We start from the raw sequence: 127490 nt of genomic DNA on the forward strand, positions 1-127490 counted from the left end.
CCTCTTTCCCTTTATGCTTTTGGTCGTTAGTCTCACTTAATGGGTCAGTGATAACTATATATAGGGGTGAGGGTAGGGACCAACCCTGCAATAAAATTAGGGTTTCCTCCCCATTAAGGAAACAATACCTTAGGTCCACACATAGTAATAAATATTTCATACCATTAAGGTGTGCTAATAGAATCCAATATCTCCATAGAGATTATTTACCAATAATATTGGATTCTTTCTGCTTATTCCATCTTTAGCCAACACCACTAAACCGGTTTTGGAAACAAATCTTTGACTATGCTAGCCCACCTAATAGGAAATCTTACAATCTCCCACTTAGGCAGCATATGTCACAAGTTTTAGATTTTAAAATTTTATTTAAAACGACTCTCCGATTTAGATAAACTGAATGTGGCCACAAACAAAACAGTGTCGAATGGAGTGCACCTTAAACCAAATGCCTTAGTCCGAATGAGAATTACAAACACCCAACCGTATTGATCATCACATCTAAAGCAATATGAGACCACACACGTCAAAGTGCTCATAACATCATTGACTTGGGCTGAACAGTATGAAAGTGTGGTATGGAAATAACATGCAATAGTGGTCATCATGTCTATTTCCAAATTGGTCCTGGCTCGAAAATCAAATGAGCCCTATGAGACAAATACCGAAGGTCTTATTAACTACAAGCGTTTCTCAAAAGCTCAAGCTTCAATCAAAGAAGCTCATTGGGACTGGGTTCGGATGTCCCACAACACTAGCACTAGACCTCAATCAAACCAGGTTTTGCTAGCGATTGGATGTGTGTGTATTGACTGGAACCTCAGATACCGAATGAGGTAAATACACGGCATATAACCTCAATTTTCTATAGGAGGCAAATAAATAAGTGTATACATATAAACAAATGGCCATAATAAAAATGCATATATATTCTTAAGAATAATAATAATGCATCATATGTATAAACTAAAACTGAAAGTCAAATGCGAGCATATTGAGCAAAACTCCCACTAATAGAATACATCAAAAGAACTAACAAGTCACATATTAGTGATATGCTCTTGAAAGACTTTTGGAGTTAAGCCCTTAGTAAGATGATCTGCAATCATGTTTTCTGTAGCAATCTATTCCATTGTAATCTGTGACTCTTGAACTTTCTCTCTGACAAAAAAATTATTTAATGTCAATGTATTTAGAGTTTGAAGTACCTTTACGGTTATGAGAGAAACGAACCGCAACGGAGTTGTCACAAAACATCCTCAATGGTTTAGATATAAAGTCAATAATTTGTAATAATGTAGTTCTACAGAAATTTATAATGTAGTTCTACAGAAATTTATGATTCATGAGTTTACTCCCATTGATCTTTAGAAAGACCTATTTGATTCCTTCCATTTTCATAAAGAACATTAGCTTAAACATAATTAACAACCGCTGGCTTAGGAGGCTCATCAATTAAGATTAAAATTTATTATCATAATAGCCAGAGAAATATTAAAGGATCAGTTTCATTCCTTAAAATTGGAACCATTCAAATTTTTTTAACAAAAAATAGCTGAGAAGTCAAAGCTGACAAATATAATCATACATATTTACCAAAATATACAATATGCAAGAATAGAAGGCATATTAAACTTCCCAACAATATAATTAAATCTGATTTATCTCAATAGATTTTCAATAAAATTGAACTTTATCATAAGTACAAATATGACATAATTCGAAGAAATATTACTTAAACAATGCACTTGTGATATTTTGAATCATAAATAGGTGTCAAAACTCATAATTATGTGTCTCATGACGAAACCTGATATCACGGATGATAAATATAACATCGAAGAAATATCAAAATACCCCAGATTAACTTAAAATTTATGAAACGACAAGTATAGCATACATAATAAAACATGTATGATACATCTATCACCCTCAATAGGATAATAATTTATTCTCCCACTAATATAAGAGAGTAGGACTAGATGACCTAATAAAAGTATCATTTATAAGAGTCAATATCAGTTTATATTAAAACTAGATCTAACTGTTGTCTTGAATAAACAATGCCAAAATAGTCAACAATATAAACAGATTTCAGAAGTCATTTCAATAAATCAAAATTAAATGATTTCTAATTCCATTTGCATAAACTGTTTATGGTCTATACAATTATTAGACTAAAAAACTGGATTTCATTAAAACTATGCTGAAAATAGTCAATAAACCATCAACATGTATAAGCAACGTAGGATGATCTTGTGTCATATCATCTCAAATGTGAGTATAGGTATCATCATTAATATTAATCTTTAAGATGTCAACTCTACCCACAAAGAATTTTCACTAAAGCCCATTTAAATAGATCATACCAATAACAAAGTTCAACTTGATGAGATTTACATGCATTCACTGTAATGACTATATCACTCAAGAGTTATAGCTGAAACTGTATCATTATCCTTTAAGACATAAATACACTGGTCTTCTCATTTTCTTGTATTAACTGTGAAAAGAACAATAACTTTTGAGATCCCCTGACATTTGGGATCAGAAACTTTAGGTTACTGTCATTTCTTTAACTTTGGTGACATTTTCTTTAAGTAAATGTCACCTACTATGATGCCCTTAGGAAAATCATGAAAGAACAAGATACGTCACTTTGGTGGAATCCACATCACCTTTTCATGATTCCCTAGAAATACGTTTTGCAGCTAAACATGTGTGAAAACTTACACCCAATTTAACTCCAATATATTTATTCATCATAGAGTATTCCAAATATGACATGCAAAAATTAAAATGCTATTAATTTTTTGCCTATGTTATTCATAAATGACTTTTTTAATAACATAGTAATGATAAACCAATGCAAAAACATGCATTAACAGAAATACAATTCTGAAGCCACTATTAAATAAAGACAAAACAATATAGTTGTTCCAAAATAGTTATGGAACACAAAATATAGGTCTCATTTTTCTTGTTTAAATTCAACCCAGTATATTGAACATACATTCATTGGTAACCATAAACAGCATTTTAGAATATATAATTACATCATCTCACTGGTTTGACCAGTTAAGTAATTATTCACAACATCCCAAGTATATGATAAAGTGACATCATGAAAACCAATGGTATTTTATTATTCACAAGGCCTTGGGACTCTTAAATAGAATTTATTCAAATCTGAAAAAAAAGAAAAAAAAAAAAAAAAAAAAAAAAAAAAACCCTCATTAGACATTATGTGAGGACTGATCATTACTAAAAGACCATTTCTGTTTGACTTTCAAATAGGTAAGATAATAACCACATAATGCGTTAATGTATGCCACTTTTACAAGTGCATGTTAACATTACATCCACTTACATATGGTTTCCATAACCATGTTGCCATGATAACAACCAAAACTCAAAACCAATGGCAACTATCATAATTTCAATAATTAAACCATAACCAAATAATTTTAGACTTCACTTTCATAAATTGTTTAAGTCTTATCTATTTATATGACTACAATTTGGATTTCATTAAAACTGCGATAGAAGTGGTTAATTCACCCCAACTTTTATGCCCAAGTTCAAATCAATTTAAAATCAAGTATGATAAGGTAAATCCAAAGCACATTGTGAGTAAACTGTCATCTAAAGTAGAATCACATGGCAAGCAACATACAAGATTTGTTCATCGAGCAATCCATTTTTCTGACACCAACACCTAATTGGTATTGTTGAGTTACATAAAATTAGGCTAATAAAATAATATGCTTTGGACATTCAATTCCAAATAAGAACTGTTAGCACATGAAAATCGGATTACTATATGATACCATTTTGATAAATGACCTTTTCATAAGAGTCAATAAACCATTTCATTTTGAATCGGATCAAAACTGGTTCAAATCAAGACAATACCTTAGTGATGACTGTTTAAAGACTTTAGTATGAACCATAAATTTAAACGGAATGGGATTTTAAAACGTAAGAGATGCCACTTTACAAATCCCATTTGATATATATATATATATATATATATATACACTAATAGATCATGCCCATGGGTCTAAGCCCATAACAGTTTAAATGAAACAATAAACCTTTTTTTTTTTTTTTTTTTAAATCCTTGAAAGTAATGGGTTGGGCCTTATTTATTAGAGGAGTTCATCACTCGGTCACAGCGCCTAGAGCCCTAAACGATTAGTTTCAACAGGCTGACCTTATCATCTAACGAATTCCCTATATTTTTTACTGTTACGTTCCTTGACTTTAAAAGATGGAGGCGGAAGATGCTCGTTGCAAGGCTGCAATTGCTGAATACCGTAAAAAGCTTTTACAGCACAAGGAGCTTGATTCCAGAGTTAGAAGAGTTAGGGAGAATCTACGAAATTCAAAGAAGGATTTTGCTAAAACTGAAGATGATCTGAAGTCTCTTCAAAGTGTTGGACAGATAATAGGGGAAGTTCTGAGGCCTCTTGACAATGAGCGTTGTAAGTACTTATTGTTTTCAATACCTCAAGGGAAGTGAGTAATCTTAAAACCCAAATCTGCATTCCATTTTTCCCTACTTTTATTATTATTATTTTATTTTATTTTTTTTCTTTTAGTATTTTTTTTCTGAAACCTATGTCAGGCTCATAAGAAAATTTAGAATTATTGCAGATCCAGTAGTACAGGGGTCAATTTTACCCATTACACTTTCTTTTTCTTTAGTTTTAAAGAAATATAAATGTCTTTTAAAGAAAAAACTGGTTAAAAAAAAAAAAGGAATTGATAGAACCAAGTCTGGGTCTATCGTCACCCACGACCAAACTTTTTTTTTTCTTAGTTTGTACGGTTCTCTAAAAAGACAAATCAAGGGAATTTTTTTTTTTAATTTAACTTTGCAAGTTTTGTCCTTTAGTAATAATATATAATATATTATTTTTCTCGTTTCTTCAAAACAAAATGACTCGAGGAGAAGAAATTGATTTTTATTACTGGTGGTACATCCAATCGATTTTTCATGAACGAGACTCTAATACCATTGAAAGAAAATAATACACGAAACGATTCATGAAGATCGATAAGCATGCATGACAAACACTACAAAAAACGTTTTAGGCATACCTGAATCCATGGTTGAAGAATAAGAACTCCTCCATGTCTTCTTGTATGTTCCTCGTACAACACGATCAATGTTGGTCTGGTCTACCCTCTTTCCCTTTTGCTTTTGGTCGTTAGCCTCACTTAATGTGTCAGTGATAACTGTATATAGGGGTGAGTGTAGGGACCAACCCTGTAATAAAATTAGAGTTTCCTCCCCATTAAAGAAATAATACATTAGTTCCACACATAGTAATAAATATTTCATACCATTAAGGTGTGCTAATAGAATCCAATATCTCCATAGAGATCACTTACCAATAATATTGGATTCTTTCTGCTTACTCCATCTTTAGTCAACACCACTAAACCGGTTTTGAAAACAAATCTTTGACTATGCTGGCCCACCTAATAGAAAATCTTACACTATTTACTCTTTATCTTATTTAATATCCCATCTGAACTGTAATTTTTCTTATCCAAGTATTTTGTTAAGAAAAAACAAATACAGGGAGAATGTTCTTTTACATCACACCTTAGGTAGGCTACTAACAAAATCACTACTAGACTCTTGGTGGATCTGCGCAAGTTTCTTCAGATTAATGGGGGAAAAAACCCCATTAAAAGTCGTTAAATGGTCAACCATAATGAGAGGTAATGCTAGAGAGAGTTCGGGTCAGGTACTCATACGAGAATGATTTTACTACAGAGTTTGATCCACACTTATATTCCACTTAATCTTTCTCCTCTTTTAATTGGTTTTTATTTTCAATGGAATCCAATTGTAGATCAAACACCATACAAGAATCATTTCCTCGACCCTACTGTTGCCAAGTGTTAATCACTATTCTTTCTATTTATTTCCTTCCCCTTTACCACACTCTCTTATAAAGCTACAATTTTTTCTCGTATTGCTCACATTACCCAACCTTTGATTGATGGGTAAAGGTTAACGTTTTGCTATGTTTATGATAGAGGATTACTTTAATTGGCATTAAGTTTTGTTGAGTGGAAGGTTGATGTAAATATTTCACCCATATACCCTAACATGTATTGATCTATTTCTATTTATTATTTTTTAATTTGATTTTTACAGTTATATTGAACCATTTGGTTAGTTCCATTTTGGCTGAAACTTAATATGTGATCATGCGCTCTTGGGTTTTGTCCGTCTACAAACTTTTGGTTTAATCGAATCTTCCACATATTAGATATTTTTGTCCTTCAAACTATAAAAACATTGACTACGGGGGTACGGATAAGGGTAAGGCCATTACTGGACTCTACCCTTCCCATTTGCATCCTAATTCTGACTAGTTGTACTGATTTGATTTTTCTCTATCCAGCCTAGGTTGTCAAGTTGATGGTCAGAGCTGGTGTATGCCCTTGCGTCAGATAGAAAGGTTACCCTCCTATCAAGCCCAACGATAAATCCTATAATTAGCCTCTTCATCAGTGGTTATTGAAGAGATTGACCCAGGGCCATCATCACCTGCTAGTCCTAGGGCCCGTTTGATAACGTTTCTGCCGTTTCTTGAAATAGAAACGACAGAAACATAAATTTCCATTTCTAAAAACAGAAACAGAAATTGAAGGTGTTTGATAAGTCATGTTTTTAGAAGTCGATGGTAACAAGTGAAAGAATTACCACAAGTCGTTTCCAGAAATTGCGAAACAAGTTGAACTTGTTTCTCTTGGGTCGTTTCTTGAACCATAAATAAGTAAAAATTTCTATTTCTATTTCTAAAAACAAGTGAAATGAAACAGTTTTATCAAACGTTTTTTGCTCCGTTTCTACTATTTCTGGAAACAGAAACGGTAGAAACGCGTTTCTTGAAACATGATCAAACTGGCCCCTAGAGTGCAGAAAAGAAAGTGTAGGGGATTGTTATCATTCAAGGGAGGGTTCCGCTGCATTTTTCTATGAGATTATAAAGTGGAGATTGATTCTTACTTTTATGGGTTCAGTGTTCAAGTTTTGTGAACCGTTTGGAGGTTTTTCACCTGCAATACTAAGGGCGTGTTTGATAACGGTTTTGTCATTTCTGTTTCAAGAAACGGTATAAACAGAAATTCCCATTTTTGGGAATAGAAACGGATTTAAGGTGTTTGACAAATCTTGTTTCCAGAAATGTTTCCTGTAGGAAATGGTGTTTGATAAAAGTTGTTTCTGGAAACGTTTCCCGCTTTCTTTTTTTTATTTGATTTTTTGTCCCCATTAATCATGCTTAACCCAAGAAAGTTAATTTTAAAAGATACACCTAACCCAATTAGATATTATACAGTGCAATTAGTCGAAATATAACAAATGTCTAACTCCAAGTTCAGCAGCTTGTCATGATCATCTAACTACCATCTTTTTTAATGTCCAAATTCTTAACTGCCTCCAGGATATCAATATATATATCCTAATCTTTTCCTCAGAAACATCCATCTCATTTTTCAATACTTTATATCTCTCTTCTTCAACTTTGATTGCTCTTTCCAAGTACCCCCGCACAAACTCAGAGGATAATGATGATGGAGAAGAGTGGCCTTCAACCGTCGAATTGCTTGTTCCACATCCAGATGATCTTGTAGTTGATGAATTGTAGTCACCATAAATCCATCAAAAAAACTTGCATCCTCGATCTTGGGCCTGTAATTATCTTCAATTGAATTAGAACAATAATTTATAGAACATACATAATAGGTTGTTTAAAATATAAAAAATAGTTATACCCCAGTAGACTTAGGACAACACCAGAATCGACGATTAAAGTTCGCCAAGGTCATCGCGATGCATACCTTACACTGTCCTTTGTCACATTCACATAATCGAAATTCATCTACCCACATAAAAAATTCATTATACTTTAGACATTTGAAATACGCTCTACCTCTATTAGGCCCTTGTTTTGTTGTGAATTTATCGCACAAACTATTACAGTATTCACATCTAGCCAGTATAGTGTCACTTGAAGACATTTGTAAAGCACAAATTATACTTATCAAAACAAAGTATCATGTATGAAGATAAGTGGTATGAGTAAAGGCATCTCACAGTCACATTTAACAACACATATGATAGCACACCACCCATTCAATATAAATAAAACTGTGAAAAACAACAACATTATCAAGTATGAAACCACAATAAGCAACATGTTACATTAATCAACAACTTTTACAAATGTATACTATGTCAAATCCCAACTATCATCGACAAAATTTACGATCCACCAAATGGAATCGTAGCCATTCTCCTCGATCTAGCCAATTGATTAGCTATATTGAGGTATACTAATGACATTTCTCTCACCGAGCGTCTCTGGGTTGTATCAGAAGTTGACGCATAGTACACCACAAGATCGGGATTCATAGGAACATCAATAGCTTGTTCACTTCCAAGTTCATTAAATAACTAATCTTAAATTGCCTATTCCTTGATGTAAATGTGGAGCCCACAACAGGAAAATATGATATTTGTCCGATCTTCTATATTGTAGGTCTTCATACTCCTTAAAATGTGGAATCTATTTTTCAAGACACCGAACGTTCTTTCAATAACATTTCGTAGTGACAAATGTCTATGATTAAACAATTTCTTTGTTGTTCTAGGCCCAGGTCTACCGTCACCGTAATCATGTAAGTGATACCTTTCTCCCCGGAATGGCACCAAATACCCCAATTAATTTACGTACCCTGAGTCAACCGCATAATACTTGCCTTGTATTAGTATAAAAATATGTACGAGATTAGATATGTACTCCATATCGTACTTCTACAAAATGACAAATAAAAATTCATAATATATTAGTACTTGGTGGCGGCTGAGGGAACCATAAAGTAATATTCGTTCTTGTTTCTTCAAAAATATGTGCGTCATGTGCACTACCTTCCCAACTTGCATACACAAACGTGAATCGCTTGTCAAATGAACATGCACACATAACGTTTTGTGTGATCAAACCCTTTCAATTTTGATACCATGTTTCCTTCGACCTAGCTACAATGGCACTGATGTGGGTGCCATTAATAGCTTCAATGCAATCCAAGTTTTCAGTCCATATATGTTAGTCCAATATATCCACCTAAAGTGCATCGAAATTTTAGGAAAAACACAAGCATAAATTTGTTAAATCAAGATAGTAATAAAATATGGATAGAACTTTAGATTGTGGGCAATCTCTGGCGGCACCACTTGGAAATTTGGTGGCCTAATTGTCTCATGCGACAGATGAAGTATAGCTTCTAATACCGTGTGAAAGACAACACTAATCGTCTACCCCGACCTCTGAAATCTCTGTTGTGTTTGTTTGTTACTCAATCTTTGGCCTACTACCAAGAGAAACATTGCAAGCTGCTCATCTACTCGAATGTAACGGGTGTCCTCTAACCAACCTCTATGTACCATTCTATCTCGTAGATTGAGGAATACATGTCTTTCAACTCTAAACTCGCGATAGCATATATCTGCATGTCCTGCGAGAACCTCTGCTACCATTATAGCACCAGTGTGACTATTATTATTCAGAGGTTCTCTTATCCTATATGTACTTAACAGATTTTGGAATTGATATAATATAACCATGTCATCATCATCACTAGATGACCACGTGTCGTTGGTTTCAGGGGGTCATTTGACATCCCTATAATTAAGACCAAATTCAGTATGCCACAATCTTAACTAAGCTATATGTACTATGACTAGTATAAAATAAAATAAAATAACATCCTACAATACTAAAAGCTTAATAAGTCACATACATTACCTTTCCTGTATATATGCGAACATATAAATATTAACATGCAATAAGTAGTTATATGATATCAGCAAACAAACATGGAAAATGAGCATAAATATGAACCATAATCATTACCTGTCCATATTCAATTATATATCACATCCTATATTAAAAAGTTAAAAAAAAACATGTACGAATCCAACATAAAACCATAAAACACAAGCGACATCCACCTAAAGTATCAACATCCCAGTCAGTTCATAAAAAACGTATGTTAGAAAGAGGAATATAAAAGTCCTAGAAATAAAGCCAACTCAACCAGCTCAAATCAGTTCTGAAAAGTCCACACAATCTGCAACCCAACTAGCTCAATTTCTGAAAAGACCATGAAATAAAACCAACTGAAGCAGCTCACGGGATATCCTTCAAGTGTTGGATCATCCACAACCTCCTGTCAGCCATAACTTCCACGAATGACAAGCGCCAACCAACATCACTATGTATCTTACGCTGAGCCAAGACATACAAATCCGATGGAAGCTCTTCTAAAGTGTCAAGGAGCTTCTAACAGCTCATAATACTATGTGGCCCGTCATACATTGGATCTGGAGGTCGGACAATGGCTGAAGTGGTAGAGGAGTTTCCCTTCTCCATCCTCCATCTTACAAACTCCTTGAAGTCCTGTGCAGAGTTCGTGAGTGTGCATGTCTGACTCTTCCTCCTACGATCCATAAGAGTCCTGTCAATGTGCCACCTAGGAGGAGCTGAATTGTCGGGTTCACCACTACAACCTTCACTCACATCCGGTTCAGTGTCTTGAAATTCATCATCATCAACAACAACATTAGTGGACCTAGGCGTAATTGCTATAGTTTGTGATAGCCCTCTATCCCCACGGGCACTGGAGTCGGAGAATATCTCTAACAACTCCGGCCACCATGGTAGACCTTCTCTTCAGTATTTCGCCCACTCTTTGTTTTCCTGTAATCCAAAGAAGTTTGTATAAGTAATCAACACGAAGAATATCAGTAGTACATTTTCATACATATCTAAACCGAATAAAATATTCATACCTTAATTGCAAATTCCCACACAGAGTCTTCCACTGTCGCAGTCCTTGCATTTGCATCCCATCCGAATCCCATCATTTCTAGCAAACACCTGAAGCTGTTGTGCTGCCTTCGTAACTTGTTCAATTTGTTACGCAGTTGCTCCCTTGCAAACGACGACTGAATTCCTGTTCTAACCCTTTCTTAATATTATCCCACCCCACCTTTGTGAAGGTGGAATTGGTCTTTTGACCTTTCCGAACATTCTCAACCATATGGTTGATGAATGCTTTAACCTCAGCCTCATTCCATATAATAGTACTGCTTTTGGGGGTGGGGGTTCTTGGAGATCTCATATCGCTGAAGATGCATAATTAATTTAGCAAACATTCCAAATATGTAAATTAGTTGCATTCACATAAATTGTGCTTATGCAATAACAAACTTGATGAACAGCCTCATTCCATACTTGCATCAATATAACTTCTATCAATGATATAAATAAAAGTTGTGTTTTAAAAAAAAAAGAAAATAGAAAGGATGTGCAAATATATCCAATGCATTAAGTTCACATCTAAACATGCAATCCTTAAATTGTGAAGGAGGTTAAAAATTAACTTACTATTTATTGTAAGCAAAGGAATGATGTTAAAGATTACTTTGAGGTACAGGAAGACACAACGATGGAGAGAATAAGTAGAATTTACAGGATCAAACTCAAAGAAAATTTGAAACACTAACATAGGTCACCAATGTATATAAATAGTACCATATACTTCATTAACCTTTTATTTACTAGGGAAGAATAGATATTGGCAACAAATAAAACACAACAATCACAATAATAATGAAGTAATGTTAAAAATGGTGTTTGAAGTAAGCATAAAAAAGGAACTATAATGAAGTGGGTGGATGGAAGATAAAAAACATAAATAAGAAAACAGTTTTCAATGAGCCGATGATCCATGTACATGTCCACCATAAGGTAAATATTGGGGAAAAAGCAATATCACAACAACCTACCAACCCTCTTCAATCAAATAATTATACATATCAAGATGGTATCCATACAAGAGTTTAATGTAGAAAATTTCAATGAAAAATAGTTACCTTCAACAGAAATGCAATATAACCTCTTTTGATTAATGATCACAAAAGAGTGTGAAGACTTCCCCCACTTGCTTCCTAAGAAAAAATTTTCAAAGTAAAAGCTTCAATAGGAACATAGTCTCTTCTTACAATACTGGTATTGCATTCATAATGAAAGTGAACTGATAAGCCTAATTTCCTCATTTAGGACTCAGCCATGTCAATGGAACTAAGGCAGAAACGAAGCCCTCTATTATAGAGAGAGTACAGGCTTTAGTACATTACAACAGAAAGCAGAAACATAGCATTTTAAGCGGTGAAACATATATGAATCTTTAAATCAAACAATGGCCAAAAATTGCATAACCAGTGGTGGCTCTTTTCCTCAATAAGAAACTTTCACATACCTTTAGAAACGTATAGGATATCCAACGATCTTCAAAGGATTTCCACTAATTTCAGTCGCACATCGGAGTTACCTTGAACAATCGACGGTACAAGAGACCAACATAATGAAATCCTCAAACTGTAAATGGGTGCCGAAGTGTGTTAGAGAGAGAGACTCTGATGAACTACCATCTACATCTACTGGAAGGGTAAATCATGGAAAACCCTAAGTTAGGGAGGGACGTCAAAACCCCAGAAGAGAGGCCTGCTAGCTAGCAATCGACGATTATCAGGGTAGGGAATCAATAGTTTAAAAAATCCAGCTACATACCTAGGGCACCAACGGCTGAAATGCACAGGACGAAAATCCAGTCGCACAATGCAACGATCTTGAACAATCGGAGGTAAAATAGGTCTCCCGAAGTCCTATTTTAAAGCTGCATCTCTGCAACCCTCTTGCAGCGGTACTAGGTCACGGAAGCGCGAACGTACGACGTTGTTCTGCAACTTGAGAAGATGGATCATCTTGTGCCTTCACGAGAGGGGAATCGCATGAAGAATATCTCTAATAACCGTAGGAGGCAGCGTCAATTTGTGGATAAGCTCGGAGGTGGGAGGAGGAGTAGAGGCGGACTGCTCTCGTCGAAGGCAACGTCTTTCGAAATAAGGCAATCAATTTTTTATCGGAGGTGAGTGGGTTTTTTTAGTGGAAAATGGTTCGTGAAACGACGAAACATGTTTGGGCCGTTTCGTCAAAACTGGTTTTTGAACCATAAATCGAAAAAAAATTCTATTTCTATTCCTATAAATAGGTGAAACGAAATGGGTTTACCAAACGCTTTTGTTCCCGTTTCTCTGTTTTTGAACCGTTATCAAACGGGCCCTAAGGAGTTAAACATGTTAATTACACTGCAACCCCTATAGTTTACCCTATTATTATAGCTATCCCTTGCAATTATGACAATTACTCTATCCTCCCTGCAGTTGATGGTATTAAGTTAGTAAATAGAAAAGACACTTTTGCCCTTTCATAATAGGACAAACTACAGGAGGTGGCAGTGTAATTAACCCTAAACTTTATTTGAGATGTTTGATTCAAATATCTTGTACTAGATGGTTCAATCCATTGTATCAAATTGAAATTTTTTTATTTAATTGATATTGTTTTTGCTATCAATTTATATAAATATATATATATATATATATAAAAATATATATATATATATTTTTTAACGAAAAACACAATTTGAATTCGGTTTTATCTTCAACACTCTACCTTCTCGACATTAGAGGCCATGTTCTGATGTGGCATGATTAAAGAGTCGATGTCATGGTAGTTCAAGCAGAGCTATTATTCTTTAAGTTCGAAAGAGATGATTCAATGTGCGAATCTGATTGACCTAGGCTTCCTTTTGGTGTCTAGGTTATAGATCTTTTTTTTTTTTTTTTTGATGAAATTCTAGGTTACAGGTCAAGTCTCTAAAAGTCTAGAACTTCATGAGATGGATATATTCTTAGAAATCCCACTTTAGCTTCTGATGAGTAAAAGGTCCAACCGTTGTATCTCACAAAATAAGGAGTTGCACTGACAAAGAAATGAGGATGCACTAATTGTATTTGGGCCCTGTTTGGTATTATTTTTTTCTTTCTATTTTTACTTATTTAAAAAAAATCATTAATGAAAATCATATTTTTATCAAAACATTAAAATGGTTTGGTAACTACTTGACAAAAATGATTTTATGTGAGAAATAGTTTGGTACCTCTATCTGTAAAATGGTTTTTTGAAGAAATGGGTGAAAAGATTCCTTTCATCCATCTTTTTTTATAACTATCTTATTCCACTTTGGATTGAAGAAGAAGGGGTAAGGGGCTTGGATTTCTAATTACAAAGTAAATGAATGCTTTACCTTTCCATATTGAGATTTCAAGCATGTGCTCATTAAAGTTTGGTATAAAAATAACTGAAAATCAATAAATTTTGGCCAAAACACAAATGACTCTTGATTTCTTTTTGGTTTTTGTGTTTTATCAATTTTTTTTTTTTTAAATAGAAACAAATTCCATAAACGATACCAAATGCAACCAAAACTATTTTTGTAAACAAAAATAAAAAAAGAAAAATGATTCCAAAGAGGGCCTTGGTTTGCTTGCACATTCAAACTATCATTTTTTTTTTTTTATTGATGCTTTTTTCTTGGGATTGTTCTTATGTTTGGTTGCAAGGGGAATTAAAGAGAAGGGAATGAAATTTTCATATTCAAAAAAGAAATGTATGTAATCATTACTAACTTCAGTTCATTCCATATTTGGCTATAAAATTTCACTTTACTCTGCATCCAAAACCCTTTACTATAATATGTAAAATAAAAATTACATGTAAAATGTATCATTATAAAATATGGTTAAAAAAATTAAGTAATTTATATTATCACATTGGACCACATGGGGTTATTATTACATGCATTTCCTTTTTAAGTATGTAAATTTCACTTTCTTTCCTATTAAATACCCCTTGCAACCAAACAATTCCAATCCCCCATCCCAGTGAATTATTGTTTTGCAGATATTGATTGAACACTAAAGCATTTCTAGGCAAAATGATTTTTTTTTCTTCTATGGACTTTCTTTCCTATTAAATTCCCCTTGCAACCAAACTATTCCACTCCCCCATCTCAGTGAATTATTTTTTTGCAGATATTGATTGAACACTGAAGCATTACTAGGCAAAATGATTTTTTTTTTCTTCTTTGGTTTATGGCTTGAGGAAGTTTCTGGACCATCTTCATCTGTCTTAAATTTTCTCAAGGAACATGACTGCCTTATTGGTTTATTCAGATTATGAGGATCAATGTTTGGAATTTTAAACCATGAGTGGACTATCATATCAACCTTGAAACCAAACCTCTGGCTGTCCAATGGGAGAGTGGTGACTCAGATATAAGTGTTCGAACATTATTGATACTGCCAATTCTGCCAACATGGTTTGTTGCCTCTGGATAAGATTAAGAAGGAAAAACATAAAAGAGACATGATTACTTGAAAAAAATATTATTTATATATATATATATATATATAAGTTGTTGGTGGATCTATCGTTATTGGGCTGAGGTCAATTTACAGATCGCATTCAAAGGTGTATAAAGATAAAAGGCTAACTTTGAACAAGAAAATGAACCTAAAAAAAATGACAGATACAGACAGAGAAGGGAGAGAGAGAGAGAGAGATGAAAATTAAAGGTGATTCACTCTTTTGGATTAGAAAACTTAAGGGGTCTCTTCCGGTTCTAAGCTACCAATGTTATGTTTTAGGGGTGCGATTGATATTATAAAAAAATTAAGGTGGTATCTCATATAAGATTTGAAAATAAGAGTGATATAAGATAAATTTTCCTTTAAAAATTATTAATGTTGATGATGTCTTTTTTTTTTTCTTCTTATCCTAGAACATATAAATACAAAAATGGCAAAAGAGCAGAACTAGACAAGGTCAATCAAGGCCAACCCGATCCGGTCCAATGTTATGAGGGTCAATCATGACCAGGCCAGCTGAGTTGAGCCTCACAGGTTTAGACCTGGGCTGAAACATATCAATCCCGAGTTCAGAACCGGGAGGGCTTGGGCTGGGATTTGAAAAATGATTGTATGATTATTCTCACTTTTTTCAACTTGTAAACAGAAAAATGGTCTCTTCTCATGATGGGAAAAAACAAAGATGCCTCTCACTTTAAAGAACTTCACCAAAAGCGAGAAGAAAAAGTTAGAGAACAACTTGAAGGCACTTCCAAAAAGCAAGAAGAAAATGAAAGAAACTCCCAAGAAACTTGAACAAAATGTTCAACTTGGCAATCACTTTAAAGAACTTTATGAAATGCAAGCAGAAAAAGAAAGTAGTCAAAGAACCACTTGAGAGCACTCACAAAAAACAAGAATAAAATGAAACAAAACTGAAGCTGGCATCAATCATTCAAGAAGAAAAAAAGAAAGAACAAGGGATTTAAAATAACATTACAAAAAGCAAGAAGAAAAGTAGGAAGAAAGTTGAACAATATGGTCCTTTCTTTCCATGATGATCTAACCACCACTGTTCGTTCTCCTTGGTGACCAAAGGAATTGAAGAAGAAGAAGAATATGGCTCTCTCTGTTGTATCTTGTGTTGCACAATACCTTGGTGGCCTGCTAATGCAAGAGGCAGAACTCTTAGGTGGGGTTTCAGATCAGATTGTGAAGATCCGAAATGAAATGACTCGGATACAAGCCTACTTAATAGATGCAGATGCAAGACAGGATGAAAGCGCAGTTGGTCGTAATAGGGTTTCAGAAATGAGAGACCTTGCATACGATGTGGAAGATGCCATAGACACCTATATTCTGGAAGCTAAGTATAAAAGCTTCTTCAATCCAAAGAAATATGTACGACTTCACAAAATTGGGAAGGAGATCAAAGGTCTTGAAGCCAAGATAATGGACATCACTCGTAGTGTAGCAACTTACAGTACAAGCCACGGAGAAGGAAGGAGCTCTACAAGGGAGACGCGGCAACAGTTGAGACAATCCTATCCACATTTTGACGATGAAGATGTTATCGGCATAGACAACGACATTAAGGTATTGGTTGCAGAGTTGATCAATAAGGAAGGCCCCCGTCTGGTTTCCATTGCTGGGATGGGGGGATTGGGTAAAACTACCCTTGCCAAAAAGATTTACAATCATGATCAAGTGAAGCGTCATTTTGATTGTCGTGCTTGGAGTTTTATTTCCCAACAATTCCAAGGAAGAACCATTTTGCAAGAAATCATAAGGAAAGTTTCCAATCCAAATGAAGAAACGAGACTTGAGACTTTGAATGATGGAGAATTGAAGGAGAAGCTTTACAAGGTATTGGAAGACAAGTGCTATCTGGTGGTCCTTGACGATATATGGAGCACAGTGGCTTGGGATGTTCTAAAACCCGCATTTCCGAAAAGAAAGATGGGAAGCAAAATAATGGTCACCACTAGGATCAAAGATGTTGCTCTTCATGTAGATTCGTTGGGCTATCTTTACGAACCTGTGTGCTTGACAGAGGAACAGAGTTGGGAATTATTCAGTAAAAAAGCATTTATTTCCCCTTCCAAGAATATTGTTGCTTCAACTACTTCTTATTCTTCATTCCCTCAAGATGTAGATGTAGAGAAAATGGAGAAGTTGGGAAGGGAGATGATGAAAAAATGTAGAGGTCTGCCTCTGGCAATTGTTGTACTTGGAGGCATGCTGGCAGCGAAGAAATCAATTCATGAATGGGAGATGGTGGGTAGAGACATTGGCAGGTATTTGAACAAAGCTGAAAAGTTGCAAGAACAAGAAGCAGCAGGTGGTGGTGGTGTTTCATGGATATTGTCACTAAGCTACCATAATTTACCTTCTTACTTGAAGCCATGCTTTCTGTACCTCGGCATCTACCCAGAGGATACCGAAGTCCATAAAAGACACTTAATCCAAAAATGGATCGCAGAAGGTTTTGTGCAAGGAACAACGTTAACAAAGGAGGAGATAGGAGAAGAATACTTCGTTGAGTTGATTAACAGGTCAATGGTTCAAGTGGCGGGCGAAAGGAGCTTCGGTGGAAAAGTTAAAAAATGCCGGTTGCATGACTTAATGCGAGATTTATGCTTGTTGAAGGCAAAAGAAGAGAATTTCCTGTGTACATTTGATAATTCTTCCACTTCCACTTCCACTTCCACTTGTTTGGTGGAATCATCATCAATTTCTAATTACTATCTAATAATGCGGAGACATGCCATCCACTTCAGTTGTGACAGCTATTGCAGGTATGTTTCCATGCAACAACCCACGTCAAGAAGTAGAAGAAGTCCACATCTTCGTGCCTTCTCCTTATGGATGACATCAAATCCAGATGAATCCATTGGGACATTAAAGTTTGTTTGCAAGAGATTCAATTTTCTTAGGGTCCTAGAGCTTGAGGATGTCAAGATTGATAGCTTGCCAAGAGCCATAGGGGAGTTGATTCACTTGAGATATTTGAAGTTGTTCCGTGAGTACGATAGTATGGAGGTTCCAGTGAGTATAGGTAATTTACGGAGCCTACAATTCCTTATACTCAGAGGCATTGAAAGATTACCGAACGTGCTATGGAAGATGGAACAATTGACTTACTGTTATTGTTATGTCTACTCTGGTACGCACAATAACAAACCTTTGCGAGTGGATGGACTGAAGAATCTCTCGACTATGATCCTTATTGGGAGGAGATATATGATGTCGGATGGTTTGACAAATTTGACAAATCTTCGATCATTGACTCTTTCTAGTCATGGAAATTTTGACTGGACAACACTTTTTCATTGCCGTAGCCTATGGAAGCTGTGTCTGTATGGGGAAATAGCGCAATTACCAAAGTCGGATGAATTCCCACCTAATCTAACAAAGCTAAGGTTGAATGGTGAAGACTTGAAAGAAGATCCATTTCCAACATTAGAAATGTTACCCAACTTGGAATGTCTCATGTTACATTTAGGTCCCAGAATCATCAAATATTATTTCTCCACAAAGGGGTTTGGAAGACTTCAATACCTACAACTTCATTATATAGATGGTTTGGAGGAATTGGAAGTGGAGAAGGGAGCACTGCCATGTCTTGTCGGACTACAAATCCATAGTTGCTTCTGTTTAAGAAAGCTTCCTGAAGAAATAAAATTCATCACTGGCCTCAAGAAATTGGAGGTAATAGAGATGCCAGATGGGTTCAACGAAAGGCTTCAAAAAGATGTAGGGGATGATTGGCACAAAATCCAACACATACCCTCCATCATAATACGATGATCCATCATTATGCACTTGTTGTCTTCTCTTCATCTGGCTACATCATCATCATCAACAAACAAGCAATTAAAGTTCCATCATATAATATCATCAACAATTGCGTACGTACCTCTATTTTGCTTTATAATATCATCAACAATTGCGTACGTACCTCTATTTTGCTTTCATATGTAGCTTCTCTCTCTCTCTCTCTCTCTCTATTATCAATATTAATGTACAATTTTTTATGTGCATCGTACGTGACTCTATTTCTGCATTTATTTTTTTTTTTATGTTAAATGATCATCATTTGCACAATAAAAAAAACAATGGGTAATGATGAGATCACTCTACCTGTTCATCAAATTCTGGTCTTCACTACCCATTTCAAGATCAAGCGCTCTATTTTTTAATTTAAAAAATAAATAAATAATTAAAAATCAAGAGTTCCATTGAGGTGGTTTTGAGTTCACGCCACTTGTTCATCTCATGGTGGTTTTTTTTTTTTTTCTTCTTCTTGTGTCATAGGCAAAAATAAAAAATATTAGGTACGATGCATTTAAACCGATTTAAAAATCAAACGGAATGATAAAAAAATTAAGTCAAACTTTTTGAATACCCCAAAAAAAAATGGATAATACAGATTTTACACGTTTAGATTTAGACAAAAGAAAAAAATCTACAGTTCTTGTGTTTTAACATAGGTACAGTTTATACAACAACCACAATCGCCCCACAAGTAAAATTCCAAAGTTTTCTATTTCACTGATAAATGAGGAGCATAAGCTAAGACACTAGATCAAATGAATGACAAAACTTCAATCATATTATTACCAAAAAAATCATAAGAAAAACTTCAATCTTCAATCACATACCTGATGAAATAGGAATCTCACTCATTTTAAACATTAATTTATTGAGATTGTCCAAATAGAATGAATGAAGAATTAACAGATTTACCTCTTGGAAAATCATTTTTTTAACAATAAAAGGAAAAGAAAAAAGAATCACAAGAGCTTCCTTGCTCTTTATTCTGTATTCTATATATCAAGGTGATAAACCCCTATGCTCATAGGGTACCAATGTTCAGTTAATGAGACGCTTTGTTTAGATCCTTGGTACGTTAATTAATTGAATATCTTCTTCTTATTCAAACCTTCTCTCTCTCTCCCCGGTATTTTGCCTTTGTAATTGTGAAATCAAATACTAGTTCCCTCTTTTTTTTTTTTCTTTTTTTGACCCAAGCCACTTGAATATTCTTTTGGAGTTAGATGATCATTGCTAGAGCTCTAGACATGTTCCTTCTCATCTTGACCAACATAAAGATAATATAAATTCTCGTATGGTTTCTTTAGCTTCCATTGATTGGAGCATTTTTTTCTAACATCATTATTTTGCCATGTTAATACTTCTATTTGATTTATATCCTTTTTCTTCTTCTGTAGGATTTGATGGTGGCAGCAATTGTTCATATGTTGAGGGAAAATTGAATGTTGAATCGATGATGGCATGGATTTGTACTTGAGAATAGACAACTGAGATCTCTTTAATTCTTGGATTCATATAATTAATGATGTTTCTTACTTTTATATTACTGCATCTGTTATTATATGTAGTCTGTACTGTTCTATAAATCAGAACCATGACTCAAGTTTCTTTTCCCTCTGTTTATGCCATTGGCAGTCTTTGATCACTATTCAAACCATGGATGCTATCCCTTTAAAATTAAAGGAGTTAATCATCAAGAAAGAAAGTTCATGCATAACATCCCAGGCTAAACATAGTTAACAAAGTAGCAAAAAAAAGCATGAAAGAATCTAGGACTACTAAGAGAGTGTGTAGACTAGTTAGTAGGCGCATATACATTCATGGGAAGATATTTGATTAAATTTAAGTATGAAATTTGACCCGTAGCCAAACTAGATCACTCCCTAGACATCCAGTAGTTGGAATTGCTAAATCACCATTCCTTGTGGAACAACTAGGTGTGTAACTCATGCATTAAATAAACCATTGTGAATGGGCTGTCTATAAAATCGCAGCATGATGCCATTGCCAAAACTTATTGCCAAATGGTCAACCACATTGAGAAGTAATGCTAGAGATCAACCATTTTGATTCCCTCGACACTGCTGTCCAAATCTTAGTCACTATTCTTTTCTCTATTTATTTCCTTCCCCTCTTCCACCCCCCCCCCCCCCCCCCACCAAACTTCATAAGGCTACAAAATTTTTCTTGTCTTGTTCGCTTTACCCAACCTTTAATTGAAGGGTAAAGGTAAAGGTTTTGTTATGTTTATCTTGATTTGCATCAAGTAGTTTTGCCATGTGGAAGGGGAAAAGTTTTTGTTCAATTTTAAAAATCTATAAAAATCAGTTTTGGAACACTTTTGAAGAATAAAAGTATCAAAAATTGTATTTGGCATTTTTGCCTTTCTTTTGTTGTATTCGCCTTATCTTTGCACAATATTGAATTCAAATGTTCCCATGCATTGCCTATCATTGTTACTCCTACGTCAGTGATATTAACAGCGAAATACCCTCAATGAAATTAATTTTTTTGCGTAAATTGTTTTGAAGCTGATGCATTGAGGAAAGATAAGATGAATTACATGCCATCACGAAACTCCTCATGATCTCTTTAATGCTCTCACCAAAATACATAACCACTTCATTCAATCTATAGAATCAGGAAAAATATAAGAATCGTAAAATAGAAATAAATAAAGAGCCCAAATATGATCAAAATTAGCTGATAAACCCGGCTGGACCTAGATAGAAAGAAGGTCGATAAGGCGACCCTTTTGAGCCATCTTGCTCGCGCAGGAATTAACTAACTAAAGATTTCAATATTACCGTTACAAACTTACAGCTAGCAATGTCGATTGGAGATCAATTAACTAGATCTCTCTCTCTCTCTCTCTCTCTCTCTCTCTCAAGAACTTTGTGGTCTCGTTAGTTTCCTTTCTGGGTTAGGGTTATTTTGCCTCGTAATAATTAACTAAACTTCAAGATGACCGTTAGAGCTAGCATGGTAGCACATGGGTTGGAGATGAAGTAATTTGATTTTTGCCTTTAAAATCCAAATAAGACTCTGATTGCATCAAACAAACCCAGACAAGCATAAGATTAGTAACTTAGGAGCCTTGGCATTTACCCCAACCTGAGTTAGTTTCAATTGATTTCCTTTTTCAAAGAGAGACTGAACCCTGAGGTGTACTCACCTTCTCTACTTTTTTCTATAAATACACTCATTGGGTCCATTCCCTCCCATTTCAAACGTTGGTTCTCTCATCTTTGGTGCTTTATTTTTTTTTAATTTTTTTTTTTTAAATAAGGAGAGAGTCTAGAGACTATGTTTGTGTTTGATAAGTCGATTCAACTGATCCAATTCTCGGTAATCGATGTACATACGCAAATTCCCAATCTTTTTTCTTGACAAATAGAACTAGGGCACCCCAAGAGAAACATTTGGGCGTATGAACCCTTTCTCTAACAAATCCTGCAAATGAGTCTGTAACTCCTTTAATTCGGGTGGTGCCATTCTGTATGGAGCTTTAGACACTGATGCCACTCTGGGAACCAAATCAATGGCAAACTCTAACTCCCTGTCAGGTGGAAGCCGGGTTAGATCATCTAGAAAGACATCAGGGAATTCCCTAACAACATTCAATTCCTCAAATGGGGTCTCACCATGGCTGAAACAAGATCAGTTTCTCTCCAAACACCTTGGACACCCAGATATGGTATAAAAGAACATTACCAAAAAAAAAAAAAATCTCCTTTAGATGTTCCTCCTCCCAAATTGCTGCAACTATGGGGGAGTCAATGTTCTTCACTAGATAACACCTTACCAAGGCCTCATTTGGCATAAGATGAAGAGAATTAAATTAAAACATTGAACAAAATACAAAGCTTTTGAAATAATTGTGCAACTTAAAAACATACTAAACTAATTAAATTTTTCATGACCGTCCGAAATATTAATGAAATTTTTTCAATGACTCGATAAAGTCTGCTTGACATATTTTATATGTTGCTTAGTTACACGATTATTGTCGTCGGTACTGATAAACTTTCCATTTTATTTTTGTTCTAATTTTATTTCACTTCACTTCAATTCTAACCAAACCGGAACACATGGCCGCATTTGTTTTGTGCTGTCATTGCTGTTGCAGTACTTGAATAGAAATGGATAAAAAAATTCAGTCACAATTGAGCTTTCTTTCTCCTCCTTCATTTCCCTTCCTCATGGAATGATTCTTCTCTTCTTTTGTTCTAGACTGGCCCAGAATCACTGCTCCTGCCTTGCAGCTGCTCCTGTTCCTCTCTAATAACCCTATTATGTCAGCTACTGAGAGGTTGCCAAAATTTCAGAGCCATCTAAACTACCCCCAGCATTAACTCATGTCCCCTAACCTTAAGAGAGAGCATTCAGAATTACATCTAAGGTTATCTGTCCCCTAACCTGAGATCTACAAGTGAGGGAGAGAGAATTCTGAATGAAGATTCCTAGGAATAATAAGTGGGAATAACTTTAGATGAGTAATCCAGAAGCATTGGGATCTTCCTTTTTGCAGGAATGCACATTGCAAATTCTAAATAGGTTCTCTAGGAAAAATATTTCCTAGAAAATTAAAATTTGTAGCTAACTTCCTTTTAGTTGAATGAATTTCCTTACCAACAAAAAAGGAAAATTTGGTGGATCATCTATTGATCCCCACCCCCCACCCCCCCCCCACACAAAAAAAAAAAATGATTGGAACAATGAAGTCTTAACTTATGTAAAAGGGCAGGACAGAAATCAAACTTACAAAACTGTGTAAATACAAGGTAAGGAGTACAGAAATTTTCAGTCTACTAATTGGTTTACATCATGAATGCATGAAACTCATAACAAATGAAAACCAAATAAGAAATAAACCAAAATAAAATCGTCTGTCATTGTAATTGCTATCTAAATGATTTCCAGTTCTGTAAGGCATGATAATTTTGCGTATGAACACCTTTATACAACAGAATGTTTGTTCATCAAGACTTCAATACTTCACATCATCCTCTTAGGGGCTGGAGTCATGTAATAGTTTCATAACAAGCTTGACCTGCAACAAAAGAAATAATGAAGCACCAGATTGAAGGATAAAACTCTGAAAACTGAGCCATAAAAAACTGCGGTTCCCATATTTGAATGGAGACATCTATGTGGTTTTTGTTCCACCTATAATACTGGTTACCTTTTGACTCATGCTGAAAACCCCATCATAGACCCATTCCATCTAAAAGTCTAGAGTTTCTACACCTGTAATCATTCTGTACTTCTATCAATCAATATTATATAAGATAAAAAAATATATATTATACCATTTAGAGAGGAAAATATACCTAAAATTCCTGTTATAAACATTCATCATGTTTAGGGATAATCCAAATTCTTTTAAACAAGCTATCCAATAAAACAACTTGTGACAAGTACACACCTCATCTTTCTCATGCACCAGAAAGTCCTGAATTGCTTTTCTAAAACCTTTATCCAGAATGTAGTGGCAGCTGTAAGTTGTCACAGGAAGATAGCCCCCGCTGAATTTTATGTTCTTCCTAAGCTCCTGCCTCAACTTTCTCTAGATTCATTTCAATAGCTGCTTCTATAGCCTGGATGATGGTACAATGACTATTAGTGAACTTGTGCCTAGGTGTTGAAATTATATAAAGTGTGAAGACAAAACTATTAGAGGTATCCTATTGACATGGGACCTAATCCATGATTAGTATTTCACACAAAATTGAATTCTTAGATCCCCAAGGGAATGTGACAAAATGATAACTAATTCTCAGATTTGTCATGAAGATGAGATTTTATGTCCAGAGTCGCCACCTAGCCGCATGGACAAGGGACTTTGCTGATGTTTCCTGCAGAGTCAAACGTTTGTGGCTTCTAAACTGGTCTAAATCTGAGCCTTCTCTACAACGACCCACCCATGATAACATATTCTCAGATTTGTCATGAAGATGAGATGTTATATCCACAGTCTCCACCTAGCCGCATGGACAAGGGACTTTGCTATTCAAGGAAAATTGCAGAAAACTATTACTCAGGATAATGATTCAATTTGATTAACTTTTTCTGATGTTTCCTGCATAGTCAAACGTTTTTGGCTTCTAAACTGGTCTAAATCTGAGCCTTCTCTACAACGACCCACCCATCGCATGGATGATGGTTGCTTTGTAAGCTTTCCCAAGTTCCAGATCTAATATCCTTCAAGGATTTTTTGAGGTAGTCAAAGATCTACCAAATAATATTGATCTTAAGCAGTCAAATAATGAAGCTACTGATAAAACATGATATGCATGGAAATGCAGTTAAATATTTCCCCCACCAATTATGTCAAACACTAGTTATCATCTCAATTAATGAAATGGGAAATCAACACCTGATAATAACATGCTTCAAAATGCAAACTTGGATAGTAGGCTTGTGGGAGACAGCCCCATAAGCTCCCAAACAAAGTATCTCCTCCAATAAGATTAAGAGCTCCTGCAACAAGTTCATCTTCCTCTTCCACAATAATGAGTAACACTTTATCTCCCAATTTTGCTCCCATGTTGTGAAAGAAGTCCCTAGTTAGAAAAGCTCTACCACACCTACACACGATTAAATAGAAACACGTAACAAAGCAAAATGTGTGACATATATATAAGCTTCAAGCCATGCAAAAACATACAGTGTTACACTTAAGCTGCTATTTACTATTTAGTGAAGGGTATCAAATCAGCAAACATAACATTCCACAAATATATCACCTAATGAATGGTTCCAGCCAGATAGGTTGGTAGGCTGTTTATTGACTGTGGAGGCACAAATTGGGACTCTAACCTCTCTGTACCACATCTATTCAAAAAGGGCACAATTTTTCCAGCCATTTGGAGAGGGGTTATCTATCCACTGAGGGAAAAAAGGAACAAAAGAGTAGAAAGGCTGTAAGAGAGAGAGAGAAAAATGAAAAGAGGAAAAGATCTCTGGCTAAAGTTGTACACTCAGTGGAGTTTCATATGGCAGGCTTGGATGATATTCTGAGTTTATTCATGGTTTATAAATCTGATCGTCATATTAGATTTTATAAGTCCTTTATGTTCGGATTTCTGAGTTTTTAAACCTGCTATTACTGCCATGCGGTTACCACTTTGACCCATGTTTCAGATATTTCACCTCTCCTTTTGGGTCATATGGTTGAATTGAGTAGTTTGTCTTTAATTTGCAAGTTTTATTTTTATACCCGATTCATCCCCTTATTGGGTTGCCGCTATCCAACAAGAGGCTGTCTTTACTAACAATAAACCACCAACCTGCATTCTACAGAATCAAACAAGCAAATTCAAGATGCCAACACTTATATTATTCATTCTATTTACAGGAGATGGCTCAAAATACTAAGAGTTCAGATTGTCATGGAAGAAATGAATGAAGCCAAATCAGATAAGAACTACATATAAGCTTTTAAGTATCGGTATTGGGCAGAATACTGGTGAGTCAGCAATAAGGACCAGACGGGCACCAATGACTACACTCAAAGGCTCAAAGCACAACAAAAGTAAAGCAATGCATGCACAACGTTTTGGAAGGAAATGTGATTTACATGTAAAATATTCGACTCTACCTTGATATAGTGCTGGTTGAGCTCTATGTTCTTAACTTTGTCATGTTTTACAAGGTTGTATGCGACATAAGTGGCAGCTTTGTTTCCATGACTCATGAATCATGATATAGAGATAGATCATTGAGTAACAAAGTGTAGCTCTTTTAAAGTTTTTCCATTAATAAAATTTACAAGGAGAGAAAAACACTCTCCTATTTTCTTCTCCTTCTCCTTCTCCTTCTCGCTGTAATATGCATACCAAGTGCCACTATGTAGACCTAGACATGGAACTTTAGTATCTAGACCAACAACAAATGAGTAATGGTAATCATCCCAAATGGAGCTGCATGGGGTGGGGAGTAAGGATAAATGGAAAGAGAGGTATAAAGAAGGATAAATAGAAGGATATATATTAAGAATGACATCAAAATCATAAAAAGTATCAGGGAGGGAAATTGAAAAAAAGGTATTAAGAATGACATCAAAATGCTGAAAATAAATTGCACGAACTTGTTATCAGTCGTGTTCCTATAGAACTAGTAGAAGGAATCCCAGTGTCTTGCCCGCCATCACATTAACATGACAGATGAAGGTAAGAATTCTTATGTAAAGCCAAAATGAGAAAACAGAAAATCAAAATATCAGCCAGCAACGGTATTCATGTCACACACAAGGTTGCCTAATCTCAGGTAACATAACAGGAAATTTTTATCGGCATTATGAACAGAATCACATTTCAATCCCCTATCAATTGCACAAGCACATATTTCCCCGTAAAATAGAGGCAAGACAATAATGCAAATCACGATGCATAATCAAGCAAATGATGCAATGAAAGCCGAAAACAAATAGATAGAATTCAGGAACCGGCACATCATTTCAAACTTCTGGCCTAAAAATCAACAAAATAAAACAATAATCAAACACAAATTAGAGAATGAAAGCAAGATCACACAAACACCAGCTTAGCCTGATTATTTCAGATACAGAGAAGATGAACTCTTCATGGTTGTCTTTATTGGCTTAGAAGAAGCATAAGGATATATGAGATGTGGTGGTGGATATAGAGAAGAATAAGACATAACATCATTTAGAGGTTTGGTAGCAAAAGTGAGAACAACTAATGGAGACACAAGTTCCTAACTTACAATATGTTAACCAACTGTAGCTCTCCAATTTGTCACTAGTAATTCAAGGAGCGATGCCTAATTATCAGTGGCAATTCTCAGCGCAAACTGCCTAGCCCAATTACAAGAAGGTTGTCGTCCAGAAAAAATATTAGATAGGCTGGCTCACGCACAAGGTTCAAGAATTCTGTTTCAACCCTGGTCGAAATCAAGATATACCACTGAACTAGCACCAAAATATGGTCCATCCTAGTGAAATAAAAAAAAGGAAACATTGAAGACCTCTTAATTTGCATGCTGTATCATTTCGACCAATGTTGAAACTGAAATATGTCACTGAAATTTCGAACCATGCTCAGGCATGAGTCCAAGAACCAATCAGCTTCAACCCAAGCCCACCTAGGCTACCCAATTGCCTGATTAACACTTCATATCATATATTATACTACAGAAGTTTGTCAAAACTGACTTAAGTTGGCCAACTTACTTCCAATTCCATGAGTATTGACAATATTTTCTAGGACACAGCAATGAGACAGTGTCCATTGCTTTCCTTTCATTCTGAGTAGAATAGAAACAACTTTCAAGAATGAGCCTACAACACAGCATCCTACTCAAAGCATCTCTTTTCTTATCTCCTACAAAAATGCTACATAACATGAGGAAATGTTAAAAACGAGAGGAAAAAATGGGTTCATTGATAGGGTTTGCTCATGAGTAATGAACACAAATGATGTAGTCAATGTTTTTAATGTAAAGCAAAAGTTCTAAAAGTGGAAGAGGAGAAAGAAAGTTGGAAAAAAAAAAAACCATAAAAAAAAAAAAAAAAATGAAATAGTGACAAATGGATTAGGGCCTCCAACCTAATTAGATGGAATAAAAATCTTTAGTGTGATTTAGGTCTGGCCTTTAGAGAAATGCAACTTTCTCATCCTCCGTCTCTTTAGGCAGTCATTGAATAATATAGTAGAAGATAGTCTCTTCACTCTGATATCAGGGTTATGGAAGCAAAGAAATAGAATAATTTCTGATGACAAGTGAAAACACTTTTGCCCGATTCACATGGGCATAAGCATATTCAATATAAATTTTTAAATTCAAACTTGGTGGACTCGTTGCATTCCCAGACCTCTATTTGGGATGATGGTGCTTATGTGCAACTTCTTTTTCTTTCTTTCTTTTCTATTCTTTTGGAACCTCCTCTTAGGACAGTTTTGAAATACTATAATCTAACACCTTTTGTTTAGAATACAGAATGTAGAAAAATTTCCACCAATATAAAAGATATTAAATGGTCCAAACGTGAAATAACATTCCAACAATATGAACTTGTATAAAGTTTGAACAAAGCAGAAAATATCAAAACATAGAATCATATATTTGATGGAAGAAGATATACAAGCCAATAGTGATACAACAATTATATGATTAAAAGAACCAGAAAGGGAAAACAACTATATAACAAAATTTATTTCAAATTAAAGAGATTAACAACAAATACCTTGATTTCATCACCATGGAGACGTTTCATTTTCAAGTTTTTGAGTAGAAATCTGCATAGGCAATATTGAATTGATATCAGTTATCTCAAACACAGTAAGTTCAACAAGCTTTCATCCTCGTCAAATCCAAGTTGACTGTGACACATTTACCCAGGGCTTCAAATAGTATCATATACTAACCTTTTTCTGCTCTTGACGTATATTTTTCCTTTTGCTTTGCTTCATGTCCATCAAGAAGTCATCAAAACTGCGCCATATAACATTGAATAATTTAAAATTTTCAGAAAGAAATTATGCAGTTGCATGTGCAAGGCTGGACCAGTATGACCCAATCTGGAAAATATGGAATGTGGATCTCTCTAATGACCATGTACAAGTCATTTATCCACTAGTAATGGTCCCTCGGCCCACTTTCATGAGTGGCAGAGAAGTTCTCTTGGAATCAACCCAAGCATTGATGCCGTTTTGTTTGGGTGAGATTGGCTGAGAGAGACTAGGGATGAAGGGAGGGAGACACGGGCGGGGAGGGGAAGGGGAATGCGTAAAATAGGGGCTCGTGGGTGGGGGTAATGATGGGGCGGAGGCGGGCTTTCGAAGGAGAGCTGCAGAGGAGAATAGAAGGAACTAGGGGTAATTCAAGGGTTTTAAATTACTAGCGGAGAAAAAGAAGAGAGGGGTTTGATTTTCTGGGTGGAAATAGAAAACAAAACTGACATTTGACCATGGATTACTATCCCCTTCACTTAGAGGTGGAGCATTTTTAGTGTAAACTTATTTTTTTCATAAAGGCTAACAGCAATCTAGTCTTTCTGGTTAAGCATATTGCGTATGAAGCAATGCTTAGGAAATCTTGGTTTAAGAATACGTCTGATTTGTATACAACTATGAATGCTATGTAGTCTGGTTTTTCTTTCTTTATATTAAAAAAAAATTAAAAAAGGGGGAAGAAGAAGAAGAGTTTGAGAGCAAGTTTATGGAACTATGAATGCTATGTAGTACCTTTTACATTTACATTTTCCTCCAATTAACAAATGTCATTGTATTATGAATTAAAGGGTAAAACAAATGTTCCCTAGTAGCGTGGCCTTAATGTCCATACAAAGAGGCAGCGAAATGATACCTCCACCCCTGTTGATGCCCATATTGTTGGTGTACGATGTCTTGTATTCTGTCAAAGTTTAATCCAGGGAGTACCAGTGCAGCACCTCTATAGGGAAGTTGTGTACTTTCCGGATTAGGGTTTTTCGCTATATATTTGTAGCGAGGGTTTCTTTCTCTGTAATGCAAGCAATACTGAGAGGTGTGAGGGATGAGTGTTGTAACCCTATTCTCCATTGATAGTGAAGCAGGATCTCATCTCACCAGGGACATAGGCAATCTTGCCGAACCTCGTAAAATCTGTGTGCATTGCTTGTTCTTGTTTTTCCATTATCTTCTGCATCGTTTTAGGGTTGCGTTTCTACATATATGCACCCCTTAATTGGCCCTTGCACTGACGCAGGGACCACGTGACCAAGGAGCATTCTTTTTCCCCAAAGAAAAGAATTATTTCCAAACAATTTAAAAAATCTTTCTTCCCCTGCAGACATTAGAATTTTGCAATAGGCAACCATTGGGGTGGATTGCATAGAGGAAGCCAAGATTTGAGCCTTTTGTTTGTCTATAGAATCCAAGGATACCTCTTCACCCTGACAAGCCCCATTAGTATAGAATGTAACAGGATATCGCTGTTGCTCAATGCCTAGCGACTAAACCTACTTGTCCACATAAGGGAGCAATGGTCTGAGCTCTAAATCCTTACAGAATACCATATACCAACTGAACCTGAATATACATGGATAGTATATAAAAGTATAAAACATCATTAAGCTTAATTATTGACCTGTTATGTCAACCAAGCTCACTTTCTCCAGGTTCAGGTTAGCATATTACCATTCCACAATTAGACCCTCCCTGTTCAGGAGACACTGAGACTAAACTGAAGCTGACTTGACCCAACCTGGATAATTACAGAATGATCAATCCAATCTGCTGGATTTTCCTGGGTTCAGACTTGCATAACTCAAGGAGATTAAACACAGTACCTGCATTTGGGTTAAAAGAATTTTCTCATTGAGTTGGGAGCCCAGTTGCCCTACTCTGTATACCTAGAAAGAAAGCAAGAATCTATTTGACAAAAAGTAAGCATAAGAAGTCCAAACCCACTACCCCATTCATTTTGTTTGACCTTACAGGGGCTCTGAATTCCTGGAGTTAGATCAAACATATCTAAGTTGGACCCCTCCCCCAGGCGGGCAATTCCAAACAGACAAAACAAAAAATACCCAGCTACTTCAGTGACTCTTAAAGTTTCTCTGCTGCACATAAAATCATAGGAGCGACAAACCATTGAAATGACCATCTAATGATGTGAAGTCTTCTAGCATTGAAGAAATGCCATAGTTTTCCTTTGAATATTTCCTCCAACCAGGAAAGAAATGGAAAATGTCTTCTCACAAGATTCTGTCAAGATTCCATGAATTCAAGTCATCAGTGCAATAAGATTTCTATGATTTAATCTTGAATTAATTTTTTATGGCAGTTTTCTGTTGTTTTCAAAACAGAGACAGATATAAGAGAATTCACACAATAAATCTCCAGAAAATTTTCTTCCAAAATAAAATCAAAATCCTCATAAGTCAGGTCTGGCGGAAGTGTCAAACCCAGAATTGTCTCAGCACAGTTGAGTTCTCAAAGCCAAACTCACCAGGATGAGTTCGTAACAGCCAAGGATTACTTCTTTAGCTTCCCAAATCACAAGCAGAAATGAACTGATTCAGATGAGAATGGAGTTCTAGTTTCTTACCCAATGTCAGTGCAGACAGCCCTGACACATCCCCTTGTGATTACGACAGGTGCTGCTCCCTAGTCCTTCCCTCCGTCTCACCTCCCGACCAATCGCCATCACCATATCTTGCCCCTGCAAGCTGCCCTGACTCGCACCCAACCATCGCCTTCTTCTGCTCCTTCGCAGCTTCCTTCGTCGCGTTTCGCGAAGACCCTTCCTCGCCTCCGCCTCGACCAGAGAAGATGCTACTTCACCTTCAATAATCCCTCCAACTTTACTTTATGGAGTGGGGCCCTCAACCATACACGTCATCATTCGCTTCGACAACCGATCGATGGCTCCCTCAAACTCATTCTCCTATCGGGCCAACCATCAACCCCGGCCCATACTGAACTCAGTCATTCATTCGGTCCGACTGGCCAAGCGAACTTTTGAGTTTTGACGAGCCATATTATCTGGGTAAACCGGATGGATCTCATACGAAGAAGTCCATCAGGCAACCATTTTGAACCACTTGCTCGCGCGGGAATTTAACCGACTAACATTTCAAGATTACCGTTACAGAGTTACAGCAAGCAATGTGGATTGAAGATCAAATAGATTTTGCCTTCTCTCTCTCTCTCAAGAACTCGTTAGTTTCCTTTCTGGGTTAATTTGCCGTGTGATAATTAACTGAAGCAAGATGACCGTTAGAGGTAGAATAGTAGAATGTGGATTGAAAAAATCTAAATAAAAAACTGAATGGATCAAAGAAATCCATACGAGCATAGGATTAGTAACTTTACTAACCTGAGTTAGCTTCAATCAGTTTCCTTTTCTGATTACCTTCTCTTCCTTTTTTTTTTTTCTATAAATACACTCATTGGGTCCATTCCTTCCCAATTGAATCATTCGTTCTCTCTTCTTCAGTGAGAATTTCAGGGTTTTTCTGATAAGCAGTGCTTTGTGTTGTGTTCGTGAGATCAAGATGGGTCTGAAGAGAAAGACAGTAGAAAGAGGAAAAGAAGAAGAAGAGGATGATCTATTGAAACTGAAGCTGTGGAGTGATACATGGGATGTGATGAAGAAGCTGAACAAGAGTGACCTTGATCATCACCTGAGAAGAGTTATACTGCCAGGTGATCAGGTGAGGAAAAATGTTATCCCATTCCTTTCTGAATCCGAGCTACAGGAAGTGGAAGGGAAGAATGAAGGACTGATGGTGCCTGTGGATGACTTAAACACTGGAACTTACTATTCGTTGAGTTTCAAGAAGTGGGAAAGCAACGGTTCCTACAGACTTGGGCAGCGCTGGATTAGCGACTTCGTGGAAAAGAGAGAACTTCACAAGGACGATGTGTTCGGCATGTCTTGGAATCAATTCACCAGGGGTTTCTGTTTTTCAGTCATTAAGAGAAGTCCGGCTTATCCTCCACCGGATCCTTCTCTCTGCAAATTTGCACGCAAACAACTTCGCCTCAGCCCACCTACGCCTGATTTGTTCATGGATGCATTGGAGAGCTGCCCATGCAAAAACTAAAAAAAGAAGCAGAACTGGGTGCGGTGGTTGCTGTTAGAAATACACAAGAAACTGATGATCATGGATTTCTTTCCTTTTTTGCTTTCTTTTGTAATTCTGTTTTTCATATACAGATTATTCATTGATTGATTTTGGGTAAACATAAAGAAGTGGAACATGATTTAGTTTCTTGAGAGATTTCTTGTAATTACATACATATGTGTCTGAATTTCTCACTTAACATATTCTGCCATTCAACTAGCAGGTTTTCTTTACCTGCATGTTCACATTAATGTGAAGAGAAAAGGATAGAATCAATAGGATATACTTCTGTCAGTACGGTACAAGAAGGTCACTGACCCCACGATGCTAATTTTTACTATGATCTATATTTACAAGTAAAATCCAGGATCTGAATACAGATACATCAAGTCCCCTTAAAATTAAAGAAAGAAATATGATCGTAATGGCAACAACAAAATTAAGTGGCAATTTTGGGTCTCTTTTTCTGATAAAACAAATGTTAATTAATGTAGCAGTTTGAGATGTGGGTGTCAGCCTTCAAAACCCAAACTCAGTTTGAGATCCTGATTGTAAGCATTTTGAGCCTCCTGCATGCAGGCCAATTAACATATCAATCAAATAATAAAAGAAATAACAACTCAAATAGATAAACAACCCCTTCCATACGTTAAGTCAAGGAGGACCAAAACTAACTCAAAACTAACCTCATCTGCTCCAAACTGAGTCCTACAAATAGGATAAACTGTATCTAGCAATATAACTCCCTAACCGATAGCTAATGGATCTCACTAACTGCTTGATTAAAATGCCAATTTTGTGTATACCCTTTTGGCATAAAATTTGGGCCTCATAATCCAGCCCATTACAAATTAAACACTTAAAACAAAAGCCCATAGTATACACTATCAAGCCATTACAAACAAAAACACTTAAAACAAAAGCCCATAGGTTTCACTTCTTTCTTTCTCTTTTTTTGGTTTAATTAAGGTTTCACTTCTTGATCATTAATTTTTAGGTAGCAGATTTAATTTCCTATCTGGGATTTAAGGAATAGCTCACCTTGTCAACACTCTACTAAAAAAGAAAAAAAAAGGCTCAACTTGTCCACATGACATTGTTTCTTGGAGGCCAAACTTTGTGCACATAAGTTTTCATTGTCCATGTTCTAATCAATGAATTAATTTATAGGGCTTTTATCATTTAATAGTGAGGGTGGCACAATGGTAAGGTTGCTCATTGAGACCTAGTGGTCATTGGTTAGTGTACAAAAAAATCTCTTCATGAAATGGGGATACATTATGAAATACCACAAACTCCACAATAGCAAAGCCTCGTGCATTGGGTACTACACACTTTTTTATCGAATGATCAGTTTATCAATATAATTACTATAAAATTAACTGAATGTCACTATTTGGTGAGTTAATGACTATATAGGACTATCAGAGGAAATTATTGGTGGTGGACCCCTGTTTAACAAGCTGAGACAAATGATAGACACCCTTGCCTTCCCCCATTTAACTTAGAGGGTAAAGAACACCCACCATTCCCTCCTAAGTCAGGGTGCCACCATTCCCTCCTAAGTCAGGGTGGGCATGGCGGGTAAGCATTGACAATCTCCTTCAGCCTAGGCTTGGTACACGTGTTCATGGAGTAGCCATGACTTCTTTAATAAGCACAATTTACCTCCAATGAGGAGAGGGGGAAAAAAGGCACAGTTTACCCATTGTTTAAGCTTGATGGGTTGTACTTCCAATTGCATATTCCTTCTACATTCGGTTATCTTGTATGAGTTAGCTTACTCAAGAGTGAGTGGACCTCGGCGCATTGGTTAGGTTGCTCTATTGCATACCAATGATCGTGGATTCTAATAAAAAACAACCTATCCATGAAACAAGGGTAAGGCTGTGTACATTATGACCCTCCCCAGACCTTGCAATGGCAAGAGTCCTATGCACTGGATATGCCCTTTTTAAGTATGCTCACTCAAGCTCTATTTGATTGTAAGTAATGGGAAGGGAAGATGAATAAAATCAGTTTTGTAGGTGTGAGATTGGTTGAGGGAGATTAGGGGTGAACGGAGAGACATGGGCAAGGAGGGGGAGGGGGAGGGGGATGCATAAAGCAGGGGCTCGTGGGTGGGGGTAATGATGGGGCGGAGGTGAGCTTTCAAAGGAGAGCTGCGGAGGAGAAAAGAGGGAACTAGAGGTATTTCAGGAATTTTAAATTATTAGCGAGAAAGAGAAGAGGGAGTTTGATTTTTCCGGCAGAAAGAGAAAAAAGAATTTGGAGTAGGAGAGCTTGAGGGAAAGTTACTGTAATGAGAGTAATTTACCCATTATGTATTATCTTTTGCATTTATATTTTCTTCTTATAAACCACTGTCATTGTATTATGAAGAAAAAGGAAAACAAATGCTATAATAGCACAGGGCAGCGAATTGATACCTCCACCCCTGTAATACTCTAAAAACCCACCCCTATTGATGCCCATATGCACCCCTTCATTGCCCCTTGCACCGATGTAGGAACCACGTGACCAAGGAACGTTCTTTTCCTCAAAGAAAAAATTTGTTTTTAAACAAATGACTACGAAACCAAGGAGTCTTTTTCCTTTCAAAGAAAAAAAATAAAAGCACACATTACCCATTGTTTAAGCTTGATGAATTGTCTTTCCAATTGCATTTTCCTTTTACATTCATTTATCTAGTTTAAGCTTGATGGATTATCCTTCCAATTCTTGCTCAACTCTTCCTATACGTGCGATACACATTTTCAAAATCCAAGGGTTGTGAAAGTCAACAACAATTGGATTGAGAATTGGACAAGAGTTGGGAGAAATTGGAGAGGAGCCTTGCTTATCTTGGTTTATTAAAGAAAAATTTGTCTTTCATATTTCATGATATCAATATCGAGAAAGCATAAGATGGCCAAAACTTGACTTAGATATTCCCCTGTTCTCCAGAATTGATTTCCTTCAACTTTATTAATCGATGTAACTTTTGATGTTTGAATACATGTACATAAAATAATACTCACAAACGCTAGAAACGTTTTTTATGAACACTACCAAACGGCCTCTTATTATCACATTACACAAATTTAGTACTTATTCTTGGCTTTACTCGGCAGTTTCCCTCCTGTGAGCTTGCAGCCTCTCCTTCAGCTTCTTACTCTGCTCAAAGTTCTCCTTTCTCTTTAAGGCTTTCTGTGAAAGAAATGAACATCCAACCTTTAAACCCTAAGAAGGAGCTACAAGAAGCAGCAGCGAAACAAATACTCCCCTGTTCTGCAGTCAGTCTTCCTTTCCATTTTGAGCTATATCCCAAATTCTTACTATTTTGACCCCTTGTTTACCAAAACTCATTTAATAGATGTCAAATAAACAGTGAAGGGCAAAAATGGAGCGGCAGACTGTTTAATGCAATAACTGTCCCTTATATGAAAGACTTATATAAACAATAGGACTCACTTCTTCCCTGAAACAACGGTCGAGCTTAATTTTCAGGTCTGTACACTCTCCAAAGAATTTTCCATCAGGATGGTCAACATGACACTTTTGGAACAGTTCAATAATCTACAAAAAGGAAACACAGAGAAACAACCAATGGTAAATGAATCCCTTCACTTTTAATCATTTGATTTGTGAGAACAATGTCTCAACAATCAGATAGGATCATTAAAACAATTAACAGATTGTTCTGCGTTTAGAAATATAGGAAAAATCATTCAGAAAATTTGAATCCCGAGTCACAAGAAAATCATTAGTAAATACGAACATATTGTAAAACAACAAAATGAATATAGTCTATTGTCATGAGAGAAACCAAGAAGCTAAACTTACATCAGCACACATTGGGTGCCTGTGTAATGTCAAAGGAGGCATTTTCAGGGAGCAACTGGGACCCTAGTACACTGCAAGACCAAAATAAGCAGCCATGTTTAAGCATTTGCATTTAAACTCAAGAAGTATTCAAGCATGCTAATTAACATAAAGGGGATGGAGGAAGAGACTAAAAGGAGATTAACAGTTAAAATAATCAGCTGAAATAGGCAACCATTGGGGTGGATTGCATAGAGGAAGCGAGGATTTGAGCCTTTTGTTTGTCTACAGCATCCAAGGATACCTCTTAACCCTGAGAAGCCATCGCATGAGTACAGAATGTAACAGCATATTGCTGTCACTCAATGCCTAGTGACTTAACCTACTTGTCCACATAAGGGAGCAATGGTTTGACCTCTAAATCCTAGCAGAATACCATATACCAACTGAACCTGAATATACATGGATATTCAAGAGCTGGATTCCTCATTGAATATTGCTCAAAGTCTAGTCTTGCCAGGATTCAGAATGTAGGGCTTGGTGCAGAAATTGATATTAAAAAATAAGTCATCCGTCTAAGAGTAAAGCTGTATTAATGTGCAATTTTAATAGTTTATCTCACCTGTTAGGGAGGAACCATAACACTCTTAAGCTCACAGATGCTCCTAAGACCCAACGTTGGAAAAATTCCCTCTTCCCGAAAGAGGTAAGATTATTTTGGTTCAGAAGATTGACAAATTCATCCAACATGTTTTCAAACTGCATGGTCTCTAAACCTAAAATTATAAGCTTATTTGATCCAAGAATAGTTAAGAAGAAAACCAAGCAACTGACAAGCGACAGCAAGATAGCCCAGGCCATGGACCTTGGCATTTTGCAAACATATAAATTTTGAGTCAAGGTGTATCTTGTTGATCATTAAATAGACAACCTGGGGTTTGTGATTGGATTGTCAATGTGTCTCAGGATTCAGAAGTTATTTAAATTAGCTCCCTCTATTTCTAATACTGAATCATTCACTCAGCAAATAAAATAAATAAATAAGTTACAGGAACCCTTTATAAAAGTATAAAGTGTATAAAATATCATTAAGTGTTAATTCTTGACCTGTTATGTCAACCAAGCTCACTGTCTCCAGATTCAGGTTTGCATATTACCATTCCACAATTAGACCCTCCCTGTTCAGGAGACACTGAGACTAAGCTGAAGCTTACTTGACCCAACCTGTATAATTACAGAATGATCAATCCAATCTGCTGGATTTTCCTGGGTTCAGACTTGCACAACTCAAGGAGATTTAAACACAGTACCTGCATTTGGGTTAAAAGAATTTCTCATTGAGTTGGGAGCCTGCGCAGTGATGCGGGTTCAAGTCCTGGGAACCAGCCTCTCTGTAAAGGGGGTAAGGCTGTCTACCTATATACCCTCCCAGAACCCTGCTTAAGTGCTGGAAGCCTTTGTGCACTAGGTAACGGCCCTTTTTTTTTTGGGAGCCCAGTTGCCCTACTCTGTATATCTAGAAAGAAAGCAAGAATCTATTTCACAAACAGTAAGCATAAGAAGTCCCAACCCACTAACCCATTCATTTTGTTTGACCTTAGAGGGGCTCTGAATTCCTGGATGCTTCCCTCCCCTTCTTTTTTGTTTCTTTTATACTTTGACCAGTTAATTCAAACAATCTAGGTTGGACCCCCTCCTGGCGGGCAATTCTAAACAGACAAAATAAAAAATACCCAGCTACTTTAGTGACTCTTTAAGTTTCTCTGATGCCGTAAAATCATAGGGATGACAAGCCATTGAAATGGTCATCTAATGATGTGAAGTCTTCTAACTTTGAAGACATGGCATAGTTAGTTTTCCTTTGAATATTTCCTCCAATCAGTGAAGATCTGACCTGAGATTAGAGATAAAGCAACTGAGAAAATTAAATTATTCACTATAATCAACGATGGTTGTCTTCAACCACACAAAGAACCCCATTCTCTAATAACTGAAACCATAAACCATTCCATTAACTGATAAATATGAATAATACATTTATAGGATTGGAGAAAACTGTTCTATATCTATCTCTTAAATAAAATTTGGACTCCAATCAGGAAACTAAAACTAGATCCAGCCTACTACTGCACTTAATAGCAAACATCCTACATGTGAATGAAAGAGGGGGAAAAAAAGGAATTTCTGAACACTAACTTAGATCAGAGAAAGGAAAATAAGAGAAATCTAACCAAGACGTAGCCCATTCCTGCCTGTGCAAACTCCGAATTATCTGTTCAACAAATTTTTCGTAGGCATTAGGGGAACACAATAGGCAATAGTATGCTGGATACAATATAGTAGCACAAGAACACCGGAAGCCAGGAGCAAAATTGGATGGAAAAATGGCATTTGTCTACCCAAGATAACGAAGTATTCCACAGGCACTCTCTGCTGGGAGTTCTCTCAACTTGAAACATGGTCCAGGCAAAAGGTTTTACAATATACAAGCCACACAATTCGTATTATCATCAATAAAGATAGGAAGAGGCAAAAAAAAAAAAAAAATTGCTATTTAAATGACTTTCAGTTCCGTAGGGGCAAGATAATTTTGTGATTTATGTTTCTGAGATGTTTTTTAATGTAATGACAAGAGTATTGAAAAGACAAAGAAAGTTGGAAAAAAAAAAAAAAGCAAAAATTTAAAAAAAATGAAATAGTGACAGAAATGGATTAGGGCCTCCAACCTAATTAGATGGAATAAAAATCTTTAGTGTGATTTAGGTCTGGCCTTTAGAGAAATACAACTTTCTCATCCTCCATCTCTTTGGGCAGTCATTGAATATATAGTAGAAGATAGTCTCTTCACTCTATATCAGGCAGGGTTATGGAAGCAAAGAAATAGAATAATTTCCGATGACAAGTGAAAACACTTTTGCCTGATTCACATGGGCATAAGCATATTCAATATAAATTGGGTTCGAATTTAAAATGGTTAAACGTGGTGGACTCGTTGGATTTCCAGACCTCTATTTGGGATGATGGTGCTTATGTGCAACTTCTTTTTCTTTCTTTCTTTTCTATTCTTTTGGAACCTCCTCTTTGGACAGTTTTGAAATACTATAATCTAACACCTTTTGTTTAGAATACAGAATGTAGAAAAGTTCCCACCAATATAAAAGATATTAACACGGTCCAAACGTGAAATAACATTCCAACAATATGAACTAGTATAAAGTTTGAACAAAGCAGAAAATATCAAAACATAGAACCATATATTTGAAGAAAGAAGATATAATAGCCAACAGTGATACAATACTTATATAATTAAAAGAACCAGAAAGGGAAAACAACTATATAACAAAATTTATTTCAAATTAAAGAGATTAACAACAAATACCTTAATATCATCACCACGGAGACGTTTCATTTTCAAGTTTTGAGTAGAAATCTGCATAAGCAAGATTATATTGATATCAGTTATCTCAAACACAATAAGTTCAACAAGCTTTCATCCTCGTCAAATCCAAGTTGACTGTTACACATTTACCCAGGGCTTCAAATAGTATCATATACTAACCTTCTTCCGCTCTTGACGGATATTTTTCCTTTTGCTTTGCTTCATGTCCATCAAGAACTCATCAAAACTGCGCCAAATGACATTGAATAATTTAAAATTCTCAGAAAAAATTATGCAGTTGCATGTGCATGGCTGGACCAGCATGACCCAATCTGGAAACCCAGACCAAGAAAAACCGAGTATAAATCAGAAATCCGGTCCAAAATAAATAATTAGGGATTTTTTATTTACTTAGGGTTATCTTTGTACTTTGAAATTTATATGGGAGTTTAGGGAGTGTTGGTAGAGTAGGAAGTTTAGTCCAATTTGCTTTCTAAATCTGTTTTAGATACGCATGGAGTGGTTCTGTTCGGTTTTGTTAGCCTATATTTACACATTTCCGTATTACTGTATCCATTGATTATTAAAAGAAATGAAGAAATACATAGTTGTTGAGTTTGCGTTTGTGTGCTGCAGCACAATCTTTTTGGCTGGCTGCTTCTCTTTCTCCTTTCTACCCTTCCTATGCTCAACCCTGTCAAGTCCTATCCTGGGTAAGTTCTTCCTATTCTTTTTTCTTTTTCTTTTTTTTTCACTTTATCATTGTTCATATTCTTCCTCACTTTTCTTCCCTTCTTTTATTTTCTTTATTTTTTCCTGTCCATTACAACTGATTACTCCAAAAGATCAAGCTGTTAAGTAAAGAGCACAACCATGAATATCAACATAAAACAACACCCCCCACACTTGCTAGCCCACACACATACATAAGGCTTTGCACATGACAACATCACGCGGTACCAAGGGGGCACAATAACACATAACACAAATTCCTCGCACTTAACCAGGGATCCAACACCCAACTCTTGGCTTCGATAATATGCTACAACCAATTATCCTAAAAGCTCAAGCTGTTAAGTAAGGGCCACAACAATGTATAGAATATACAACAGCACCATCGTTGATGGTACCATTGGGTTGAGAACAAAACTTAATTCAGTTAAACCTTCACAGTTTGGATTGACATTTGGAGGCTTGATTCCCTACCTGGTACCTACTCTGTAGTCCCTTTGTAAATTGCCAACTTTGGCCAGTTGGTATCGTTGTTATATATTAGTCTTGTTTATTTTTCTCTCCTAATAAAATTTAGTTTTCTACTTTTAAAAAAATGCATATTTTAAGAGCATTCGAAGGCCTCGGTGGAAGTGATCGGATCAGCTAGTATCATGCCAATTGATGTAGATTGCCAATACCATGTCAACAGCCATATTGATATTTAAAAGTTTGCAGTTAACAAGAGAGCCAGACCTTATTATCACTCACCTTCTATAATTACGATTTTTCCAATGGTACTGCATTCCTATCCTCTGTAGAAATCCATGTTCTTTCATTTCATGCCACTCATTTTCAGATGGAAAGGTAATGTGAAGTGATGAGACCCCAAACTATCAAAAGACAAAAGAAAAATTGTTATGGAACAAGACATTGAAAATTAAAGAAAGCATCCAACTTGTGGACTCTGCTGAAGAACAGTGTAATCCAGAGGAATTCTTTACTTGATTCTGTAAATCAAACTTTTCGAACAAACACCAACAAATACAGAAAAAAATGAACAGATAAAGCAAAAATGACAGATTTAACATGGTTCACACACCAATGTGATATTCTACATCCACGGGCGAAGCTGAAGGTGATTCACTATGTTGGAAGAAAAGTTTACAATGGAGATCTCCCAAGGACACCCAAAAAATTTCAGTTAGGACTCTCACCCAGAAACCCTATGATGCAATACCAAGGGTTTACATAAGGAGAACCAAGACCAAGGTCGACCCAAGTGGCTGACTGGGTCGACCCAGATCTGGTCCAAGTCAGCCCACGATTTGGGCTGCTGATGGGGTTACTAATTAGTCATTTAGTTAGTAATTTAGTTTCTATTTTGAAGTCTTAAATTAGTTTCTAATTTTCAGTCTTAAATTAGTTTCTAATTTTCAGTCTTAAATTAGTTTCTAATTTTCAGTCATAAGACTTTCTATTTTGTAAGTTTCTATTTTCAGATTTAGTAACTAGTTGAGTTTCTAATTTTTAGTTTCCTATTTCAGTTTTTGGAAACTAAAGTTAGTTTCTATTTCATGTAACCCCTATCACTATTATAAATAAAGCTATGGCTCTTTTAATGAGCCACGATTTTTACAAACTACATGGTTGCTGCTGCTGTTTTCTCTGCAAGAGAATTTCCTTGTGTCTGATCAAGGTATTGGGTTTGGTGTTTGATCCAAGCGACTCTTTGCGGCGAGAAGTCCAGGAGGTTTTCTTCAAGTTTCTTATCCTCTTTCAAGTTTATATTCAAGGACTACTGCTGTCTAACACTGCTATACGGACCAGGTATTTAAAAGTCTAATTCTGCCCAGAATCTCCTTAGTTTTCACAATCGGTTCCCTGTGACCTGAAGTACTTCCAGCCCTTGGTTTGAGCTGTAATTTTGACTGAATTATCCACCCATAAAGGGCCTCCTTCGATCCAAATATCAGGTCATTCTGACCTGTGGTTCATGAGATACAAGAAATCTCCACTTTCTTGTCCTGTAGTGCTATCGGTTCTGATTTCAGACCTGAAACAGAGTTCAATTAGTTGGAGTTGCTTGTTGTTGATTATCTGAAGACTGATTATGTTTGCTGAATGATATTTGGACTTAGTTCTGTTTCCTAGCTATCCTATCTATATAGCTATATTCTGATTTCAGAATCCCTGATTTCTGGACTCGACAGACTCGATTCCTAGTTCTGGTTTTAATCAGATTTGACCTGTGCCACTGTTATGCCTTCACCATTGGTTGTTCTTTGGTTTAAAAGTTCTTGCAGATTGAGACTTGGTTAGACCCTTACCCTAGTCTACATTACCCTAACTCGAAAATCCCCAAATCACTCTTGTTTCTCTCTATCTTGCACAACAAAATAATACAAACATATATACGCATCCAAGACGGGTCGATCTATCGGGTCACACCAGCAATCTCTGTGCTTCTTTTACTTTGTGACCCCAGTTGACTAGAAACCCATCAATAACATAAGTGCATGCATTCCTGTATCAAGAAATTTTGTGAACTGACACTGCCATAAACTATGCTTGAACTAAATGCTTCTTTGTTGGTTCTCCTAAAAGGTACTGACTAGTAATTTTTTTGTACAGCATGTATTTTTAAGGCTAGACCTTTAACCACTCATGTTTTCCCAGCCAATTCCTAAAAACTAGATTCACTATTCCCAGGAAAAAAAAGAAAAATGAAAAAGGGAGGTCAAAGCTTTTTTCATTATACAGCCATTCTTGTTGCAAGGAGTCTTGCACCTTTTTTGGCAGTTAAATGCTCTATTTATTAAAAGAATACTGTTGTTGCAACCATTTCAACAAATAAATGATATCTAGAACAGCTAAAAGCTCAGTAAGCATCTCCAACTCCCAAAGATTGAGGTTTCTTCTCAATTTTGGCTTCCAACCCCTCCCCCCAGTGATTAATATCTAACCACAAAAAAACAAAACAGAAATGTTCATATTCACTATTCATGAAAAAAATGAATAATATCATACATAAAAGTCTCCACTTATATTTTCCCAATTTTCCTACTGTCAATTTAGGACAGAAAGATTTCTACCCGTTAGAAAATCACCCAGTCAAATTTCATTGAGGAAATTTTTTTGAAGATCGGCATATGGTCTAACAGACATCCAGTAGCCATTTGTGCTTATAAAATACCCCTTCAAAATTCTATTCCACTGTTCGACAGCTCAACAGCACCTACTTTTGCACATGTAAATCCATACCAAACATAAATGAAAGGGTAGAGAACTTTTTCTGTGAAAAACAATTGAAGATCATGTCATATAGCCAGAAATTTTGTAACAAGGTAATAATTTGATGCATCAAATGAAGTGACAAATTGGTTCAGAGAGTACCTTAGCAGTCAGGTCTTTCAGTGCGGAAACTAACTTTTCAAAGACCTGATCCTTGAACCAGATGTTACGGATTAGTATCCTCTGACCAGTCACTGGAGTAAAAGGAACACAACATTGTAACTTCGGATAATAACTAGATCCAAAACTGTAGTAAGCATCTGCCCAAGAATAGTCAAAGACAAATTCCCCATAAGAGTGGCTGCAAGATTGAAATTAGAATTTATTGAGCAACAAGCAGAAGAGAAGCAATGAAGTGCAAAAACAAAAACATGAATTATAAAGGAAAAAAAAATTCTTACACAGCCATGCAAAATGAGGAATCTTTGAACAGTGCACCTCATTCAGCCATGTGGAAGAATGATGCAGTAAATCCCACCATCGGACATCTAGGGGATGGTCTAGTTTGGTCATGAGTCAAATTTCAGCCTCAAATTTAATCATCCTACCATGTATGTTCATGCACCCCCCCCCCCAAGTTCTCATGTGCAACCTTGTGGTAATCCTGTATTTTTCAATGCTTTGTTTTGCCATTATGCCAGCTGAAACTAGGCTGAAACTTGACATGTGATCAAGGGACCTAAAGGTCTACTGTCCACAAAATTTCAGCCCAATATGAGCTGCCACGTTGCATTGCAAAGTTTCGACGTTTTACATGACTACAGGAAACCCTTTCTACTGATAAAATAAAAATAGAAGTAAGTGAGATATATCAACAGTATGCCAAGTGATGAACCTTTTAAGATAAAGCGGAACAACACCTATGATGTTCTCAAATTCATCCTGAGCAATGATATGTCGTGGAACCCATCCCGTTTCCTGAAATGTTTTGAGATAAGATGTCAACAGAGCAGTGAAAGGATTAGCTTGATGTATGCTAATCACATGTTGAGAAAACCTAAATAATTGTCGATAGAACCGTTTCCTATGAAAAGGAAGAATGGGAGGATGCAAGAGAAAAGCTACATAGCAAAATTGACAATGTAGGGTATATGACATGCCAATTGAAAAGGCCAACTTTACCGACCGAGCAATTTCATGGTCCCAACTCCCAAACCATGATTCACTCTCGTCATTCACCACCCTCCATTCACACAGATTGGCACATTCAAGTTTAATATAACTCTTAACTCATACTTTGCCCCATCACCAATTAATCTACAACATAAACTGGTCATTAACCTAAACCAATAGCAAGAAATGCTTTTCAAAACCACATTGAATTCTTTCATCGAATCCAAAGAAGATTTCTTTCCTAAGCATTTCTTTCCTTTGGTTATCCCCAATTCCCTCTAGTTACTTCTATCTATAGTTTTATGTTCATCTGTTTGACGATGTTCCCTTAACTTGCTAGTTTCCTGCATAATATTCCAAGTGCCTAATGACTTCATCGTCCCGAAACTTGAACATCGTGCTCTCCTCAGTTCTAAAACAAAGAATGGAAAATAAAACCAACAATTAAAAGGTCAGATGAAGACCCAATATGTTACTGAAAATAGTTTACTCAATGAATCTAGGGCAATACTACTAGGAAGGGATTGCAGGAAAGGCTTAAGAATTTTCCTTTAGCAGGTTTAACTAATAACCCTTATAGGTCCCCAAACTAGGGTTTACTAGAGGGTGGGGAATAAGACAGGAATATAAAAGAGAAATAGGAAATCAGGCTCTGAAGATTTTAGGGAAATGTAGATTACTAGTAAGAACAACACCACAGCCTTATTCCAACTAAATGGGGTCAGTTACATGGATCATTCCCCTTTAAAGCCATACTTATTACTAGCTCTAAGCTATGCATTTCTTTTCTCTCCACTTCTATTAGAGTCATTTTAGGCCTACCCCTGGCTCTTTTAGCTCCTTCAATCTGAATCAAATCACTTCTCTGTACCGGAGCATTCAAAGGCCTCCGTTGCACATGTCCGTACCACCTCAGATGACTTTCTCGCAGCTTAGCATATATCAAGGCTACCCCTAAATTAGCTCAACTTTGTTCACTCCTTATTTTATTCTTTCTAGTTTTACCACTCATCCATCTCAACATCCTCATCTCAGCTAAAAAGTTTATCAATATGTTGTTCTTCACAGCCTAACATTCAGCTACATACATAATTGTTGGTTGTATAATTATCCAATAAAATTTTCCTTTGAGTTCTAAAGGAATACATCGATCACACAACACTTCAGACGCATCCCCCCACCCCACTTCATCCATCATGTTTTAATACATTGTGCAACATCACCCTTTATTTCTCCTCCTTTATTTATGATTGAGCCAAGATACCTAAAATTTTCACTTTGTGGTAAATCCCTAGCATCAATTTTCACCACATCAAGAAAGACCAATAAAATCAAATAAGAAGAAGAATAGTACAAAGTAAGAGAAGGAGAGTAGGAATGTCTTCTAGGGTATCACATGGGGGCCTTCCTTCACCCCAAAATTTCATTAATCATCACATATTCCACTTTCATCAGTTAAAGCCAACTTGGCCTCTTAAGACTCAGACAGCGACCCAAGTTATATTAGGATCAAATTCTCAAGTAAATAAGACTTTTATTACTAAGACAAAGAAAATTCCTAGAAATAGTAAAATAGGACTTCCTTTACTTAGCAGTCTTTAAATTTACTACAGATAATAAAATAGAATTTACAAAAATAAAAAAATCCAGAAGTATTTAAATATAGAACTGGATTTTTTAAACTGGTAAATTAAAAATGAAACCCAAATTACCCAAGAAAAGGGGGCCAAAATTACAACAGAAACCCCATGGACATAAATCGAATTTCCCCCATGTTTTTGATATGTGAAAACAGCCCAAAGATAAGCTCATCACCACTAAATCCTTAGCAGGCTTGGTTCCACACTTGTGAGCCGTAAAAGATAATAGAGAAAATGTACAATAAGAAGCATTCAGCTCAGTGCATTGCAATCATTAACCATTACAGTATTTGGATGATAATAGCTAACCTTTACAGCACAACCTGACTCCTCTAAGCTTGAAAGGAAACCATGAGTAATAAACGGATTAAGGTTCTGTGGTCCTGTAGCATCCAGCGCACATGCATCCCAACCATCAGAAGAAACCTCTGAAATTGAAGAAACCACTGAAAGTGATATTTTCTGGGGTTTCTTCTCACATCCTGTCTCTCCCTATACAAGAGTAACAGAAGTATAAAACATGGCGAGGAAAGTAATGATAGATCCAACACAGTAGAAAGGGCAAAAATGTTAAAAAAAATAAATAACACCTCTGGGCCTGGCCCTGTCAGATGAAACTCCCCCAGTGAAAGTTCCATCTCATGTGGCTCCACAGTTTTTTTAGGCCCCCAAAATATTGCATTGATCTTAGATAGATGCACAGGATGTCGGAAACTTTCTCCAAAATGTGATTTTCCCTACTATTCAAATATTCAAGGTCAAAACTTTCATTTCATTTCACATTTATAACCAAATGGCTAGCAACTTGCAATAAAAAGAGTTTACTGAAATTGAAAAAGAAATGTTACAAAACAAATGAAAAAGCATAAATACTTTTGCTTTTGGTACAGACCAAGGGTAACCACAATTGCACATCCATCAAATAATTGGACAAATAATAAATTGATCTCAATAAATCAGGGAGGGGGAGGGGGAGGGGGAGGGGGAAGCCAAATGTTGCAGCTTCTTTTTTCTCTTTCTTCCTAAGTGAAACCCTCCAATCAAGAACAGTTTCTCTCTGAACTGCACACACATAGATGAACACACATATGCTGATATGCACCATGTTAAAGTTCTCTACATACCGGAGGGGTAGTTTGTCTTTATCACTGTGGTATAGCTGGCAGCTAGGAGTTCTTGTTAGTGATCACGATATGGGGAGTAACTATCGTGATATCATTTTGTTATTTCCTGTTATTTTACTTTCCTTTCTTAGTTGTAATTGGAGTTGTATTCTAAGTAAGAATCCTAATTAGATTACAACTCAAATTTCTGGTTAATAAATAAGGTACTGCCCCCACGAAGATAGACAATGTATTCAGAGTCTAACGTGGTTGCAGATTACTAGGTTATTTATTATAACATACCAAGCGAATCAAATGATAATAACCTATCTTCACTGTTAACCTCAAGAAATTGCACGAAAATGAGCTCATATGGAGTGACCCGGACACTTAATCTCTGTAGATCAACTGCATATCAGACATGACAAAGGAAACAATTACTTGTCCGGATGACCTGTGTCACCAAAATTTGACAACACAAAAATTTTTTATCAAATATAAATTGGTTTCCAACAAGCTCCACCTAGGAAGGACTTCTTAGGTGGCCCTGACCCTGGTAGCTGCCATGTGGTAGATTTAGGTGGGGCCCAAACTTTGTGAGTAGATAGAGCCCAAAGTCTCCTACTCACATCACAAGTTTCAACCAAAATGGAATTGGTCACATGGTGAAATAAGGCTGCAATCTTTTTGAAAAATGATCAAAATATTAAATTTTTAAAAATGATTGAAAACAAATAGATTGGCTAAAGATAGAAGGGAAATTGCAATAAATGGGAGGTATGTGATGGAATTTGGCTCTGAAATTTGAAAGTGTCCAAGCCAGACAGTACCCTATCTATCCAACAATTAGAATGCCACATGAGTAGGGGAGGATGGCCTCCTAGGTGGGCTGTGTAAAAGACATTCTGCCCTATTTTTCTGTTGACATAATAAATGATTTTATAGGAAAGAGAGACACCTAGGTTCTGTAGTCAGAAACACACTCTGTCGTAACAGTCGTAGGTTAATTACTATGCAAAATACTTATCCTTTTTTTTTCTAACTAATCTGTAGCTCTATGAACTGGACAATTCACACACCTGATACACACCCAACAGTTAGATTGTCAGACCCAGACATGACTATGAAGAAGAAAAAAGAACCCTCCTCCCTTTCTGCGAGTAGGAAAGTGTAATCTAAGAGCAACAACGAGCTTCCGCCAGACAATTGGACCACTCAATGACTCAAAACTGATTTTGTTTAAAAACAAAAATCAATAAATTTTTCCGAACATTGTCTTATACCCTAAGTACCATGATGCAGAACTTACGTTCCAACTCATCAAAGATGCATTACCTCTTTAGTACATTTTAGCCAAGACCCTCTATCCACCTTTGGGCACATGTTCCGGTATCCTATGTTTTGGAGTTAAAATATAATGGAGTCATCTGACTCCACATATAACCCTACCCTGCTCTTATACTTGACCTGTAGAACATAGCTCTTCAGTTTTTTGTTTCCATTTCTACTCTTTTTCCTCAGCAAATGAAAGTGATTTTTTTGGGGGGGTGCGTGTGGTGTACCATGTAAAGTAGAATTGAGTGTTAAGAAAACTCCAGCACAAAACACAACTTCATTGTTTGACATGCATACATGGTCCTCATCTTCAGGACCATCAGAACCTAACTCCGTGTCTCACAACTAGAGCATAAAAGCTACGGAGACTTCTTCCCTTCTACATAATATTGACATCAACAACATACAAAATTTCATCTGAGTCACCTTCATCATCTGTCTGTTCCTAGAGGAGACATCATAATCCTAAAATCTGATCACTATGTTCAAAGGGATGATCAACTGTCCATCACCCACTAAGTCAGGTTCATAAGACTCTAAATTTTTCTCTTCACTCTTTCTTTCTTTTTTTTCTTTTTTTTTCAAATGCACCCAGATGGTTTTTTTAATTAGCAACAAAATACAGTAATATTCTATGGAACAGAAAAGATAGCTACATAATATAACAAAATCTGGTGACAAAAAACAAGAATAATGGAAAACAAAAAGGAAAGAATTAACAAGCTTATCCCCAAGTAAAATGTCACCACCTCAAAAGATGTACCCTCACCACCAGCTTCCAAAGCAGAAATTTCAACCAATGCCAACCCGCACTAGAATATTAGCAACAAGACATCTCCCTTCACCTCCACCACCGCCAGTCTCCCCCACATCATAGACACCATCCATCACAAATAAAATAATATAGCTTTAAAGAATGATTTAAGACAGTGAAAAGACTCGATGATTTACAGTCAACGAAAGAGAAGACCAAGAAAAAGTGGAATGGTAGGGAAATGCCGCGTCTTTTTCCAGAAATCAATAACAATTTGATAACTAAAGGCATACCATATATACAATCATACCAGAATTTAAAATGTACTCGGAGAGAAATTACGAGACAAAACCTTGACTAAATTATCTCAGTTTGTATTCACAAATGCATTAAGATCACAAATCAGAAACAATAAATGGAGGGAGGGAATGGAAAGCAACTAAAATCGCTCTAGTTATGATCACAACCTAGCGAAAGAGAAAGGTTGAAGATGCTCACAAGTAGAGATAGAGTTTGGCCAAGAAAGGGAGAACGCAGGAGCTTGGGAAGTTCTGTTGGAGAGTACCGACCGCATAGTACTGACATGGTCGTCGTTCATTCACTCTCCCTCGCGATGCTTTCAGTGTTTCCAGAAGAAAAGGCAAAAGGTTTCGTCGTTTAAAAAGTGATGCCACGTGGCACACCTGAGGCCAGAGTAAAGAAAATCAATCTATTTAGTTATGGGAATTACTAGGATGGAGAATTTTCTGCTTCAAGATAGAGTTGCTCTGTCCACAGATCGTTGGATCGGAATCTCTTCATTTTGGACGCCAGATGTAAGGCTTAATCGACCGCTCAAATGTAATGATTGATTATGTTGTTACGTCATGTAGGTCATTTCAATTATGTGGCCCATTTTACCGAGAAAAAAAGATTATATGACCCATTTTACATTTTTATTTTTTGGGAAAAGGATTTCTAAGTCCCTCCAGCAAGGAAAACTAGCTTGTGTGTCTATATCTCTCTGCTACTCTAATGAAATGATCCCGTTGTCTTTCCATGAGACCTCATTGGTGCACTTTTTGAGAATCTTCTCACTTCATTTTTTATTGTCGATTTTCCCTTCACCTATGTCCATCATGGACATCAGTATTGTCAAATTGCCAAAGGAAATGGTACGTTTGACCCCGTAAATAGGGTGAGATTTAAGATTGTGGGAGCCTTATTCACTAGGTATCCCCTTTTTAAATGAAAGGGTGAGAGTGTAATGGTGACCCCAAGACTTCAATCACATGGTCAATTCATATGTTGGAGAGGAATTCTACTAAAGATGTAAAGTAGTAAACGGATCAAATACAAATCGGATGTGATCGGATTCAGATTTCCCTCAACTAGATATGGATGCAAATTGAATCCAAATTTTCAACTATCCATTTTCATTATTGACTTGTGTCACCCATACCTTCTTCCCTTGATGTATACGATTTGCTAACAACCCATATCTTTCAATTGTCTTAGTTTTTTTCTTCATTCTCTAGAATTTGTCTATATTAAGTACTTAAATATTTTATTAGGACGAAAGTTTGCTGTCCGGTCACATGGCCACTATGCTAGTAAGCCAATGAAAGAGCACACATGGGTATTCCATAGTAAAGCAGTCTTTTCCAGTGGCCCTACGAGAGGGCGGAGGGGAGCCTAACTGGGCAGGGATCTTTTTCCCATTTTATCATTAGTCATCTATTTGAATCAAATAGAGTATGTTCCAAATTATCCAAATTCAGATCAGACACTGATACAAATCGAATTCTGATTTTTGACTATCTTTTTATATCCCCAAATTCTACCTTACATGTTAAGTCAAACATGGACAAAAAGTCCAAAATAGAGATGTTAGCATGTCATTGAAAGGATGAAACTATGGAAGTGAAAGAAGGGTGGAGGAGAGTAATGTCCTCCATGCGCCCTCTCACATCATTTTGTAATCTTTTTCTGAGATTATCTTTCCTACATCCTCTCTTGCTTCCGATTGAATGAACCCTCTTCACCATTTCTCATTGGTCAGCTTCAGGATTCCTTCGTGATCACTATCCCAAATAAGAGTAACAGATGAATTTGAAAAGCTGAGCCCAAGTTGGATATTCTGATCCTGATTTCAGCCTAGGAGTTCTCAGAGACATCAAATGCTTGATCCAAAGAACCAGAAATTTTAAAACATGTACTCGAGTTATCTGTTCCCTCAAAAGTTTTGGATTCATAGTTTTGGGTCTATGAAAAGAGGAAGACTATTAAAAGAGGGGCAGAATCAAAAGCAAGATTTACACATGTATTGAAGAAACAGAAGACCATGTAGTAACACTGACAAAAATGAATTAAATACATTATGATTATAAAGAGATAATGAGGGCTATGATGCTACAACTCAACAGTAAGACAAGCCACGAAGAGCTCATCCAACAAAATTTTCCGGATTTCTGTATTCTGCACAAACTCACCAACATATCTATAAATAGCTTCACCAACGCTAGGAACCCAAAAATGAAGCTAGTAAGAAAAACAGCTAAACTCTTGTTCTCCATGTGCACCTGATTATCCCGGACCTTTTGGACCTCCGATCTACAAAACAATGTAACCTTTTCGCACTCAAAAACACTGGATCATGTAACCACGAATGCACTTAGTAGCATAGTAGCATAACCAGTTAGAAAGCAAGGTTGATTCTAATAATGTATGTAAGATTGTGGCAAGTTTATCTTCTCTTAAAAACTTCCAAGTATTTGCGTGCTACTCTGTGCCCTCTTTATCATTTTAATATCCGTATAAGGGATTACATCAGATTTAATAGAGAAAGGAGAGATTCATCCAAAAGAACATGATGCAGACAGAGTTCATCACAAAAGCAGTAATAATGCTGGATCAAGTAAAAAGAAACTTTTCCATAGGTGTTTGGTTTTAAGTAGAAAGCAATATGGAGAACATGTGGAGCACACAACGTAAACAAGAAGTAAAATTTTTTAAATCTTCATATCATCCAAACCAAAAACTCCACATGTTCTAAACAATGATGCTTAAATCTTAAGCTGGAAAGTATGCAATCCAGATATGTGCAGGCGATGACCAACATTCTCATGGCCTTCCAGTTTTTAAGACAATAGAAGCAAGGTTGCTGCACACACTGCTAAGCTACCCTGCCTTGTAAGTCCAAATCCAAAACTCCAAATGCCTTGACAACAAAAGTTGAATCTTTAACTGGAATGCATGCGTTATATATTTGAGCAGGCCATAACTAATATTTTTGTGTCTCTTACCATTTTTTATGATGATCTCTGCACTGGCACCGTCAAGCCACCCCACCAATAAACATCTTGAATTTTATCCAAACCAGAAATTCCAAATGTCCTAGATAACCTATGAAATCACTTCGATTTTAAACTGGTGAACTGAGATATTGACTTTTATCCTCAAGGCTCTCCCACTTTATGGGTTAAGGGATGCTGCAAACTTTGCCACCATGCTTTTGAAATAATCAGCATTTCCTTGAATGCAGAATACCCATGTGTCAAGAAGTAGTTGTTCTGTACAAATATAGTCTAAGCCATGACTAATTTTGTCCCGGCTCTTTCTGAACCACATGAATTTCCATACATAGTTATGAACCATCTTGTAGATGTCATTTAATTAAAAACCCAGAATATTGAAAGCATAAAAGTCCATGACTTTGGGAAAAAAAAACATTCATTTCATCATTGGATCTCAGCATTCTAATAGAATTGCAAGGTACACTGGCTATTTATCCAGTCACCTACTTTTCTGGCAATATAATAGAACTGCAAATAAATTCAGATATCCAGAACCGATGTCCGGTAATATCTATTATGCAAATATTCTACCCTCACTGAATTTTTTTATTCCTGATTTATGTAGCAAATAAATTTGGATTTGTTTCCAAAAGATAGAGATGTCCTGACAGAGAATGTTAGCTATAAACTATGAAGATCAAATGCTGAAATCAAAATTCTAAAGCATTTCCCTCCCCACCACCACCATTCTCCCAAAAAAAAAAAAAAAAAAAAAGAGCAAATAAATAAAATGAACAGTAGTTGCAAGTTGAAATTCTGTTCAACAGATACTTGGCATGACGTAAACATCACATACATTTTTCTTTAGAAATTCTAGCTGACCATCACATCCATATAACAAGGTAGAAATTTGTTCCTTGATAAAATATAATTATGTTTTTCAATCAGAAGATGTATTGAAGTTTTTAATCTAAAGGTAACTATTGAGTTCCAATGCTAATATAAAGAATGCAAATATATATAATCACAGCAGAAAAGTTTAAGAAATGTACGCAACCTGAGAATTGCATTATCTCTGACTAGACTATCCAATTGCACTGAAACAAGGGATTTCCATGAAATAAGGTCTCCAACGTCTTTGGTCTGTGAAGTTAATGAAAGGTAATAAGTTAAAAAGCCACAGAAAATGAAGAAAATCAACCAAAGAGGGGGGGAAAAAAAATCAACATACCATGACCTCCTTGCTGTCCACAATATCTTTTATATCTAATCTGATTTTCTCCACAAGTGTGTCTTTCTCCGAAATTTCATTATCAAACTCTTTGAAAATGGTGCCATATCTAGAGTTCAATTCTTCCACATATCGCTCCAAAACAGATAAACTCAGATCTAGCGATTGGACTTTTTGCATCAGTATTTTAAGGACAGTGTCCCCAGGCATCCTTCCAGCCTGCAGTGGTCGAATTCCCTTGACTGGATCTGGCACATTACCTTTTGGGATTTCACGTTTCACAGTGGAGCTTTCAGTTCCAGATTCATCAGCTTCTGATATACGATCCCCACAGAGATCATCATGTTCACTGGGCTCTGGCTGTGGGGCCACTGGTACCTTCTCAACCACCATTTCCTCAGATTGAAATGGTTTATCTTCAATCGAGATCCAATCCTCCAGCATCCGCTCAACAGCATCCACTCCATACACTTTCAGAACACTCAGCGTACAGTAAAATTCTGAACCATAATGGCTCCGCATATTCAACATTAGATACCTCACCCACTTAGGCTCCTGAAGTACAAACCTCTGTGCATGTTTGACATTTCCAGCAGTGAAATTTCCAAGCTTGATCCAGTTGTCGGTTGGATAAACCAAACTGCCTAGCAGCTCAAAATCCTTTAAGTTAGATGAATAATGCTCAAAATTTGCTATGTCAATAGTATCGACTAATGTTTCCTCTGAAAGTTCTATGACAACAAATTTCTCTTCGGCTGAGCAAGGATTCCGAAGGTACTTATCCTTGTCTTTGCACAAGATGTTAGAGGCACCTTTTGCTTCCTTATTAAAAGCTAACACTTTTGCTCCCTTTGAGTCCGAGGCATAATTGTACTCTGTACCACTAGGCTCCAATCTGTGTATTACACCACTAGCCTCGCCAGTTGTAGGCTTTCCTTTAGGGTTGATTGCTTTGCTCTTGAACTCATCAAGACCAAGCGGTGCGGCACGAGAAAGCCTGTCACTCTTTGGATTATCCTTTTCTGCTTTTGCTCCCATACCAGATGTCCCCATCTCAGATTGTTCTTTAACAGCCGAATGAAGATCTCCATTTCCTTCACTAATCTGTGATTCACTTTGGCTGAGCTTGGTCTCAACAAAAGAAGCAGGACTCTGATCAGAGTCCTTTGAATTTGTTTCAGAAGAAGAAAACTCAACTCCTTGATCAGATACGTTGTTCAGTCCCAGCTCATCTTCATGCCAGGTTGATTCATCAACAGGAACTCCAGATCCATCTACATCACATCACAAAAATAGAATATAGACATTATTCAATTAGAAAAAAAGAATATGCATAAAGGTATATTTGCATATAAGAAGTCAAATTTTAGATAAGCTCACTACTAGAAAAAGGGGGAGGGGTGAATATGCCAAATAAATTTTAAAAAGTTTGATGGTGTGATGAATATGATCTGAATATACAAAGAGTATCATCAAGCCATCACAAGCATCCACAACAGTTGAATTGTCTAAATCCTTGAGCAAGATTTTGAACATCCCTCAAGGAAGAGTAAAGACCAATACCCCAAGTCCCCAACCCATATCAGAAGTGGGAAGAATCAAAATGAAGCAATGAAGAAAACATCATGGGTCTCAGTCAAACTTTATGAGAACATATAGTATGTTGCACGCACCTATACTATGCAGAAGGCATAACTCCAAGCAACCCACAAAGAAATAAATAAGAAACCAGAATAACTAAACCAAATAAGGGGGGGAAAAACTCTTAAAATTTTCAGTGATGCTGTTTTGATTTATCTCCTGGGCAGTAAAGGTAAATGATAAAGAAAAGGAAACACATGAAAAAGCTTACCTCTGTAGACATCTCCATAACTGATCCATAAGTTCAAGAGGAACACAAGCGCCCATAAAGCAGCAAGTATAGACAGAGACACCTTATAATAAAAGTGCTTTCTTCCAGTGAAGGCATTTTCCAAAGCTCTTCTTTGCAGAAGAGCTCTACGTGATCTCTGCATTGCACATCAATCCGATCTACGTCTGGCTGCAGAGCGAAGGAGGGGGATTTGGATGAGAAAATCAAATACCAATCTCAGTAAGCACTCGCTTTTATTTCTAAAAATGTTTACAAACAACAAAAAATGAACAACAAAAATGAAGAAGGGAGTGGAATTTCGGCTTACGAATGAAGCTCCATTAAAGTTCAACTCAATGTAACGTAATGCATATTCTTTTAGGCCAAGTTATTCAGCTTAGCAACCAAGCAAAATTACCTTTACCAATAGGAAACACTACTGTCCACCAAAGTCGATGGTGAAAACCATCAAATGACTCATCAAATGGATTAAAGAAAGAAAGCAATGAATCACTTCCCGAATTCCTGTTACTTTAATCTTCTCTACTTTATTACATCCTTGTAGCTAAAGAAAGTTGGTAAACTGTTCCAAGTTTGTTCTGTCTTTTATTTGAAAGCGCATCATCAACTGTAAATTTCCCTCCTGGCCTTTATGATATTCTTCTCTTTATCTCTTTAACTACACAATCTTAGATCGCACTACAAAGAATTTGCATAACCACCACCAAAAGGATACCGAATAAAAAAAATAATAAGCTCATGGTTTACCTCAATCGTCGAAATTAATAATTTCCCTCCACTTGGATTTCAAACACAAAGAAGAGAAACAACAGCAGATCTCAACGTAAGGTCTCAGGATCCACCAAAGTCTAAAAGAATAAAAGAGAAACCGTAATCAAATCCCCATTTCTTTTCAAGATCCCCATAGAAAAGTCTCAGAACCCATTCAAAAAAGAAGGGGAAATTTCTAGAAATCAACTTCAAATCCATCCAACTCTCCCTTTTCCTCCTTAGAAGATTCAATCAAGTTGGTTTGATATATACAAAAACCATCGATTGAATTTCAATCCTCAAAAACTCCAAAACCCAATACAATAATAATAATTCCTAATTTAAATTTAAAGAACAGAAGCAGGAGAAGATCGAAAAGTCGAGACTTACAGAAAGGGAGCCCAAAATTTTTCGAGATCTTCAAAATCAACCCAGATTTCGAATTCTTCTTAGATCTCAGATAAACAAAAAATAAAGAAATTATAAATTATTGGCTGATTCAGAAACCATTGAGAAGCATTATTTTAAGCCAATAATCTACGCCTTCTCTGGTCACTCGAGCTGATCAACATCGTTTCTCTATATTATTCTAATTTTTATAATGTCTTTTTCTTCTTCTTTTTTTAATTCGAGAAGCCCACCTGTAACGGCTTTCAAGTCAGCTTCCGCCGAATGTCGGAATTTCTCTAGAGATTTGACAGTTCAAAAAGAAGAAAAAAAAAAAAAAATTTATCATCGTATTGTTCTTCGTGATTTTTACACAAAAGTCGAGGAAGGTAGATGAAGGTGAAGATTCTTTACCAGATACAGTAAGAGTGAGAGAGGCGATACCTCCTTAGTCGTTACTCCTCTGTAGAAAAGTCGTCAATAGAGGTTCGTTGCTTCGGACGTTCTGTTGTCGTCAGTTCACTACTAATATTTAATTACTGGCTCTGCAACAGTTTTAGAAAGTAAATAAATTCTAAACCCATTACAGTTGTAACGTCTCCATATCTGGTTCAATTCTAGATTGGTTGGATCAAGGTTGGGTTGGTCATTAAACATCTACCTGGCAGCATGGTTCCTACTTTCGGGCCAATTATAATAAGAAGTGAGCATAGATAAGGATTAGGATTTTAGTGAGATGTGAGCATAGATTGAGATAGGATTTTAGTATTACAATAAGAAAAAAGAAGCTTAATAGGCAACATGATCTCTACTCAAATATAGAAAGGGGTGAAATGATTTCTCCACCCCCCAAAAAAATGAAATCTCACCCCTTTTGATATTGCAGTATGTAAGCATCGGCAAGGGTAAGATTTTAGTATTATAATAAGAAAAAAAAAGCTTAAAATGCAGCATAATCTGTACACTCAAACATAGAAAAGGCCTCCACCCCCATGAAAAATGAAAAATCTCATCCCTTTTGATACTTCAGTACATAAGATAAGGATAGGATTTTAGTTTTATAATAGGAAAAAAAAAGTTTAGAAAGCAAAATGATTTTTACACTAAAACATGGAAAGGGTTTAAATGACTTCTCCACCCCAATGAAAACTGAAATCTCACTCCTTTCGATACTTCAGTGCGTATGCATCAACAGGGTAGGATATTAGTATCATAATAGGAAAAATAAGCTTAAAAGGCAGCATGACCTCTACATTCAAACACATAAAGGGTCGAAATGACTTTTCCACCCCCATGAAAAATGAAAATCTCGCCCTTCTGATACTTTAGTATGTAAACATCGGCAGGGTAGGATTTTAGTATTATAATAGGAAAAAAGAAGTTTAGATGGCAACATGACCTCTACCCTCAAACATGGAAAAGGGTGAAATGAAAATCACCGCCTTTTGATACTTCAGTATATAAGCATCGACAAGGGTAGGATTTTAATATTATAATAAAAAAAATGAAGCTTAAAATGCAGGATGACCTCGGATGACCTCTATACTCAAACACATAGAGGGTGAAATGACTTCCCCACCCCAATGAAAAATGAAGATCTTGCCCCTTTTGATATTTCAGTATGTAAGCATCGACAGGGATAGGAACTTAATATTATGATAGGAAAAAAAAAGCATAGAAGATAGCATGACCTCTACATTCATATACAGAAAGGGGTGAAATGACTTCTCCACCCCCATGAAAAACTTTCCCCTTTGATACTTCAGTACGTAAGCATCGACAAGAGTAGAATTTTAGTATTATAATAGGAAAAAGGAAGCTTAGAAGACAACATAACCTCGACACTCAAACATAGAAAGTGGTGAAATGATTCCCCTGATTCCCCAACCCTATAAAAAATGAAAATCTTGCCCCTTTTAATTCTTCAGTATGTACTTCCATTGGTTCTGCACTGGCCTTTTAGGAAATCATATTAGAAACAAATAGAAGAAACCCCCGAATCAAACCAATTTTCGATTTCTACATGTTATATATTAAATCGAACTGAAATCAAATAGCAAAAATAAAACCGAACCGATTCACACCCGACACCTCAAAGTGGTGCAAATATCCAAAGTTCACAGACTAATTCCTACCGTAAAACAAACGAGCTGACGCGTGATCAGCGTGTAGCCATGGGAATCTCAAAGTTTCCTTGGATCCCACTCATACTTGGATTACGCTAACGGTATGATGATTGGGCAAGCGCTGTAGCCATGGAAATCTCCGCGTGGACCACCCTGTGAAAGGAGAGTATTAAACGAGGAACCACGAGAGGAACCAGGATGAGGAACGTTACTGATGTGACGATCGTTGTATTCGTGACCGGGTCATGAAAATCGGAAACGGGAATTGAATCGTCAAAATTGGTCCATTATAAAAAACGATATCAAACTGCATTGAATCGTCTGAGTCAATACGACCCAAGATGGGTCAATACTTAGTCGATACATTATTGCCAATGGCAGTCGGCACCAATGCCACCAAAAGCAGCAACAAAAGCCACCACCCACCACAGTCGCCATTGTCACCGCCACCATGAAAGCAGCAATAGCAACACCAATGCAACCACCACAAAAGTAGAAGACGAAGACCTGCTTTGGAAGATACTATCAAGTTATCAGAAATCGTGTTTTGCAGTTCAATCCCATAGTTGGAACCCCTTACCATGTCCGAAACACTGTAGCATCCCTGGGAAATGTCCTAAATAACCCCTATATAACTGGCTTTCCCTAAATACCCCTTTTGTCGTCTGAAAACTGCAAACGGATGTCTGAGGGATCCCTCTCCCTCTTTTTTAAACCACTTTCGACTTATTCAACAAAATAAAAACTGTCTTGACCCAATATATCATTATCGAAGATAGGGTTCCGTGTGTAGATTTAAAGAACTAAAAGATTTGATTTTGTTTAAAATCTATAATCTATTCTCAATTGGGTTTTAATCGGGTTTTATGAATAAAAACGTTGAATTGAATCAAATTACTTAATTTCCAATTGAATAAGAAATCAAATAAAAATATGGGAGAGAGTTACTTACTCCAAGTGTGGGAAGGAATCTGCATGTTGTCATCCATATGGAACTCATATTTTTAAAATATACAAAAAGATTAGTAATAATAAAAAGGTGTGGGATGTGAGAGGGGAGTGCAAAAAAATTCTCACATAGACAGTGTGTGGATTTTTTCTCCTAATTATATCCTTTTTGGAAAAAGGTCCCTGAAAATGCAATGCAAGGGCCAATGGCACCATGTATGGAAGCATCGATTTCTGCCTTTCACGAGGTGCATGGTGGTCATTTTGCCCACCTTTCAAGCTGGTTTTTAGGCTTATTTTCTCCCAACATTTTTTTTAATGTTTTTAATTGATGTAGTTTTTTTTTCTTCTTCTTCTTCTTCTTTAAGGCACCTATAATCAATATAGATGACAAATTCTATTATTTTTTAATATTTAGAAAAAAAAAGTTTAATGGATTTTTTTAATTTGTGAAGACTTAAAAAGTTGATCTAAACACCTAACATAGGGTTAAAATCGGATACAAATCGTGTCCAAATCGAATAATGAACCGAATAAAAAAAGGCAGAAAAAATGAACCAATCAGGATTCAGAAAATAATTTCATCTTCAATTTTGATTTGATTTGGCTATGATGCTCACATTTTGTATCTTTAATCCAACTAAAAATGCAAACTGATTGACATGCTTATGCTCACATCTTGGGATGTGAATCATCTAGCTATATGAAATATATGTGGGTACATAATCACTTTGTTGCGCCCTCGTGTTTCACCTCGGAAGATTTCCATTAGGCTGTTGCCAAAAGAAGAAAAGAGAAAAACAACAAAAATACAAAATTGTATTATTTCCTTTGTTTAAGAAATACTCATTGTGTTTGATATGTCCTGAACCAAGAGAATATTAATTTTTTTTCTTTCTTTTTTAATTTCAAAATTCACCTTGATAATGGCAAAGTTTTCTTTTGCAGGGGAAAAAAAAAAGTCTTGCCTAAGATATAGAGAAAAAAAAAAAGTTCTTTTATTTTCTTTTATGATTGCCAAACAAACATAATTTTGTATAAACACAACCCTAAAAGTATGCCGAAGATAATGAAAAACAATAACAAACAATGCACGCAGGTTTATGAGGTTCGGAAAGATTGCCTACGTCCTCGGTGAGATGAAATTATACTTCATTATTAATGGAGAATAGAGTTACAACGCTCGTCTTCACACCTCTCAGTATTACTTGCATTACAGAGAAAGAAAACATCGTTACAAATATATTGTGAAAAATCCTAATTCATAAAGTAAAAAACTGCCTTTAAATAAAAAAATAAAAATAAAAATTGAAGGACCACCGTTCTGTCTTGTTGGGGTGCCTGCACCAATACTTCCTGGATTAAATTGCGACAGAATACAAGGTATCCTACACCAACAAATTTTTAATTTTCTAGATTTTTAATTTTTTATTTCTTTTCTTTTCTTCAATTGGCTACGAATGAACATCCTAATGCTATCAAACACATTTGGGATGTTCTCTGTAAAGTCCGCTTATAAGTTGGGTGCTCAGCTTTTTCCGTGCAAATGGGTATCTGCAGCAAAAGCTAGGGACATCCTGAAAGAGGTTTGGAAAATAGTGAGGAACTCTAAAATTGCCCCCAAAATAAGGTTTTTTTTTTTAATGGAAAGCTTGCTTGGGAATTGTTCGAGTGTGGGCAAACCTGAAGCATTGGTGTATTGTTGACTCTGATGTGTGTGTTGGTTGTGGTTTGGGTGTCGAAACAGTGGAGCATGCCCTTATGTATTGTCCTTTAGCCCAACATGATGGTATTTGTATTTTTTTATTATATTCTTGAATGGGGCAAAGACTTTGCTATTCAAAGAAGGAAAATCAAATGTTCTTTGTTGCCCACGCTATTGCCATTTGGGAGATATGGAAAAGACATAACACAAGATGTTTCAAGACTTGTACTCCTCTTTGCTCTTGGTTAAGTTCAATCAATAGAAGTATCGAGGAAGTTCTCTCTCTCTCTCCCAACTTCTTCTATGGTGAAGCCGCTAGTTGATTATGAATTGGAGTTCATTGCTCCCCCAGCTGATGCGTTATCTGTTTTCTATAATGCAACTAGTACTCGGCCTTAAGCGTTGGGCGTGGGAATTATTATCTCAGATCCACTGAATCAGGTTCATCTCTTTGTCTCAAATCATTTTGTACTTATGTTGGCGACGGTGGGTGAAGTTGGGGTGGGTAACTCACTCCCTCATATATGAATTCTCGATCGGTTTGGTGACTCATCCCTCCCAGGCATTGAACAAAGGGCATTTAGCCTAAAAGGTCCCTATCTACCTTTAAAAGACAACAGATCGAATTCCTCTAAAAAGCCCGCCCTCCGAATGATGGTTTCTGGTTGCAGCTAAGATGTTTAGCCATGCGTTGCTGTTAGCTTCCATTCAAGAGATAGATCAGCATTAGTTGGATTAGTTGAGGAATCCGGATATGAAAGATCAGATCAGTAAGTTCATCGAAGCCCCCCCTAGTGGTCCCCGGTTCAAGTATGGGATGAGATTAAACGTTATCGCCAATGCGTAGCTGGGGGCCGCTAACCAACCAGCTCATTAAGAAACTATATTTGATTTTTAGTGTAGAGCCTTAGATTGGTTCTTTTCCGTGTACTGTTCATTTCCGACTCTCAGGTGTTGATGAAGCCGCTAGTTGATTATGAATTGGAGTTCATTGCTCCCCCAGCTGATGCGTTATCTGTTTTCTATAATGCAACTAGTACTCGGCCTTAAGCGTTGGGCGTGGGAATTATTATCTCAGATCCACTGAATCAGGTTCATCTCTTTGTCTCAAATCATTTTGTACTTATGTTGGCGACGGTGGGTGAAGTTGGGGTGGGTAAATCACTCCCTCATATATGAATTCTCGATTGGTTTGGCGACTCATCCCTCCCAGGCATTGAACAAAGGGCGCTTAGCCTAAAAGGTCTCTATCTACCTTTTTTTTTTTTTGTTTGAGAAAAGGAGAAATATAATTAAATAGGGAAAAAAATAATAATAATTACAACCTTTGGTAGACCTTCCCGCATGCATCATCACGTAAAAGGACGATCAGATCAGCAGGGAGGTTTGAGAGATCCAAAATAGTCTCCTGAGGAGATTGAACAAAATAAGCCAAAAAATCAGCACACCTATTGATCTCACGAACGTGATGCGAAAAAACACAGTGCTGAAAATTTGCATAAAGCTCAAAGATATCATCAAGAAGTGCCAGAGTGAACCATGGAGGGCGAAACTTCCCAGTAATCATTTGAACAACAGCCAGAGAGTCTAAACGAACCTGAAGGTGGGTACATCGAAGGTCCCTGGCTCTCTTGAGACCTTGACGAATGGCGATCAGCTCAACACATAGAATGTTATCATGAACTACGGCACCCGCCAGAGCAAAAACGGGGCAACCCCTTGCATCTCGAGCAACAATGCCATACCTGCCGAGCCCATTTCTAACTAAGCCATCACAATTTAAAACAAGCCACGCCGCAGGGGGCCGAGGCCAAGAGAAAAACTGAAGCAGGTGAGAAAGAAACTCCGGTTTGATTTTCCATCGGTGAAAAAACTCCTTAATGGATGAGGAAGTCGCAGTTCTGATTTGAAGATGACAGAAATGACCTCTGGTATCGCTAACAATTCGATGAAAAAGCTCGTCCACATTGGTAGCCTCCAATTTGAAGATACGATTGTTGCGCTCGCGCCATATTCGATAGACCACTGCCGAGAAGTAGAAACTCTGAACAGAGGAAACTGCAGAGTCCCCCTTAACATTCTGACAGAGCCAAGAAACTTCTTCAGACCATGAAAGCAAAGTATATCTCTGAAAACCACAAAGCCGCAGCATCGATGCCAAATTTTCGAAGAGTATGGACATTTGGAAAATAGATGGTCAAGATCTTCTATATCCACGTTGCATAAGACACATCTAGTGTCCACCACCAAGCCCCATGAGGCCAATCAAGCTTTGGTAGGGAGCCGTTTGCGAACCGCGAGCCAAGCACTGAAGGTAAAACGCGGATGAGAGTAGCGAAACCATATCAGATGATGCCAATTCACCACAACACCGGGACGCTGAATGATGGTTTCTAGTTGCAGCTAGGATGTTTAGCCATGCGTGGCTGTTAGCTTCCATTCAAGAGATAGATCAGCATTAGTTGGATTAGGTGAGGAATACGGATATGAAAGATCAGATCAGTAAGTTCATCGAAGGCCCCCTAGTGGTCCCCCATTCAAGTACGAGATGAGATTGAACGTTATCGCCAACGCGTAGCTAGGCGGCCGCTAACCAACCAGCTCATTAAGAATCTATATTTGATTTTTAGTGTAGAGCCTTAGATTGGTTCTTTTCCGTGTACCGTTCATTTCCGACTCTCAGGTGTTGATTAAGTGCATCACATCCCCCTCTATTGCCTCTTCTAGTAGCTCTACTATTGTCAGGTGCATTTTGCTTTAAAAAATGTCTTTTCAGTCTGTAATTTTGCGTTTATTGGGAGGGGGTGAAAATGGCCTTCTATTGCAACCTCCTTCTTCTTCTTAATTTAATTAATTAATTAATTAAATAATAAAAATAATAACTTTCCTTAATAATATGGAAGTCGCATCTACACGCTGCCGATGTGGGATAGAATCTCTTGTAGATTGTGAAAGGGTCGTACACGACCCTCCTGCAGTGTAAAGCATTTTCCCCAAGCTTGTGCAAATTTACCTACCATTGAGTGAATTTTTAGCCGTTAAGGTTGGTTTCTCTCTTTTTCCGGGATCAGTGTGTCCTTCCAATATCCAATTCTGACATTTTTCTTTTCACGACGGCCATAATCTGAACTCCTAGCCGATTCAGATCATCTTGACATCTGCAATCAGCTGTAATCGGTTTCAGATCAGGTTAGATTTTGTTATAGCCTTTTCTCACAAAAGCCCGATTTAATTATTGTTATTGTTTTTTCTTGATTGGAGAGTAAATTTGAGTTGTTATTTGGATCAAAATCAAATTTTAACCGAATAGCCAGTGGCTTTCTTGTCTTGAAGCTTGCCTTTAACTGGAAAATGGAGTTTGTAGTTTTCTCTGTGAGATTTAGACTATTCCATAGGTCTCTTAGCCGAATTTTCATTGCAAAATACATAAAACAGAACCTGTCTCGTTGTGTTAGTTTCTGGTTAGCACATTCCAGTTTGGTTACTTTACCGGGTCATTAAGTTCTTTATTTTCTGGTGAAAGTTAAGTAGAAAACTGGGAAATTCTGGTACATTGTTTTATAAACTGGTTCAGGTTCTATGCTGTTCAGGTGAGTTGAGTAATTATGGCCCAGTTGAAGATTCTAGAGGTTCTATCTTCCTATTTCGTTGCCCTATCCATCTTGTGCAAATATGCTTGGATATCTACAGCACCATACATGTCTTTAAGTAAGATCAATATATCACTAGTTGCATCCATAGAAACATGGTAGTGAACATATGAGAAATTAAAAAAGAAGATAAAAGAGAGGAACAATAAAAGAAAAGAGGCTTGTTAATTGGCTATCCTGTTAGTTTCTGTATCGTTTGTTAGTCTATCATCTTATCTGTTGATTATAATGTGAAAGGATTCATTGTCATTGTATTTTATAAGTGCAAGAGACAGTTGTACACCATATACTCATTGGAATTTTTTTTTTTTGGGTGAATAAAAAATTCATTACCATAGGAAAAAGAGGGGGTGGGGTGGGGAGGGAACAAATGTTGCCAAAAAAAAAAATTCAAGACCTTGCCTTTATGGAGGGGGAGGCGTAGACCTAAAGAAACCACAGTAAACAAAAAACAGAGAGGGTGGCATCCCGGGAGAGGCCCTAGCTAGCAAAGCCCTAACAACAATTCGACATATTGACCCATCTTTTGAGCTTGTGCACGAACCAAGAATTGAAAAGCCACAATAAATGCAGGAATGCCCACCAAATCACAATAGATTGTCATGGCAAAGTACACGACCGCTGGATATCCAAACTTAGAGGCAGTAGCTACTCATTGTTGGGCAAGAAATAGTCCAGGATGGACCTCTTTGTGGGACGCTAGTGATTTACACGAAGGGGGGGCGGGGGACAATAGAGGGCTGGAGTCGGTGAGGAACAGAGGGGAAGAGAAGATCCTGAAGGGAAAGAGGGGAGACGGGGGAGGAGGGAGAGGGTCCCCGTGTAGGCAGAGGGATAGGGGAAAGCAATGTCTGGAGGGGGTGATGGTGCGATGGATGTCCAAGAGGAGGAGAAGTTTGATTTAGAAACAGGGCAGGGAGTGGTGGGAGGACAGATGAGGCAAATGAGTTGTTTCTAGAGAGATGGGTGAGAACAAAGGGTCATTAGAAATTTTTATTTATTATTAATTTTTGGTGTGGATTCGGAATTGTCTTTCATTCCAAGGCATAAATTGTATCCATGCGCTTCATAACCGAGTCAAAAGAGAAAAGGTTAAACCCCCGGAAGCGGTTTGAATGTGGTGTCTATAATCTTTCCAACCCACAGAGTTCCTAGGAACTGAGATACTTGGCATTGTAGAAGCATGTTCCAATTCACTAAATTCCTCAGTTCGAAATGGCCCCAATCCTTCCTCTTGGGATGCCTTTAGGTTTAATTTTTAAATATCTGTACTTTTTTCCTCACCCTGGGTCTTCTATAACTTGCAAGAAAAATGCTATCTACTTTTATCTCTAGAATCATAAACCATTTGTTCAAAAAGTATGTTGCTATTTTTCTGTCTGCTAAATTAAATCAAGCCCAACTGTGCAATAGAGAACCTGCCTGTTGATGATTATATCCTGAAAGTTTAGTAAGTCGTTTGTAGTTTATGTGAGGCAGTTTCTGGGTCCAAGCAGAAGCCCAAGTATCTAATGGGAACATATTTTTCTTTTCCCCCCTCATGAATTAATTATAAAAATTTTCTGTAACCCAGATCTTGAACTTGAACTATTTTTTTAATACCCTCCTTATTTTTGAATTTGTTAACGATAGGATTTTATTTGAAGATGAAGAGAACATGAGGATGCTATTTGCCTTGTTGAAGGAAAAAACCCATATATATATATATATATATAAAAGAGAATAGGGGTTACGTGACATACCAAATGGACATAAGCTGATCCTGAGCTTGTTTCTTGATTATATTTGCTGACACTGCAGCAAAAGACTGCTATTTGGCCCGTTTATTATAGCCCATAAAGTTTGTTAAAACATGGCTTTCTTTATTCAAAGAGGCGGTAAACCATAGCTAAAATCAGTCGGTCATTCATGAAACAGAAATGTTACTTTTGCACAGAGATTGTATAAAATACCTCCATCGCCAAACTGAGCATATAGGTAACTGAAGAAATTTTCCTTAGGATAACCGAGTGAATGTGTTGTATTGATTGCTTTTGAGTAATAATTTACCAGGAATTCAAGGTTAGCTTTTGTCCCCTTTAAAGTAATGCAGAATTATGTTTCCATCGAGTCTGACATGAGATTGATAAAAAGGGGGAAGAAAAGAGGAAAAGGAAGAACAGTCATAAGACATAATGAGGACATGGACAGGGCTGATGATCAAAGACCTTAGAAATATTCTTTTACAAAATGTTGCAACATCGTATAGGCTTATATTGCTAGAATGTTGGGTTGCTGATGTTGATGATTTTTTTCAGGCATAACCTAGTATTCTAGTTCACTTTATTGAGCAAGTTAGTTGCCTCGAAATTGAGGAAGTTACTTGCCTTGAAATTTGGAATCGCCTTGACTACATTGGCATCTGCTTGTAGAAACTGTAACCTGGTCATGATCCATAAGGTACAACGAACAGAAAGAAGAAACAATCACACACAAGCACATCGCAAGGCTTTACGTGGTTCGGCAAGGTACCTACGTCCATAGAGAGATGAGAGCAGTTTTCACTAAAAACGGAGAAAGGATTACATGCTCTCTTCCTCATGCCTTTCTATGTTTACGAAGAATTCCCAGTATCCCTAATAATCCCCCTTTGCAACAATTTATAGTGAAAAAAGACATACTAAGTTTTGTGGATGTGTTATCCATGTCATCTTCTAGTTGTCTACTAAGTTTCAACCCAATCTGATTCCCACATAGAGAATGTACCCAATCCTTCTTTCAAGTCTTCACTTTCTCTTGATTTTACCCCCATTTTCCAATAGACCCTCCCTCTCCCCTTTATTTCTTCCTACCTTTCCTTTTGATTCACTTCCAAGTCTAACCTACATAATAAATACTAATTCCCCTTGTGTCCTTTACTTAGTCTGCCAAGTGACCCTCCCCTAGTTGGTTGATTAGGGCCATACCATTCCCCTTGCAACATTTAAATGTATACAGTTCTGCCATTCCTTTCAATTGTTGAGCTGTGTGTTACTTGGGTGGGTCCATAAGCTAAGCCGATAGTGTATTACCTGTGTTCCACATAAAAATGTTCCTATTGTACCTGAAGAAATCCTCCCGTTTTCATGTGTTCCCTGGATTCTGTCTTCCTGCCTCCTTTTCGATTCTTTTTTTTTTTTTGCTTCTTCTTGATATTCATCTGTCCTTTTTATTTTTTCAACCTTCTCTTGTTAATTTCCCATATGCTCTTAAGGTTAGTGAAGCTTTTTGGTTTCCTAAAAGGAAGAATAATCATTGTATGAAAATCATTTCTGTATGCCTCGTCCTAATGCTGATTCAGGGCTTCCTAGTGTCTGGTTGGAAAATAAGCCTTTTGGTCTTGATTTCCCACTACAGGCAATGTCTGTGGAATCGAATTCCTAATTCCAGGCATGTGAAATGGAGTGGCTGCTCTTCCCTGATCTGATCCAAATTAGTCTCTCCAGCCGATTCCCTTTAAAACCCCTGGCAATGTTATATGTGCCTACCGGATTCTTCAGACCTTGATTTCTTCATCATTTTTTATCCAAAATCTCTTCAAATTTGAATTTTGTGTTTTTTTATTTTTCACACCGATTCACAGCCTGATCCTAAAAGTTGATTAATTGCAGGTGAATTGGCCAATTCTGCCCCTGATTCCAGTTACTTGAACCTTGACTGCAGGAGGTTAAAGTACTCTAGATCATCATTTTGATGTCAACTCTTATCATGCTATGGTTGATTTTTCTCTACAGGTTGTGAAAGACTAGCAAGTAGCAACAAATGTGTCCTGCTGGCAAAAAATTGGTGGTTTGTAGAATTTCCAATTAGTTTAAATGATCTTTTATGTGTCTGATCATATAATTGATTCCTTCCTATGATGTTTTGCAGGTATTGGGTCTTCCTTGGGATGTTGATACTGAAGGGTTAAGACAGTATATGAGCCAGTTTGGCGAGTTGGCTGATGTTATGGTGATGAAGGTACTGCAAATATCTGTCCAATAGTTGATATTATTTGCCAAATGCTTAAAAGAAAGGTTACTTTGTCCTCATTTGCCTGGTGATGCCAGAATGCAGCTTTTTGGTCCTCCAAAGTATCATATGCAATTGACTGCAGGAAAGACATTTTTTTTTTTCATGGGAAAACTAACAATTCAAATTTGCTGCCTTTTCTACATTTTACTGTGAACTGACCTACTAGCAGATAGTATCTCCTTGGATCATCTCTGACTTTCCCTTCTACACCTCTAGATGCCTTAGCACCTGATATCTTTCTTACTTATAGGATATCTTTGGTTGAAATGGTAAGGGTAGTTTGCCGATACTGTTGATGTACCTACAGTTCTTTAAGCTGGTAATTGCTATTATTTAGAGTGCTTGGATGCAGTTCTGTGCATTAACCCAAAAATTGTGTTGGATTGAATGAAATTTTTTTGGAAGTAGAATTAGCACCCTGCAATAGTTCACAAGGATGAAAATACAGCTTAATGCAACTATACTATCAATCCAGGTCTCTGACAGTAAATTCAAAGCTTTATGCTTGGCACTCACTGATTAGGGGTGTCAATTTTGAGCCCGCACTTGTAGGCCTGACCGAGCCTGACACGTTTATAGCCTGACCTAGACCGGCTCGTTTAATAAATGTGTCAGGCTTGTCCGACACGTTTACTAAACGGGCGTTTACAGTGCAAGTAGCTAGCCCGTCGGGCGCCCGACCGAACCGACACGTTTATATGCCCGGATTGAACCGACTCGATGTATCCTGACCTCTGTTAGTTAAAACGGGAACGGCAAAAAAACATTGTTCGGTACGGGTATGTTTTAAACGGATCAAAACGTGAACGGGATGGTAAAAAATACGGTCAAATACGGTAAAAACGGGGAAAAAATAAAAAACGGACGATACGTGTTTTAAACGTTTATATTTAAATAATACGGTGTCAAAAAAACGGCAATATATAGACATAAATTGGCATAATAATTCTCTAAATACTTAGATAACAATCAAAATAAATAGTCCCGTTTTAAACGTTTCTATTTTAAAACGTTTATATTTTTTAAAATCCGTTTTATTTCTGTCAAAAAAACGGTACGGCGTTTAAAACGGCAAAAAAACTTCAAATAGCCCCGTTCCCGTTTTTTACCGACTTTCTGTGAAAAATTCGGCAAACGGCGTTTAAAACGGCAAAAAAACGGGACGCCGTTTTAAACGCGTTTTAAACGCGAATAAACTAACTAGGATCCTGACCCCCCCTTTAATACTACATAAAATTCCTATTTTGCCACTACTAGTAAGAAACAAATTAAGCTTTCTTACCTTTTGCTTTGTAATAGGATTTGATTTAATTGAGCTTTATTTTGTAAGTTGTAAAGGTCGTAAGCTCTTCTTTTTCTTTGTAAGAACAACCATAATCTCATGTAATTTCTCTTTTTTATTAAAGATTTATCTCATAATTTCTCTTTTTTATTAAAGCGAGGCCCGTTTACTTAAACGAGTGTTCACGGTGCAAGGCTTCCAAGTGGTCAAGCCCGATTAAGCCTGACTGAGACCTTTGACCGGCCTGGCCCTGCCCGACCGGTTGACACCCTAGTGGGCAGGTCTTGCCATACCAAAAATAGCACAAAAACATTGAAGATGTAGGTTGAAGTGTTGGATTGATGCAACTCATGACAAGAAATACATTTAGAAGCTTATGGAGTTATAAGTCTGAATATCATGACCTAATTCTAACCATCCTGACCACGCTATATATCCCTTTGCTTTCAAAGTTACCCATCTTACCACTCTTCCAGTGCAGTCAGGACTCCTTGGCAATGTGGCACGCGAGGTGATCCATTGCTTAACTGATGCCTGGCCTGGGTGACACCTGGGGACGAGGATTGAAAACTTCTTTGTTAAACTTAAAATTCCATTGATAATTGTGGTCATTATATATGTAAAGCTGAAACCATGTAATGGCATGATGAGAGGGCACCTTATGCCTCTTCTTAAGCAAGGAAAACTTAGAATAGCATTGGCTATTGTTTTTACAAAAAGAACATCTGCTTGAGTTGCCAGTGAACCATTTGACTGGAGACTTAAGGTGTTAAGACTTAGTCAAGAGTGAGAGACCCCATGAAAAGACAATATCCTTGGGTGGAGCATTAGACTTCCAAATGGTAGGTACATTAAAATCTTCACGATCTGGAATATGTAAGGACCCATAACTCCATAAGGACACATAATAGGTTGACTGAGAACATTCCCCTAACTACATTCACGTTCTATGATCAAAGCAAAACATCCATCGAGGATTTCCAGATGAATTGCACTAGGTCAGCCACCTCATCTATTTCTTGGTCATGCCAAGTCCTCCTTGAGAGAACGACCTCTGCCCCAGTAAATCATCATATAGTGTTGTCTCAGGCATTCTCATGCAGCACCATTGCATAAATTTGGGAAAATCAAAGCAAGAGGTAAATGACTCTACCCAAAGATCCTCCCAAAACCTCATCTTTGAGCCATCTCCGACCTGAAACTGAGAGAAATTTCTGTTCTTTCATACACATACCAGGTAATGTGACTAAACCTCCTTGAATGCCACACATTTTTTTGGGTCATATTTACTGTAAGGGAAGTGTTTTCTGTGGGGGAGTACAGTTCCTAGCCTGTTACTAGTTATGACATTGGAACTATTACTCAACAGCTTGTCATCTTTCTAGCCTGATATTCAAGCTTTTATATTTTATTGTAAGTATCCCAATTGAAGTGAAGGTGTAAGAATTTTCATTTGATTTTTTCAAATGAACCAAAGAAATTTTCTATTTTTGCTATCAGGATCGTGCATCTGGGCGCTCACGTGGTTTTGGTTATGTAACATTTTCTTCTTTGGAAGATGTGGAGGTATGGACTATTGGGTTATGTTTGTCATTAATGCTATAGATTGGGTGAACAACATACTTCTAATGTAAAATGCTCGAACTTTCCATCCCTTCCTTTCTGCTAGAAAGTAGTTGCAGCTCAACATAATATTAGTGGAAGGACACTCGAGGTTAAGGTTGCAACTCCCAAGGCAAGTTCATTGTTGAATATATATGTTTATAATTTTGACTGACAGTCTCCCTCATTTTTCACCTCAATGTATTTATTCTTTCCAAACTATTGATTTTCACGTCACTGGTGGTAACTTTTTGGATTGTGATCTTCATTCATCAGGTCTCAATTCATGGCAAAGGAAGTTCTGTGTAATCTTCTCTTTGTTATATATTTAATAAATCATGGTTTTGTCTTCTTTATGCTTTCCTGCACTAATATGTGAGTACTATATTTCCTTTTTTGGGATAAGTAACTGTAAAAATGAAAACCCCTAAATTGCGCAGATTTATGTGGTTCAGCAAGATTGCCTATATCCATGGTGAGATGAGAACTTCTTCATTGATAATGGAGAATAGGGTTGCAGCCACTTGTCTTCACACCTTCTCATATTCAGAGAATACTCTCACTACGAAATCATATCAACATTATATAGGTCCAGTTTACCGAAATACCCATATAACCCTAGAAAATATTTTCCTTGGTCCCTATGGGCTTTTGATGGCACTTCAGAATCAGCCTACAAATCCATGAGACGGGATACTAGACATCCTAATCCCTACAGTAACAACCTTTATTAATGAAGGAAAGAAATATGTCTACTAATTCCTTAGCGTTTTACATGCTATTATCATATATCAAAGAGGAGAGGACATTATGGAGATCTCTAAGGCTGTTCTCCCAATCTTCTACAGTTTGGGGTGTTGCACTCAAAAAAGCAGGGTAGAAGAATAAAAAGTTCTGGTTTCTTGCAGTTCACCTCTCCAACCAGTACAAAAGAGATATTTCTTCTCTTCCTTTTGAAATAATGAAGTTGATCAGCAAGAAGATGATTTCATTAGTTTTTAAGGATTTATTGGAATGTAGAATGTGGCATTAGGAGTCAGGTTCCATTTACATGAATGAACAAAATGGCGAAAGAGGAGGATTATCAATTTTCTATCAAGAGTGGACAATTAATTTGCACAGAATGTTTTTCAGTTTTAATAAATTCCTTTAAATCACATGCCTATTGCCTAGTCAGGCGTGGATGCTCAATGTCCCCCCCCCCAACCCCTTGGAATTTCCCTGTCTTGGCATCCAAAATTCTTCAATTCCTTTTTTTTCCATAAACACAATGCCAAAGCAAAAAGTTCATCCTATTCCTCCATTGCACAAGAGCCAAGAACCATGGAGAATTAAATGATTCTGAGGCATCAAATTCTACACCAAACATAATGACTCCATTTTGTCTTTCCTACAAGGGGCATCACATTTTTCTAACCCCCCCCCCCCTTTTTGATAGGTGCACTTTCCTTCTTTGACGCTTGCAAAATTTTCTTGCTGTTTTTTAAATGATTTACCCTAAGTATCTAACAAGTGCAACTATCCACACAAACATGAACGAAAATCCCATAGCTAAAAGGTGCATCACATTTTCCTCACACCCTCCCCCTCTTTTCTGATAAATGCACTTTCCTTCTTTGATGCTTGCAAAATGCGCTTGCTGTTCTTTTAAATGATCCATCCTATGAATCTGTCAAGCACAATTCCCCACACAAACATGAATGAATATCCATATTCCCACAATAGATGATGTTTTTGAGCACAACACTACATAAAAATTGCAGTAGGTTCAGATAGAATAATATCCGTATTCCCACAATAGATGATGTTTTTGAGCACAACAACACTACATAAAAAATGCAGTAGGTTCACAATAGACATCCGGCTGCTTTCATTTTCCTTTGGTGCAGTCAATTTCATAGTTGCAAAGTGATCCTAGAAGATCCAGATTCCCACAATAGATACTGTTTTTTAGCACATCTCTACATAAAAATTGCAGTAGGTTCACCATAGACATCCTCCTGCTTTCATTTTTCTTTGGTATGGTTGATTGCATTGTTGTAAGGCAATCCTAGAAAATCTGTACTACTAAATTGTTTGCCTTTCTGAATTGTTCAAAGAAGGAGATGCTAAAATGAGGTGCTTTTACCAGCCTGTTGAAGATAGGAGGAAAAATTAGCTTCTCAAATTTACAGTTGAGGTTGAGAACCCTAGGTTAATTGAAAGAATTTTTCTGTATTTTGAATGGATTTTACACTTGTAATTCCTAGTCTTGTGCAGTTGTGCTAGAATTGTAGGGTACTGATTAGGGTTGTTTCTCTTTGGACAAAGCAGTATGACTCGAGAGATTTTAGAGTGAGGAAATAAAAGTGGTGATTTTGTAATGAGGGAAATAAGGCGGGTTCTGGGAGTTTCATTTGGGGGGGGGGTTGTTGGTGGAACGAGTTTTATCTCTAATAGTCATTTCCTTGATCTCCAAAGCCCCAAAGATTCAGACTATAAGCTTCACTGGGATGGCATACAAAATGATTTACTAAAATCCTTTCCAAGAGATTGAACACCATGCTTAAAGGGATAACTACATGACCACAGGGGCTTTTATTTGAGAAAGTAAAATTCTTGATGAGATTTTAATAGTGTTGGAAAGTGTCGAGAAAATGGAAGCAAGGGTAGAAATCTGTGGTGGGCAAGAATGACAGAGAAAAATCTTGTGACGATATATGTTGGGATTTTATTTTTTTGATATGTTTGGAAAGAAAAGATTTGGAAGGGTTTGGAGAGAATTGATAGGGAGGCTATCAGTTAAACTCATGGGCACTGACAGGATTGTCGCACATGCTTTTTCCTCCTCCTGCCTACAAAAGGAGAAAACAATGTGATCCTTTTTCTGTTCTCCTGTTTAGTATTCTTCATTGCATTTTTGCAAGATTGAAAAAGAGAAGATGGGTAAGAGGTGGTAGGATCAGTAGAGATCAATGAAGGTTCCTCCAATTTTCTGATGACATTGGAGGTATTTTGCAAGGCAGGGGAACACTACGTCAAAAATTCAGACCTTCATATAATACTTTGGAGGACCACAAGATTGAGAGTTAACCTTGAGAAGAAACACTTGGCTGGAATTAATGTATTTGATAGCAATAAATTGAATGATATCTTTGCTTTATATGTATTTCATTTCTTCACATGCTCTCATAGTATCTTGTGGGGGTAAAAGTGTCCCAGGCTGCCAATGTACCAAATCCTTCTCACATGATTTTTTTTTTTTTTTTTTTTATATTTTTCTCTCCTATCCTGACCATGTGGGGCCCCATGTAGAATACCGTTCTCTGCCCCGCCATTGGTGTGGCATGGGAGATTCCCCCACACTGGTGGCGTGGGTAACTCTCACCTTATCTTGTGATACCGAAATTAATTTTTTTTCCCAATTCAGATAGAGGAATTTATTTTCTTCTTGTTTCACCATTGTGTCTTGACCCCTATTGCTGAAGGGGCCAATGTGGTTTGTGTGATTGCTCAACGACCATCATTTTGTTGCTGTAATATTTGGAGTGGAACAAATTTCACGCACTCTTGTTCAAAATGTGGGGATCTCTTTGCCGTCTATGATCTATGCCCATGTTGTAAATTCTATCAGTGATAATGATGCCTGCAGTTTTTTTTTTTTTTGGACAAAAATATTAGTCTATAAACTCTACCCTATGTGCAGGAGGAAATGCTGTCTTCTTCTTCTTCCAAGAAAAGTACTCGTATATTTGTTGCTAGAGTACCTCCAAGTGTGGCTGATGATGAGTTCCACAGGTTTTGCCTATTTTATATTTTCATTTTTTTCTGCCATATGCTATCTAGGAATTTTTATTTCTATTGTCTCTCTCTCCCCAGCTCTATTTGGTGCAATATCATTTGACTCCAAAATTTGATCGGCTAAAGTTGGTCATTGCAGCTATTTCATGAAGTATGGTCCAGTAATTGATGTTTACATGCCAAAGGTAATACCCAAATCAATGGTCTCATTAGGGGGGGGGGGGGGGAAGTGTATTAATGGTGAATTTTATTTACTTTTTAATTAGTAGTTCAGGGTTATATCTTGCAACTGCTCAGTCTGTGAGGTTCATCTGACAAGAGTATCTGTTGTGGCTCTTTGGAACACCATGTTATTTTGTTATGGTCAAGTATTTCCGCTAAATCTATGATTTTCTGCATGGTGTAGTTCCATTGATTTGGTTTCTTGTTTTTCTGAGGCATGCCCCTCTCCCTCAGTAAAAAGGAATGTATTGGGCTAAAACATACACTGGAGCAGGTGGTATGCGAAGGAGTGAAGCCCTATTGGTGAAAAACAGGGGTCCTAGTGGAAGATTCTTGGATCAAATATATATGCATGTGTTTCTTAGTTAACGTTATCTACTCCCAACTTGCCAAGAAGAGAGATCCAATTGGTGGAACTGTTTACCCTGAAGGCAAAAGCCTGATATTGCTTGTGGAATAAGGTGTAGTGGTCTGATCTGATTTTGATTTAAGTCAGGCGATCCGCATTGGTGTTGGTTTATGGTCATTTACAATTGCCTTTGCCCTTCATTTAACTGTTTAACTTGATCTTTAATGCATTTTAGGATCTAGAGACAAAGCAGTGATTTAGCAGAATTACATGTGTACCTGCCTGTTGGTTGGTTACTTTCAGACTTTAGGTGGCTTTCCTGTTGCTTCTATCCTTTCCTTGAGCTGTTTAACTTCGATCTTCAATGCATTTCAGGATCCTGTAACAAAGCAACATCGGGGTATTGGATTTGTCACTTATGAAAATCATGGTATTTTTCAGAGCTTCTGTTTTATAGCATTGATGCAAGGGGTATTAATGCTACTTACATATTACAGATCGGCATAATGGGATCTGAATTACCATCTTTTGTTACACTTAAAAGTTACAACAGATAGTTTTGAGGTCTAATAACTTACATTTAAATATATGCGTGAAGTGGTTGTTCTACCAGTCTTCTCAACACTGAAAGAAAATTTTGACCTCGTCCTATGTCTGAAAGAAATTACTTGCTCAAGTGTAGACTGGCCTCCAAGTAACAGTCCAAGGAATTGATGAATTCTCATCACTATAACAGCTCAACAGGATTTTCTTAAGTCCTTGTACCTTGTATGTCCAACAAAATGACGCAGCAATGCTTAGTTGTTGTGATACAAACTACCAAGGCTATGGTCTGGTGTCTAGTTAAGCACCTAAGCTGCACTATATGGGATTATAAAAAAGAGCAACCCATGCACAAGGCTCCCTCCACTGCAGGGTCTCGGACGGGAAAATCTGCACCGCCTTTACCCCTGCTTTGGAGGAGAAGCTGTTTCCAAGTTTAGGAGGAACACCTTTAGGTGTAAAAATTGAATAATATTATCAATAATTCATAAACTGTCAATTCCCAAAATCCAATATGCTGGTTCGAAGGCTATTTGTTTGTGATACAAGAAGTTTAGGTGTGATCCAAATTCTTATGATTTAGTTTACCATGCCTGCAGACTCCGTAGACCAGCTAATGTCAGAGACACATGAACTTGGCGGTTCTACAATTGCTGTGGATCGAGCTACTCCAAAGGTCTGCCGCTGTTTACCTGGTGCATAAGAAACTTCATATTCTTACATACAGTGCCACAATTATAAGTAGATGGTAGAAAATGTCTCTCATACTAGACTGCAAGTTAACTCCTGCTGGCGACTGCCAGAATTGTGTTATTTTCCTCAGCCTAAGGTGGTAGTCCTTGGGTGTTCTTACAGGAGGAATTCAGAGGATTGAGGGTTTCCAATCATTGTCTCAAGATGCCTCAAGCTTTCAGAATGCCAAATATAGTTGACAGTAAGAAAAGTGATATTTCAAGAATATTAGCAAGTGAACATCCAGCCAATGCATTTTTCCATCTTCTGTCCATTTGGCCAATTTAGCTCAGGGTATACATTGGTTGCAGATACCATTTCAGTTGGGAACAGCGGTGGACATGCTGTGGAAAGTTCCCTCACAAAAACTGAGAAAAAGATGTTTATAGGTCGTGTTCCTGCGGAAGCCACATCTGATGATTTGCACGCATATTTTAGCCAGTTTGGATGGGTTGTTGATGTTTACCTGCCAAAGGTATAGATGGTTACTCTTCCATTCTCAAGGCTAAACTTTTCAGGATTGTTTTCCATGTCAAATTATGGTCTTCACACTTACGTTTTTGTACAGTGATGTTTAAAGTCTTATTTGAGATATTGTATAATACCATCTTTTGTGTTGGTATACAGGATCCGAAGAAAATTTCTCATAGAGGATTTGGTTTCGTAACATTTGCAGATGAAGCTTCAGCTGCACGTGTGGCCCGTCGTAGACATTTTATTCATGGTCGAGAGGTATCTCACTAAGCATTGCATTACATTAATATATTTAAAAGAAGAAGAGTTACACTACTAGAGGGGCAAAGCCTGTTGAGGGTTGTAACCTCTTACAAGTATAAATTCTTGATAACTTAATTGATGCTTTAGGTGAATACCTTTTGTGGGTTTCCCAACTCAACTACTCAGCCTTACCCTAACTTGATGGGGCCGGCTAAATGAATATTCTTTCTCAAATCAGCTCTATTCCAAGGCATACTTGTTACTAGCCCTATGCTATGCAATGCTTTCCTCACCACTTCTCCTAGGGTCATTTTAGGCCTACCCTTGGCTCTTTTAGCTCCTCTAATCTAAATTTCATCAATGCTCCTTATTGGAGCATTCAAAGGCCTCCATTGTATATGTCCGTGCTGGAGCATTTAAAGGCCTCTATTGACATGTTTGTGCCACATTGAACGACATTCTCTCAACTTATCATGTGTTTTGAGTTACTCTTAAATTTGCCATAATTTTTTCATTCCTTTTATCTTTTCTAGTTTTATCACTCATCCATTTCGACATCCTCATTTCATCTACACTTTGTTTATGTGTTGTTTGCATTCTGCCTAGCATTCTGCCCAGCATTCTGCTCCATACTCATTTATGGTTGTATGGTTGAAACTTTTCCTTTTGAGTTTTAAAGGGATTCATCAATGACACACACTCCAGATGCATCTCTCCACTTCATCCTCCCTGCTCTATTTCTTCCTCCCTATCATCAAATTTTGCTACCCCACTTTCAGTCCTACTATTACTAAAGTTACTCTCCATATACTCTATTTGATTTCAAGATGCATATCCGTAGTTTTAGCTTGGCATTTATCCCTACCTTCTTTTTACATCCACCAAGATCATATCATCAGCAAAAAGTTATACACTAAGGGACCTGATTTTGAATGTCTCTAGTCCATAGTTGACACGGCATCTAGGCTAACCAGGTGTTAGGGGGGGGGTAAGAAACTAAGCGACACCAACAAGGAGCCTAGATGTCGCCTATGCAACCTAGGCGCCCATCTAGGAGAAATTACCTAGATGCATTGGTGACGCCTTGACAACTATGCTCACTCAGCTCACCCATGATAAGTGTAAACAAATACAGGCGCAATGCTGATGCAATCTAATTTTTTGTTGGGAATTCACTACCCTACCTCCTTGCACTAGTCACTAGACTCACTACATCATTATACATATCTTTAATCATGTCCACATAGTTACTCGAAACATATTTCCTCTCTAACAATTACTATTACCAAATTAATTCTCTAGGGACTTTATTATAAGCTTTTCCAAGTCAGTGAAGACCATATGAAGATCTTTCTTACATCCTCTAAATCTTTCTATTTGTCTCCTAAGAAAATAAATAGCATTCGTCATTGATCTTCTTGGCATAAAACCAAATTGGTTATCCAAAATATTAATTTTTGTTTCAGGGGGTTTCAATTATTCTCTTGCAAGGGTTCAATTATTGTCTTCCACAATCTCTTAGTATGGCTCATAAGTTTTATTATTTTATAGTATTATGTCTCTGAATATCACCTTTATTTTTATAAATTGGAACTACAATGCTTTTTGTCCATTCATCTGGCATTTTTCTTGTCCTTGTAATCTTATTAAGCAATTTCGTGAGCAAAGTTATTCCATTCATTCCTAATCGCTTCCACACCTCTATTGCAAATCATTTGGACCTATGGCTTTACCTTTTTCCATTTTCTGTAAAACCTCATTTACTTCAGACACTTTAATTTTCTGTATATTTTTAAGATATGTGGATTACCCACTAGCTGTATGATCCTTCTGTCCCTCCATTTTATGGGAGACACACCTAGGAAAAATTGACTAGGCAGCCCATTTTATGCCATGTCACATCTTGATTTGTTTAGCTGATTTAACGCTTGGAGACTATTTTTCTTGATGTGGGGGCTTTATAAAATGTGGCATTTTATACTCAGATGTGCTAGTTATTCTGTCTAGTTTTTTATCCATCAATGTGATACCATTGCTATCAAAATTTGGTTGAATGCAGATTGCTGTAGACTCTGCGTCTCCTACGGATCATGTTCATGGTACGGGACATATTCCTGTGAGTTCAGTTCCCTATTTTGGAGGTCAACATAGTCTGCCTCCAAATGAATTGGTGGTTGGAGCCACAACCGAAAGTGAGAATGCCACCCAGCCGTCTACTGCTTCAAGTTCTAAGTGGGGGAAAAAACTTTTTATTGGACGCATTCCAGTTGAGGCCACTGCTACTGATGTGCGGTTGCATTTCAGTCAGTTTGGACATGTATTGGACGTGTATCTTCCCAAGGTGAATACTTTCTTCCTATATTATCCCATGCTACATACGGACTGCTTCCCAGGCCTGATTACTGATCCTGAGAGGAAGTCGTGCCCAAATGTTCAACCGTGTGCCAGTCGTCAGCCTATATATATATAATTATGTTCACCTCTTGTCTATAAATGTAAATTCACAGCTTAAATACTTCCTCGCATTCCACCATATGTCTTGGCAGCTATGCACCACGAGTATTAAATAGATTTGAGGTCTGAATATACATGTACTGCTCATTTTTATTGATTAGTATATTGTAAAACCTTTTTGTCAAGTTGTGGGAACTCCCTCTGAAACTAGTAAAGAGTGTCTATGAAATACTTCATTATCTTGGTAGACAAATGCCATTTTTCCTGTCCAATTGTGCTCCTGGCTTTCGTTGTTCTTGTGATACAAATTTTTTTCTGGCATACTGTTCCCTAATGTGTTCCCCTAATGCCTGGACACAGGAACAACAAAAAACTTATTGACCAGAACGTGCAGAGTTTGTGTTGGCCGGACTGGGTTATGTCTTGGTTAGATCTCTTCTTTCCCCTCTTTGATCTAAGTCAAAGTTCATAAATTCCTCTTTTCCTCCCCTCCACCCTATAGGATGTAGTTCTTGGCTGACCGTTGTTTTTTCTCATAAGATAAAGTTTAGAGATACTTAAACCTGGATTTAATGGGTCCAAAGAAACATGACAAATCTCTGGTTTTTTGTTTTCGAGGGTGGTTTGCAGCTGCTAGCCTGACCTGTTAGACTGGTCTGATAAACATAGGATATAATGGACTGATGACTTTTATTCTTGTTACAGACTTAGATATATTGGCACCAGAATGCTTCTATGGAGTTAGTTTTGATATTATGTGATCTCTTATGTAAATCCTCACTCTTTAAGAAAAAATATTTGATTTGTTATTTAAGTTTAATATGGAGTAGAACCATCGTAATTGGGCAGTTGTTAGGCATTACTTGACAAGATTTTTTGGTATAATTTTTACGAAAGGCGTGGAACTCAATATAGTGTAATTTTCTTTTATGGTGTATATAGTTATTTCCTTAACTAACACCTCTACTTTCTGTTCCTGTTATTTTTTAGCTTGTTCAAGATTTAATTGTTTAATTTGTTTTCCACAGGATGACACAAAAACTTCTCATAGAGGGTTTGGTTTTATCACATTTGCTGAAGAGATCTCAGCCGAGTATGCTTCTCAAAAAGGACATAGGATTCTAGGACAGAAGGTGTGCTTTATGTTAATTTTTTGTCATTAGTTGTTTGATTTACATGTTGCTAATGTCACTTGACTTTCTCATTATGGTTGGTTTATTATGATTTTTGCCGATGGAATTTCAGCTGGGTTTGCTTCTTGAAACTTGGAAAGATACATAAGATTCTAGGGCAGAATTTGTGTCTTCAAGATATTTTGATGTAGATGTTGAGAATATTTACGCCCACACACCCCACCACCAAAAAAAAAAAAAAAAGATGTTGGGAATATTATATTCATAACCAGCTTTTCAGTGAAAATTTTAGTTCGAATCTTGTTGACTTAAGAGTGATCTGTGAATCGATGTTACTGTATTCTATTCCTGCATGAGCTCTGCTGGAGTATGGCTTTGAACTGAAGAATTATGGTTTCTAGTCAAGCCTTTGACCAAGTAATTCCAGCTTCTATATCAGTCAACTAGTTGTCAATTGACTGATCACTGGATGACAATAGTGCTTTTTTGAGACTCTGAATACAGCTTCTGTGGTTCTAGGCTTTCAGTAATTTAATCATCACACTCAAGACTCAACTACTTACCACCAGCAATCAGATTCAGCCTTCCAAGTCAGTTGTTTCAGTTTTAGCTTGTGTGTACTTTCTGTGTTCCTTTTTACAGTTTTTGGACATAAATAGTGAACCCTTCCTCTCTTTTTTACTTCTGATGCATAAGTGGATAACTCTCGAATTTAAAGATTTACAGTTTCTTTTCCTACCCATTTTACATAGAAACAAACATGCTTAGGTTTTTTTTTTTTGGGGTGGTGGGGTTCTAATCGTAGTAGAATTATCTTAGTACTTATTCAAGTCATCAGTCTAGTGTGAGCTTCTATGCTTTGACAGAAGATGTGGCCCACAGAGTAGTAGGCATGAGTTGTTGATCTTGCAAAACTGGTGATGATGACAGTGATTATGATATCAATAATTTGGGGATACTAATCCTGAATTTTATTTTCTCCATTACCTCCAATGTGATCCGGACATGTGTCTTTTGGAGTTTTCAGAGGTTTCTATGAGGAAAAAAAAAACCATTCAAAGCTACAAAAATTTCGGATTTACATGTTTGCACGTTGAGTCTTTTTGTCGGGTCCAGATTCCTATTTTCAACAGCTGTATTGTAATTTTGGTTACTCCTCTATTGTTTTTTAATTATTTCTGACACTGTTGTTCTTATGCTGCATTCATGCGCAGATTGTGTTGGATCGTGCAGCTCCGCTAGAAAATGATGAAACGAGTACAGATCACTCTTCTGCTGTTGTTGCCGCAACTTCAGATCATTCTGTTCAAACACAGCAAAATATATTCACCAATCAACCCCATGACAGCAAGGTTTGTTTGTTTGTTTATTTATTTATTATTTATATTATTATTTCTCTATTTCAAATTGAACGTATGGCATGAGTGGAGTAGTATCTATGAGCTAAACAGCTTCGCCTCTTTTTTTTTTTTTTTGGGGGGGGGTGTGGGGGGAGAATCACTTTAAAATTCATCCATGACATTATATTCGGTTCTGGATTGCCGAAGGTAGTGAATGTATAGGTTCCACTTCCACTTCCACCTATTAATGCTTTACCATTTACTATTTGATCTTATTCAATTTTATGATTTTGTTTGCAGTCTTCTAACATCTTTCGTAAAAATTCAAAACCTGTGTGTTTAATTTATTTGAAGACAGGAATTTCTATTTGCCCCACCTAAGAGTGATTGGGTTCCGTATCCCTACAATTTATAGAAACTTGTCTGGCCTTGAAGAAGATCCATGTTTGTAAATCCAAGTGAAGAGTGCGAAACCCTGAACCTCAATCCACTCAATGAGGAACCATGGTTTTAGTATAATTTCTCAATATGTATATTATTTTTCACTTTTATGATACACTTTTCTCATTGAGTTCAAAAAATAATTGTAAAGTTTCTATTAGGTAACCCATGATGCCACCTGTCAATGGTTGCAATATGTTGTATTCTTTTATGCTTGCGAGAACCATTCATGTTGGAATAGACATCCAATCTGATATTTATAACCACCTGTTTTCCTGGTCTCTGTATACGTTGTCTAGGTACTGCATTGTGCAGTCTAGGCTATTTGATACCTCCTGTCTGCTTGTGAAATGTGCTTTCTCATTCATTGGTTGCCATCTGAATAAGTACCTTATATTTTTCCTAAAGCCATTTGTGTTTTGTATGTGGTGTTAAACTGTAAGGTCAGGGAGATAGGTCAAGTTTTTTGATGCATATATTTGGAATGATGGATATTACATTTTATTTCTTGTATAGTCTTCTTGTTCATGTTTGATCTGCATTTGTGTTTTGCAGTTGATGCAATTCCGTGATACACCCACAAGTCGGCCATTGAGAACTTCATTACGGTATAAGCCTTACTAGATCCAATCTCCTCTGTAACTCATTGGGTGAAGGCTGGTCTGCTGCCAATTACTGCTGAGGACATGTTAATTGGACGAAGTAACCTCTAAAGTCAGCATATCTACAAGAAAATGGCGGCACGAGGAAATTATTCCTTAAATTACCTTCATTGATGGCGAAAACCTTGATTGGGTGGTGGATGTAGGAACTATCTTGTGGTTCTAACGATTAAATGAACTTTCTTCTTTTAGAGTACTGGCCTCTTATCATCAGCAGCACCCACTGTTACATATGATCCAGTTGATATACGAAATTCAGTGGTGACCATTACAAGAAAAGTGGTTGATCGGACAATTACTGCCAGCACTGTTTGTGATATCCTTGACAATAGGTTGATTGCAGTTGTATTGGCCCTCTTGATTCAGTGGGGAGGAAGGCTTTTTTTTTTTTTTTGGGCAGGGGGGGTGGGTGGGGTGGGGAGAGGGGTGGGGGTTATATATATATATATATATCTCGTGCTAAAAGGGGAAACGAAAAGAAAAGTTGATGATTTGGTCTTTCATAGTTGTATTTCACGAAAGTATGTAGGTTGTCTTGATTCAAAGTTTTTCACTTATGGTTATGTTCATTTTATTTGTAGTTCAGTGATGGTGGTATTCATTTCCTTAAGCAATGTTAGGAATGTGGTTTATTCTTTTTTTTTTTTTTTTTTTTTTTTTGGTTGTTAGGTCCCAAGGGGAGTTGAACTCAACTGTGGTTTATTCATGATGTGTGCTGATAGCAATCTTGAACCTTGTGGCTTTAGTCTAACTACTAACAAAGCAATAAAGGGATCAAACTGGGTTTAAAGCGCCCCTTTTTGAATTTGTATCCGCTGGGTTGACCCAATCCTTGCTGTTAACCAATCTCATTGCTATGGTAACCTCTCCTTTAGGGTTTTGCAGAGCTGTTTGGGCAAGAATGCCGAGGAGAAGAACGAGGGCCTGATTTGAGTAATCAAGGCCTTTTGGGCATATATATTTGGGGTCTTTCATCATTGAAAAATGCATTTCCATACAATCTCTCTCTCTCAACCTGGTTGAACCGTCAAACTTAACTCAAGGAATAAAAAAGATCTCCGAAAAAAGCTGGGTGGAGAGAATGCTAGCTCCTAAGGGTGTCAATTTAAAATTGAAACAAAAACTGAAATCAAAACCGGCCTTTTAACATTGAATTGAATTGAATTTAACCGAAATAAATCTGTTTGGTTGTGCAATAAAAACCTAAGAAATTGGAGGAAACCAAGAAACAAGTACATTTATTGAACACTAACTATGATTTAATTTGTAATAGAAAAAAAAAGTCTCTGAAGTAGTCCTTATTTCTAGATGTATCTTTGATTCTTGTGTATAATGGAACTGGACAACTCTAATTTGATTCATCGTGGTGAATATAGTCATTGAGTATTATTATTCAGGATATGGAATGTTTTTACATCATCATGATAATTTAGATTTCTTAGTACATAGGATAGTTCTTGTCTACATATAGCTTAGGAGAATACATGCACTATTCTTGACCTGCTTCTTTTACCGTCCCAGCAAATCGATCTTCCAAGGGGAGGGAAAAGACGCCTCGATTGTGCATGAATGCAACCTTCCACCTAGTTTAATTGGTATTTTAAGTTCTTTTATTGTTTCTTTACTTTCTTGATCTATTAATGCAAAATCAAAATGAATAATTAATCTAGTAATTAAAATTACTAGTTGAAAGAAATCAATATTATTATTACACTACGGCTCCATTTGTTTCGATGTAAAATAGCCATCTCCCTTCTCATAAAAGATAGATATTTCACCCATGTTAATGCTTCTAGAGTTTTATTCCATTGATCATATACTGGTGTAGAGGCTATGTTACCTTTTAATGAACTCTCTAATACTAAATTTACCATTAGACTGTGTCTGACAGCCAAGTGAAAAAAAATACAAAAATTGTATAAATTCCTTGATTTAAGAAATTCTCATTGTATTTGTTATGTCTTGAAATAAAATTTTAAAAAAAATTAAAATTCACCTTAAGAATGGTAAAATTTTCTGAACCTAAAAAGAAAAATACTAAAAAATATTTTTTTTCTATAAACAGTTAAATTAGACATAATTTTTTATTTTTTATCCTTTCATTTTTTTTTCTAATTTTTTTTCCTTTTCATTTCATTTCTTTTTTTTTTTTTTCTCTTCGCTACCAAACACAGCCTTGATGTTTTCACTTTGAGCAAGGGCGATCCCGATTCAAACTCTCCATCTGCTGTACCCTCCAATCCCATCTCACATCATCCATGGGGTGTCACACATGTAACTACTACAGCAGTATGTCGTTCCATGGCGTTAAGCAACTCGAAATCTTTAGCTCCGTTCACTCTCTCTCTCTCTCTCTCTCACCCTCCGCCCCAATTTTGCAAAAACCAAAATTTGAGAGGGAAAAGTTTCTGTTTCACATTCTTGCAGCATCGGAAAATAAGTATTTTCAGAATCAGTCTTTGTTCGGGCAGGGGTGGGGGCAGTAGCGCATAAGGTTAGGGTTTTGGTTCCAAATCTGGAGAGAGGGAAGATGGCGATTCAATAGCAGCTGTTGTTGTGGAAGAAGTCAGTTTCTGGAAATTTCAGAACTAACCTGCCATGACGGACGAGCTACTGAACTGATTCGCCGATGATGTGCATTTCTCGTTGGCCACTGCCCAGGTGTCTTAGCGTTGGTGATAAGGTCGGGACGGCTCTGTGTGTTGACCCTGTCCAGGCTATAACTTGATCACGATCATTTCACCCTTCTGCAAGGCCTTCTTAAGATACCGAACGACCTATTTATGATGAAGGGATCCTGATCTTTTCTTTATTAGTTGTTGTTCCAACTTCTTGTCACACTTTCTACCAAAAAAAAAAAAATTCTCGTCACACTTGTCAAAGGGCTCATATACCGAGCCGATTGGTAGGTATAGGTCGATTTTGCCCTTATTTATTTATTTACTAATTTTTTACGGTAAATTTTGATTTTTTGGATTTTACGACGTTTGTTTGTATATCGAAAAATTGGCATGGGGCCGGGAAAATTTTACCCAGATCCGTCGATTTACCGGAAAAAACATCGGCTCTCTGCCTCACTTGATCTCCGATCTCCGCTGTTCTCTCCTTCCCCCACTCTTGATCTCCCTCTTTCAGGCACAGCTTTGTACTTTGCAGCGAATGCCATACCTGTAGGCGTTCAAATAAGCCCTCGATCGATTGAGGCTGCTGGCATGGAAGTCTCTGCAACTCCATTCGGTCGATGTATGAAAGAATTGGTACATTTGGGTAAGTAATTCAAAGAAGATCATTGGCCCTTAATTACCTCTATTTTAAAATTCAAAGCTGATAGAGAAGTCAAGCTTGAAATCCTTAGTCAATATGTCTTCCCTGGAACTACTGTTATGAAATTGGGAGAGCATTCTGGATTTGTTGCATTACAGTGAGCAGCTTCTAAGCTTGAAAGAGACAGAAGAGAGCAATTGAACCTTCCTCTTCCTTGTATCAATAGTGACTGAAACATAATGAAAAGAGAGACATAATTAAGAAAACAATGATGGTGGTGGAGTTTTGCACATTATATGTTTGATTAAAGGCCCAAAAGGGGTGCAGATGAATGTAACTAAGATGTCTGAGGCTCTCCAGCCCCAACAAAGGGTTGGAAGACTAGCCCGTGGCCTGTGCATAGGTGCTCTAGTGGTACCAATCGTTAAGGATACCAGTTTCAGTTTCCAATTAAGAGAATTTGATTTATAACATGCCACAAGATTTGATGGGTAAGAATCACTTTCTGCACCTAAGTTTTTGCGTCATGTGGAACCAAATCAAAGTTTTGTTTTGATTTATTTTATTCTTGTTTATATTTAAGTGATGCAATTAAGTTTCCATTGAAATTCCTTCTAAGCTTTTTTTTTTTTTCCTTTCTGTTGATTGATTGCAGAAAATGGGGATTGTGAGGATCAGTGGGCTGCTTTTCCTGGTGACTCTATTGGGTCTTGCGAGCTGTGGAGTAGCAAAGCCAAGTGGAGACAGTCGGCCTTTCGCAAGAATTGCTATTCATAGAGCAAGAATTGCTCTTGAGAAATCTTCTTATGTGACAGCCACACCAACTCTCCTTGGATTTGGGGTACCCTTCTTGATGTTTCCTGCTTTTTGTTTATATGTCCTCTTTCTTCTATTCAAATCATTTCGAAACTCACCCCTGCAGGAATATTACTACTTGGTTTTGTATCATGTTCCAGAATACTTAAATTGTGAAAGGATCTTGAACCCAGAGGGTCACAATATTTTACAATTTTCACCATATATGAAAATTTCTCTAAATGATATTAGAGAGACTAATGCAGGATTTTTTTCATTGTTTCAGGGTAAAACTAGTCAATGGGAGACTATATCATTTAGCTCTCAAAATGCATCAAATAATGATTGGATCGCAGATTTTTCTCCAGCAAGTGCTGTAAAGTAAGAAATACATGATACATCTTCTGTATTGAATCTAGCTTTCCTTAATTAGAAATGTTGATACTTGATAGGCTTTTTTTAAGAATTAATTTTCTGTTTCTCATATTTAATATTTTAATGTTCCTGATTTAATAGAAAGTTCCTGGTACTGAAATTTCCAGTGGTTCCACATGTCCTTCACCATATGGGAAACTTTTACCTCTACTGTGTTGCTCCCATTAAGGTTTCTGCTTCCCTAGCCTTGGTTTAGTCTTGTTCTTTCAGTATGGTTCCAATGCAAAACTACCTATTGGTTGAAATGTTGCTACTATAAGCTAATGGGCGGTGTTGGCTTTAAAGTACTGGAAGAACTTATGGTTCTTGTGTAAATGTAACCTTGAATTATTTTTGTTCTTGTGTAGTACCAATATAATTACTCCACTCCAAACTACAGCAAAACAGGAAATGGAACTCTGTCATTTTAATGATCAACCGGAGAGCAGATTTCACTTTTGCACTATTTTCTGGTGGAATTTCCAATGTATACCTCATAACACTTTGGTCATCTCAAAGTCAATGCATGATTATTCCCTGATTCGATCGAATGATATAAAATCATATTACATGTTTTATTTTCCCTCGGAATTTGTTTCAGATCTCATCTTCAAATGTTCCAATTAGTATCCTTTTCATGCAACAAAGTGTTCATAATCATTCAAAACAAGATCAAATTTAACTTTAGTGGGTGTCATAATCCATTAATATCCTTTTCATGCAACAAATGTGTTCATAATCATTCAAAACAAGATAAAATTTAACTTCAGTGGATGTCTACTATATGTTTGGACTACATCCTTCAATTCATTTATATTGTTTTTAGCTTCTTTATTGTTCTATGGTGCTTGATAAATATAGCTTCTAGCTAGTTCTGTAATTGGAATGGATGAGTTGTATTTGCCATCTCATTAACTCAAGGAGTTTTTTGGAAGTTGCTTTTGGCGATTACTTTGTTGTGGCAGCTGTCTTCAAAGTTTGTGGAGCCTATCACTCGCCATTAATGATATATATGCCCTTCTAGTAAAAAGATGCTTGAGGAATTCTCAAATTGTCAGTTTGTTTGCCATTGGAGATGGGGTAAGAAAAACCATTGCTTTCCAACCTATCAATGTTAGGATATCTATCTTGTGCTCTCATGCTATCAATGAAAATCCTTAAGTCTACTCTATGTGTCTGAATGTTTATTGAAGAATAGGCCCATTTGGTCCGTTGACTTACCTTTAGAATTGTATTAAACTGATGTTTTGTGCCCTAATCTTGGCAAAAAAATTTAGATGGCATTCACATTCAGTAGTGAATTCCACTTGAGAGCACAACCCTTATCTTTCTTTGTATACTTTAATAGATAGTCAATGCCCTTTTGTTGGTCATTTTTTGAACGAATTACAATTGATCTCTTTATTTACACTTTTCCATGATTCCATCTGATAATGTTGATGCAGGGGGCTAGGAAGCTTGGCTACGCCATTGGGATTGGATTGTGAACATTGGTTCAACACAACAGAAGATGTAAAGATCCCTGGAGATGATTCAGCAGACACCTGATTAGGGGTGTCAAATGGTGCGGTTTTGGTTATTCGGTTCGGTTCCGGTTCGGTTTACATTTTGATAAGGTGAAACCAAAACTGCACCGGATAGGAATAAGGTGAAATCAGAATCGTTTTCATTTGGTTTCGGTTTTAGTGGTTTACATTAGGTTAATAGTATCGTTTTAGAAAATGGTTTGCATCCTAACTAGTGTGAATCCTACATATATTAAATTTCCTAAAGAGTTACTACAATATACATTTATTTTGCCAAGGACAATATACTTTCTATATAAAAGACTACATATATTATAACTAATTAACTATGATCCTAGAAATTAGAAAATCAAGAAGTGTGATTATGTGAAAATGAAGCTCGCTTCTCAGTTAGTACTTTGCCTTTTATTTTTTTCTTCCATTTTTTCATAGAGACCCATTGAAATTCAAAACACTTTAAGTCTTTAATACTAGGTGCTGGTTAACGATCGATTTTTTGGTTCGGTTCGATTTCGAACCGGAATTATGGCCTATAAAACTAAAACCGGATCAATTTACTACGATGCAGTTTGGTTCGATTATAACCGGTCGGTTTCGGTTCCAGTAAACGGTTTCGGTTATATATTGACGCCCTTACACCTGATCATTTTTTTTTTTCAAAATGTAAATTTATATTCTATTTATTAGCTTATTTTGATTTGAAATAGAAACTCTTGAGTATATGCATCTTTGTCTTGTATAAAAAATAAATAAATAAACCTCGCTTTACCCTTGAGATCATGTGTGCTTCATATATGTTTTATGACAAAAGGCTAGGCACACTGTTGGAGTAGCAACATGCCTCAGTTTGTGTTACTCTCTCTCCCTGTCCTTTGGAAATGACTCTCATGCTCCTCCCATCCTAGTCCACCCATTGGTTGAGTCGTTAGCTCCAAGAAAGCTAGTGGCATGCCCAACATCTACCCATGTTTTGTAAATCTCGGCAATTATTGTTGATTATATTCTTTAATAAAAGTTTACATGGAAAGATAGAATTATAATTGATTAATAAGTAAGCAATGTTTTATCTCTCTATGGATTAACAAATTTGTGCTACCAAAAAAAAAAAGATTAACAAATTTGAAATTTTGAATACATGATGAATAGTCAACACGAATATTGGCTCAATAAAATTAAAGAGGGTTGCACCCCACATTAAGCATATCTTTTATTACCATTAATTGCATAATTCATGTATTTGTGGGTCCCATGTCAATACATGTTTCTTAAAATCAAATAATATGAGCTGCTTGATTCAAATTTTTATAATGACATCTTATATAATTATGTTAAATAATTTTATCATGTAAAAAATGGCAGACAAACATTAGAAAATTTTCCAGTGACATTTTACAACATATTTTACATCAAGGAAACAAACATTGGAAAATTTTTTAAGATGAAAAATTTTACATGTTCCAGGTAAAATTTTACATCGAAACAAACGGAGCCTAGAATTAATGTCTTGTAGGGAGATAATTACTAGATTAACCATTCTGTTTCTGTATTGAGAGATCAAATGACCACAGAGAAAGAATGCAAATACAATAAAAGAACTTAAATGTACCACCTCGTAGCGAGTGGAAGATTACATTCGTGCATGATCCAAGGCCTTTTTTCCCTCTTTTGAAGATCGATTGTTGAGGTTGTAAAAACAGTAGGTTGCTTAAAAAAACCTATCACGACTGCTCTCTAATAACATTCTGGGCAAGACCCAATTTGGGTCTCCTGTTGCTTCTTAGCCTGCATGTCTGTGTTCCTGGTCCTCATCCTGCCCCTCTTTGTTATCACATAGATAACCCATTGATCTTCCTGTTGAGCATAAAAAGAATACATTACTTCCAGAATATAGTTTAGCTAACTATCTGTGAAAAAGTTTTGAATCTTAAGCAAGTAAACATACCTCTAGCTCTATTGGCAGCTGAAATTCGTTCATGATCCAGCGTGTTCTTGTCGCTTTCTTTGAAGGTAATCTTTGAGGGTTATAAAAGTACGAGAGCTGTTTGAATTTTTCAATTACTTTTCCTTCTTTCTTTTGCGAGAATCATTTGGTCTTTTCCTTCTTTCTTCTGCGAGAATCAGTTGGTCCCTGTGGCATCTCTCCAGTACCTGAGCCTGCTGCGCTGCGCCTCCATTTCTTTGTGAAATGGATGGCGGATTTAGGGGCGGAAATGGAGTCTGCTCCTACAAACCAAAAAGAAAACAAAGGAAAATCATTACTGTCACATGTTTTTCTCTTCATTGTTAAATATCTATAAAGAACTTAACATGATGGGACAAACGCAAAAATGTTACAAAGATTTGTCAGAAAAAATATAAAGAAACACAAAAATGCAAACCCAGAATGTAGATAGAAAATACAAACCCAGAATGTTATTAGACAGCAAGAAACAGGAAATCGTCCTTTGGAATCTTGCTGAGATTTTACCCCTTGTTTTATATATCATGTCCATCAGTCAATACCAAACCACTAATCCATATTCATATAATTACTTAGATGCTAGGCGCATATAATTAAACATTACAACCTTAATATTATAGGTGGGAGTGAGAGATGGGGGGACGAGGGAAAAAATGTGTGTGAGAGAGAGAGAGCAATAAATCTGTGTTTAGAAATGGTACCTTACTATTGGTTTCCATAAATTATTTTAGTTGACTTCTGCTATGAAAAACTGCTGGTGAAAATGAATTTGATGGTGATAGGGTTTTTTAAGCAACCTACCGTTTTTACAACCTCAATAATCGATCTTCAAAAGAGAGGAAAAAAAAGCTTGGATCATCCACGGATGTAATCTTCCACTGGCTACAAGGTGGTACTTTTAAGTTCTTTTATTGTATTTGAATTCTTTATCTGTGGTCATTTGAACTCTCAATACAGAAAAGAATGGTTAATCTGGTAATTATTTCCCTACAAGACGTTAATTCTTGTAGTGTAATAATAAAGTTGATTTCCTTCAACTAGTAATTTTAATTACTAGATTAATTATTCATTTTGATTTTGCGTTAAGATATCAAGAAAGTAAAGAAACTATAAAAGAACTTAAAAGTACCAATTAAACTATGTGGAAGCTTGCATTCATGCACAACCAAGGTGTCTTTTCCCTCCCCTTGGAAGATCGATTTGCTGGGGTTGTAAAAGAAGCAGGTCAAGGAGAGTGCATGCATTCTCCTAGGCTATATGTAGACAAGAACTGTCCTATGTACTAGGAAAATTATCATGATGATATAAAACCATGCCATATCCTGAATAAAAATATTCAATGGCTATATTCACAATCATGAGTCAAAACTAAAGTTGACCAGTTCCATTATATACAAGAACCAAAGATACATCTAGAAATAAGGACTACTTCAGAAATTTATTATTATTTTTTTAATTGCAAATTAAATCATAGTTAGTATTCAATAAATGCACTTACTTGTTTCTTGGTTTCCTCCAATTTCGTAGAATTGTTCAAATATTCCATATCCCAAGGGGAAGAATAAGAAATTAGATATGAATTAACACAACACTAAACACTCAACCAAGGATGAGGAAGGGGTTTTAAGATCATTGTCTCCTATTCCTTCTTGTGGAGGTGGTCCAAAGTGTGTATGAAGCCCTTGTTAACTAGGAGATGATACGGTTGGGTTGTGATGGTGCTGGTGGTGATGGGGTTTTGGCCACAGGGTTGGGTGATGCTGGTTTACGAATGAGAGTAGGCCATTCTTGGGGAGAGATTCTTTTATAGATAAAAAGACTTTTGGCAATCCAATTTGCATGCATTTTCTAGAGAACGATATACATGAATCATGCAAATTCACTCATCCATTTGTCATTTTCGTCTAATTTTTCATATAAAACATATGTTAGTAGAAGGTTTTTCATTCTTTTACAAGAGAAGTGAAGCGTAATTAAGAATGCCAATTGGTTTTGTTTCGGTTCAATTCGAAATACATCATATAGAAATCGAAACCATATAACTGGATTGAGCTGGGATGGGCTGGATTTGTCTTACTCATTTTTTGGGGTGGGGGGCGGGGGGTGGGGAAGAATATGGAGAAACAGATGAATTTGAAGATTTAAGTAGAGAGTTTTTTTTCATCCATGGTGAATGACTCACCCACAAATCTAAGATCATTATTTGTTCGCTTCTCTATATGTTGAAGGTCTGAAAAAGTACTTCATTGTTCCTTGTCACCATCCAACCATAATGATGACCATGGGTGAAGGAATTCCTCCTTAGCTTAAGGAAACATGGATCAACAAAATAAACATAAAGTTTTACCCACATTACGGACATGCTTAACTAAGACACAAAAGCACATTTGGTCCTTTGGTATCAAGCGCAATCATAACAGAGCATGACATTAAGCGTTGAGTTTCATAGCTTTCATGGTTTAATTTTTAAGTTTAATAGGTTTCATGATTTGAACATCATATTTAGAGTCTAGAGCTTGGTGGTGGTGGTGGTGGTGGAATTGGGTTACAACATAATGGGATGGAAGTGTAAAGTTAGAGCAAAATGGGGATAATTCTGGAAATAAAAATTGTTTCCATTTTGGGATTTGTAACATGTTGGCTCTGAGTCTCAAGCTGAAAGTAATTTTTTTTTATTGGAAAACCAACTTAATGTGAATTTACCCTATTTGTCCCTACCTCTAAATGAACGCATGTTATGCTAAAAGGCACTGAAAGTAAGGTTGCAAGTTCTGTTTGTTACCTGTTTGACTACAAATAAACATGCCATTTTTTATGTTTGATTCATTCAAGTTTTGAATCATTTAAAACACGTCCATAATGAACATCGTTATGAGATTACCTTAGAAGCTATATCACCTTTCGTCAATTATGATATTAATAACCCAATTCAGCCGATCTCATACCAATTCCTTGAACCGCATTCAGGAGTTAGGACCTTGATTTTCATTAGGAAGCCTTCAACAATTTTTTTTTTTTTTGGATAGAATGGAAGCCTTCAACAATTCAAGTTAGCTAAAATCATTATTTCCGGTCGTAGAAATCAATAAGCATGTGAGCTAGCAAAGTTGTTATTTTATGAACCAAAAAAATAATAATAATAATAAATAAAGGGTTAGATTACAATCTAGTTAACACTAAGAACTAAACTATTTTACTTCTCTATGGACCAATAATTGAACAGAACTTATACAATGCTGGAATGAAGTATACGTCAGCCACATTCACTACAGACGTATTCAATTTACTTCATGCCTCGACCTTTGTAATGGCTTTCCTCTTTAGGTAATTGACTTCTCTGTTTAGTATTTTATTGAACCACTTAATTTGTTTCTCACACCTATATGGGTTTTGTGTCATTGTATGATACTTTATACATGTGGGTTAGTTCATGGTAATGACTTTTCAATCAGTGGTGAGTGATTTAAAGGATTGAGAAAGTGAATATAAGAAGAACAAGAAGCATGCTAAGGTGGTTGGAAATTTGGTGACAGTTGGGGGAGCAATGCTAATGACCCTAATCAAAGGTCCCTCCATAGATTTCCATAAAAAAAAAAAAGCCAAGATGGAATAGAAGCCAGTGTCCATCTACAACCTCTTAAAGAAGTCTTATGAACACATCCGATTGCTTCTACTAGGTTGGCTGTCATTTTGCAAGTACTTAGCAATCTCTCCCCCAACAAACCACCCATACATAGATCATCAATAACCAATATTAATTAAATTTCCAGTTTTTGTTTTTTTTTTGTTTTTGTTTTTTTGTGTTTTTGTGTTTTTGTGTTTTTGTTTTTGTTTTTTTTGTTTTTGTTTTTGTTTTTGTTTTTTTTTCTTGTGATGTACTAGGCAATCACATTAAAGGCATACCCAAGTGAGCTCTCTCTCACTATTTGGATATATTTGATGGGCACGAATAAGAATACCTTGGTTACCCATAAGGAGAAGGCTACATCCATAATGTTTTAGAATACTATTTTGAATGTAAAGCTGCATAATAGTATTTTTTTTAAGCCAGGTTTGTTGCAACGCTTCATGATTACTTGTATATAAAAGGTCTTTAGCCCAAATTGGTAGAGCAGTTGGAACATGGTCATGCCTCAAGCATGTTCCCAAGCGATGGTGGTTCGAATCCATCAAGATCCTTTCTAACTTATTGTTCATACCATAGTAAATTAAGCAATTGTCCACATGAAATAGTATCGCTCATGATGTGTTCAACAATGGGCAAAGCCTGATACTTAAATCAAGTTGATTCTATGATGTTCTTTAGTATGCAAAATTGGTTTTTTGACCTTTTTATTTTTTATTTTTTTTACTAGAATACATTAGTTGGGTTGCACATCTTATTTGATCAAGCATGCTTTCTACTTTTGTTCAACAATATGATTTGACTTCGGATTCATTTACACTTCCTTCAACATAGAAGTTCTTTAGTTGAAACCACCAAACATATCTGAAACCCTTCCGCAAAGTCATAGTTAACGCTTCCAAGCTAAGTATCACCCTCGTTGAATTTTCATATATCATTTACATTGTTACACTATTTTAGAGATTAACATAAAAAAAAAAAATTGTCTTGTCAAATTCCATGTGGTCCCAACATGTTATGTACTAATATTGAGTTTACTTACAAATCAATGACATATATTTAGTTAGATGACTACATGTAGTATAGATCAAAGAATATGAATCTCTCTCTCTCTCTCACACACACATACACACACACACCCCACACAAAAGCCACATGTGCAAATGCACGTGTTTTTACTAGTATATATATGGGAATTTCATATATAAGTAAGTGGTGCCGCGAACATCAGCCCCTTCCCGGATTTCATTTCCTAGCGCACAATTAGACTTCTGCTCCTAGTGTGCCTATGCTAAAAGAGGCAATAGCGGGCATACTACTCCACTCCTACTGTCCTTCCACATACCTTTCCACACCCCCGTCCTCCTTTCCCTCCCACAGCCCTTTTTTAGGCTGAAAGGGCCTATAATGCACTCAAAATCTAGGGATCAAGGGCTGGATCGGCTCGCACGCCACCAACAATGCAATTAGAAACAGGATTTCATCACTCAACACACTAACCAAATCAAGCTCCATCTAAAGCATGTAATCAAAAGATCAAAATATGTATGTATGTATGGTATGCATTCCCCGAGATGAGATATTTCATCATCTCTAAGTGGTTAATTAGTTTCATTACCAAAAAATGTGGTTAATTAGTTTTATTTACCCCCCAAGAAAAGGAAAAATTGGTTAATTAGGATCAGCATCGGCATCTTATTGTTACCTTGGTTGAACTCTTAGGCTGTACGTACGGCTAGAAGGGAATAAACAAAGCCAAGTGAAATTAGATTAATATAATATTAAAATGGAAAAACTTTTCTAATCGATACTAGTAATTATTTTATTATTAATTCAACTCTAATTAAGACATTTTTAATCTGGGTTTTAAGTTTTATTTTGCTTTGCAACTACATCCCCTGGCCTGGAAAAAAGGGTAATCGGATTTTAAAAGTGTAGGGAGTGGGTTGGCCAACAACTTATATCGTGTGTGTGCGCGGGCGCATTATCCATATAGTCATGAGTGTCTTTTTCCCTTAATCATATTATCATGTAAGTGCAAGAATGGCCATCTAAATATCTGCCAATAGGAAGGACTGGTTACATCAGCTCCTCCAAGTTACAAGAATGGCCATCTAGATATTCTTATTCAGGTTTGTACACGTATAGAACCTGTTGACTTGTCCTTGCGGGTGTTTCCAGACGAAACACTAACCTTAGTAACTCACTGCACTGTGGTGTCACTAGGGGTGAAACGGGGTTGGGTTGGGCCGGATTTTTTAAGACCCTAACCTAACTCTAGGTCATCAAAATTTAATTCAGACCCAACTCAATTCTATTGGGTTCATGTTGAGGCCCAATCCTGCTATATTCATATTAACCCAACCTGACCCTAATTGACCTTGTTAGGGTTAGTTTGGGCTGACCTTGGTTTTTGTAATGGTTGGATTAACTTTGATTGATCTTTTTTTACTACTCATATCTTGTTTATTAAAAAATTATAGAAAAATGAAAATACCAATAGGAGTCCTAAATTCTAATATAAAATATCTGGGTTGAATTTCGGGCCAGGTTGAGGCATCAACTCGAGCCCGACCCAACCCTAACCCAGTACCCTTAGGATCAGAAAACTTGGCCCAATCCCTATTCAGGTTCAGGGTGTGTTAGGGTGGGTTCGAGTTGTCCAGAGCCAAACTTTCAAAGGTGTCACAATCCAATCAAATGTCATAAAAACCCTATTTATCAGTTTGGTTTCGAGTTGGGGGTGTTGTAGAATTGTTAGAAGAAAAAAATGCACCAACTGAGAGAGTGGATCATCTGCTCGCACAACCAGATGAGTTAAATTGGTCTTACGCTAGATAGGTGCCATGTGTCCAACTTTCTTACGGAAATAACTTTTCGCTAATTTATTTATTAAAACTTTTAACTTTTATTTTTATTTTTATTTTTTGTTTTCCCTTTTTTTCAGGAATTTGAAATTATTGAGATTTTATTAATCGTTTGTATCTCCTCTATTTGTGGGGAGTTTCATATCGTGAATATCTTCCATGACTCTTTATATATATATATATATATATATATCACCAACCATCACTTTGTTAATAATGTGTGGCTGAAAATCATTACAAGCAATGTTATAGTAATCGGACTCATCTACCCATCTGGGTTCGTGACATTTGTCCCTCATTTGTCCCCACTTAAATTGGAATTGAACATTAGAAAGATACACTATTATCGATTTTCATTAGTTATATTTTTTTATTCTTATATTATCTCCAGAAATTTCAAAGGGAATAGTGAGTATCCTCCACATCTCCTCTTTTCTTCAATTTCATGTGCGTGTTTGAATGCTGATCACTGTCTCTATGGGTGAAGATCATCTACAATGAAGCATAAGAAATTTGAGAGAAAAATTAGCTAAAGGTACGCAAAATCTTGTTGAAGAGGAATTAGATCACTCATCGTCAATTCTTATATCGGAATAAAAATATGATGCATCTAGCTTATTTCTAGCCACTAATATATATATATATATATATATATATATATGATGGACGTGCAAAGGCATATCCAGAAACTTAAAATTAAAGTTGCAGAACAAATCCAATAAAAAAGAAGGAAGAAAATATTAGAAGGGATTTAAAAAAATTGTATTTATCAACATAATCACTCTTTAATATTGTTGCGAATCACTTTTGAGAATAATAGCACCACAGAAGCAAAGTATATAGTGGAGTATTCTCTGATTTTCACTAACTAAAAGGAAAATCGGTAAAAAAAAATTGATCCTTATCGAAATTAGAACCAGATGGATTGATGAGTTCGATTCCTGTAGCTATGCTTGTAATGGTTTTCAGCCATACAAGAGAGAGAGAGAGAGTCGTGGAAGATATTCACGATTTGAAACTCCTCACAAATAGAGGAAATAAAAACGATTAATAAAATCTAAATAATTTTAAATTCCTAAAAAATAGGGAAAATAAAAAATATAAATATAAATTAATGGAAAGCTTACCTCCTTACAGACGTCGGATACATGGCACCTATTTAGCGTAAGACCAGTTTAACTCATCTGCTCATACAAGCAGATGATCCGCTCTCACCAACTGAAGATGCATCAACCGAAATCGAAAAGTAGAACAAACTCGATCAAAAGAAATCCTAGAACTGATTGTTGTAACCCGATGAGAAAAGAAGGCCAGATATTCCCTATCGATTTCCTTATGCATTTATGTAAAATCAAAATCAGACCGAACCAAACTTGATAGTAGCTCGATTACAAGGAACCAATAAGGAATCGATCAAAACCAAAACTTCTTTAATGGTTTGGTGTCAAGTGGGTTAGCTAGTCGATTCCACCTCCATGAGTCTTTAATTCAAATCTCGAACACTCTCTTCCCAAACTTCTTTTTTTATTTCCACCTAGTTACCCCTCTCTCCCACTCTCTCCCTAGTCAATTTAAGGGTGTGTTTTTATGCATTCTTGGAATGCATTCTGAACTAAGAACACATTCTGGACGGTTAAAAATATTGTTTGGTAAGCATTCCATTCTCAAAATTCTAGAACACGGTCAAAAATGCAACCCTTTCTGAAATGAGATATTTTCCCAATCTGCTTCTCCATTCTCTAGCTCTTTGCACAACCCCGAAGAAAATAGCTCTGCCACTAATGTTGTGAAAGGCACATTCTCTCCCAAGGAATAGCGTCTCATTCTTACAAATTTTGAAAATATACTTTTCTTTCTCTCTCTAAAACCCGCTTCTCTCGCCCCAAATCTCTCTCTTTTTCTTCTTCTTAAGATCTCCTCTTGAATCCAAAATTCTAGAATTTCCTATTTTCCTCGCGATCTTTACGGGTTTGATGTAAGCAATACTAAGGAACCGATCAAAATTTATATTTTTATTTGTGAGTTATTAATGTAATATTGTCTGGGATTTTCACCAAAGAGATTCCGCTCATGAGGTGTTTGATAAAATGACTGAGCATTTTCACATAAAAAATGCATTTTAAACAAACATTTTATCCAAACAATGTTCTCATTCTCAGTTAAGAACACATTCTATATTTTCAGAATGGAAATGCACATTCTCATAATGGGAATGAATAGCAAACACAGCCTAAAATTCTTGAATTACCCTTAATTTGCTCTTTCTCCTCTATAGATTTTCTTCGAAAGCTCACATACGCCCCATCACTACTCCCATAACCTCAACCCCCTTCAACGTACCCTGGTCTTGCCTTATGCATCTTCCCTCCCCCTCCTTGTCTGCGTCTCCCTCCCCAATCTCACCCCTAAAAATTTGCGTTTCAAAGAAAAAGCAGCTTGGCAATGGACACATAATCAATGTTGGGGCTGATTCCATGAAAGCTTCCTCTCCCACTCATGGAGGGCGAATCAAATCCTCTGCGATGAGTAGTGAGTTGCAGTGAGTATTTGTGCCATGGGGGATTTTTGTGCCATGGGGGGGGGGGGGAGGACATTACAAGGGGATAGATGCCATGTACATGGTTATTAGAGATATCTACATTCCATATTTCACAAACAACAACCACCAAGCCTTATCCCAACATCTACACTTTATATTTTATTAATAAATAATTTTTTGTAGGTTAATATTTTGATAAACCGAATTGGCATATAGTCTTTCATAATTCCATACAAGTAATGCTCTATTTAAGGGAAAATTTAAGGTTCAGTTTGATAGCGTCCCTAGAGAGCTAATATGATATATTCTTGAAAAGCTAAGGGTATTGAGTAAATATATAGATATAATCAAACACGATGATTAGTATGTGTGAGAACCATGGGAGGGCTAGAAAGTGAATTCCCAATTACAATTGAGTTACATCAATACTTGGATTTAAGCTCTTATTTATTTGATCTAATATACTAAATTTAAATACATGCATGCATTTGTTATTCTACCCGTCTTTTCAGCATTGAAAGAAAATTTTGACCCCTACCTTTTGTCCGAAAGAAATTACTTGCTCAGATGTATAGTTGCCTCCAAGTAACAACAGTTCAAGGAATTGATGAATTCTCACTACAATAGCATCTCAATGGGATTTTCTTAATTTCCATTGTTTTTGCCTGATAATATATGATTTTAATATTTCACATATAATTTTTTTGGGTACTAACAAAAATAAGTGTTAATGTGTCATAAATTCACAATATGAGCATCAAGTCCAGAATAAAAAAATGCTGCCAGAATTGTGTTATTTTCCTCAGCCTAAGGTGGTAGTCCTTGGGTTTTCTTACAAGAGGAATTCAGAGGATCCATGGTTTCTAAACATTATGTCAAGATGTTACAAGTTTTCAGAATGCCGAAATCGTATCCTGACATTTTCAGGTTAAGACGGTGTAATTCTCACCCTTCAAAACTTACACATGCAACAGATATTCTACAAGCTTTCAGAACGTAGAATATAGTTGACAGTAAAAAACAAGTGATAACTAACGAACACTAAAAAGTGAATATCCAGCCAACATGTTTTTGCCATATTCTATCCATTTGGCCAATTTAGCTCAGGGTATGCATTGGCTGCAGATACTATCTCAGGTAGCCCATGATGTCCACCAGCCAATGGTAGCAACTCTCTCTCTCTCTCTCTCTCTCTAAAAAAAAAAAAAAAAAAAAAAAAGACATTGACTCGGCCTGGCGAACTCTCAAATCTGACAGTTGTTCTAAGATATGGATTATCCTAATAGCAAATTACCAAAAAACAAACCTTCTGTTATAAGCATTCTTCTCCTTCTGTGATGGTCCTTATTGGGCCACAGCAGCAGCAAATCCAAATTGCAGCAAGACATGGATCAGAGCTTTAAATTATAATAAGCTACAAAAAAAGTATTAGATGCACATATCAGAAGCAAGGAAAATAAGGCCCAGTTCAAGCATTACATTGATTTCTTGATTGGTGCCTATTCTTTGGACTAGAAGTCCTATTGTTCAGATTAGACTGCAAGGAGTGTCCTAACACTTGTCCACACTAAGTTGTTCCCTCCTAGAGTAATATCATAAAACAAGATGCGCATGATAAAAAAGGAAGGAGATAGATCAGTTCTGAAAATGTGCAGCATATAAATCATTAGCTAGACTTGCTACTTACTAGTACACCTTGACGCTTGCCAAAAAAAAAATATATATATATATATATATATATATAAAATTGCCCCTCCCAGACCCTGCAGTAGCGAGAACCTTGTGCACTGGGTTGCTCTTGCTCTCCTTTTCTCTTTCTCCTGTGGATATAGATTCATTGCTTAAGTCATTAACGTGAATGTGATTAAAAAAAAAATTAGAAGACATTGGCAAAACTTATCTGCAGTTCAACATTCTTTCTTGTAAGCAGGGTCCCCCACATCGAAGTTCATGCAGTAGTACTTTTACATGCAAACAAACATCCAAGTTCAGTGGCACATATATTTCCTGCACTTTTTCCTTTTTTTTTTTAGTATGGGGGAGGGGACGTGGAATAATTACCGTACTACATATTAAGAAACTGGTATAAACATAATAACTTCATTTCTGGGAAAGAAATCTGATACATATTTCTTACCTCCTTGTTACACAAGTTAAATTCCTGCACAATTGGAGAAAAACTATCAACAAAATTTCTGAAACCAAGAACTTGGTTATCGTAAATCAAAATAGTGAATGAAACTTATCTTGAGCAATAGGCTGAGTGCTAGAAATCAAACAATAGTGAATGCTTAGAGGATTCGAGAGACAATTGATCTTTGGCTATATGGTGGGGGAATCCATATACACCCAGAGCCTTGTGCACTGGGTTGCACTTGCTCTCTTTCTCCTGCAAATACGGATTTATTATTTAAGTCATTAACGTGAATACGGCTCAAAAAGAAAAAAAAAAAAATTAGAAGACATTGGAAAAACTTATCTGCAGTTCTACATTCTTTGCTGTAAGCATCATGCAGTAGTGCTTCTACTTGCAAAGAAATATCCAAGTTCAGCAGCACATAAATATTTCCTGTCCTTTTTTTGGGGGGGGGGGGTGGTGGAAGGGTGGAAGGGGCATGGAATAATTACCGTACTACAATTGGAGAACTAGTATAAACAAAATAACTTTGTTTCTGGGAAAGAAATCTGTTACATAAATTTTAACTTCTTGGGGGTGGGAGGGTGGAGGGGGCATGGAATAATTACCGTACTACAATTGGAGAACTAGTATAAGCAAAATAACTTTGTTTCTGGGAAAGAAATCTGTTACATAAATTTTAACTTCTTGTTACCCAAGTTAAGTACCTGCACAATTGGAGAAAAAATATCAATAAAATTTCTGAAACCAAGAACTTGGTTCTTGTAAATAAAAATAGTGAATGAAACTAATCTTGAGCCATAGGCTGAGTGCTAGAAATCAAACTATAGTGAATGCTTAGACGATTTGAGAGATAACTGATCTTCGGCTACAGGGTGGGGGAGTCCATTTAAACCCAAAGCCTCTGGGTTGCTCTTGCTCTCCTTTTCTCTTTCTCCTGCAAATACGGATTTATTACTTAAGTCATTAACGTGAATAAGACTAAAAAAAAAAAAGGAAAAAAGAAAAAAGAAAAAGAAGAAGACATTGGAAAAACTTATCTGTAGTTCTGCATTCTTTGCTGTAAGCAAGGGTCCTCCACATCGAAGTTCATGTAGTAGTGCTTTTACATGCAAACAAACATCCAAGTTTAGTGGCACATATATATTTCATGTACTTTTTTTTGGGGGCGGGAGAGGGTGTGGAATAATTATAATACTACATATTGGAGAACTAGTATAAACAAAAAAAATTTGTTTCTGGGAAAGAAATCTGTTACATAAATCTTAACTTCTTGTTACCCATGTTAAGTACCTGCACAATTGGAGAAAAACTATCGATAAAATTTCTGAAACCAGGAACTTGGTTATTGTAAATCAAAATAGTGAATAAAACTGATCTTGAGCCATAGGCTGAGTGCTAGAAATCAAACTATAATGAATGCTTAGATGATCCGAGAGATAATTGATCTTCGGTTATAGGGTGGGGGAGTCCGTTTACACCCAGAGCCTTATGCACTGGGTTGCTCTTGCTCTCTTTTTCTCTTTCTCCAATAAATACAGATTTATTATTCAAGTCATTAACGTAAATGCAACTAAAAAAAAAGGAAGACATTTGCAAAACTTATTTGCAGTTATACATTCTTTGCTGTAAGCAAGGGTCCTCCACATCAAAGTTCATGCGGTAGTGCTTTTATATGCAAATAAACATCCAAGTTCAGTGGCACACATATATTTTCTGTACTTTTTTTTTAGGAGGGGCGTGGAATACTACCGTACTATAAATCAAGAAACTGGTATATAAACAAAATAACTTCGTTTCTGAGAAGGGAATCTGATACATAAATCTTACCTTCTTATTACCTAAGTTAAGTTCCTGCACAATTGGAGAAAAACTATCAATAAAATTTCTGAAACCAAAAACTTGGTTTTTATAAATCAAAATAGTGAATGAAACTTGTTTTGAGCCATAGGCTGAGTGCTATAAATCAAACTATAGTGAATGCATAGATGATTGGAGAGACAACTGATCTTCGGCTATATAGTGGGGAAGTCCATTTACACCCAGAGCCCTATGCACTGGGGTGCACTTGCTCTCTTTTTCTCCTGCAAATACAAATTTATTACTCGAGTCATTAACGTGAATGCGACAAAAAAAAAAAAAAAAAAGACATTGGCAAAACTTATCTGTTGGTCTACATCCTTTACTATAAGCAAGGATCCTCCACATCGAAGTTCATGCAATAGTGCTTTTACATGCAAACAAACATCTAAGTTTAGTGGCACATATATATTTCCTGTACTTTTTTTTTTTTTGAGATGGGGGGGGGGAGGACAGGGAATAATTACCGTACTACCTATTAAGAAATTGGTATAAATGAAATAACTTCATTTCTGGGAAAAAATCTGATCCATAAATCTTACCTTTTGTTGCACAAGTTAAATTCCTGCACAATTGGAGAAAAAGTATCAATAAAATTTATGAAACCAATAACCAAGTTCTTGTTAATCAAAATATTGAATGAAACTTATCTTAAGCCATAGGCTAAGTGCTATAAATCAAACTATAGTGAATGCTTGGATGATTCGAGAGACAACTAATCTTTGGCTATAGGGTGATGGAGTCTATTTACACCCAGAGCTTGGTGCACTGGGTTGCTCTTCCTCCCTTTTCTCTTTCTCATGCAAATATGGATTTATTGCTTAAGTCATTAACGTGAATGTGACTAAAAAAAAAAAGACATTGGCAAAACTTATCTACAATTCTACACTCTTTGCTGCAAGGTTCCTCCACATTGAAGTTCATACAATAGCGCTTTTACATGAAAACAAACATCCAAGTTCAAATATGTACTTTTTTTTTTTTTTGGGTGGAGGTGGTGTGGAATACTACCATACTATATTTTAAGAAGCTGGTATATAAACAAAATAACTTTTTTTCTGAGAAGGAATTCTGATACATAAATCTTACCTTTTTATTACCCAAGTTAAGTTCCTGCACAATTGGAGAAAAACTATAAATAAAATTTTTGAAACCAAGAACTTGGTTCTCAGAAATCAAAATAGTGAGCGTAACTTATTTTGAGCCATAGAAGCAAGGGTCCTCCACATCGAAGTTCATGTAATAGTGCTTTTACATATAAACAAACATCCAAGTTCAGTGGCAAATATATATTTCCTGTACTTTTTCTTTTTTTTTTTTGAAGGGGGGACGAGGAATAATTACCGTACTACCTATTAAGAAATTAGTATAAACGAAACAACTTCATTTATGGGAAAAAATCTGATATATAAATCTTACCTTCTTGGTACCCAAGTTAAATTCCTGCATAATTGGAGAAAAAGTATTAAAAAAATTTCTGAAACCATGAACCAAGTTCTTGTTAGTCAAAATAATGAATGAAACTTATCTTAAGCCATAGGTTGAGTGCTAGAAATCAAACTATAGTGAATGCTCAGATGATTCCAGAGACAACTGACGTTTGGCTATAGGGTGAGAGAGTCCATTTACACCCATAGCCTTGTGCACGGGCTCTTGCTCTCCTTTTCTCTTTCTCCTGCAAATACGGACTTATTACTTAAGTCATCAAAGTGAATACAACTAAAAAAAAAAAAGGAGACATTGATAAAACTTATCTGCAGTTCTACACTCTTTGCTGTTAGAAAGGGTCCTCCACGTCGAAGTTAATAGAGTAGTGCTTTTACATGCAAAGAAACATCCAAGATCAGTGGTACACATATTTCCTATACCTTTTTTTTTGGGGGGGAGGGGGCGTGGAATACTACCGTACTATATATTAAAAAACTGGTATGTAAACAAAATAACTATGTTTCTGATAAGGTAATCTGATACATAAATCTTACCTTCTTATTACCCAAGTTAAGTTTCTGCACAATTGAAGAAAAATTATCAATAAAATTTTTGAAACAAAAAATTTGGTTATTGTATATCAAAAAAGTGAATGAAACTTATCTTGAGCCATATATTCAAGAGACAACTGATCTTCGACTATATATTGGGGGAGTCCATTTACACCTAGAGCCTTATGCACTAGGTTGCACTTGCTCTCTTTTTCTTTCTCCTGCAAATACGGATTTATTACTTAGGTCATTGACGTGAATGCGACTCAAAAAAAAAAAAAAGGACGACATAAAAAAAACTTATCTGTTGTTCCTACATTCTTTACTGTAAGCAAGAATCCTCCACATCGAAGTTCATGCAGTAGTGCTTTTTCATGCAAACAAGCATCCAGGTTCAGTGGCATATATATATATATTTCTGTACTTTTTCTTTTTTTTTTTGGGATGGGGGGGGGGAGGGGATGTGGAATAATTACCGTACTACATAATAAGAAATTAGTATAAACAAAATAACTTCATTTACTGGAAAAAAATCCGTTACATAAATCTTACCTTCTTGTTACCTGAGTTAAATTCCTGCACAATTGGAGAAAAAATATCAATAAAATTTTTAAAACCAAGAACCAGGTTCTTGTAAATCAAAATAATGAATGAAACTTTTGTTGAGCCATAGGCTAAGTGCTAGAAATCAAACTATAGTGAATGCTCAAATGATTCCAAAGACAACTGACGTTTGGCTATAAGGTGAGGGAGTCCATTTACACCTAGAGCCATATGCACTGGGTTGCTCTTGCTCCCTTTTCTCTTTCTCCTACAAATATGAATTTATTACTTAAGTCATTAATGTGAATGCGACTCAAAAAAAAAGAAGACATTAGCAAAACTTATATGGAGTTCTACACTCTTTGCTATAAGAAAGGTTCCTCCACACCGAAGTTCATGCAGTAGTGCTTTTACATGCAAACAAACATCCAAGTTCAATGGCACATATATATTTCAAATACTTTTTTTTTGGGAGGGGGCGTGGAATACTACCGTACTATAAATTAAGAAACCAGTATATAAACAAAATAACTTCGTTTCTGAGAAGGAAATCTAATACATAAATCTTACCTTCTTATTACCAAAGTTAAATACCTGCACAATTGGAGAAAAACTACTAATATAATTTACGAAACCAGGAACTTGGTTCTTGTAAATCAAAATAATGAATGAAACTTATCTTGAGCCATAGGCTGAGTGCTAGAAATCAAACGATAGTGAATGCTTAAATGATTCAAGAGACAACTGATCTTCATCTATATAATGGGGGAGTCCATTTACACCCAGAGCCTTATGCACTGGGTTGCACTTGCTCTCTTTTTCTCTTTCGCTTGCAAATACAAATTTATTACTTCATTAATTAATGTGAATGCAACTCCAAAAACAAAATAAAAAAGAAGACAATGGCAAAACTTATATGTTGTTCTACATTCTTTGCTATAAGCAAGGATCCCCCACATCAAAGTTCATGCAGTAGTGATTTTACATGCAAACAAACAAGTTTAGTGGCGCATATATATTTCCTGTACTTTTTCTTTTTTTTTGGGATGGGGGTGATGTGAAATAATTACCATAATACCAATTAAGAAATTGGTATAAATGAAATAACTTCATTTATGAGAAAAAATCTGATACATAAATCTTACCTTCTTGTTACCCAAGTTAAATTCCTGCACAAATTGAGAAAAAGTATCAATAAAATTTCTGAAACCAATAACCAAGTTCTTGTTAATCAAAATAATGAATGAAACTTATCTTAAGCCATAGGCTGAGTGCTAGAAATCAAACTATAGTGAATGCTAAGATGAGTCCAAAGACAACTGATATTCCGTTATATTGTGAGGGAGTCCATTTACACACAGAGCCTTGTGCACTGGGTTGCTCTTGCTCCCCTTTTCTTTTTCTCTTGCAAATTCGGATTTATTACTTATGTTATTAACGTGAACGCAACTCCCAAAAAAAAAGATATTGGCAAAACTTATTTGCCGTTCTACACTCTTTGTTGTTAGAAAGGGTCCTCCACATCGAAGTTAATAGAGTAATGCTTTTACATGCAAATAAACATTCAAGTTCAATGGCACATATATTTCCTGTACTTTTCTTTTTCTTTTTTTTTGGGGGGGGTTGGTGGAGGGGGCATGGAATACTACCGTACTATTATTAAGAAACTGGTATATAAACAAAATAACTATATTTCTGAGAAAGAGATTTGATACATAAATCTTTCTTTTTGTTACCCAAGTTAAGTTCCTGCACAATTGAAGAAAAACTATCAATAAAATTTCAGAAAACTTGGTTCTTTTAATATCAAAATAGTGAGTGAAACTTATCTTGAGCCATAGGCTGAGTGCTAAAAATCAAATTATAGTGATTGCTTAGATGATTTGAGAGACAACTGGTCTTCAACTATATGGTGGGGGAGTCCATTTACACCCAGAGCCTTGTGCACTCGGTTGCACTTGCTCTCTTTCCTCTTTCTCCTATAAATACAGATTTATTACTTAAGTCATTAACGTGAAAGTGACTAAAAAAAAAAAAAAATGACTCTGGCAAAACTTATTTGCAGTTTTACATTCTTTGCTGTAAACAAGGGTCCTCCACATCAAAGTTCACGTAGTAGTTTTTTACTTGCAAATAAACATCCAAGTTCAGTGGCACATATATATTTCCTGTATTTTTTTTTATGACGGGGGAGGGGGCGTGGAATAATTACCGTACTAAATATTGGAGAACTTGTATAAACAAAATAGCTTCGTTTATGGGAAAGAAATTTGTTACATAAATCTTAACTTCTTGTTACCCAAGTTAAGTACCTGCACAATTAGAGAAAAACTATCAATAAAAATTTTGAAATCAAGAACTTGATTCTTGTAAATCAAAATAGTGAATGAAACTGATCTTGAGCCATAGGCTGAGTGCAAGAAATCAAACTATAGTGAATGCTTAGATGATTCAAGAGATAACAGATCTTCAGCTATAGGGTGGGGGGGTCCATTTACACCTAGAGCCTTGTGCACTAGGTTGCTTTTTCTCTCCTTTTTTCTTTCTCTTGCAAATACAGATTTATTACTTAAGCCATTAATGTGAATGCGACTAAAAAAAAAAATAATAGAAGACAATGGCGAAACTTATCTACGATTCTACATTCTTTGCTATATGCAAGGGTCCTCCACATCGAAGTTCATGCAGTAGTGCTTTTACATGTAAAGAAACATCCAAGTTCAATGGTACTTATATATTTCCTATATTTTTTTTTTGAGAGGGATGGGACGTGGTATAATTACCGTACTACAAGAAGATCTCTTCCTTGAGGAAAGAAAGACCAAGCCGAAATGGTCGGTAAAAGAAGGCCTCATCCGTAAGCAAAGGACGCGTCAACCCCAATGGTCGACAGGAGGAGCCCTCGTTCGTGAGGAAAGAAAGACGGACTTGAACTGGGTTAGTAAAAGAAGGCCTCATCCGTGAGGAAAGAAAGACCAAACAGAACTGGGTAAAAGAACACTCCATCCGTGAGGAAAAAAAAGCCGACTCAAAATGGTCGATAAAAGAAGATCGCATTCGTGAGCAAGGAAAGTCCGACCCCAATGGTCGGAAAAAGAATACCTCATCCATGAGGAAAGAAAGACCGACCCAAACTGGTTGGTAAAAGAAGACCTCATTCTCGAGGAAAGATAGGCATTTATGAGGAAAGAAAGGCGTCTGTGTGGAAAGAAAAACCAACCTAAACTGATCGGTAAAAGAAGACCTCATCCGTGAGGAAAGAACGGTCAATCCTAATTGCAGGTAAAAGAAGACCTCATCCGTGAGGAAAGAACGGTCAATCCTAATTGCAGGTAAAAGAAGACCTTATTTATGAGGAAAGAAAGAATGACCTGAATTGGTCGGTAAAAGATCTCATTTGCGATGAAAGGGTGAGCCAACCCCAATGGTCGGCAAGAGAAGCCTCATCTTTGATGAAAGAATGGGCTGACCTGATCTTATTGGCAAGAGAAGACCCCATATGTAAGGAAATAAAGACAAAACCCAACTAATTATCCAAAAAATAATGATAATTATCCAAAAAGAAAAAGACATCCAAACTGGTTGATAAAAGATCTCATCTGTGAGGAAAGAAAAACCTACCCAATTTGGTAGGTAAAAGATATCATTCGTGAGGAAAGAATGGTCGATCAGACCTAAGTCGACAAGAGAAACCCTCATCTTTGAGGAAAGAAGGGCCAACCAGACCTGGTCGGCAAGAGATGACCCCATCCATGAGGAAATAAAGACCAACCCAAACTTGTCAACAAAAGATCTAATCGATGAGGAAAGGACGAGCTAACCCCAACAGTTGGCAAGAGAAACCCTCATCTATGAGCAAAGAATGTCGACCCGACCTAGTCGAGGAGAGATGACCCCATCCATGAGGAAGGCCAACCTGAACTGGTCCATAAAAGATCTCATTTGTGAGGAAAGCACAAGTTGCCACCAATTATCGACAAAAAAATCCCACGTCCGTAATAAAAGAATGATCGACCCGAACTAGTTAGTAAAAGTAGACTATATTCTTGAGGAAAGAAAAAGCGACCAAAATTGGTCGGTAAAAGATCTCATTCGTGAGGAAAGAAGGGCCAACCCGATAAGGTCAGAAAAGAAGACCTCATCGTTGAGGAAAGAAATACAGATTTGAATTGTTCAATAAAATAAGACCATAGCCGTGAGGAAAGAAAGATCGACCCGAACTGGTCGGTAAAAGATCTCATCTGCGAGGGAAAGGACTAGTCGACCCCAATGGTCGAAAAGAGACCCCTCATCTTTTAGATCTTTATCATATCTAATCAGTTCGGCACAAAGACCTTCAGTTCTAAGGTGCTTAAGATTGAGCCTCAACTCAACACCAAAGACCTTACGTTTTAAGGAGCACAAGACCGAGCCTCAGCTCGGCACAAAGACCTTCCTTTCTTAGGCATGCAATATTGAGCCTCATCTTGGCGAGAATCACAGCCCAAAATGGGATAATCATCCCACCGAAGGAGAAAGCAAGGAAGGAACTGACCTATAGGCCCGGCTGTGTTCACCATCATCGGATCACCTAGCCACCTCAACCCGAATACTTGTACTCAACGGAGGATAAATGAATACGGAGTCTGAACTGAGTAATACCAGGGTTTAAAGTATCGGTCTATATAGTATCGTATTGGCTAATATGTATTTGTATCAGCCCTTACCGATACGATACATGGAATTTTTAAAACCCTTTTGTATCGATATGAATCTTATGATACATACCGATACGCATCGATACACACCGATACACAATGATACGTACTGATACTCTATACAAAATTTAAAATCAAAGTGAAATGTAAGTTTCGATATGTATCTATACGAATCGGTATGTATCGATATGTATTGGCTGATACGTATCGATACAGTCATAAAATGGCTAGGATGGGTAATTTTTCAGAAAAACATAATTTTTTGAGGTGTTTTTATCCAAAGTTGTTGCCAACCATTTTTCTCTTTAACTAAAGTGGAAATCAATGTTGGAAACAAGGATTTTACATTTATGGGACAATTACAAACCTTGGATTCTTAGTGCGGTACTCTCAATTTACTGTTTATGCATAATATATGTTATATATAGCTTTTTTTAACTTTTTTTTATACAAAAGTGTATAAAAAAATGTTTCCTATCCATTTATGTGCTTATCTTTAACGTATCTTAGCGTATCTCCGATATGATATGATACTCTCCGATACATATCTTAATTTTGGCCAATCAATACGGCGACCGATACCGATACTTTAATCCTTGAGTAATATTTAGATGAGATTTTTGTAGAATTTTGAGTTCAAAGTATTAATGAGGTTATAAGTCCATCCATTATGAGCACGAAAAGTACTCGAGACCAAAGGAAGGGCAGGCCCCAATGGTTGGCAAGAGAAGACCTCATCTGTGAGGAAAAAAAGACGGACATAAAATGGTTGGTAAAAGATGACCCTATCCATGAGGAAAGGATGAGCTGACCCCAACCATCAACGAGAGAAGCCCTCATCCTTGAGGAAAGAGATACCGACCCTAACTGGTTTGTAAAAGAAGACTATATCCATGAGGAAAGAATGATCGACCCGAAATGGTCATTAAAAAAAGAAAACCTCATCCATAAGGAAAGGATATGCCGATCAGAGAAGCCCCCGTCTTTGAGGAATGAAAGACCGACCTAAACTGGTCAGAAAAGAAGACCTCATCTATGAGGAAAGAAGACCAACCAAAACTGTCGGTAAAAGAAGACCCATCCTTGAGGAAAGAAAGAGTGACCTGAATTGCTTGTTAAAAGAAGATCTCATTCTTAAGCAAAGAAAGGCCGACCTTAATGGTCAGCAAAAGAAGTCCTCATCTGTGAGCAAAGAAAGACCAATCCAAACTGGTAGGTAAAAGAAGACCTCGTTCGTGAGGAAAGAAAAGCCGACCCCAGTGGTAGGCAAAAGAAGACCTTATCTATGAGGAAAAAAAGACCAACCTGAACTGGTCAGTAAAAGAAGACCTTATTCATTAGGAAAGAAACAACCCCAATGGTCGGAAAAAGAAGACCTTATCTATGAGGAAAAAAGGACTGACCCAAACTGGTCAGTAAAAGAAGATCTCATCTACGATGAAAGGACGAGCCTACCCCAATGGTCGGTAAGAGAAGCCCCCATCTTTGAGGAAAGAATGGCCAACCCGATCTTGTCAGCAAGAGAAGACCCCATCCGTGAGGTCATAAAGACGAACCCAAACTGGTCGGTAAAAGAAGATCTCATCTCTGAGGAAAGAAAAATCGACCTGAAGTGGTCAGTAAAAGATCTCATTTGTGAGGAAAGAAGGGCCGACCAGACCTGGTCGATAAAAGAAACTCTCATATATGAGGAAAAGAAGGGCCGACCCAACCTAATCGGCAAGAGAAGACCCCATCCATGAGGAAATAAAAGACCGAGCCAAAACTGGTCAGTAAAATAAGATCTCATTTATAAGGAAAGAATGAACTGACCCTAATATTCGGCAAGAGAAAGAGGAAAGAAGGGCCGACCAACCTGGTCAGAAAAAGATGACCCCATCCATGAGGTAATAAAGACCCATTTGAACTAGTCCGTAAAAGAACTCAATGTTCGTGAGGAATGAAAGATTGATGTGAATTGGTTGGTAAAAGAACTCAATCCTAAGGAAAGAATGGCCAACTTGACATGGTCGGCAAGAGAAGACCTCATCATTGAAGAAAGAAATACAGACCCGAGCTGCTTAGTAAAAGAAGACCATATTCATAAGGAAAGAAAGATTGACCCGAACTGGTCGGTAAAAGAAGATCCCATCTACGAGGAAAGGACGAGTCGACACCAATTATCGAAAAGTGACCCCTCATCTTTGAGATCTTTAGCATATCTAATCAGCTTGGCATAAAGACCTTTCATTTTAAGGTGCATAAGACCGAGCCTTAGCTCGTCACCAAATTCCTCACCTTTTAAAGCGCATACTACCGAGTCCCAGCTTGGCACCAAAGACCTTACGTTGTAAGGAGCATAAGATCGAGCCTTAGCTCAACACAAAGACCTTACATTTTAAGGTGTACAAGATTGGGCCTTATCTCAATACTGAATAGCATACGTTCTAAGGTGCGTAAGATCGAGCCTCAGCTCGGCACCAACAACCTTACGTCCCAGGAAGCAGAAGACTGAGCATCATCTCAGCACAAATACCTTGTTGATTCCTAATTTCTGCAACTCCATCTCAATGAATTTGATTATTTTGCTGCCAATAATGGTTAAGGAAACCCAAAAAAAAATATAAGGAACAAAAACTAAATAATTTAGTTCCAATTATAGCTACAAAAGGTTGAGTGGAAATGCTTTAATTATAGAAAAGGATACTTCTTCTTTGCAAAAAATCCACAAGAGCTCCAAGTTTTCCTGGTTTCAATATCCATAGAGAAAACCCACTAAGTTACAGCGAATTCAGCATAAGAAATAGGTAAAGAGAGAATAAGTGTCATAGAATGGTGGAGTGAAAAATGAAAATACTTTCAAGATCTACTTGATATGTTCTCTAACTGTGGAAGAAACATGTTCAGGATTTTCGAATTGGTGTGACTTTGTTCTGTTGAAGAGCCTATTCCTCACTGCATTTCCTAGAGAAAATCTCTTGGCCATTTTACCTCCTCCACTGTTCCCTGTTAACTAGAAGAGATCACCAAATTACTCCAATAAACGCCAAAACAAAATGGGATTATGTTTCTAAAGGAAAGAATAAATAGGAGTGACAAAAAAATGTAAATAAATTCCCCACACAAAGATGATTCTACCAGATGGGAAGCGTCATCTTGAACTTAAAATGAGAGACCGATGCAAAGAAGATCACCTATAACTCTATAGTCCTCATAATCAAGAACAAAAATCTTGATTCTCATTCTTTGTGTTGGAGGTGAAGGGTGGTGTGTTATTTTTAACATTAAACTATACTTTTTCCATCAAATTTTCCATGTACTCATTAATGAGCAAGAGTGAAATCAATTTTATCACCGTAAAAAGAAGAAAGAGCAAAATTAAATAAAGCAGCTCCTCAGCTATTTTTCAGAATTTTTGTTCCATTTTATTTTATGATACCGAAAATATGGTTCGAAAATCAAACCAAGCAATTTTCAAAATAAAAATAGAACCCTCAACTTCAAAGGCATACACTTTTAAACATATTGGTGGTGGTGAGTCTTACCACTATTCACTCACTGTAGACAAATCAATCAGTCACTTTAATGATATACACAATACCATAAATTTAAAACATATGAAGAAACTAAGGAATTGGTAGGCATTAGTCTACCCACTATTTACTCATCTTAAGTCTGTAGACAGCCCCTTCAGTGCAAACTATGTTCTTACGAATCAGCCTATAAGATAAAAAAATCCCGCAACAGTTGTGCTAAATTGGACATAACAAAACAATGTATTAAGAAAAAAAAGGGAAAAAGAGAGCTAAACCATGTTCTTACGAAGCAGAGGTTAAGGCTACATACACTTGCCCCTTCCAAACCTAGCAGTAGTAGGAGCCTTGTGCATTGGGTTGCTCTTGCTCTCCTTTTCTCTTTCTCCTGCAAATAAGGATTTATTACTTAAGTCATTGACACGAATGCTACTAAAAAAAAAAATAGAAACATTGGCAAAACTTATCTGTAGTTCTACATTCTTTGCTATAAGCAAGAATCCTCCACATTGAAGTTCATGCAGTAGTGCTTTTACATGTTACAAACATCCAAGTTCAGCGGCATATATATATTTCTTGTACTTTTTCTTTTTTTGGGATGGGGGGAGGGGATGTGGAACAATTACTATACTACATATTAAGAAATTGGTATAAACGAAATAACTTAATTCTGGGAATAAAAACTGATACACAAATTTTACCTTCTTGCTACTCAAGTTAAATTCCCACACAATTGGAGAAAAAGTATCAATAAAATTTCTGAAACCAAGAACCAAGTTCTTGTAAATCAAAATAGTGAATGAAACTTATTTTGAGCTATAGGCTGAGTGCTAGAAATCAAACTATAGTGAATGCTTAGATGTTTCAAGAGACAACTATTCTTCGGCTAAAGGGTGAGGGAGTCCATTTACAATCAAAGTCTTATGCACTGGGTTGCTCATGCTCCCCTTTTCTATCTCCCTGCAAATACGGATTTATTACTTAAGTCATTAATGTGAATGCGACTCAAAAAAAAAAAAAGCAAAACTTATATGCAGTTCTACACTCTTTGCTGTAAGAAAGGGTCATCCACATTGAAGTTCATGCAGTAGTGTTTTTATATGCAAACAAATATCGAAGTTTAGTGGCACATATATTTCATGTACTTTTTTTTTTTGGAGGCAGGGAGGGGGTGTAGAATAATTATTGGAGAATTAGTATAAACAAAATAACTTCGTTTTTGGGAAAGAAATCTGTTACATAAATCTTAACTTCTTGTCACCCAAGTTAAGTACCTGCACAATTGGAGAAAAACTATCAGTAAATGAAACTGATCTTGAGCCATAGTCTAAGTAATAGAAATCAAACTATAATGAATGCTTAGATGATTCAAAAGACAACTGATCTTCGGCTATAGGGTGGGGAGTCCATTTACACCCAGAGCCTTGTGCACTGGGTTGCTCTTGCTCTCCTTTTCTCTTTCTCTTGCAAATACGGATTATTTTACTTAAGTCATTAATGTGAATGTGCCTTAAAAAGAAAAGAAAAAAAAGAAAAAGAAAAAAGAAGAAGACATTGGCAAGACTTATCTGCAGTTCTACATTCTTTGCTGTAAGTAAGGGTCCTCCATATTGAAGTTCATGCAATAGTGCTTTTACATGCAAACAAACATCTAAGTTCAGTGGCACATATATAATTCCTGTACTTTTTTTTTTTGGGAGAGGGGACAAGGAATAATTACCGTATTAAAAGAAGACCTCATCCATGAGGAAAGAAAGAACAAACCAAAATGGTCAGTAAAAGAAGACCTCATCCATGAGGAAAGGACTCGCCGACCCCAATGGCTGACAGGAGGAGCCCTCGTCCGTGAGGGAAAAAAGATCAACTTGAATTGGTCAGGAAAAGAAGATCTCATCCATGAGGAAAAAAAGACCAAACCTAACTAGTCGGTAAAAGAAGATCTCATCTATGAGGAAAAAAAGACCAAACCTAACTAGTCAGTAAAAGAAGACTCTATTTATGAGGAAAGAAAGACCGACCCAAACTGGTCGATAAAAGAAGATCTCATTCGTGTGCAAAGAAAGGCCGACTGTAATGGTCGGCAAAAGAAGACCTCATCCATGAAGAAAGAAAGACCGACCCCAATGGTCGGTAAAAGAAGACCTTATCTATGAGGAAAGAAAGACTGACCCGCACTGGTCGGTAAAAGAAGATCTCATTTGCGATGAAAGGGCAAGTCGACCCCAATAGTCGGCAAGAGAAGCCTCATCTTTGAGGGAAGAAGAGTCGACCCAATCTTATTGACAAGAGAAGACCCCATAAGGAAAAAGACGGATCCGAACTGGTCAATAAAAGATCTCATCCGTGAAAAAAGAAAAACTGACCCGTATTGGTCGACCAGATTTAGTCGACAAAAGAAACCCTTATCTGTGAGGAAAGAAGGGCTGACTGACCTGGTTAGTAAAAGATGACGCCATCCATGAGGAAATAAAGACCAACCCGAACTGGTTGGTAAAAGATCTCATCTATGAGAAAGGAAGTGTCAACCTGACCTAGTTGAGAAGAGACGACCCCATCCATGAGGAAGACCGACCTGAACTGGTCTGTAAAAGATCTCAATTGGGAGAAAAGCAAGAGCTACCCCCAATTATCGACAAAAAAAGCACACATCCGTGAGGAAAGAATGATAGACCCGAACTGGTTGGTAAAAGAAGACTTCATTCCTGAAGAAAGAAAAAGCGGCCTGAACAGGTCGATAAAAGAAGATCCCATTCGTGAGAAAAGAAGGGCCAACTCGACAAGGTCGGCAAGAGAAGACCTTATTGTTGAGGAAAGAAATACAGATCCGAACTGTTTAATAAAAGAAGACCACATCCATGAGGAAAGAAAGATCAACCTGAACTTGTGGGTAAAATAAGATCTCATCTGCGAAGAAAGATTGAATTGACCCCAATGGTCGGAAAGAGACCCCTCATCTTTTAGATCTTTATCATATCTAATCAGCCCAGCACAAAGACCTTACGTTCTAAGGTGCATAAGACCAAGCCTCAGCTCGGCACCAAGAACTTACGTTCTAAGGCGCACAAGATCTAGCCTCAGCTCTGCACCAACACCTTAAGTTTTAAGGTGTACAAGATCGACCCTCATCTTTACGAGAATCACAGCCCAAAATGGGATAATCATCCCACTGGAGGAGAAAGCAAGGAAGGAACCGACCTATAGGCCCAACGATGTTCACCATCATCGGAGCATCTAGCCACCTTAACCAGAATACTCGTACTCGACGGAAGGATAAATGAATGTGGAGTCTGAGCCGAGTAATACTTAGACGAGATTTTTATAGAATTTCAAGTTCAAAGTATTAATAAGGTTAGAAGTCCTTCCATGATGAGCATAAAAAGTCCTCGAGACCAAAGGAAGGGCAGACCCCAATGGTCGGCAAGAGAAGAGCTCATTTGGGAGGAAAAAAAGATCGACATAAAATGGTCAACAAAAGAAGACCCCATCCACAAAGAAAGGATGAGCTGACCCTAACAGTCAACAAGAGAAGCCCTCATCCATGAGGAAAGAAAGACCAACCCGAACTAGTTTACAAAAGAAGACCTTATCGGTGTGGAAAGATCGACCCAAAATGGTCGGTAAAAAAAGAAAACCTATGCTATGAGGAAAGGACGTGCCGACCCAAATGGTCGACAAGGGGAGCCCTCGTCCTTGAGGAAAGAAAGATTGTCCTAAACTAGTTAGAGAAAAAGACCTAATCCGTGAGGAAAGAAAGACCAACCTAAACTGGTCGGTAAGAGAAGACCCATCCTTGAGGTAAGAAAGAGCGACCTGGATTGGTCTTTAAAAGCTCTCATTCTTGAGCAAAGAAAGGCTGGCCTTAATGGTCGGCAAAAGAAGACCTCATCTGTGAGGAAAGAAAGACTGACCCAAACTGGTCGGTGAAAGAAGACCTCGTTCATGAGGAAAGAAAGGCAGACCCCAATTATCGACAAAAGAAGACCTTATTTGTGAGGAAAGAAAGACCAACCTAAATTGGTCTGTAAAAGAATACCTCATTTATGAGGAAAGAAAGGTCAACCCTAATGGTCAGAAAAAGAAGACCACATCTATGATAAAAAAAAGACTGACCCAAAATGGTCAGTAAAAGAAGATCTCATCTACGATGAAAGGACGAGTCGATCCTAATGGTCGGCAAGAGAAGCCCCATCTTTGAGGAAAGAAGGGTTGACCCGATCTTGTCAACAAGAGAAGACCCCATCCATATGGAAATAAAGATGGACCAGAACTGGTCAGTAAAAGAAGATCTCATCTATGAGGAAAGAAAAACCAACCTAAACTAGTCGGAAAAGATCTCATTCGTGAGGAAAGAAGGGCCAACCTGACCTAGTCGGCAAGAGATGATCCCACCCATAAGGAAATAAAAGAACAACCCAAATTGGTCGGTAAGAAGATCTCATTTATGAAGAAAGGACGAACCGACCCCAATAATCGGCAAGAGAAAGAGGAAAGAAGGGCCGACCCGACCCAACCTAATCAGCAAAAGATGACCCCATCCATAAGGAAATAAAGACCAAACTGAACTGGTCCGTAAAAGAAGACTGTGAGGAAAGCATGAGCCGCCCCAATTGTCGATAAAAGAAGCCTATGTTGGTGAGGAATAAAAGATCGACTTGACCTGGTTAGTAAAAGAACTCAATCCTAAGGAAAAAATGGCTAACCTGACTTGGTTAGCAAGAGAAGACCTCATCGTTGAGGAAAGAAATATAGACCCGAACTTCTTAGTAAAAGAAGACCACATCCGTGAGGAAAGAAAGATTGACCCGAACTGGTTGGTAAAGATCTCATCTGCGAGGAAAGGACAAGTCGACACCAATTGTTAGAAAGAGACACCTCATCTGTGAGATCTTTAGCAAATCTAATCAGCTTGGGACAAAGACCTTACGTTCTAAGACGCATAGGACTGAGCCTCGGCTCGGCACTAAAGACCTCACATTTTAAAGCATATAAGATCGAGCCTCAGCTCGACACCAAAGACCTTACGTTGTAAGGAGCACATGACTGAGCCTCAGCTCAACACAAAGACCTTACGTTTTAAGGTGTACAAGACCTAGCTTTATCTCGGCATTGAAACCATACGTTCTAAGGCGTGCAAGATCAAGCCTCAGGTCGGCACCAACAACCTTAAGTCCTAAGGCGCAGAAGGCTGAGCCTCATCTCAGCACAAATACCTTATTGATTCCTAATTTATATAACTCAATCTTAATGAATTTGATTATTTTTCTACCAATAATGGTTAAGGAAACACAAAAAAATATATATATATATATATAGGGAACAAAAACTAAATAATTTAGTTCCAATTATAGTTGCAAAAGGTAGAGTGGAAATACTTCAATTATAGAAAAGGATACTTCTTCTTTGCAAAAAATCTACAAGAGCTCCAAGTTTTCCTAGTTTCAATGTCCATAAAGAAAACCCACTTAGCTATAGCGAATTCAGCATGGGAAACAGGTAAAGAGAGAATAGGTATTATAGAATGGTGGAGTGAAAAATGAAAATACCTTCAAGATCTTCTCAATCTGTTCTCTAACTGTGGATGAAACTTGTTCAGGATTTTCGATTTGGTGTGAGTTGGTTCTATCAAAGAGCCTATTCCTCACTGTATTTCCTAGAGAAAATCTCTTGGCCATTTTACCTCCTCCACTGTTCCTTATTAACCAGAAGAGATCACCAAATTACTCCAATAAACGCCAAAACAGAATGGGATTATGATTCTAAAGGAAACAAAAAATAAGAGAGATAAAAAAATGTAAATAAATTCCCCACACGAAGTTAGATGATTTTAGCAGATAGGAAGCGTCATCTTGAACTTAAAATGAGAGACCGATGCGAAGAAGATCACATGTAACTCTATAGTCCTCATAATCAATAATGAAAATCTTGATTCTCATTCTTTGTGGTGGAGGTGAAGGGTGATGTGCTATTTTTAACATTAAACTATAGTTTTTCCATTTTCCATGTACTCATTAATGAGCAAGAGTGAAATCAATTTTATTACCGTACAAAGAAAAAAGAGTGAATTGAATAAAGCAGCTCCTCAGCTAATTTTCAGAATTTTTGTTCCATTTTATTTTATTTCATTGAAAATATGGTTCGAAAATCAAACCAATCAATTTTCGAAATAAAAATCAGACTTTTAGCTTAAAAGGAATACACTTTTACACATATTAGTGGTGGTGAGTCTTACCACTATTCACTCACTATAGACAAATCAATCAGTCACTTCAATGATGTACACAATACCATAACCTTAAAACATATGAAGAAACTACGGAATTGGTAGGGGTGAGTCTACCTGCTATTTACTCATCACATTAAGACTGTAGATAGCCCCTTTATTGCAAACCATGTTCTTACGAATCAGCCTATAACATAAAAAATATCCCGCAATAGTTGTTGATCTCTTGTACTTGGACACGTCGGGACACTTAAGAGTTGTGCTAAATTGGACATAACAAAAAAATGTATTAAAAAAAAAAAAAAAAAAAGAGCTAAACCATGTTCTTACAAAATAGAGGTTAAGGCTGCATACACTCGCCCCTTCCAAACCTTGTAGTAGGGGGAGCCTTGTGCACTGGGTTGCTCTTGCTCTCCTTTTCTCTTTCTCCTGCAAATAAGGATTTATTACTTAAGTCATTGACGTGAATGCTACCCAAAAAAAAAAAAAAAAAAGGAAAATTGGCAAAATAGTAAGGCGCACAAGATCGAGCCTTAGCTCGACACCAACCTTATGTCCTAAGGCGCAGAAGACTAAGCCTCATCTCAGCACAAATACCTTGTTGTTTCCTAATTTTTGCAACTCAATCTTAATAAATTTAATTATTTTGCTACCAATAAAGGTTAAGGAAACCCAAAATATATATATATATATATATATAGGGAACAGAAACTAAATAATTTAGTTCCAATTATAGTTGCGAAAGGTAGAGTGGTAATAATTCAATTATGGAAAAGGATACTTCTTCTTTGCCAAAAATCCACAAGAGCTCCAAGTTTTCCTAGTTTCAATTTCTATAGAGAAAACCCTACTAATCTACAGCGAAATCAGCATAGGAAATAGGTAAAGAGAGAATAGGTATCATAGAATGGTGGAGTGAAAAATGAAAATACCTTTAAGATCTTCTCGATCTGTTGATGAAAATTGTTCAGGAGTTTTGATTTGGTGTGAGTTAGTTCTGTCGAAGAGCTTATTCCTCACTGCATTTCCCAGAGAAAATCTCTTGGCCATTTTATCTCCTCCAATGTTCCCCGTTAACCAGAAGAGATCACCAAATTACTCCAATAAACGCCAAAACAAAATGGGATTATGTTTCTAAAGGAAACAAGAAATAGGAGAGACAAAAAAATGTAAATAAATATGCCACACGAAGTTAAATGATTATACTAGATTGGGAGCGTCATCTTGAACTTAAAATGAGAGACCAATGCGAAGAAAATCACCTACAACTCTATAGTCCTCATAATCAAGAACGAAAATCTTGATTCTCATTCTTGGTGGTAGAGGTAAAGGGTGGTGTTTTATTTTTAACATTAAACTATAGTTTTTCCATCAAATTAACCATGTACTCATTAAAGAGCAAGAGTGAAATCAATTTTATTATCGAAAAAAGAAAAAAGAGAATTAAATAAAACAGCTCCTCAACTATTTTCAGAATTTTTGTTCCATTTTATTTTCTTTCACTGAAAATACGGTTCGAAAATCAAACCAAACAGTTTTTGAAATAAAAATCAGACCTTTAGCTTGAAAGGCATACACTTTTACACATATTAGTGGTGCTGAGTCTTGCCACTATTCACTCACTATAGACAAGTCAATCAGTCACATTAATGATATACACAATATCATAAACCTAGAAACATATGAAAAAACTAAGGAATTGGTAGAGGTGAGTCTATCCACTATTCACTCACCTTAAGACTGTAAACAGCCCCTTTAGTGCAAACCATGTTCTAACGAATCAGCCTATAAGATAAAACAATCCCGCAGGTCCCTCCAGTAGTTGTTGATCTCTTCTACTTGGACTTGTCGGGACACTTAAGAGTTGTGCTAAATTGGACATAACAAAACAATGTATAAAAATAAATAAATAAATAAAAGAAAAGAAAAGAGATCGCTTACAAGAGCGTTAGAGAAATGGACTTACTTTCTCTCTATAGAAGAGGAAACATCACCAAGTATTGCCTCCAAAATATATGCCCAAACACCATGTCTTTTCTACAGTGCCTGTCTGATGACCAATCAAACATGTCATTCAATATTCACATCAATTGGTCATTTAGGATTTTATTTGGAAACAATATAATCCTCTAACAAATATTTTAAAAAAATGAAAAAAAAAATTATTTCAAATCATAAATTTTAAACAATTTAATATTTCAACAACTTCGCTATTAAGTTGTAGGTTGAGTTTGTTGTTTAATATTTCAACAGCTTTTAGGGCACCATGACAACTACAAGTCAGACTCAAGTATGTAGGTCACCATAGACTTCAACCATTTTGTGAGGCTTTGCTGGAGAGGATGCCAAGGTGGATATCTCATTGGCATATGACATGTCCTAGGTTGGATGACGGGGGAATTATCTACAAAAAAAAAAAAAAATTATGGCCAATTTCAACCAAGTATCCAATAATTAAGTTTTTCTGCCTTAGCAATTCTTTGAAAGTTTTTACCTTACCACGGAACTTGTCACCATTTTATAATTTATAACCAAGAGAATCAATCATCATGCACATCATACTAGACTCTGATAACATGAAAAAGTAGAATATATACAAATTATGCTTAAAAGTTCAAATTAGCCAGCTAATGATCACCAGACACACCCTGGTAATTTTTCCTGCTCTGTACAGCAAGTTGGCATTTTTTCCTTGCATTACTATTTTAGCAACAAATCCAAAGCCCACTACAAAGTGGGGAAAATAAAACTTGTCAATTAGATAATTCACAACATACATTCTAATCTTCAATATATGCTTTTAATTTCCAACTTAAACAATCTAAATAGCTTTCACGATACAAACTGAGACAATGGATGCTTCTTATTCTGAAAATACCTCATTGTCATCTTGTCTGTAGGCACATAGAAAGATATCCTCCAAAGCACCCTCTAGCATACCACCCCTACCTACACTACCAACCCTCTACACCCCCCTTTATCACCTTACTACTACCTCCTACCCTCAATGCCTATCCTAACCCCTACCCTACCCTAGGCACATATAAAGACATCCTAAAAATCACCCTCTATCCTACCACACCTATCTTACCCAACCCTCTACAACTCTACCGCTACCCCTACCCCTACCCTCACCCCTATCCTAACTCCTTCAAACTATCCTACTCCTACCTTACTCTACCACTAGCCTTACTCTCTACCCTATCCTAACCAACCCAATTACAAACAGATACGAGGAACTGAAACCAAAACCAAACCAAGATCGAAATTTCCTTATTTGTTTGGTTTCGGTGTTGAGACTGAAACTGAACCAAACTGATTGACACCCCTAAAGGAAAAGTTTACATTTTACATTTTGTAAGTTACCTTAAAGATACATGAAACTTACCAAGTATGTAAGAAAAATAGTTCTCTTTTTTTTTTT

General features: G+C 36.7%; 7 protein-coding genes and 3 long non-coding RNA genes across 20 annotated transcripts; 3 read left to right on the forward strand and 7 right to left on the reverse strand.

Moving 5' to 3' along the window:
- Window positions 1–16319: 16319 nt before the first annotated feature.
- LOC122058913 (putative disease resistance protein At1g50180) lies at window positions 16320–20796 on the forward strand. The gene is made up of 2 exons (XM_042621625.1): window positions 16320–19257; window positions 20581–20796. The coding sequence occupies exon 1, from the start codon at window positions 16466–16468 to the stop codon at window positions 19154–19156; it is 2691 nt and encodes an 896-aa protein (XP_042477559.1). The 5' UTR covers window positions 16320–16465; the 3' UTR covers window positions 19157–19257; window positions 20581–20796.
- A 3097-nt stretch (window positions 20797–23893) lies between these two features.
- On the reverse strand, window positions 23894–51552 carry LOC122059333. Its single transcript, XM_042622059.1, is given in 15 exon segments — window positions 23894–24236; window positions 24369–24444; window positions 24612–24707; window positions 24709–24783; window positions 25563–25773; window positions 27276–27323; window positions 33673–33677; window positions 40945–40995; window positions 41125–41191; window positions 42427–42548; window positions 45052–45250; window positions 45785–45867; window positions 48012–48194; window positions 48293–48439; window positions 51393–51552. Coding segments are annotated over 14 exon segments (1425 nt in total). The 5' UTR covers window positions 51480–51552; the 3' UTR covers window positions 23894–24236; window positions 24369–24393.
- LOC122059332 (COX assembly mitochondrial protein 2 homolog) lies at window positions 36700–40060 on the reverse strand. Its single transcript, XM_042622058.1, has 4 exons — window positions 39797–40060; window positions 37587–37657; window positions 37215–37319; window positions 36700–36950 (listed from the first exon to the last, which is right to left on the reverse strand). The coding sequence occupies exons 2-4, from the start codon at window positions 37626–37628 to the stop codon at window positions 36864–36866; spliced, it is 234 nt and encodes a 77-aa protein (XP_042477992.1). The 5' UTR covers window positions 37629–37657; window positions 39797–40060; the 3' UTR covers window positions 36700–36863.
- Window positions 51553–53223: 1671 nt separating the features above from the next.
- Window positions 53224–58965, reverse strand: LOC122060163 (SUN domain-containing protein 4-like). Of its 6 annotated transcripts, XM_042623350.1 has the most exons (6): window positions 58414–58691; window positions 58021–58121; window positions 57253–57441; window positions 55401–56674; window positions 55227–55312; window positions 53224–53486 (listed from the first exon to the last, which is right to left on the reverse strand). In XM_042623350.1, the coding sequence occupies exons 3-6, from the start codon at window positions 57413–57415 to the stop codon at window positions 53258–53260; spliced, it is 1752 nt and encodes a 583-aa protein (XP_042479284.1). In that variant the 5' UTR covers window positions 57416–57441; window positions 58021–58121; window positions 58414–58691; the 3' UTR covers window positions 53224–53257. The 6 variants fall into 6 exon arrangements, with proteins under 6 accessions (XP_042479284.1, XP_042479288.1, XP_042479287.1 ...); XM_042623354.1 differs by lacking the exons at window positions 58021–58121; window positions 58414–58691 and adding an exon at window positions 58855–58965; XM_042623353.1 differs by lacking the exons at window positions 58021–58121; window positions 58414–58691 and adding an exon at window positions 58825–58936.
- Window positions 58966–64507: 5542 nt separating this feature from the next.
- On the reverse strand, window positions 64508–65341 carry LOC122059007. Its single transcript, XM_042621717.1, has one exon. The coding sequence runs from the start codon at window positions 65339–65341 to the stop codon at window positions 64508–64510; it is 834 nt and encodes a 277-aa protein (XP_042477651.1).
- An 830-nt stretch (window positions 65342–66171) lies between these two features.
- Window positions 66172–86713, forward strand: LOC122059314 (DAZ-associated protein 1-like). 4 transcript variants are annotated; one of them, XM_042622031.1, is made up of 17 exons: window positions 66178–66378; window positions 69251–69346; window positions 70592–70646; window positions 70728–70817; window positions 73654–73719; window positions 73823–73888; window positions 77441–77532; window positions 77675–77720; window positions 78482–78536; window positions 79249–79325; window positions 79505–79583; window positions 79693–79856; window positions 80009–80113; window positions 82158–82439; window positions 83581–83685; window positions 84900–85037; window positions 86022–86713. In XM_042622031.1, exons 3-17 carry the CDS (start codon window positions 70620–70622, stop codon window positions 86088–86090), a joined length of 1461 nt encoding a protein of 486 aa, XP_042477965.1. In that variant the 5' UTR covers window positions 66178–66378; window positions 69251–69346; window positions 70592–70619; the 3' UTR covers window positions 86091–86713. The 4 variants fall into 4 exon arrangements, 3 of the variants coding, with proteins under 3 accessions (XP_042477965.1, XP_042477964.1, XP_042477966.1); XR_006134022.1 differs by lacking the exons at window positions 69251–69346; window positions 86022–86713 and adding an exon at window positions 82913–82978 and having other exon boundaries at window positions 66172–66378; window positions 84900–84933; XM_042622030.1 differs by lacking the exon at window positions 69251–69346.
- Window positions 86714–87086: 373 nt separating this feature from the next.
- Window positions 87087–92902, forward strand: LOC122059315 (CASP-like protein 5A1). Of its 3 annotated transcripts, none has more exons than XM_042622034.1 (5): window positions 87087–89395; window positions 90048–90233; window positions 90474–90568; window positions 91537–91681; window positions 92047–92902. In XM_042622034.1, exons 2-5 carry the CDS (start codon window positions 90051–90053, stop codon window positions 92086–92088), a joined length of 465 nt encoding a protein of 154 aa, XP_042477968.1. In that variant the 5' UTR covers window positions 87087–89395; window positions 90048–90050; the 3' UTR covers window positions 92089–92902. The 3 variants fall into 3 exon arrangements, with proteins under 3 accessions (XP_042477968.1, XP_042477970.1, XP_042477969.1); XM_042622036.1 differs by having other exon boundaries at window positions 91567–91681; XM_042622035.1 differs by lacking the exon at window positions 87087–89395 and adding an exon at window positions 89413–89883.
- Window positions 92903–103962: 11060 nt separating this feature from the next.
- On the reverse strand, window positions 103963–107415 carry LOC122059492. Its single transcript, XR_006134066.1, has 2 exons — window positions 105864–107415; window positions 103963–105507 (listed from the first exon to the last, which is right to left on the reverse strand). It is a non-coding gene; the product is annotated as an uncharacterized LOC122059492 (long non-coding RNA).
- Window positions 107416–109410: 1995 nt separating this feature from the next.
- On the reverse strand, window positions 109411–110132 carry LOC122058681. Its single transcript, XR_006133875.1, has 3 exons — window positions 109826–110132; window positions 109647–109670; window positions 109411–109461 (listed from the first exon to the last, which is right to left on the reverse strand). It is a non-coding gene; the product is annotated as an uncharacterized LOC122058681 (long non-coding RNA).
- Window positions 110133–117005: 6873 nt separating this feature from the next.
- Window positions 117006–126949, reverse strand: LOC122059482. The gene is made up of 10 exons (XR_006134063.1): window positions 126033–126949; window positions 124999–125935; window positions 124848–124921; window positions 124616–124715; window positions 124397–124495; window positions 124184–124328; window positions 123390–123531; window positions 118160–118806; window positions 117171–117326; window positions 117006–117059 (listed from the first exon to the last, which is right to left on the reverse strand). It is a non-coding gene; the product is annotated as an uncharacterized LOC122059482 (long non-coding RNA).
- Between the last annotated feature and the right edge of the window lie 541 nt (window positions 126950–127490).

Source organism: Macadamia integrifolia, chromosome 13 (genome assembly GCF_013358625.1).
Source record: "Macadamia integrifolia cultivar HAES 741 chromosome 13, SCU_Mint_v3, whole genome shotgun sequence".
Lineage (NCBI taxonomy): Eukaryota > Viridiplantae > Streptophyta > Magnoliopsida > Proteales > Proteaceae > Macadamia > Macadamia integrifolia.

What these genes read in the sequence shown, in the direction of transcription:
- LOC122059332 (XM_042622058.1), bottom strand. Translation starts at nt 37,628, where the DNA reads ATGCCTCCTTTGACATTACACAGGCACCCAATGTGTGCTGAT. An exon ending in GGCACCCAATGTGTGCTGAT is followed by an intron (nt 37,320 to 37,586) that starts GTAAGTTTAGCT and finishes TCCTTTTTGTAG; the next exon opens with ATTATTGAACTGTTCCAAAA. An exon ending in ACCGTTGTTTCAGGGAAGAA is followed by an intron (nt 36,951 to 37,214) that starts GTGAGTCCTATT and finishes TTTCTTTCACAG; the next exon opens with AAAGCCTTAAAGAGAAAGGA.
- LOC122059314 (XM_042622031.1), top strand. Translation starts at nt 70,620, where the DNA reads ATGTGTCCTGCTGGCAAAAAATTGGTG. An exon ending in TTAAGGTTGCAACTCCCAAG is followed by an intron (nt 73,889 to 77,440) that starts GCAAGTTCATTG and finishes CCCTATGTGCAG; the next exon opens with GAGGAAATGCTGTCTTCTTC. An exon ending in ATTTTATTCATGGTCGAGAG is followed by an intron (nt 80,114 to 82,157) that starts GTATCTCACTAA and finishes GGTTGAATGCAG; the next exon opens with ATTGCTGTAGACTCTGCGTC.
- LOC122059315 (XM_042622034.1), top strand. Translation starts at nt 90,051, where the DNA reads ATGGGGATTGTGAGGATCAGTGGGCTGCTTTTCCTGGTGACTCTATTG. An exon ending in CAACTCTCCTTGGATTTGGG is followed by an intron (nt 90,234 to 90,473) that starts GTACCCTTCTTG and finishes TCATTGTTTCAG; the next exon opens with GGTAAAACTAGTCAATGGGA. An exon ending in TCTCCAGCAAGTGCTGTAAA is followed by an intron (nt 90,569 to 91,536) that starts GTAAGAAATACA and finishes GTTTTTTGGAAG; the next exon opens with TTGCTTTTGGCGATTACTTT.
- LOC122059007 (XM_042621717.1), bottom strand. Translation starts at nt 65,341, where the DNA reads ATGCTGCGGCTTTGTGGTTTTCAGAGATATACTTTGCTTTCATGGTCT.
- LOC122060163 (XM_042623354.1), bottom strand. Translation starts at nt 57,415, where the DNA reads ATGCAGAGATCACGTAGAGCTCTTCTGCAAAGAAGAGCTTTGGAAAAT. An exon ending in TGGACAGCAAGGAGGTCATG is followed by an intron (nt 55,313 to 55,400) that starts GTATGTTGATTT and finishes TTAACTTCACAG; the next exon opens with ACCAAAGACGTTGGAGACCT. An exon ending in AGAGATAATGCAATTCTCAG is followed by an intron (nt 53,487 to 55,226) that starts GTTGCGTACATT and finishes ATTGTTTTGTAG; the next exon opens with ATCGGAGGTCCAAAAGGTCC.
- LOC122058913 (XM_042621625.1), top strand. Translation starts at nt 16,466, where the DNA reads ATGGCTCTCTCTGTTGTATCTTGTGTTGCACAATACCTTGGTGGCCTG.